Genomic DNA, 144179 nt, shown 5'->3' on the forward strand with positions numbered 1-144179 from the left:
TCTGATTTATGTTTCTTTATTTTTCTCTTTCTCTGGAAAATACAAATTTAATGAGATTGGAGACCTAGACTATTGTCCCTTTTAATTCTGACAACAGTTCTGAGTTTCATGTGATGATTCCCACCTGTGGCTGAAGACACTAAGGTGTGGGTGTGGAGAAGTTAGTGACTTACCTCCTTCTCCATCACACAGGTCAGAAAGGTACAATTCGGGTTTGATCCAAGATTTGACTAAACTCAAAGCCACCCTACAGGGCTACTTAGGCATGAATTATTTCCTTGCCATGCTGTACTTTACAAACCATTCATTTCATCACACAATCTTATCCTCACAATGGGACTCCCAAGTGGGAACTTCGATTAACTCCATGATATAGATGAGAAAATTGAAGCCTAGGAGGGGTTAAGGGATTCACCTGTGATCACACAGTCCAAGGGGAGCAGTTCCTTCTATCTACAAATCCCATCACTTTCCCAATTCATCATTCTGTTTCTGCTTCCTGGCTTCGCCTACCTGTCTAGTATCCTCTTCCTTCTGCTAAGCAGGGAGGGGGCTGGGGAGGCTTCCTGATGAAGCAGTCACTAGTCCCCCACCCCAGGAGGAGGAGGGGGGCCTCCAAGGAATGCCCCAGCAGAACCGCCCAGAAGCAAGCTGTGCCTGGCTTCTCCCTGCCAAACGGAGGCTGCCTGTTAGCACTTCAGTGCTGAATTAGAAAATGATAAGGTTAGAACATTCCAGGAGAAGGTAAAAAGGATTAGCATCTCAGCCCTCCATGGCTGTGAAAGCATCAGTGGGAATCAAATGGCAAAGAGTTCTGGAAACAGGGGGACAAGCACTATAATGTATGGGGCACCTATGGTGTGCCAGACACCTGTCGCACATGAGTTCATTCAATCCTGACATGGCCTTCTGAGGTCTGAGCAGGAAACAGAGGAGTAATCGTAGACAGCTTCCTCTCCTCACTGCTTGAATTCTGTTCAGTGTACCACATAGTACCCTCTCACTGTGCCCTCCACTCCCACCCTGGGGCACGCTGCCATCATTTCTACACCATTTGTCTTTCACCAGTCTCCCAACATCCTTCAGATCACCTTCCAATATAGTACCTCTACTGCAGAGGGATCTTTGCAAAATGCAAATATGACCAAGTCTTTCCTCTGCCCACAACCTTTGACAGCCTTCTATTTTTCTTAAGATAAAGGCCAAATCCTGAACAAGGTGTCCTTGTACAAATTCCTGGAGAACCCAGCTTCCGCCTACCTTTCCAGCCCTCCTTCTCTGCATGCCAGTCCTCCTGGCTGTCTTTCAGTTCCTGCTGCAATCCCCCCACTCCCCTCCAGTTGCCAGGCCCTTAGACAAGCTGTTCCCTCTGCCTGGCACACTCTCCCCACCCCCACCTGCCCACCGCCCTTCAGTGAGTTAGGCTGGCTGGTCCTTCACATCACAGTTTGGCAGACCCTCTCTCAGAGCCCCTGGACAAGGATGTGGCTTCTTGTCATATGGTCCTGTTTCTTGCCTTCCAGATCTGATTTGTGCATTCATTAGGGTGATTCATTGAGGGTTTTTTTTTTAATCAAAGTTCATGAGAACTGAGATTTTACCTGATTCTGCCCTGCTCCTAGCCTGGAAACAAGCACAATGCTAAGCATAGAGTGAGTCCTCAATTGATGGCAAACTGTATCAAATGTAGGTCTTTGTTTTACTGGAGAGGAAAGTGGGACTCAGAGAGGTTATGTCACTTGCCTAAGGTGCCCAGCAAAGCTGAGACACAAAGCCCTTGACACCATGAGACAAAGCTTTGTTCAACCTGCAAATACGTCAGCAGAGGAGGGGTCTCGGGGTGCGGGAAGAAGAAGGCAGCAGATGGTGAAAGTTACAGCTCCTGGAGAAATAAATGGGCTATGCTGAGGTCAGCCCATCTCCACTCCATCACCAGCCACTTAAGAGGCCAGGCCGCCCTTAGCTGCAGGGGAGAGACTGATGGTCCCTAAAGACCCATCTCATTATCCCGGGGGCTAAACAGGGACCCTGTTACAGAATAACTGGCCCATAAATAAAGCCCACACCGATTCTGCAGCTGCTCAGACACTGACCAGAGGCCCCTCAGCACCCTCCCATCTGTGGCTAATGGTAATTCTCAGAAAATAAATAGAGCCCTTTTCTAGCCCCTAGAAGCCATTGCTATGATGGGAGTGCCAGAATGCCTGATGAATTAATGGGCCCATTAAGCACAGTTCGCTGTGCATCTCCCTTCTCAGGCTGTGTGCACTGGTCACCGGGGAGGCGTTTGGAAGGTAAGACTAGACAGGCAATAGGCAGCTGTGGGTGTTTGCACATCTGCAGCTGGCCAGTGCCTCTGCAGGTGTGTGCACCTAGTCAGGCAGGTGCACACAAATGTGTTAGAGCACATGTATAGGCATGTGGCACATGCATGCTTGTGAGGACTTACTGCTTGTGGATCTGCACACCTGTAACTTCAGGTCAGCCTTATTCTCCAGGATATGTCTACACTTTGAGACAAGGTTCACAGGACTGACTCAATAAATATTTGTTTTAATGAATATTAAAGGCTGCCTACTACTACTCACAATTACAACAACAAGAATAATCATAATCAGAGAGAAGAAAGTGTCTCTAGACGGCATGAGCAAGTAGAACATACTCATGGCCACGGGCTACCTAAGGGTGCTGGGGAGAGCATTTTCCTTTTCTAATCCTCAGTTTCCCACATGTCAAAGGCAGGCTATAATTCACACAGCAAGCAGGACATTGAGTGAGTTTATTTCTACAGGCCTCTCTTTTCTTATAAGAAGCAATGCTATTCCTTGAGAAAGGGATTGGCTGGAAGATCATGTAAGGGGATTTAGGGATAGGTGGCTAAATCATGGGTGATTTCCCAAGATAAATAAGAAAGAGAGATGGCTAAGATCCATAATGGGATAACTTAGAAAGCCTAGGTGCCTGAGTGAGACGTTACTCTCTGAATCTGGGGGCTCGGACCCCACCCCGCACACTCCCGTGCATTTGTAGGTACAAAAGACACAAAGAACTGGGGACCTGGAGACTGGTGACGGGGTAGTTAATTAATGGACTTAGGAGTCCAGACTAAATGCAGTAGAAAGTCCAGCCAGGAGGACAAAACACTGGGAAGAGAGAGAGGCGAGGGACCTAGAAGCTTTCAAGCAACTGGGAGAGCTGAGTTAGCAGGAGGGAGTAAGAGGGCTGTTTGCACCAAAGGCTGTGGTCAGGGAGGTCACAGGCGACTCTTTCTGGGGTGTGGTGGAGGGGATGTGATGGGAAAGTCTCCATCAAAGTCAAGTGGAGGTGAAAGTCCTTGGAGAAGGGGAGGGTTTAGGGATCGATGCCTGGGGGAGAAAGTGGTTCTTTTTTAAGGGAGGTGGTGATCTTGCAACCTTTTGCTAATCTTACAAAACTTACAGACCCTTTCCCAGTTGACATGCTGCATTCACACTTTTTCACATAAAGTGCAAAGAGCTCTGAGGCTCCTGGGCCCCCTGGATCTCTAACTGCAGGATGCTGGCTGGCTGACCCCACCGCAGTGCAGGTGGGGCTAGCAGTAAAGAGGGAGACTGGAATCCCAGTCCTCGTGAAGGTCAAGGCAGGCATGAGAAGGTGACAAGGAGGCAGAGGATGCGGCAGCAGGCTGGCGGCCCAGCCGCCTGGCTCATTAACTGACCTCCCGTTTCAGAGTGGAACTCCAACGTGAAGCTGCCCTGCTGGCATTGCAAAGAACACAAGGCACTTGGGCCTGATTCGTTTGCAGCTGCCATCTCGAGGTCTGTGGGTATTGGATGGAAAGATGAGAGACACGAAGATGTCCCAGGATCTTTCCCACAGCTGCTGCCTTCTCCTGTTTTTAAGCATGACTTATTTCCATGTTTTATTCCTGTTACTTCTATTCCAAGAGCTGCCAGCAGCTGTCTGTCTGCCACCTTGGAGTGCTTTGGTGTCCTTACGCAACTTCTCCTGCTGTGCTCCTGGCCTGCCCCTCTTTCTGGGGGTCTCTGAGTACCCTCTCTCCAGGGGTGCCTTTTCACTCACCTCCTACCTGGCATCTGAGGGACCTTGACCATGGCAACTGTGAGCCAACACACAGCTTCACAGCCTTCTCCCCAGCCTCCCCAGTGGGTTTTCATTTCCCCTTCTCAGGGCATATCCAGACACACCTTAGAATCTACAGAAACTGATGGTGGCACATTATTTCTCTAACTGCTTCCAGCCATGCCAAGCTGCTCAGCCTGCCTAACCCCTGGCTCAGAGAAGCAAAGCTTTGTCTATTCACCAATGACCCACAGGGCTCTGCATTCCCATTCACCTGGCCACGGGCAGCAGGCAGACAAGCCTTTGCCACTAGACAGCTTCAATGCCCATTAACCATTCAAACCAAATTTCTCGGCTGCACCAGTGAGAGCCTTGGTCTGAGGGCTTGAAGTAGCTAAGAGTGAAAGCAGACAAGGACAAGCCAGGAATCTGTGGGCACCAGGGAGCCAGGATTGAAAAAGCATTTTTGAAAGAGTCTGAAAAACTTATCAGCCCAAAAAATGAAGGTGACAAAGTCCCTGGGTTTCTGGACCTTGTTCCAAAAGAATGTGAGGATCCAGAGATGCACCATGAACACCCTGCAGGTGAGTCACTGTCCTGGGAGCCCCTTTACTTGCCAGAGCTACCCTGCATACCCCTCACACCCAGGATGTGGTGTTGTCTTAGAATTATCACTGATGACACACACCACTTTCCTTACTAGACCCTGATTTCCCTAGAGGAATGCATCACATTCACTATTACATCTCCAGTCCAACACAGGGCCTTCCTGTATAGCAGGTTCTCAGTGTTTGTTGAGTGAATAATGGATGGAACAAATGACGAATGCTCTAATCCATAATTCCTATCCTGATAATTAATTCAGGAAAAAGTCAGTGATACAGACCACTTTATTTAAAATCTACAAATGGCTAGAATTTTATAGTGGTGAGAGAACAGTCAGCGTTGTTCCCAATTAAAGGTTTTTTATTCATGTCTACTCTCTGCCAAGTTCAAAGCTAGGCTGCCCAGTGACTCGACCAAAGTTTGGCTCTTCATGGGGAAATGGTGGAATTTTGGCAAGGTTTATTGCAAGAACTTCTAGGAAAGTCTGAATTCCAAGTACTCTTTCACACTATAGATCAAACCACATGCTGGAACATGGACCTGATTTGGAGTTCATGAATATAGAACCCGGGCAGGTTGAAAAACTGGTGGCATAGTTTCCAACCTGATATGAAGTCTTAGTCCTTTTTCTTCCTGGACAGATATTTATTTTGAGTTTTCCTACTTTATCTTGAATGCGGAAGTTAACAGTTAAGTGGGGTTGAAAGCTAGCTTTCTACAAACAGTAGGGCCATTTCTGCCACCTTGCTGGGCAGAGTAATTCAGTGTAAGGATAGAGCCAATCAGGAATGATAAGACCAGGAGGATCACAGCCACTCTTTCAATTTACATAGTGGGAGGCAGTGTCAGAATCAATGCGGAGCTATTCTTCTCCATAATTCCCTCTTGTTAGTCCTCGCTGAGGGTCAGCAGGGGCTGTTGGGAAAGAGACTGGGCTTCACCGACCTGAGTGGGAAATACTCAATAAAACACACAGGAGCAAATGGGGGGTGAATTCCAGGTCAAGGTACAAACTGACATCAGCTGATGAGGCATGGGGAACAAGAGGTTTCAGTACCATTGATCCCAGCACAAGGCCAAGGCACAACACAGAGGTGACACACAGGGTGGGACATTTCTAGTAGAAATGTGAGACCACACATGATATCCTTGCTCCAAGTCATTCTTGCTGTGAAAACGCAGGTGATTTTCTTAACATCACTCATAAAATGGATATAAGCACATTTGCCATGAGAAGTGAATGAAATATATACGGGATAATGCCTCGTCCATTTGTTCAACCTATTTGCAATTAATAACAATAAACTAGCATTTGCTGGATGCTTACTATGCACCAGGTACCATGTAAAGTGCTTTGCATGTATTAACTCTTTTTAATCCTTAGAATAACTCTATAGAAAGAAATATGATTATTACCACCATTTTACAAGGGAAAAAATGAGTCACAGGGAGATTCAGCAATAGGAGAAAAGCCACACAGCAAGGATTTGAACCCAGAACAGCTGGCTACAGAGGCCATGTTCTTAGCCACTGTGCTTACTAAGGACTGGAATAGCTTTAGGCATAGGAGATACACTGGCGGTCAAGACAATCAAGAGCCCTGTTCTTCTGGTGCTTACAACTGGGGAGAGAGGCAGTAATCATATAAATGAAGAGAGCCACTGCAGATAGCAGTGGGAGCCAGAGAGAAAATGAAACAGACTGATGTGACCAGTGTCATAAAGGGCTACTTCTGGTAGGTCAGCTTCTCCAGAAATAAAAATTGAATTGGGTTGAGAGTCCAATGACTAGGAGCCAATCAGATGATGACCTGGGGGAAAAGTGGAACCCCAGACACCAAGTCCCCAAGTGGGGACAAGCCAGACAACATAAAGGAACAATGTGGCCGTCCGAATAGGTGTGAGGGGACAGCTCGCTGTGGTTTTATCTTGCATTTCTTTGATGATTAGTGATAATGAGCATCCTTTCATGTGCCTGTTGGCCATTTATTTATCTTCTTTGGAGATGTGCCTCTTCAGGTCCTGTTGGTAAGGATGTGGAGAAACTGGAACCTTTGTACACTGTTGATGGGAAAGCAATATGGTGTAGCTACTATGGAAGACAGTACGAAGTTTCCTCAAAAAGTTAAAAATAGAAGTACCATATGATCCAGCAATTCAACTTCTAGGTATTTTTCCAAATGAATTGGAATCAGGATCTCAAAGAGATAGTAGCACTCCCCTGTTCACTATTCGCTATAGCCAAGATGTGGAAGCAACATCAACATCCATCAGCAGTGGGGCAGACACAGAAAATACATTACATACATACAGTGGAATATTGGTTGCCCTTAAAAAAGGAAGAAGTCCTGCCATATACAGCAGCATGGATGAACCTTGAGGACATTATGCTAGGTGAAATAATCCAGTCACAGAAGAATAAGTACTGCATGCATGATTCCACTTTCAGGTATTTAAAACAACAAAACTCATAGAAGCCAAGAGTAGAATAGTGGTGGCCAGGAGCTTAGAGAAAGGGGAAATGGGGGTGTTGCTAATCAATGGGTAAAAAGTTTCAGGTATGGAAGATGAGTAAATTCCAGAGATCTGCTGTACAATATTGTGTTTATAGTCAAGAGCACTATGCTGTACCCTTAAAAATTGGTTTCTAGGTCCACTTCATATTAAGTGTTCTCATAATTATAAAATATACATAAAAATAAAAACAACATGGGAAAGAAAAAAACAGAAGCTGGACTGTTGTGAGCAAGGAGAGCTATGTTAGGTTACAAATAGGAGAGAAAAAATGGTCAGATCAAGTAGGTCAGGATAATGAGCTGGATTTTTTCTGGATGCAAAGGAAATATCCCTTGAATAGGGTTAAAGAAGTTCACTTGTAAAAGATCATTCTATCAGATGTGTTTAGAATGGCTCAAACTGCTTTGCAGAGACTAAGCACTCCATAAACATAAGTTCCCTTCACAGGCTGAAAGATGCTTGGAGAGAAGATGAGGAAGCCAGTATTCAGTGGGATAAGTGGACCACCCAGTCCTTTCTCTTCCAAGAATCATGGATGCTGGTGGCTCCTGTAGGGAAAAAGGATTTTGAGACTATTTGTTTAGCCCTTTACTTCCAACAGGATCCCCTGCAGAGAAATGAGATGTATTCTATTTACCATGTTTGAGCTTCTTTTCAGAAGCCTTTCTCCTTGTGCATCCTGGCTTTGGGTGGTGAATATCCTATAATGTCACCTGAACCAGCAAATCCTATTAAAGCAGTGTCCATACATTAATGCCTCACATGGACCAATCAGTTTGGCAGGGGGCAAAGGCAGTTACTTCATGCCCACTGGTCGTTAGAGGCATCACACATCAATAGTCTCTCCTTGTATGGGCTGCTGAGCTATTGATCCCTAATTCTGATATCTGATGTTGTTTTCTTCCCACTCTGGACCAGGGGACTGACTCATTCTTTTGGTTGCCAAAAACAGTAATGACAAAACCAAATTTCTTGTCTTTAAAGAGAAAGAGGCATTGGATTTAACAGGAAACTGTGTACTACAATAGGAATACAATGGATATTGGCCCTGGTCAACCCACAGATGCTGGACATCCTGCTCCATGTGAAAACTCCTCACACCATTTTCCTTTCTCTTTTGAGTAACTGACCCCAGGTCTAGAACTAGACCTGGTAAAGGTCAGAGCTCAGTGATGTGCTCCTAACCCCCACACAGATCTTTGTTCTCCAAACAAGTGTCCCTCAATCTTTGGGTCTCTTGATTTCATAACATCCATGTGGCATGGGTTTGAAGCCTATGATTGGCTGAAGTCCTGACTGGCAAGAGAGTCCAACAATGCTTAAATTGCAAACCTGGAAGATGTCATGAGCTTAAAAGTGATAATAAAAAGCTGCATACAGCAAGCATTGGAAGTCAGTGCAGGTCTCCTGGTGAACCAAGTGAAATAAAAACATTGTGCAACACTTTGTCCATGCTCTAAACCATTCTAGATAAAATAATTTTAAATAAAAAGAAAACAATCTGATGTCAAAACAAGAAAGAGTAATCCTCAGGTAATTTAGAGATGACAAAGGATCTTAAAGGCTCACTGTAAGTCAGGATCTGAACCTCTGAGTCTGGGATAGTAATGCTCTCAGAGAAACTGTAGTCAAGGCTGTGGCTTCTATGGAATGCAAGGATCAGGAATGGGGACTCCTGAATAAATTAGGGTGCCAGGAAAGACATGCTAAGTCTGTAACCCCAGGACAGAGCCCAGAAGTGAATGTCTGCCCAGGCCGCTAAAAGAAAGTAGTTATTCCTAAAGTATTATGACCCTGGAGGCACATGGGTGCAGATGATAATCCTGAGTTCTAACTTCTTACACCAAGAAGAAACTCCAAGCTTTGAAATTAATGCAAAAGCTAGCCAGGAACTGGGGAATCTCTGGCAGAGGCAGCTGTAAAATCAGACTGGCAGTCTTCCCACATCTATGCATGTGCACAATTCCTGTGGATGACAACTCCCATTGAAAGTGAGCTCACAGGCAAAAGTTACAAAATAAATTATGTTGAAGCCTATGTAAGAACTAAGAATTTACTACCCAAGAGGCACTTGCATAAAGAACCTCTAAGAGTTCTGTTCTAGCAAAGGGAAATGAGAATCCAGGTGAAGGAGGAGGTTGCTGAAAGCAATACAGAGCGAAGAAACAGAAGCAAAGGGAAAGAAGGAAGGAAGTATATCCCCTTCTTGGCCAGGCAATTGACAAGTCAGCAAGTGAACATGGGTCTATATAGGGGATGCTCCCAAACACATAGGGACGTTCCCTCAGGAAGCCGAAAGAGCTACATTTCCAGCTCCATTTCCTCTCTCACTTTGAACAGCTGACTGCCCTCTGTCTTCGCAGCCAAGAACTGCACCTGGTTTCCCCTGGTCACAAAGTCAGTTTCTTCACAGCATCATAGGTGAAAGGTGCTTGCACCAAGGGAGTGGACACAAGAGGAAGGCTGGCTTCCCTCAACCAATACAGCATTCCGAAGCATGGCCCGACCTACCCTGCTGCTCCACCCAGTAGAACTAAGTCTATCATTTTGTTTGGTGCACTAAAAAGCTTAGAGAAGTTGAGAGCTTTTTCTTCTTCTTGTTTCTCAATGCAATACCAGCTGACCTAAGCATGGCCTCCTGTGTAGCGAGTGTGAGCTGGATATGAAAATGGTAGAAAATCACATGATGTCAGCACTAACCTATGCACTTGGATGTGAACCTGTTGGCAAATTATAGCCTGTCACTCTCAAATGAGTGAGCTGAGAGAGAAATGTCAATTTGAGCAGATGCCTTTTTTCTCTTTTTAGTCTACGGTCTACGGAGGTGGCACAAATATCATAAAGTATACACCTAAGTAAGAGTTTAAAATTCAATAGTGAGAGAGGGAAAAGGCGGAAGAAGAAAGAGGGTGACAAAGGTTTTGTATGGTTTAATGAACAATAAATGTGGCTGGTGTAGGAGGAACAACATGGGCTGGAGAGATCGGCTCTTCTCTTTTTCAGTCAGGGCTTCATTTCAAAAGTAGCTGGGTAAGGTGGGAAGAGAATGTAGCAACTGTACCATGTCTGCAGGAAGCTCAGCCTGAGTCAACAGGACCATGGCTACTAAAGACACTGCAGGGATTTTGAGAGCAGGAGCAAGTTTCAAACGTGGAAGGCAAGACCCAGCTCCGTACTACATCGGTGGCGGGGACCGAGGTACCCGGAAGGATCAAGTCCATTTGGATCCCTTTCAAGTCCTATGATACTGAGACCAAGGAAAAACTATTTCTATGTTTTAAACTCCCCAAAGTGAAGAAACTAGGTTCTAGAAACAGTTTGTAGCAAGCAAAGCATAAGACAATGATGCTGTTTATTTTCTGAAAGGGTTCTTTCTCCCTGCCATGGGCCCCAGGCGTTTGGAGCAAACTATCAGCACCGACAGAGAACAAAGTTAGCAAGCACCATGTGAAGGTTCCCGAACCTTCCTGATTCTGGTTCAGGAGAGGGGAGGCTCACGGTGAGGTTCACTGAGAACCTTCGAAGATAGGTCGCTGACTTCATCTGCCCAGGAAAGCAAAGGTTAGGGTCAAGTTTGCAGAAGGGAATAATTGAAGCTATACTGGGCACCCAGGCAAAGGGCAGATGATATTTCAAACTATTTTGATCTGTATTTCTCTCCCTTTTTTCCCCTCTGGGCAGTGTTTCCAAGTATCCTATCTTAGCTTCTCTTTTATGCACTTTGACAGCCCAAAAATAATTGGAGCTGGAACCTTCATCTTTCTCCTACTTGATGTGAGCATTGGTAAGCCTTATATAAATAATAAAAGCTGCTAACATTTATTGAACACTTATTAGGAACCAGGGATTAGCTTATTCAATCCTTGCAACAATCATTGAGGTAAATACTAACATTTCGCCATTTCATTGTTGAAATTGACTCATGTGCCCAGCAAGTGGTAGACCTGACAGTGCACCCTGGCCATTAACTCTAGGAATACTTAACTAGTGGTTAAGCCTTAACCACCAGTCCATAAGGTGGCCCACCTAAAGGGCACAGTTGATTGGAATGACAATTGCAACTCTGCAATTTGTCACCAAGTGACAAATGCCATGAAAGGATGATTCAATCACCAATGAAACCTCTGAGAAGAAATACTAATGAATTTGAAGCTTGCATTTCCAAGGTAGCTTTGTCCCTACCTACTGATGGCATCCTTTGTTAGGAATAAGGCATGGGTTACCTACTCAGCCACAAGAAAATTTCAAAAGAAATGAATACATTACATTTTCTTTTTTAGTACAGCTTTCGTTTTATAAAAAAATGAAGCCAATAGTACAAACTGTCCCATATACACAGTCCACCCCACCCTCACCTCAGCACACCGCCTTCCCTATGACGTCTGGCATTGGTATGGTACAATTGCTACAACTATTATACATTATTATGAACTGAAAGTCTTATTTACATTAAGGTGCTTTGTGTTGCACACATCTATGTGTTTTGACAAATGCATATTGACATGTACCCACCATTACGGTATCACAGAGAATAGTTTCACTGCCCCCAAATTCCCTGTTCTTCAGCTATTTTTTTCCTCCTTTCTCCTCCTGAGCCCCTGGCAAACACTGATCTTTTCACAGTCTCCACCATTTCATCTTTTTCCAAAATCAAATGTAGTAGGAATCATACCATTTGTAGGTTTCTCAGACTGGCTTCTTCCACTGAATAAAATGCATTTTAAGTTCTTCCATGTTTTTTCATGGCATGATAGTTCATTTATTTTTATGGCTGAATGGTATTCTGGTGTACAGATATATCACAGATTACTAATTCACTTACTGAAGAGTATCTTGGTTGCTTCCAGATTTTGGCTACTATATATAAGGCTGCTATAAAGTGTGTGTGGGTTTTGCACATACATAAGTTTTCAATTATTTTGCATAAATACCTAGGGGCGTAATTGCCCCATTGCATGGTAAGGCTAAGTTGCCAATCTGTCTTCCAAAGTGACTGTCCCATTTAGCATTCCCACCAGGAATGAGTAAGTATTCTAGTTGCTTTGCATCTTTATCAGCATTTGGGATTGTCAATTCTTTGGGATTTTCATCATTCTAATAGGCATGTGATAGTATCTCATTGTTGTATTAATTTCCAATTCCCTAATAACATATCATATTGAGCATCTTTTAATATGCCTATTTGCCATCTGTAAATCTTCTGTGGAGTGTTATATGTCTGATCTTTTGCCCATTTTTTAATTGGATTGTTAGTTTTCTTAATGAGTTCTAAGAGCTTTTTGCATATTTTGGGTAAAAGTCCTTATTGGATGTGTGTTTTGCGAATCCATTCTTCCAGTACAATGCTGAATAGGAGTGGAAAGGGGGACATCATTGCCAAGTTCCTGATCTGAGAGAAGGCATCTATTTTATCACCATTAAGTATGATGTCAGCTGTAGGGTTTTTTAAGACTTTTTTTTATCAAGTTGAACTTTTCTGTAAGTTTTTATTATGAATGTGTGTTAGATTTCCTATTTTTCTGAGTTTGTATTATTAATAGGTATTGGGTTTTTTTATTTATTAATTTTTATTTTTTTGAACAACATTATGTTTACTAGGCTCTCCCCTACCCCAAGTCCCCCCCACAAACCTCATTATAGTCACTGTACATCAGCATAGCAAGACGCTGTAGAATCACTACTTGTCTTCTCTGTGTTGCAAAGCCCTCCCCATTCCCCCACGCCCAACATTATACATGCTAATAATAATACCCTCTTTCTTCTTCCCCGCCCTTATTTCTCCCTACCCCCCCATTCTCCCCATTCTCCTTCCCTTTGGTAACTGTTAGTCCATTCTTGGGTTCTGTGATTCTGCTGCTGTTTTGTTCCTTCAGTTTTTCTTTTGTTCTTATACTCCACAGATGAGTGAAATCATTTGGTATTTGTCTTTCTCTGCTTGGCTTATTTCACTGAGCATAATACCCTCTAGCTCCATCCATGTTGTTGCAAATGGTAGGATTTGTTTTCTTCTTATGGCTGAATAATATTCCATTGTGTATATGTACCACATCTTCTTTATCCATTCATCTACTGATGGACACTTAGGATGCTTCCAATTCTTGGCTATTGTAAATAGTGCTGTGATAAACATACAGGTGCATCTGTCTTTTTCAAACTGGAGTGCTGCATCCTTAGGGTAAATTCCTAGAAGTGGAATTCCTGGGTCAAATTGTAAGTCTATTTTGAGCATTTTGAGGAACCTCCATATTGCTTTCCACAATGGTTGAACTAATTTACATTTCCACCAGCAGTGTAGGAGGGTTCCCCTTTCTCTGCAACCTCACCAACATTTGTTGTTGCTTGTCTTTTGGATGGTGGCCATCCTTACTGGTGTGAGGTGATATCTCATTATGGTTTTAATTTACATGTTTCTGATAACTAGTGATGTGGAGCATCTTTTCATGAGTCTGTTGGCCATCTGAATTTCTTCTTTGAAGAACTGTCTGTTCAGCTCCTCTGCCCATTTTTTAATTGGATTATTTGCTTTTTGTTTGTTGAGGTGCGTGAGCTCTTTATATATTTTGAATGTCAAGCCTTTATCGGATCTGTCATTTATGAATATATTCTCCCATACTGTAGGGTACCTTTTTGTTCTATTGATGGTGTCCTTTGCTGTACAGAAGCTTTTCAGCTTGATATAGTCCCACTTGTTCATTTTTGCTGTTGTTTTCCTTGCCTGGTGAGATATATTCATGAAGAAGTCACTAATGTCCACATCCAAGAGATTTTTGCCTACGTTTTTTTCTAAGAGTTTTATGGTTTCATGACTTACATTCAGGTTTTTGATCCATTTTGAATTTACTTTTGTGTATGGGGTCAGACAGTGATCCAGTTTCATTCTCTTACATGTAGCTGTCCAGTTCTGCCAGCACCATCTGTTGAAGAGACTGTCATTTCCCCATTGTATGTCCATGGCTCCTTTATTGAATATTAATTGACCATATATGTTTGGGCTAATGTCTGGAGTCTCTAGTCTGTTCCACTGGTCTGTGGCTCTGTTCTTGTGCCAGTACCAAATTGTCTTGATTACTATGGCTTTGTAGTAGAGCTTGAAGTTGGGGAGTGAGATACCTACCACTTTATTCTTCTTTCTCAGGATTGCTTTGGCTATTCGGGGTCTTTGGTGTTTCCATATGAATTTTTGAACTATTTGTTCCAGTTTGTTGAAGAATGTTGTTGGTAATTTGATAAGGATTGCATCAAATCTGTATATTGCTTTGGGAAGGATGGCCATTTTGACAATATTAATTCTTCCTAGACAAGAGCATGGGATGAGTTTCCATTTGTTAGTGTCCTCTTTAACTTCTCTTAAGAGTGACTTGTAGTTTTCAGAGTATAGGTCATTCACTTCTTTGGTTAGATTTATTCCTAGGTATTTTATTCTTTTTGATGCAGTTGTGAATGGAATTGTTTTCCTGATTTCTCTTTCTATTGGTTCATTGATAGTGTATAGGAAAGCTACAGATTTCTGTGTGTTAATTTTGTATTCTGCAACTTTGCTGTATTCTGATATGAGTCCTAGTAGTTTTGGAGTGGAGTCTTTGGAGTTTTTTATGTACAATATCATGTCATCTGCAAATAGTGACAGTTTAACTTCTTCTTTACCAATCTGGATTCCTTGTATTTCTTTGTTTTGTCTGATTGCTGTGGCTAGGACCTCCAGCACTATGTTAAATAGCAGTGGAAAGAGTGGGTATCCCTGTCCTGTTCCCGATCTCAAAGGAAAAGCTTTCAGCTTCTCGCTGTTCAGTATAATGTTGGCTATGGGTTTATCATATATGGCCTTTATTATGTTGAGGTACTTGCCCTCTATTCCCATTTTGCTGAGAGTTTTTATCATGAATGGATGTTGAATTTTGTCAAATGCTTTTTCAGCATCTATGGAGATGATCATGTGGTTTTTGTCTTTCTTTTTGTTGATGTGGTGGATGATGTTGATGGATTTTCCAATGTTGTAAGATCCTTGCATCCCTGGGATGAATCCCACTTGGTCATAGTGTATGATCCTTTTGATATACTTTTGAATTCAGTTTGCTAATATTTTATTAAGTATTTTTGCATCTATATTAATCAGGGATATTGGTCTGTAGTTTTCTTTTTTGGTGGGGTCTTTGCCCGGTTTTGGTATTAGGGTGATGTTGGCTTCATAGAATGAGTTTGGGAGCATTCCCTCCTCTTCTATTTTTTGGAAAACTTTAAGGAGAATGGGTATTATGTCTTCTCTGTGTGTCTGATAAAATTTCGAGGTAAATCCATCCGGCCCAGGTGCTTTGTTCTTGGGTAGTTTTTTGATTACCGTTTCAATTTCTTTGCTTGTAATTGGTTTGTTTAACTTTTGTGTTTCTTCCTTGGTCAGTCTTGGAAGGTTGTACTTTTCTAGGAAGTTTTCCATTTCTTCTAGGTTTTCCAGCTTGTTGGCATATAGGTTTTCATAGTAGTCTTTAATAATTCTTTGTAATTCTGTGGAGTCTGTGGTGATTTTTCCATTATCATTTCTGATTCTGTTGATTTGTGTTGATTCTCTTTTTCTCTTAATAAGTCTTGCTAGAGGCTTATCTATTTTGTTTATTTTCTCAAAGAACCAGCTCTTGGTTTCATTGATTTTTGCTATTGTTTTATTCTTCTCAATTTTGTTTATTTCTTCTCTGATCTTTATTATGTCCCTCCTTCTGCTGACTTTAGGCCTCATTTGTTCTTCTTTTTCCAATTTCGATAATTGTGATGTTAGACTATTCATTTGGGATTGTTCTTCCTTCTTTAAGTGTGCCTGGATTGCTATATACTTTCCTCTTAGGACTGCTTTTGCTGCGTCCCACAGAAGTTGGGGCTTTGTGTTGTTGTTGTCATTTGTTTCTATATATTCCTTTATCTCTATTTTAACGTTTGTTGATCCATTGATTATTTAGGAGCATGTTGTTAAGCCTCCATGTGTTTGTGAGCCTTTTCGTTTTCTTTGTACAATTTATTTCTACTTTTATACCTTTGTGGTCTGAAAAATTGGTTGGTAGAATTTCAATATTTTGGATTTTGCTGAGGCTCTTTTGGTGGGCTAGTATATGGTCTATTCTGGAGAATGTTCCATGTGCACTTGAGGAGAATGTATATCCTGTTGGTTTTGGATGTAGAGTTCTATAGATGTCTGTTAGGTCCATCTGCTCTACTGTGTTGTTCAGTGCCTCTGTGTCCTTACTTATTTTCTGCCTGGTGGATCTATCCTTTGGGGTGAGTGGTGTGTTGAAGTCTCCTAAAATGAATGCATTGCAGTCTATTTCCCCCTTTAGTTCTGTTAGTATGTGTTTCACATATGCTGGTGCTCCTGTGTTGGGTGCATATATATTTAGAATGGTTATGTCCTCTTGTTGGACTGAGCCCTTTATCATTATGTAGTGTCCTTCTTTATCTCTTGTTACTTTCTTTGTTTTGAAGTCTATTTTGTCTGATATTAGTACTGCAACCACTGCTTTCTTCTTGCTGTTGTTTGCCTGAAATATGTTTTTCCATCCCTTGACTTTTAGTCTGTGCATGTCTTTGGGTTTGAGGTGAATCTCTTGTAAGCAGCATATGGATGGGTCTTGCTTTTTTATCCATTCTATTACTCTGTGTCTTTTGATTGGTGCATTCATTCCATTTACATTTAGGGTGACTATTGAAAGATATGTACTTATTGCCATTGCAGGCTTTAGATTCATGGTTACCAAAGGTTCAAGGTTAGCTTCTTTAGTATCTTACTGCCTAACTTAGCTCGCTTATTGAGCTGTGATATACACTGTCTGGAGATTCTTTTCTTCTCTCCCTTCTTATTCCTCCTCCTCCATTCTTCATATGTTGGGTGTTTTTTCTGTGCTCTTTTTAGGAGTGCTCCCATCTAGAGCAGTCCCTGTAAGATGCCCTGTAGAGGTGGTTTGTGGGAAACAAATTCCCTCAGCTTTGACTTGTCTGGGAATTGTTTAATCCCACCATCATATTTAAATGATAGTCGTGCTGGATACAGTATCCTTGGTTCAAGGCCCTTCTGTTTCATTGCATTAAGTATATCATGCCATTCTCTTCTGGCCTGTAGGGTTTCTGTCGAGAAGTCTGATGTTAGCCTGATGGGTTTTCCTTTATAGTTGACCTTTTTCTCTCTAGCTGCCTTTAAAACTCTTTCCTTGTCCTTAATCTTTGCCAGATTAATTATTATGTGTTTTGGTGTTGTCCTCCTTGGATCCTTTCTGTTGGGGATTCTGTGTATTTCCATGGTCTGTTCAATTATTTCCTCCCCCAGTTTGGGGAAGTTTTCAGCAATTATTTCTTCCAAGATACTTACCGTCCCTTTTCCTCTCTCTTCTTCTTCTGGTACCCCCTATAATACGGATATTGTTCCTTTTGGATTGGTCACACAGTTCTCTTAATATTGTTTCATTCCTGGAGATCCTTACATCTCTCTCTATGTCAGCTTTTATGCATTCCTGTTCTCTGGTTTCAATTCCATCAATGGCCTCTTGCATCTTATCCATTCTGCTTATAAATCCTTCCAGAGTTTGTTTCATTTCTGTGATCTCCTTTCTGGCATCTGTGATCTCCCTCTGGACTTCATCCCATTTCTCTTGCATATTTCTCTGCATCTCTGTCAGCATGTTTATCATTTTTATTTTGAATTCTTTGTCAGGAAGACTGGTTGGGTCTGTCTCCTTCTCTGGTGTCTCTGTGATCTTGGTTTGCCTGTAATCTTGTCTTTTCATGGTGATAGGAATAGTTTGCAAAGCTGGGACTAGTGATGGCTGGAAGAACTTCCCTTCTTGTTGGTTTGTGGTCTTCCTCTCCTGGGAGAATAGCGACCTCTAGTGGCTTGTGCTGGGTAGCTGCACACAGACAGGGCTTCTGCTTCCTGCCCTGCTGCTATGGAGTTTATCTCCGCTGTTGCTGTGGTCCTGCTCTGGCTCGGGCTCCTGCTCCAAGGTGGTGTAGTTGCGTTGGAGGGGGAGCGGCCGGGAGGCTCTTTATCTCTGTAAGGGGCCTCTGTGCTCCCTGCAGCCCAGGGGTTTAGAGTACCCAGAGATCCCAGGATTCCCTACCTCTGGACTAAGTGTCCTGCCCTGCCCCTTTAAAACTTCCAAAAAGCACCTGCCAAAACAAAACAACGACCACAACAACAACAACAAAAAAAATGGCCGCTCATTTTTCTTTATTCTCCAGCGCCAGCCTCGGGCACCTGCTCACTGGACGTGCTGCCCTGTTTCCCTAGTATTGGGGTCCCTATCCCTTTAAGACTTCCAAAAAGCACTCGCCAAAACAAAACAACAGGAAAACAAAAAAACAAACAAAAAAAAAAACAAAAAAAAAAGGAAAAAAAGGTGGCCGCTCACATTTCTTCTGTTCTCTGGTGCCGGTCTCCGATACCCGCTCGCTGGTCTTGATGCCCTGTTTCCCTAGTATTGGGGTCCCTGTCCCTTTAAGACTTCCAAAAAGCACTCACCACAACAAAACAACAACAACAACAACAACAACAAAAGATGGTCGCTCGCTTTTCTTTTGTCCTCCGGCGCCAGCCTCCAGTACCCGCTTACCATTCTTGCTGCCCTGTTTCCCTAGTATCCAGGGCCCCGTACATGCACTGTGTCTACGCTCTGGTCTGGATGGCTGGGGCTGGGTGTTCAGTAGTCTTGGGCTCCTTCTCCCTCCCGCTCAGACCTCTCTCCTCCCACCGGGAGCTGTGGGGAGGGATGCTCGGGACCCACTGGGCTGGGGTTTGTATCTTACCCCCTTTGCGAGGCGCTGGGTTCTCACAGGTGTTGATGTGGTCTGGATGTTGTCCTGTGTCCTCTGGTCTTTATTCTAGGAACAGTTGTCTCTGTTATATTTTCATAGATATGTGTGGTTTGGGGAGGAGATTTCCGCTGCTCTACTTACACCGCCATCCTGGCTCTGCCTCTGATCTATTTTTTTATTATGTATTTCTTTCTATTTTCCTTAGGTTTGTATTGCTCTTATTTATCTAGTTTTTCAAGGTGGAAGCTTAAACTATTGACTTTTGATCTTTCTTTTTTTCGAAAATATGCACCCAATGCTGTATATTACCTTCTACACTGGAAGGGACTAGGGGTAGGAGGAAAGGGAAGTCCTGAACCCTGGCATTCTTGGCTGGATTTTGAGACAGCCTGATTCCACCTTTCTGAAATACTAACATTACAGAAAGTTTCAAAAACATAGAAAATTTCAACCATAATTCCACTCTCCTACAATAACTGCTGCTCAGATTTTGGGGTACTTTCTTTCATTTTTCAACCTTTATCATATCTTTTCTTTAAAAAAACTCTGGTAAATACACAAAACATAAAATTTACCATTGTAACCATTTTAAGGCATACAATTCAGTGGCATGATTACATTCACAATGCTGTGCAACCATCACCATATCTTATCCCAGAACATTTCATTACCCCAAAGGAAACCCCAAGCGCATTAGCAGTCACTCCCCATTTTCTTCTTCCTTTAGCCCCTTTCTCTGAATTTCCTTATTCTGGCCATTTCATGCTAAGCAACATCATTTTTAAACTATGTGTATTTATAGTGTGTAAGCATATCTAGTTTTATTTTTTAACTATCAGTCTTCCAAATGATCATTTTAATCTTCATGTTAAGTGCTGCATAATAGTCTATTGAGAAAGTGTCATACTGAATTAATCATTTATTTTGGGTTTGTTGCAAAATTTCTTTGTAATTTTTTTCTTGGTTTTGCTGCTATAGTTAACATCATAATGAACATCTTCATGCATATTATTTCTCTCCAGGTTGTAGTTATTTCCTTGGATTGATTCCCATATGTGGAATCTCTGGATGGAAGTATGAAGCATTAGAGTACTCTTCAAGTTCTCTTTTAACATCTCCAAATTCTTTTTCAGTAGGGTTGTATTAATTTTCAACATTATTGGCCATGCATGAAGTACCCAGTTCACCATAACCTTGCCAGCAGTGGCCGTAATTTTTTTTAAGTTTCCTCGGTTTGTGACATATAACTTTGAAAGCAAAGATGTTTTTAGGTCCTGCATTCCCTCACCACTGGCAGAGTGATTTTCTCAGAAAAATTGGCATATCAAGCCAGATAACATTTCCAGTTTATCGCTCCCGTGAAAGTGGCTGCAGGATAAGAACAAATACAGTCTGTGTTCAATCTATTCAGTTAGAAAAGAACAAGGATTTATTTCAACACATACGAATCAGCAAATCCTGTTCTGGTTGAATCCCATTTAGCATTTATGTAAGCTTAATTAAATCACCAATGGGATATCTTACAAGGAGAATGGCCATTAGGAAATATTCTTGGTAAATACTCTTTAATAATGGTTGAGGGTAATAAGTGATTCAGCTGGTTCTCAGTGATAGAGGACTGATCTCTCACATCTCTTCTAAGTTTCAGATGCCTGCTACAGCTCTGAGCTTGTAAACAGAGTTGAACCTGGGATGTGGAGCAGGGGAGGATTGTGCTAGTATATTCATAAGCATCAATTGCTCTGTGGTGCCCCTTCACAAGTAAGCATGCCTTCTAACATAGGGTCAGTATCTTTCTATGTAAACAACCCAGCCCTCATCAAAGTGGAAGATCAGGAAAGAGGGAGAGAAGAGGCCATTACCAACAATTCTTGTGAAAACCAGTGACTTGCTTAATGCTCACTACCTGGCTGGCTCTCTGACCAACTATGCTTTCCAAAATCTCCCATTTCTCCCTCTGTCTCTCTGTCTCTTTCCCTTTGGAAAATCCCCAATACAAATCAGTACCTGACACTAGTTATGAGTACGTAACATGGTCCCTGTGCTTCACTACTTATGCCAGTATGGTAACATTCTGAGGTGCTCAGACCTATTTATGACCCTGTGAGCTTCACTCTTTATCAGCTGAGTAACTTACCACCTTTCAGGTATGGGGCTAAGCTTCACACAAACCCGTTGGATCACATGCATGGAAGTACTGTACCGACCTCCACCTTACAGAGGAAGAAACAGGGTCAGAGGAGTTATGGAATAGGAGTTAAACCCAGACCTTTCCTGTCTGGTTTCTGAAAGCCAGCTTTCCTATACCCAAGTTATGAAGAAGAGAAAGCTCAGGGTGACTTTGCTATGTGCCTGTGTTCCTGTATGGAGCCCAGGAAGGCACCAACACAATTGCCCAGGAGTGTTCTCTCCTGATAAAGCTTGACTTCTGTGTATTTTGGTTTCTGTATTTTAAAGCCTTTAGGGGAATCTTGCAGCTAATTAGACCTGAGGGTGAGATCCATCATATTAACAGATGGGTAGAATAAGAGGAGGTCTTTTTAAAATTATGCTTTAATTAGTCAAATTTTGTCTTCTTCATTTATTTTCACTGAGCTCCCAGTCTCCAGGAATTCTAAAGTCTCTCTGTGGCAACTAACTCTGTACAGATCCCTTCCCAAGAAGCCTGGAAGGATCTTGGAACTCGCTCATCCATTCCTCTCAATTGATGGATGAGGAGCCAAGAAGGGAAGTCATCTTGCCTGGATCACACGGAGCCAGAGCCTCAGTCATTATACCCTGAGCCCCATGCTTCCTGCAGGAGAGCAATGTCATTTGCATTCTCTTGGGAAGACAGGGGATGGCATTTACCCGGGCCTGAGTTCCGAACTCCCTTGGTCCTTATGTACAAACATGCTACATCCATTTGCTTTGCTTTGCAGGCCCCAGGTAGTGGTGATGTGGTAGGTTAATAGCCTCTTTGAATATGAAGACGTTTGAATAGGAAGCAGCTGAGTGTAATAGAAAAATAAATTTGAGAGGGGAAAACTAGGTTTGGGATTCTGGTTCTGCCACTTGCTACTTATTTGATCTTGAGGAGCTGTATAATCTTCCTGAGCCTGTACCATTCACCGTGGTATCCTGGAGTCTCTGGAAGAGCCTGGCACATATTAGGTGACACCTACATGCATTGAAACATAACTCATTATTCTTTAAAGAGTTATTGAACGTCATAATAGTGTCTGTTACCAGGCTGCCTGGCTCAACATAGTGCTAAATTTGTGACTATAGGAAATGATTTCATAATGCTAGGCATCAGTGTTATTGCCTAGAAAATAAAAGTAATAATAGGACCTTGTTGAGAAGACTAAGTGAGAGTTCAAGCCTAGAACCTGACACTTAGTAGATACTCACTGTCTTGCCAATGGGTTTCAGCCCTGGGCAAGTTCACTATGGAATCAATGTGACCAAAGAAAATGACAGCAAAGCATGCTCAGGGTGAAAGGGTTATACCCAACTTTATTTCCAGGTGGCAGGTCAGTCACTAAAATCCCATTCACTCAGAGTGAGTCTGCAGGCAGCAAGGCAGTCTCTGCCTCTGGGCCCCTCTGTCTGCATAGTTGTCCTCTGGGCCTCTGTGCACAGTTGTCCCACACAGCCATCCTCTGGGCCTCTGTCCTCAGTGCTGCCACTACTCCAGCCTCTGCACTGCTCTCCTGCAGCCTTGCAGCCCTGCCACCATGTCATGCCCAGAGCACTGGGCAGAGCTCTTTATATAGAGTCAACAGCCATGCATTGCCCACAGGTGTGCAATGAGCTAGTCAACCACAGCCAGGTGAGAATCCTGGCCACAGGAACTCTCATTTTATACACTCATAATAAAATGTTTCTGTTATTATCTTCCCATGTACATGTGGAGGGAGGTGGCAGGAGATGGAGAAAGTTCAGAAGGGACCATATTTTGAATGACCTTGACTGTTACACTGTGGAATTGAACTTATTCTTATGAACATCAAATTTTATGGAGCTAATTCCAAACTGTGTGAGTCTTGGGAAGCCTCTCTCTACAATGCTAGAAATATGCCCGAAACAAGTATATCAGAAAGGGGACATCAACAGGCACGTCTCATTTGCAAACTTTTCCCTTTGGGTTGACGAATTCCCAATTGGCTGCCCTACCCAGAAGCAATTTGGCTAACCCTGAGTGGGCGGTGGCCACAGGGAGAAGTTCAAACCCATTCCACTTGGCAGAAAAGCAAATCCCACAGATTTTATTATAATCTCCTGTTCTTTCTCTCTCCAGTTCCTTGTCACCAAGGTAGTTGGAGCCTCTGTCTTTAGCCTCCTCCTCCTCTCATCCTGTCTGATTCATGTGCTGATGTCTCGATTCTGAGCCAGCTGTTACAATGAACTGTGATGTCGCAGGAAGGATTGAGCAGCAGCAAAAGCACCTTCCATGGGAGAGTAGGAGACGGTGCCGAGTGCTCCCCAGGGAAGGAGACGGGCCCAGCTGAGACCAGGGCGATGCATGAGGCCATTGCCACACTGTGACTTCCTCCTCCTCCTCCTCCTCCTCCTAATGCATAACTTATGCACTAAGTGCTTTTAAACACATTAGTTTCAATTTTCTTAATAACTCTTTGAGACATGTATTATAATTCCCATAATTCCTATTTTATATGAGGAAACTAAGATTCAGAGGCATTAATAGCTTGCCTACCTTTGCATATCTAGTCATTGGTAAAGTTAGGAGTTAAACTCAGGGCTGAGGGAATACAAAGTCTGGGCTTTTAACCTGAACTTTCTCCCATTCAAAGACCCTCTCCTAACAGAAAAAAATGAGAGACTATTTCTCACACATTCTCAGGAGTGAGAACGGGGGTCATATATCAAGACAGGTGGAGAAAGGTGCACAGATTGGCATGTAGTTTACACAGGAAGCAAGGGGAGTGTGCTGGCTAGGGGCAGGCAGCAGACTCCACCTTTAGGTCAGAGCAGGTACCAGGAAACCGGGTCTGCATGCAGATACTAACCCCACAGGTGCAAGTAAGCAGCTAAGGCCTGCTGTTAAAGCATAAACTTAGTTCCAACAATCTGAGATAGTAGCAGACTCTAGTAATACAGAGATTAAATGAGTAGGTTGACCCATCTGGAGGCTGGACACTGGGAACTGAGGCAGGGGATCAGACTAGCTTTGGTAAGGACTGCTGGCTGGAGGCAGGCAGAACAAGGTGGCCAGCAACTTGGACAGTGACAGGAAAGTCTATGGGGTATATCAGGTAAAACCTAGGGGCAGAGCTCAAACACTGTCACAGCCATTCCTGTACTGAGCAGAAAGGAATCAAAGATGCCATCTGTGTACTTCAGAATTTAGGTCACGGTTTACTGACAGACAATTGAAGTGCAGATGACAGGTGCTAGCTACCATGGGGCCGTGTGAGCCCCATGGAAGGGCAATTAATTCAGCTTGAAATGGTGGTGGCAAGGAACGCTTTGTGGAGTAAGTAGCATGCTACCATCTCAGCCAGGGGAAAAAGAGGAGAGGCAGAAAGGAGAGGGAAGTCCGAGCAGGAGCAGCAGATGCAAAGACTGGAAGGTGGGAAACAGCCTGATGCATATTGAAAATCAGAGTTAGATTATCAAGACTGGAGGGTGATATGCAGACGAGATAAGTGGAGAGAGGAATTTGGTGAGACAGAAAAAGAAGCAAAACTAAAGACAGCTTTGAAAACTCTAATGGGCTTGGGGAATTATAAAGACCAAAGAACACTGAGTGTCTGGCTTTTCTTTAAAAAAAAAGAAATCAAAGTTGGGCAACACTAGACCCATATTGCTGTATAACTTGGAGCTGAAGAACAGCTGCCCCATCAGGATGGCAAACACCCTCTGATTTCCCATATCTTCCTCCTCCACACTCTAGCAAGCCTTGGTCGGACATTTGAGTTTTGTTTTGAGTATTTATTTTAAGCAGGAGAGAGATATAATCTTATCTTTACAAACATCACTGTGACTTCTCTAGGGAGGAGAGATTGAAGGGAGACTCATTAGCTGTCTATCAATGTTACATGGTCAGAAATAATGGTGGTTTGAATCAAGAGGAGGGTGGAGATAAAGAAAAATGTATGAGCACATATACACATAAGTATTATACAAAAGTGTGTACATGCACGCAGACATGCACATACATATATATGTACATATGTATACAGAGAGACTGAGAGAGAGAATAAGATTCTGAGCAATTCCCCCACTTGTAAAATATGAAGGCTGGCAAACCCAAAATCTGCAGGGTAGACCAGCAGGCTGAAGACACAGGGAAAAGTTGTGGTTCAGGCCCAGAAGCAATTTGCTGGCAAAATTCCCGTCTGCTCCAGGGAGGTCAGTCTTTTGTCTATTAAGGTCTTCGGTTGTGGATTAGGCCCACCTACATTATGGAGAGTCATTTTCTTTACTCAGAGTTTACTGATTTACGTATTTCATGTAAAAACTAAATTCAACATCTACAATAATGTTTGACCAACTATGTGAGTACTGTGGCCTAGCCATATTTATGCATAGAATTTCCCATTACAGGGAAATTGTTCAAACTTGTTAATATCAAAATGCCTATTAGAAGTTACCGAGTATCATATAGACCAGGGACCAGCAAAGTTAGTCTGTGGGCCAAATCTTGCCTTACACCTGTTTTGGTAAATAAAGTTGTGTTGGAATACAGTCACATACATTCATTTGTGTAATGTCCATGGCTGCTTTCATGCTACAATAACAGGGATGAGTATTTATGACAGAAATCATATGACAGAAATCATATGATTTATGATTTATGAAATCATAAATACTTTCAACTCCAAAGTTGAAAGTATTTACTATTGGACCATTTATAGAAGGACCATTGACTCCTGATATAGATAATTATAAACACATGTGTCTGGAACTCAACTTTCAAGTCTGAGCTGGAGACATGAACGTAGAAGAGAGTATGGATTAGAAATGGCATGAGTACATGGCAGGGTTCTGAGGTGCTCCAGTATTTAGAGGCAAGCAGAGAAGGGTGAGCACAGAAAGGAATCTGAGAAGAGGCCACCAGTGAGTTTGAAGGAAAGCCAGAATAACACAGTGTTACAACAGCTCAGAGAGGTAAACATCCCAAGGAGAGAAAAAAAAAGTGTCAACTCTTCTCAAAATGCAAACTAAGATGCAGACACATGTTCCTTGGATTGGGCAACACAGGGAGGTGAGGGGAGCGCTGGTGATTTTGAATCCTGTCAGTGATGTTGTGAAAAAGAAACCAGATTGAAATAAAATGAAGAGAAAATGAGACTTGAGGAAATTGATCTATCAAGAATAGATAATGTTTTCAAGAAGTCATCCTACGAAGTAAAAAAAAAAATAAGATGTTATAAAAAAAGGGTCACGGATCTCATGAAATGTTTTTATGGAAGTATAACATACAGAAGAAAGCATAAACCATAGGTGTACAGATGAGATATTTTATACAAAGTTAACACACCTGTATAGCCACTACCAGGTCGTAAAACTAAATATCACCAGCATCTGGGAAGCCTTTTGTTATAGACTGTATGTTTGTGTCTCCCCAAAATTTATATGCTGAAAAGATTGAAGAGAGCTTGCTTCTTTCTGTCATGTGAAGAAATGAGAAAATGGTCATCTACAAGCCACATAGCTTGCCCTACCAGAATGCAATCATGCTGCCACCCTGATCCCAGACTTTCCGGCTTCCAGAACTGTGAGAAACAAAGTTTTAAGGTTGAGCCACTTAATCTGTAGTGTTTTGTTCTGTTAACCAGGAGAGAGTAGGATGCCTTCCCTGTACACCCTACAGTCTCTGGTGTGATGTGCTCTACAGACAAACTCAGCGTTTGTTCGCTGGATAGCATCTTCACTTCACCTCATTTTTGAAGGATATTTTCACAAGGATCATTATTCTTTTCTTTCAGCACTCAGAATAAATCATTACAGTTATTTTCTGGATTCAATCATTTCAGTTGGGAATTAGGTCATCAATTTTGTTGTTATCCCTTTTAATGTGATCTACCTCACAAACACACTCTATTCCAGCTGCTTTTACTATTTTTCTCTTTGTATTTGGCCTTTAGCAGTTTCCTACAATGTGCTTACAGATGTTTGGGTTTTTCTTATTTATCATCCTGCTTGGAGTTTGTAGTGATTCCTGAATATATGGCTTTTATTTATTTTTGAAAAATCTATTTTTAACCCATTCTCTCTTTGTGGGTGTCTATCTCTGTATGTCTCTATCTTTGTCACTCTCTTCCATCTTTATTAGACTCCAGTTACACAAATATTAAATCATTTCATTTTGTCCAATATGCCTCTTCAGCTCTTTCTCTTATTCTGAGTCTTTTTGCTCTTCCTGATTCAGTCTGTATTTCTTTTTATAAACTACTGTTTTTCAGCTCATAATTTTCTCTTCAGTTGGTACTTATCTGTTTTTAAACCTATCCTTTGTGTTCTGACACTTGACTTATTATCTCTCATACTTTTCAATTTTTGGTTTGATACTTTTAAAATATATATTTTGGTTCTCTGGTGAAATTCTTCAGCTTCTCACTATTGAATTAAACATGTTGATCAAAGTTATATTAAAGTCTGTGCCCCAGAAGTCCAGTATCTGAGTCATCTGAGTCTGTTTCTTTTGTAACTCTTCTTGCTTCCATTTCTTCTCATGCCTAGTAAATTTTGATTGAATGCTGGACATCACACATGAAAAATTGTGAGTCTAGGGATGGTATTATTTTCCTCCAGAGTTTTTATTTTAGCTACTGGAAAACAGACTGAGATAGCTCAATACCTGATTGGACTAAGGTGACCTAATTTAAGGCTGGGTTTCAGACTATGTAATGTCCTATCTCTAGTTTATCTTCGGTGTAAGGGTATAGCTCTTCAGGAGTCCATACTAGGATCCTGAGCATCTTCAGAGCCCTGAAAATAAAAGCTCTTCTTAGATTATAAATCTTTTAATGGAATTCATGCCATTTCTTAATCTTCTCCTGTGATGCTTATGAATTGGCAGATTCCTCCAAGGGAAAAGTGACACAGAGTGTCAGGGCACTTCTCACTGGCATTTGACCCCCAAATATCTGGCTGCTTTGGTAACTTAGGACCCCATTTCCACTCTCCTAGCCCTAGGGACTGCAGGAAGTCTGTTTATCTATCATTTTCTGCTCCAGATATTGACCTCTTGTCCTGTGCTGCTATAAAACTTCAAATTCCTTCAGGATAACTGAGTGTATAAGATTAACCTTGCTTTAAAGAGTTCCTATTTCTCCAGGACCTTGTTTTGTCATGTGTTGGCTGTCTTCATGGCTCTTCTCTGTCCTCACATAAATGAAGTTACGGTTGTGTTTTTGTTTTGTATTTTGTTCATTGTTTTTGATTGCCCTTAGTGGGGGATGTTTGTTCTGTTGTAAGTTCATCCATCACATCCAGAAATAGACCCCTGAGAAGTTTTTGTTTAAATATTTTATTGTTAATGGAAATTACTAAATCATGTTTATATACTGTAGGGAATAATGCTACAGAACTAGAGAGAAGAATGATTAAGAGCAGAGGGAAAAATCCTTTAGAGTTCTGATAAGAAACATTTGACTAAATGTAAAAACTACATATCCAGGGACGGGCAGGTGAAACATACACAGGATAGCAATGAATGGAAAGCATGACTACATATGGACTTTACAGAGGGAAGGGAAGAAGCAAAGAAAGCCAGAGTCACAAAAGTGATAGCTACTCACAGAAACTGTGGCTGTCAAGGAAAACTGCACCAGAAATGTAGGCAGGCAATTTGGAACATGAAACATAAATATCCTAACATTTCTGATCTAACCCTATGATCTCCTGCTTTTGCCTTCAGTTAGCCAACCTAATGGGCTTCAAGTGATGCATTCTAAAGAAATGGGTCTCCCAGCACAAAGAGAAAATAAGATAATGGGTGTGTGGTGAAGACAAGAGAGAATAATCAGCACACTATGTAACAATGAAGAGGTGTAAAATCTCTGACAAAACAAGAGGCGATGAAATCCAGAATGTAAAGGATTAGTCTACGAACGGAGGAAGGTTATTTCCTCTATCATTGTTTTCTTTTCTTCCCTTTTTTTTTTTGTGTGTGTATTTGTGTGTGGTGGTTGTTTCTGTGAATTTTCTCTAATATAAAGTTACTTCTTTTCCTTTTGCATATGTATTTTTTATTGTGGTAAAATATACATAGCATAAAGCTCACCATTTTAAAGTATACAATTCAGTGGCATTAAGTACACCCACATTTTGTGCAACCATCACCACCAGCAATCTCCAGAAATTTTTCTTCATCCCAAAATGAAGCTCTATGCCCATTAAACATCACCTTTCCATTCCCCTTTCTCCCGTTTCCCTTGATCTAAACAAGAGAAAAGTCTAAGAAGAGAAAAGAGGTGTGAGGAGATTAGTGGCGCAGTAATGAAAATTGTCCTCCATTGACTTCTGTTTTTCCAAAACACATGCAGTCATATCATCACATGAGAAAAAGAGGCATGAGGAGTCGGAATGAAAGGTCTGAAGTGAAAAGAGAAATTATGAACTAGTTGTCTAGAGTATAAGAAGCAGTCATCCTGTGGAAACACCGTAGGATGTGGAGCAGTTCTGAGCATCTATGCAAGGCCTGTGGTCATGAATTTTAAGTGAAACCAGTGGGTATCTGTTTGATTGTTCCTCAGTAATGTTTAGCTAGTTAGGGGAATTTAAGCATCTAAACAAGATGAAAGACAAGACAGAGAGAAGGGAGTTAAGATGTTTTCAAGGCAGTGATAATAAAAGTGGGTCACGGAATCTAAGGTGGAAAAGGAGACAAACAAACATAGAAGATTGATGAATAGTGGAACGATGTAGTGGTCAATGGACCTGAGGTTTGTAAAAATGGAAGAATCATTGCATTGAGGGTTCCTGCATAAGTGAGCAGGAGTATTAAGTGATAAGCCTGGGTTATTTGAAATACATTTTAGATGTGGAGAAAGGATAAAATTACTGGTGGTGCAAAGTTCAGGGTTATGAACTCTGTAATGGGTGATGGAGGTGGGGTAGGATAAATGGTGGTTGGAGGACAGTAGGTCAAAGAACCAAATGACTAGCAACATGAATTTTTAGGCCACCAAGAATGATGAGAAGATTTGGGATGAGAAGAAAGACTGTGAGCCAGGAGCTAATATACTCAGTAAATAAAGAAATCTAGAGGGTTTTTCAGTCAGGAAAAAGATGGTGGCATGAGAAGTGAGGCAGAAACGTCCTCCCGCAAAATACAGCAAATACAACTAATTCTGAAAGAGCAACAGGAAGACTGCAGAACAGAATACCTACATCTGGGGAAGAGAATACATCACAGAAAATGCTAAAGTAGCAAAGCTGTGATCCGGTGGGACGCAAGTCCTCCCCTACCCCCAGCTCACAGGTGGGATGAAGAGAAACGGAGCAGGGAGGGAGTAGAAGCCCAGGACTGCTGAACACCCAGCCCTGGAGATCTGCTCCAGGAGGCCAAACCCACATCACATAGTTCTTTGGAGATTAGTGGGGTTGGAAAGCAAAGGCAGGCAGAAGAATATTCCGAGAGAGTGAGATTCCAGCCACCTGTGGAGAAGAGGTATGCACAACTGGCTGATCTAGGAAAAAAGAAAAGTGGGCACTTTGAAAGACTTCCCAACAGCCAGAGGGGTGCAAAAGGGGCAAAGATTGCACAGAGCTGGCTGCTCAGGAGAAAGGACAGGTGGACAAAATCATTCCAGCACACTCAGCTCAGCAGGTTGGGAACTTTCAGGAGCTTCAGATGCTCCATCCCCCTGGTGGGCAACACAGCCCTGAAGCCCCCCACTATTATAGGTAGCCTGCCACTCCTTCCTCCCCTGCAGGCACCAGTCTGCACACTTGCTACCCCTGCCATCGCACCAGGAGAGCCAAAGGGCAGCCTGGTCTATAGTAGCTACAGAGGCATAACACAGAGGCTCCTCCCTGTGCGCTTGGCCCACTGGACCTGGCAGTGAAGGCAGGTACTGCAGCCGGGAAGCAGGAAAGAGCTCTTTCCTCCTGACAGGCCCTGGTGCCACTCATCTGCCAAGCCCACCATTGCTACAAGTGCTTGAGAGCTTCAGAGAGTAGAGCTTCTGGGCACTAGAGGGCATCACCTACACAAAGTTATAATTCCATAGGAATCACTGGAAATGTGAAATGGCAAAAACATTTTGTACAAACAAAAATTCAGCACACACCAGAAAAAGGGATAATTGAAACTGAAATCAGCAATCTTCTGGATGAAGATTTCAAAATAAAAATCATAAACATGTTCATGGAACTACAGAAAAATATTCAAGATTTCAGGGAGGACTTCCAGAAGGAGAAATTTTGAAAAATACAGTATCTGAAATGAAACATACAATGGAGGGATTTAAAAGCAGATTAGATGTGGTAGAGGAGATGATAAATGAAATATAAATTAGAGACAAGGAAAACAAAGAAGCTGAGACACAGAGAGAAAAAAAGATCTCTAGGAATGAAAGAATAACAAGAGAACTGGATAAGAATAATAAGAATCCAAATGGAACAATATTCGCATTATAGGGGTACCAGAAGAAGAAGAGAGAGAAGAAAGGATAGAAAGTCTCTTTGAGGAAATAATTGCAGAAAAATTCCCCAGTCTGAGGAAGGAAATAGTCTCTCAGGTCATAGAAGTATGAAGATCTCCTAAACACAAGGTATCTAGGAAAACAACACCCAAACATATAATAATTAAAATGTCAAAGATCAAGCAGAGTGTATTATAAGCAGCCAGAGAGAGAAAAAAGATCACATACAAACAAAAGCCCATCAGGCTGTCATCAGACTTCTCAGTAGAAACCTGACAGGGCAGAAGGGAATGGCATGATATATTAAATGCAATGAAACAGAGGGACCTCCAACCAAGAATACTCTACACAGAAATACTATCATTTATATTTGAAGCAGGGATTAAACAATTTCCATAGAAGTGAAAGTTGACAGAATTTACCTCTAACAAACCATCTCTACAGTGTATTTTGGAGGGACTTCCATAGATGAAAGTACTCCTAAGGCTAAATAGCTGTCACCAGAGAAAATAAAACCACAGTAAAGGAAATATGACAATTAATTACTAAGCAAATGCAAAATTAAGTCAACTACCCACTGAATAGTCAAAGTATACACAAAGAGTACAGAATATGACACCTAATATATAAAGAGTGGAGAAGGAAAAAGAAGAGAGGAGAAAAAAAGAACTTAGATTCTGTTTGAAATAGTGTAATAAGGGAGTTAAGTTAGACCATTAGATAGTAAAGAAGCTGCCTTTGAACCTTAGGTAACCATGAATCTAAAGCCTGCAATGGCAATAAATATATATCTATCAATAATCACCCTAAATGTAAATAGACTGAATGAACCAGTCAAAAGGCATAGAGTTACAGAATGAATAAAAAAATGAGACCCATCTATGTGCTGCCTACAGGAGATTCACTTCAAACCCAAATACATACACAAACTAAAAGTGAAGGGATGGGAAAAGATATCTCATGCAAATAATAGGGAGGAAAAAGCAGGAGTTGCAGTACTTGTATCAGACAAAATAGACTTCAAAACAAGGAAAGTATCAAGAGAGAAAGGACATTACACATAATGATAAAGGGGTCAGTATAACAAGAGGATATAACAATTATAAATATCTATGCACTGAACAAAGAACCTATATATGTGAAACAAATACTAAAAAGAAATAAAGGGGGAAATATAATGCACTGAATTCATTTCAGGACGCTTCAACATACCACTCAATCCAAAAGACAGTTCAACCAGACAGAAAATAAGTAAGGAGAAAGAGGCACTGAACAATGCACTAGAACAGATGGACCTAACAGACATGTACAGAACACTCCATCCAAAAGCAGCAGGATGCACATTCCTCTCAACTGTACATGGAACATTTTCCAGAATATATCACATACTAGGCCACAAAATGAGCCTCAATAAATTTAAAAAGATTGATATAGTGCCAACCAGCTTCTCAGACTAAAAAGGTATGCATTTAACTAGAAAAAAATTATATAAAGAAAACAAAAACGCCCACAAAGACAGGGAGGCTTAACAACATGCTCCTAAATAATCAATGGATCAATGTCCAAATAAAAACAGATATCAAGAGGATTAAAGATGGCGGTGTGAGAGAGACAGAGGCTTCCTCCTAAAACTGGATACAATTAGAAAATTTAAATGGAGCAACTAATCCTGAGAGAGCAACAGGAAAGAGGACTGCGTCAGACTACACACACCTGGAGAAAAGAGCAGACCTCAGTGAATGGGGTAAGTACCAGAGCTGTGGCTCCGTGGGACCTGAGCCCCTCCTCCACCCCAGCTCATGGGTGGGAGGAAGAGAAACGGAGTGGGGAGGGAGTGGAAGGCATGGGACTGCTGAATACCTAGCTCCAGAGATCTGCTCTGGGAGCACAAATCTACATTTCATGGTGCTTTAATGAGACTCGCATGACTACCAGGTTGGAAAGTTAATACAGGCAGAGTTCCTGGGGAGACTGGGATTCCGGCCACTTGTGGAAAGCAGGGATCCATATCTGGCTGCTCTGGGACAAAAACATACCTGTGTGACCAGCACACTGGCTCAGGCAGTGGAGACAGGCACAGCAGCCAGGAGGTAGGGAACAGCTCTTTCCTCCCTGCAGGTACCAGTACCGCACCCTTGCGACCCCTGACATTGCTTCAGGGGCTCAGCAGCTCCAGAGACTACAGCTTCTGGACACTAGAGGGCGCCATATACAAACATGAAACAACAAAGGAACCTTGTCCAGAGTAAAATAATTAATACAACTCCCAAGAAACATTTAAATGATATGGACCTCGTGACTCTTCCTGAAAGGGAGTTCAAAATAAAAATCATCAACATTCTAATAGAGGTATGGAAAGACATCCAAGAACTCAGGAATGAATTCAGGTCGGAGATCCAATTGTTGAAGAGCACAATGGAGGGTATTAAAAGCAGGTTGGATATGGTGGTGGAGACAATAAATGAAATAGAAACTAGAGAAGAGGAATACAAAGAAGCTGAGGCACAGACAGAAAAAAGGATCTCTAAAAATGAAAGAATATTGAGAGAACTGTGTGACCAATCCAAGCGGAACAATATTCACATTATAGGGATACCAGAAGAAGAAGAGAGAAGGAAAGGGATAGAAAGTGTCTATGAGGAGATAGTTGCTGAAAATTTCCCCAATCTGGGGAAGGACATAGTCTGTCAGGCCATGGAGATCCACAGATCCCCTAACACAAGAGACCCAAGGAAGGCAACACCAAGACACATAGTAATTAAAATGGTAAAGATCAAGGATAAGGACAGACTGTTAAAAGCAGCCAGAGGCAGAAATAAGATCACATACAAAGGAAAGCCCATCAGACTATCAACAGACTTCTCAGCAGAAACCTTACAGGCCAGAAGGGAGTGCAATGATGTATTTAATGCCATGAAGCAGAAGAGCCTGGAACCAAGAATACTTTATCCAGGAAGATTATCATTTAAATTTGAAGGAGGGATTAAACAATTTCCAGAAAAGCAAAAGCTGAGAGAGTTGACCTCCCACAAACCATCTCTGCAGTCTATTTTGGAGGGACTGCTATAGATGGAAGTGTTCCTAGGGGTGGATAGCTGTCACCAGAGGTAGGAAAATTATGGTAGGGAGGGTGGAGCAGCTGATTGCGAGGCAAATGCAAAATTAAATTGACTATCCCCAATGTCAATCAAGAGATAGACAAAAAGTACAGAATTTGATAAGCAATATATAAAGAATTAAGGAGGAAGAAAAAGGAGGAGAAATAGATAAGAACCTTTAGATTGCATTTGTAACAGCATACTAAGTGAGTTAGGTTAGACTCGTAGATAGTAAGGAAAGTGACATGGAACCTTTGGTAACCATGAATCTAAAGCCTGAAATGGCAGTAAGTACATACCTATCGATAATCACCCTAAATGTAAATGGACTGAATGCACCAATCAAAAGACATAGAGTCACTAAATGGATAAAAAAACAAGACCCATATATATGCTTCTTACAAGAGACTCACCTCAAACCCAAACGACATGCACAGACTAAAATCCAAGGGATGGAAAAAGATATTTCATGCAAACAATAAGGAGAAAAAAGCAGGTGTTGCAGTACTAGTATCAGACAAAATAGACTTCAAAACAAAGAAAGTAACAAGAGATAAAGAAGGATATTACATAATGATAAAGGGCTCAGTCCAACAAGAGGATATAACCATTATAAATATATATGCACCCAACACAGGAGCACTAGCATATTTGAAACAAATACTAACAGAACAAAAGGAGGAAATAGAGTGCAATGCATTCATTTTAGGAGACTTCAACACACCACTCACTCCAAAGGACAGATCCACCAGACAGAAAATAAGTAAGGACACAGAGGCACTGAACAACATACTAGAACAGATGGACCTAATAGACATCTACAGAACTCTACACCCAAAAGCAACAGGATACACATTCTTCTCAAGTGCATATGGAACATTCTTCAGAATAGACCACATAGTAGGCCACAAAAAGAGCCTCAGTCAATTCCAAAAAATTGTAATTCTACCAACCAACTTTTCATACCACAAAGGTATAAAACTAGAAATAAATTGTACCAAGAAAGCAAAAAGGCTCACAAACACATGGAGGCTTAACAACATGCTTCTAAATAGTCAATGGATCAACGACCAAATTAAAATGGAGATCTAGCAATATATGGAAATAAATGACCACAACAACACAAAGGCCCAACTTCTGTGGGATGCAGTGAAAGCAGTCTTAAAAGGAAAGTATATAGCAATCCAGGCATATTTAAAGAAGGCAGAACAAACCCAAATGAATAGTCTAACGTCACAATTATCAAAATTGGAAAAAGAAGAACAAATGAGGCCTAAGGTCAGCAGAAGGAGGGAACATAATAAAGATCAGAGAAGAAATAAACAAAATTAGAAGAATAAAAAATAGAAAATATCAATGAAACCAAGAGGTGGTTCTTTGAGAAAATAAACAAAATAGATAAGCCTCTAGGCAGACTTATTAAGAGAAAAAGAGAATCCACACATCAACAGAATCAGAAATGAGAAAGGAAACATCACGACAGACCCCACAGAAATACAAAGAATTATTAGAGAATACTATGAAAATCTATATGATTAGAAGCTGGAAAACCTAGGAGAAATGGACAACTTCCTAGAAAAATACAACCTTCCAAGACTGACCAAGGAAGAAACACAAAATCTAAATAAACCAATCACCAGCAAAGAAATTGAAGCAGTAATCAAAAAACTACCCAAGAAAAAAAAACGCTGGGCCAGATGGATTTACCTCAGAATTTTATCAGACATACAGAGAAGATATAACACCAACTCTCCTTAAAGTTTTCCAAAAAAAGAAGAGGAGGGAATACTCCCAAACTCATTCTATGAAGCCAACATCACCCTAATACCAAAACCAGGCAAAGACCCCACCAAAAAAGAAAATTACAGACCAATATCCCTGATGAATGTAGATGCAAAAATACTCAATAAAATATTAGCAAACCCAATTCAAAAATATATCAAAAGGATCATACACCATGACCAAGTGGGATTCATCCCAGGAATGCACGGATGGTACAACATTTGAAAATCTGTCAACATCATCCACCACATCAACAAAAAGAAAGACAAAAACCACATGATCATCTCCATAGATGCTGAAAAAGCATTTGACAAAATTCAACACCCATTCATGATAAAAACTCTCAGCAAAATGGGCATAGAGGGCAAGTACCTCAACATAATAAAGGCCATATATCATAAACCCACAGCCGACATCCTACTGAACAGGGAGAAGCTGAAAGCTTTTCCTCTGAAATCAGGGACAAGACAGGAATGCCCACTCTCCCCACTGTTATTTAATATTGTACTGAAGGCCCTAGTCATGGTAATTAGACAAAACAATCAAATACAAGGAATCCAGATTGGTGAAGAAGTTAAACTGTCACTATTTGCAGATGACATGATATTGTACATAATAAAACCTAAAGACTTCACTCCAAAACTACTAGAATTGATATCAGAATACAGCAAAGTTGCAGGATACAAAATTAACACACAGAAGTCTGTGGCTTTCCTATACACTAAATAACAATGAGCCAATGGAAAGAGAAATCAGGAAAACAATTCCATTCACAATTGCATCAAGAAGAATAAAATACCTAGGAAGAAACCTAACCAAAGAAGTGAAAGACCTATACCCTGAAAACTACAAGACACTCTTAAGAGAAATTAAAGAGGACACTAACAAATGGAAACTCATCCCATGCTTTTGTTTAGGAAGAATTAATATTGTCAAAATGGCCATCCTTCCCAAAGCAATATACAGATTTGATGCAATCCCTATCAAATTACCAACAACATTCTTCAATGAACTGGAACAAATAGTTCAAAAATTCATATGGAAACGCCAAAGACCCCAAATAGCCAAAGCATCCCTGAGAAAGAAGAATAAAGTGGGGGGATCTCACTCCTCAAGTTCAAGCTCTACTACAAAGCCATAGTAATCAAGACAATTTGGTACTGGCACAAGAACAGAGCCACAGACCAGTGGAACAGATTAGAGACTCCAGACATTAACCCAAACATATATGGTCAATTAATATTCAATAAAGGTGCCATGGACATATAACGGGGAAATGACAGTCTCTTCAAGAGAAGGTGCTGGCAAAACTGGACAGCTACATGTAAGAGAATGAAACTGGATCAATGTCTAACCACATACACAAAAGTAAATTCAAAATGGATCAAAGACCTGAATGTAAGTCATGAAACCATAGAACTCTTAGAAAAAAACATAGGCAAAAATCTCTTGGACATAAACATGAGTGACTTCTTCGTGAACATATCTCTCTGGGCAAGGAAAACAAAAGCAAAAATGAACAAGTGGGACTATATCAAGCTGAAAAGCTTCTGTAGAGCAAAGGACACCATCAATAGAACAAAAAGGTACCCTACAGTATGGGAGAATATATTCATAAATGACAGATCCGATAAAGGCTTGACATCCAAAATATATAAAGAACTCACGCACCTCAACAAACAAAAAGCAAATAATCCAATTAAAAAATGGGCAGAGGAGCTGAACAGACAGATCTTCAAAGAAATTCAGATGGCCAACAGACACAGGAAAAGATGCTCCACATCAGTAGTTACCAGAAAAATGCAAATTAAAACCATAATGAGATATTACCTCACACCAGTAAGGATGGCCACCATCCAAAAGACAAACAACAACAAATGTTGGCGAGGTTGTGGAGAAAGGGGAACCCTCCTACACTGCTGGTGGGGATGTAAATTAGTTCAACCATTGTGAAAAGCAGTATGGAGGTTCCTCAAAAAGCTCAAAATAGACTTACAATTTGACCCAGGAATTCCACTTCTAGGAATTTACCCTAAGAATGCAGCACTCCAGTTTGAAAAAGACAGATGTACCCCTATGTTTATCACAGCACTATTTACAATAGCCAAGAAATGGAAGCAACCTAAGTGTCCATCAGTAGATGAATGGATAAAGAAGATGTGGTACATATACACAATGGAATATTATTCAGCCATAAGAAGAAAACAAATCCTACCATTTGCAACAACATGGATGGAGCTAGAGGGTATTATGCTCAGTGAAATAAGCCAAGCAGAGAAAGACAAATACCAAATGATTTCACTCATCTGTGGAGTATAAGAACAAAAGAAAAACTGAAGGAACAAAACAGCAGCAGAATCACAGAACCCAGGAATGGACTAACAGTTACCAAAGGGAAAGAGAGTAGGGAGAATGGGAGGGTAGGGAGTGATAAGGGCAGGGAAGAAGAAAGGGGTTATTATTATTATTAGCATGTATAATGTGGGGCGTGGGGGAAAGGGCAGGGCTGTGCAACACAGAGAAGACAAGTAGTGATTCTATAACATCTTACTATGCTGATGGACAGTGACTGTAATGGGGTTTGTGGGGGGTACTTGGGGTAGGGGAGAGCCTAGTAAACATAATGTTCTTCATGTAATTGTAGATTAATGATAACAAAATGAAAAAAAACAGGTATCAAGCAATACATGGAGACAAATGCAAACAACTCAACACCCCAGAACCTGTGAGATGCAGTGAAGGCAGTTTTAAGGGGAAAGTATATTGCAATATGGACTTACCTCAAGTAAGAAGAACAATCCCAAATGAACAGTCTAAACTCACAATTAATGGAACTAGAAAAAGAACAAATGTGGCCCAAAGTCAACAGAAGGGACAAAATAAAAATCAGAGCAGAAATAAATAAAACTGAGAAGAATAAAACCATAGAAAGAATCATGAAAGCAGGAGCTGGTTCTTTGAGAAAATTAACAAAATAGATAAACTCTAGCCATATTTATCAAGATAAAAAGAGAGCATACATATAAATAAAATCAGAAATGAGAAAAGAAAAATCACTGTGGACACCACCAAAATAAAAAGACTTATTAGAGAATACTGTGAAAAATTATATGCTAACAAATTGGATAACCAGAAGTAATAGACAACTTTCTAGAAAAATACAACCCTCCAAGACTAACTCACGAAGAAACAAAAAATCTGAACAGCTCAATTACCAACAATGAAATTGAACTGGTAATCAAAAACTACCTAAAAACAAAACTTCAGTCCCAGATGGCTTCATCACTGAATTTCATCAAACATTTAGAGAAGACCTAATACCCATCTTCCTCGAAGCTTTCCAAAAAGTAGAAGAGGAGGGAATACTTTCAAACTCATCCTATTAGGCTGTCATCACTCTAATACCAAAACCAGGCAGACACCACAAAGAAAAAAATTACAGACCAAATCCCTGATGAACATAAATGCAAAAATACTCAACAAAATACTAGCAAACCAAATTCAAAAATACATCAAGATTATCCATCATGATCAAGTGGGATTTATTCCAGGGATGCAAGGATGGTACAATATTCAAAAATCCGTCATCAACATACACCACATCAACAAAAAGAAGGACAAAACCATATGATCATCCCCATAGATGCTGAAAAAGCATTTGACAAATTTCAACATAGATTCATCATAAAACTTTCAACAAAATGGGTACCGAGGGCAAGTACCTCAGCATAATAAAGCCTGTATATGACAAACCCACAGCCACCATCATACTTAACAGCAAAAAGCTGAAAGCTTTTCCTCTAAGATCAGGAACAAGACATGGATGCCCACTCTCCCCACTTTTATTCAACATAGTACTGGAGGTCCTAGCCACGGCAATGAGACAACACAAAGAAATAGACTGCATCCAGATTGGTAAGGAAGAAGTTAAATTGTCACTGTTTGTAGATGACATGATATGTACATAAAAACCCCTAAAGAATCCACCCCCAAACTACTAGAACTAATAACTGAATTCACCAAAGTTGCAGGATACAAAATTAATACACAGAAATCTGTTGCATTCCTATATACTAATGATGATCTAGCACAAACAGAAATCAGGAAAACAATTCCATTCACAACTGCATCAAAAAGAATAAAGTACCTAGGAATAAACCTAATCAAGGAAGTGAAAGACCTATACCCTGAAAACTACAAGATACTAATGAGAGAAATTAAAGAAGACACCAACAAATGGATACAGTCCATGCTCATGGATAAGAATTAATATTGTCAAAATGGCCATCCTGCCTAAAGCAATCTACAGATTCAAAGCAATTCCTATCAAAATACCAACAGCATTCTTCAATGAACTACAATAAATAGTTCTAAAATTCATATGGTACCACAAAAGACCCTGAATAGCCAAAGAAATCCTGAGAAGGAAGAATAAAGCTGGGAGGATTATGCTCCCAATCTCAAGCTTTACTATGAAGCCACTGTAAGCAAAACAATTTGGTACTGGCACAAAAACAGACCCATAGATCAATGGAACAGAATAAAGAGCCCAGATACAAACCCACACATATACGGCCAATTAATATATGATCCAGGAGCCATGGATATGCAGTGGGGAAATGACAGCCTCTTCAACAAATGGCATTGGCAAAACTGGACAGCTACATGTAAGAGAATGAAAGTGGATTACTGTCTAACTCCATGCACAAAAGAAAACTCAAAATGGACCAAATATGTGAATGTAATTCATGAAACCATTAAATTCATAGAAGAAAACATAGGCAAAAATTTCCTGAATATAAACCTGAGCAACTTTTTCCTGAACACATCTCCTTGGGCAAGGGAAACAAGCAAAAATTAACAAATGGAAGTGCATCAAACTAAAAGCTTCTGTACAGCAAAGGACACCATCAGCAGAACAAAAAGATATCTACTACAGTATGGGAGAATATATTTGTAAATGACTTATCTAATAAGGGCTTAAAATCCAAAATATATAAAGAGCTCATACACCTCAACACCCAAAAAGCAAATAACCTGATTAAAAAATGGGCGGAGGATATGAACAGACACTTCTTCAAAGAAGTTTAGATGGCCAACAGGCATATGAAAAGATCCACATCACTAATTATCAGGGAAATGCAAATAAAATCTCCAATGAGATATCAGCTCACACCAGTTAGGATGGGCGACATCCAAAAGACAAGAAACAACAAATGCTGGTGAGGATGTGGAGAAAGGGGAACCCTCCTACACTGCTGGTGGGAATGTCAATTAGTTCAACCATTGTGGAAAGCAATAAGGAGGTTCCTCTAAAAACTAAAAATAGAAATACCATTTGACCCAGGAATTCTACCTCTAGGAATTTTCCCAAAGAAAACAAGATCCCAGATTCAAAGACATATGCACCCCTATGTTTATAGCAGCACTATTTACAGTAGCCAAGAAATGAAAGCAACCTAAGTGTCCATTAGTAGATGAATGGATAAAGAGGTGGTACATATACACAGTGGAATATTATTCAGTCATAAGGAGAAAACAAATCTTATCATTTGCAACAACATGATGGTGCTAGAGGGTATTATGCTCAGTGAAACAAGCCAGGCAGAGAAAGACAAGTACCAAATGATTTCCCTCATTTGTAGAGTATAACAACAGAGCAAATACAAAGGAGCAAAATGATAGCAGACTCACAGACTACAAGAAGGGACTAGAGGTTGCCAAAGGGGAGGGGGTTGTGGGGAGGGAGAGAAGGGGATTAAGGGGCAGTATAGTTAGCGCATACAATATAGGGGGGTCATGGGGAAGGCAGTACAGCACAGAGGAGACAAATAATGACTCTATAGCATCTTACTACACTGATGGACAGTGACTGCAATGTGGTGGGGGGGACTTGGTAAGATTGGTGAATGTTGAAACCACAATGTTGCTCATGTGAAACCTTTATAAGACTGTATGTCAATGATACCTTAATTTAAAAATAAATAAATAAATAAATGAAACCTAAAGGGTCTCCACCTCCACTTTAAGACTTATTCTCTTTCTCTCTCAGCTCAACTTTTTCAGAAGGCATCCAATGGCCAGAAGATCAAATCTCCTACCCTTTACCATAGCTTTTTGCCAGTGTGAGATGACCCTCAGGAATTCAAGTACCTCCCTCTAAACTGGCAACCAAGCTTGCTGTTGCATAAAGCACCATGTGATTTACCTATGGGAGGAAACGGTGGTGTCTGAGCAGCTGTGGGATCTCGGAAAGGAAGCAGCACTGGATTAGGCTTTCCTTAGAAACCTGGGTTTATTAAACTAAGGAGCAAGCAAAGTCATTGGGACTTCCACATACCTCACTTTCAGAAGGAATTCTAAGGTACTGGCAAAGCCAATATTAAACAGCTTTTGGAATCTAGCTTGTACCTGCTCAAATTCTAATTGAAAGAAAATCTATTAAGTTCTCGAGAGAAGGTAACTACAGGAAATGTTGGCTTCCTCCCCAATATCCATTTATCTTATCAAGAAGGAGCTATGTGGTTTGGGTGGAATTGACTCTACTCCTGAGTTAATCAGCATAATGACATTCCCCTTGGCCTTGATTGCCTTGGTGTTAGGAGGCAAACTAAATTATACCAGAGTAAAGCCCAGGACCTTTTATGATTGGGAAAAGAGAAGCATGCTCAAGCTTTGATATGAAGTCTAGACATGCTTTTGCTATCTGGCTACCAAGAGGACAAAATCAGGAAGGCAGGCTTAGAAGATGACAAAATTAAAACAGAACCCTGATCAAATAATGCCTGAAACCTAATTACTCTAGATTTCTTTGGTTTTGTGAGCCCTTAAATTCTGTCCATATTTAATCCACTTTGTTTAGGTATTCAATAAGTTGCACAGGAAAGCATTCTTATGTATACAAAAATATTGGACACTCCCCCTCCTGTGCCTAAGTCAGATATAGCCAAGCCATGGCCTCTTCAAGATGGATGATGATATTTAACCAAAGCTGAAGCACAGTCAAGGCACACCCTGAGAAGCTAATACTCTGTTTCCTGCCATGCTTTGGTGAAGATTTTCCCAGCGAAGTAGCTGAAAGCTGAGTAACCCGAAGATTTAATTTGAATCTAGTGCACCTATTCTCACACACCTCACTCTGGCACTGCCAACAGAGGCTCTGGTCTGGTTATGGGAGAGGAGCAGATACTGTGCACACACACTTGATCATCAAAAAGGTTTCTTCTCTGCATATACAAGCTTCCTCCAACATTATTTTTTCTTCAGGCTTCTGCTCCTTGAGATTGGAGCTGATTTAAGCTGTTAGATTGTGAAATATAGCTTGTTCTGATGCCCCAAGGGAACTCAGTGGAGAGACCACTGGCAGATGATTAGGTCAGAAATGCAGCCAATACAAACATGTCTAGTGACTACCTAGCTTGAAAGACAAGAGGTTTCCTTGCCTATTAGGCGGCTCAGGTTGGCCTCATTGCTCTGCACACCTAATGAGGAAAAAGACTCAGAAAGTGTTCGCAGAAGAACAGTACCTCCCTCTAAACTGGCAGCCAAGCTTGCTGTTGCATAAAGCACCATGTGATTTACCTATGGGAGGAAACGGTGGTGTCTGAGCAGCTGTGGGATCTCGGAAAGGAAGCAGCACTGGATTAGGCTTTCCTTAGAAACCTGGGTTTATTAAACTAAGGAGCAAGCAAAACCCCAGGGAGAAAATGTAATCCTCTTTGCCAGTGTTGTACTTGATTAAAATAAAAATGAGTCTTAGCTCCTGATTTCCTAAATTCTGTTTGGCTGCAGGTGTTTTTTAACTTCAACATGCAGAACAGCCCATCCCAGAAACTAAGACACAAGGTAAGGAATACATCAGGAGCTCCATTTGCATTATTTGCCTAGAAGTATGATTTTAGATCTATGTCTGTTTTACAGATTAGGAGGCTAAAGCAATGGAGTTAAATAATCCCAAGTCATAAATTTAATAAATGTTGCCGCTGAAATTTACTGTGAGCCCATCGGATAGCCTACTATTTCTCCTATTATAGTCGTTCTCAACCTTGGCTGCACGTTGGAATCACCTGGGAACTTTAAAAAAAAAATTACTGATGAAGATATGCTATACAAGTTTCCACCCAATTTATTAGAATATCTTAGAGAGGGACTTGACATCAATATTTTATAGAATCTCCCCCAAATGGGCTTAAATTGCTGCCAGGGATAAGAAAAATGGGGCTGTAGCAGAGATTCTCAAACTTAAATGTGCATACAAATCATTGACGAATATTATTAAAATGCAGACCCTGATTCAGGAGGTCTGGGGAGGGGCCTACAATGTGGCATATCTTGGGTGCTTCCCCAGGATGGTGATGCTGCTGGTTAGGGGGCCATACCTTGAGTAAGACTCTATAATAATATTTCCCAAGCCTTAGTATGGGTAAGAATCTTCTAGAATGCTAATAAAGAATACAGAAGCTCAAGTTTGTTAAAGTATAGGACCTGGGCTTTTGCATTTATATCTGGTCTCCCAGACCACTGCTCTGCCATATTCATTGGTTCTCAAACTTGGCTGCTCACTGGAATCATCTGGGAACTTAAAAAAAATGATCCCCACGTCCCACCTCCAGAGATTTGATTTCACTGGCCTGGGTTGAGGAAGTCACAGGCATATGCAGCATTCTACAAACCAGCCCAATAAAAAGAGTGGGTTGCTTGGCCATACCTCAGGCATTCACTGTGAATTGCAGTCAATGGGAGATTAACCTGAAAATCTATATTTTTAGCAAGCACCACAGGTCATTTTTGATCAAGTATGGTTTAAAAATAAAGACAAACGCAAGGGATAAAACAAAATGACCTCAGGAAGGTGCAAAGGAAACCTTTTCACTTTTCTTTGAGTCTAGAGTGGATTCCATCTCTATTAGTGAATCTCATTAATTTGGATTCCATCTTCTAAAACTTGAAAGCTGAACTTTGGTTAGAGTTTGGTCTCTGCTACTAACTATAATCATTGTTTTGTCTTAAGATTCTTAGACCTGTTACCTTCATTTAAAAATTGAGGGTTGCCCCACTATTCAGCCTCTAAGGACCTTTCTGTAACTATATTATAGGAAGGAGATTAGTGATGTAGACTTCTGTTGTTTGCCTTCCCAGAAACTACTCCGTGTTCTTCCAGCAGAAGTCCTTGCTTCCATTTGAAGGCTTTTTCTCCTCTCCCATTCTCTGACCCAGATTTGGGAATTACTGCTTTTATTAGTCAAAGTTCTCCAGAGAAACAGGAGCAATAGGACAGATACATAGACATAGACATTGACACAAATACAGATAGTATATAGAGAGATTTATCATCTCATGTGTGATATGGAGGCAGAGAAATCGAAGAATCTTCCATCTCCAAGGCATAGACCCAGGAAAGCCCATGGTATAACTCTAGTCCAAGTCCAAAGGCCTAAGAATCAGAGGAGTTTGTAGTATGAATACCATAATGAGGGCAGAAGATGATATGAGATGTCCTAATTCAAACAATGAGGCAAGAAAAAGAGGTGATTTCCCCTTCTTCCACCTTTTGTTCTATTCAGGCTTCAATGGATCAGATGATTGGAAAAGGCAATCTATTGAGTCCAGCTGAAATGGTAATCTTACCTGGAAACACCCACATGGTTTAAGCTGGGCTCTCTGTGGCCAATCAAGGCAACCCATGAAATTAACCATCACACCACAGCACATAGACGTAAATCAATCCCCATAGCTCCACCCCTGGCCCACTAGTTCAAAAATGGGCATGTGAATAGGCCTGTGATCCAGATAAAGTAAAACAAAACAAAGAAAGAGTCTTACTTCTGGGGGACAAGCAAATCCTCTTTTCTCATTGGGACTGAATCTGATGGTGCATGAAGAGGAGCAGCTGTATTCACCTTGCTCTCAGAGAGGAAGCTTGGGTCATCAAGCCTGAGAATAAAGGCAAAATAATAGGAAAACTGAACAATGGAGACAAACCAAACCCTAGATACACTGCTTACATGTATCCTGGATCCCACTATATCTGAAGATCTCCCCCACTGATTTTCTATATTTTGAGCTAATTTGGATTTTGCACAAGCCACTTTGGATTGAGTGCCCTTTCTCTCAGAATCAAATGAGACTTCACTGAAGCAGTTAGCCTTTGGAAGGCGATTCAGGTATACCCCACGAGAATAGGGAAACTGAACAAAACCTAAAAAGAACATACCCAAAAACTGGTATGTTAGCAGAAAAAGCTACCCCGCTTTGGGTACTTTTTGGCACTTAAGGCTTTGGGAAACAAGATGGTGGTTTGCAAAGTAGCTGTCTTTCATAATAAGAGACAATTTCCTTTTCCATCATTAAAATATTTGAAAAATTCACAGCATTCTCCCTAGAGCTGTACCTCTACACTTTACATCATCATCAGACCCCTTAAGGATCACCCAGTGACTACAAGGACTACACGTTTTTGGTAGTTTTTGAAAGATTAATAACAAATTTTCCAAATGATAAAAGGAGCATATAACATATTATTTAGTTACTAATAAGGACAAAAATGTTCATTCCCACTGGAGCAGTGGTTCTCAGTCAAGAGCTATTTTGCCCCCAGGGGACATCTGAAGACATTTTGGGCTGTCATACTGAGGGAGGAGGTGCCACTGGTATCTAGTTGACCAGAATTTCCAAAGATGTTCATAGGCATCCTATCCTGTACATGAAAACCTTCACACAAATAACTGTTCAGCTCCAAATTACGTATGTGCCAAGGTTGAAAACCCTCAGCTAGAGGCCTGATTATGTTTGCAATCTTTCACCTAGATTAATCATGGTTGAATCAGTAAAGAAGAGGTTCAATATTCAGATTTGTAACAACTTTCTACCAAATTAGAGATTTCCAGTGCCCTCTCAAAGATTGCAGAAAATAATATAAAATATTTAGTAGCTCTGTCATGTAGGAAAGTTGCTTCATTGAGTGTAAACAGACCAAGAGAGCTACCCAGGAAGCAAGGTAAATCGGGAGACTAGCTACTTTCTCCAATTCTTATGCCTTTGGCTGGCTATCTTTCATGGTACTTCTCTTTTCTTTTTACTGCTCTATTCCCTGCTGCTGTTGGCTGGCCAATTCCCTCCATATTTTGCAGGCCCACTGGTATGGGTAATGGCAGATAACAGAGGTACCTTCAGTCCTCAAGGATCTCAAAACAACTCATCAGTTGAAGTAACTTAGTAATAATAGTATCATCCATGAATAGTTCTTTAAGATTGTCTAAATGTGTTCACATACATAGTCTCAGTTGGGCTATGGTGCATCTGTGTAGGAAGGTAAGATGGGTGCCATCAGAATGAACCTACAGGTAAGAGGATGGATGCTCAGAATGACTTTCCTGATGTCACACAGCTATTAATATGAAGAACCAGCAGTAGAACTTGGTTTCTGTGACTTCTATTCTCATCCTGTTTTTTAAAAGATGTTTTTTATTTTGCTTCTGAGTTACAAAAGAGTTTATATTCTTATTGACTAGTGAAGTACATAAGTACTAATAAAAGTACATGAAGTAACACTTGAAACTCCCTCCCTTGATTTCCAATTTCTGAAACATGGTTCTCAACCCTGGCTGTAAATTATAACTATCTGGAGATCTTTTAAAAATGCTAAAAACTTAGCACCAAGGACACTGGAGTGGTCTGGATTAGGCAACAGGCATCAGTGTTTCTCAAAAGATCTCCAGCAACTTAAAAAAAAAAGGAATCTGGCCTTAGTAACTTTGAAAAATGGTGTTTTGATCAGAAACTGTAAGGCCAAAGACAAAAAGAACTTTATATCTGAACTCTGTTTGGTAAATTTGCTTTCCATAGGGATATGAGTTACCAATTCTTGAAGTATGTGACTTCCATACTAGGGTTGAACAAGTAAGTAAATGAATGGTAGATAATGGAAGACAAATATCTCACTATCAGTGAAAGACATTACAGATATTGCAAGGAAAGAGGAGAATAAATCCTCAGATACTGAACTAGAATCAGAGACATGAGTGTGAACCTGTGAAACTATATACACATAAAATTATATGTAAAATATGTAATTATTATATATATTATATATTATATATGAGTATGTATGTATACATTTGTATATATATGAAGAGAGAGAAATAATTACAGATATATGTGTCTACATGGGTTATGTACATATATTTCCTAGTTCTGTCTGCTGAGAGGTCCCAGAAACAGCACCCTGCTGTTCTCAGTGAGAACACCTCTGCCCAAATTTTAGTTTCTAAATATCAGTCTTCTTGGGGAAGTGACTGATTCTAAGGCCAGGGCAGGAAATATACAAGATGAGGTTAGAATATTTTACAGTTCTAGAAAGTAAAGAAATGCTCAAAAGACAAGGAGAGGGACATGCCAAAGTCACATAGGAGCCGACCTGAAAGAAATCCTGATGAAAAGATAATCCATACTGACATAAGTAAGTAACTGAATATATAAATAAGTGGGAGACAAGAGAAATTTTGGTAACAGAAGAATTCCAAATACTGTATGTATATTCTCCCACATCCGGAGGTAGAGTTTAAACCTTCCCCCTTGAATGTGGGCTGGACTTAGTGACTCATTTCCAAGAAACAGAGTATAGGAAGGGAAAAATGGTAACTTTGAGTGGGGAGACACGGCAGACACCAGGTCTGGTTAAGACATCTTAACCATGTGATCAAGTTTAACATCACCAGCGACTGTTGGTAGCATTCACTACTAACATGAGGTAATGAGGACACACCACCATGGGTATAATTCCCAAAAGTCCACAGGCTCTTTCTAATCATAGAAATACATCAGACAAATCCAAACTGAGGGGCATCTAACAAAATATCAGGCCAGTGCTCTTCAAAACTGCCAAGGTCAGGAAAAATAAGGTAAGACTAAGAGGCGGACATAGACCAGAGGACCCTAAGGAGATGAGATGACTAAAAGCAACATGGTATCCTGAATGGGGTCCTGGAACAGCAGGAGGACATTAGTGGAAAAAAAAATGATGAAACCTGAATAAAGTCTGGAGTTAGTTAATAGTAATGTATTAATGTTTGTTCCTTAATTTTGCCAATTGTACCATATTAACACATGATATTAACAATAGGGACAATGTTGTGATGGATGTATAGCATAGTTTGTTCTATCGTGGCAGAAGTGCTTCTGTAAAATCTAACATTATTCCAAAATAAAAATTTATTTAAAATATATAACTTCATAGAATTAAACTTTATGGTAGCAGTGGGGGGAAAATGTCCCTCTTTGATTCAAACATTCAGCCAGGGTTGAGAACCACCTTCCCAACAAGGTTTAAGACAGTAAAGTTCTGCACCAGTCTCCACGAGCATATATGTGCAAACAAACACATACTTTTTAAATCATCAATGTTTGCTTTAAGTGGATCACACTAAACACATTACTTTGCAAGTTCTTTCATTTAGCTGCATAATATCCCATAGTAATATGCATATGACACCATTCAGTGAACCATTCTTTTCCTGATAGACATTCCCTTTATCCCATTCTATTTCAATATGTCTCACTGTCTTCTTTCCAACACACATGTCTGTGATGTTGATTTAATGCTTTGGACTAGAATTTCCATGGTTCTGTGATCCCTCTTGACAAAAGGTTGCAAATCCTTTTCTGTTCCCAGTTCAACAATGGCACATTCTGAAGAGTTACCCACATTTCTGGTTTTCACCCCTAAGCTGAAACACCATTGTCCCCTGTGCAGTGAGGCAAGAGGCATTGCGGGTTGCTTGGCAGCATAGGGGCAGTGAGAGAGAAGAATGGGAGAGGGAGCCACGATGGGTCAGAGACTATTCACTGGGCAGCAGGATGGGACAAGGGGAAATTAAGAGTGTCCCAGGGCAGGCAGTGGGTGGCCAAGACCCAGTGTCCTAGAAGCAACTTTGCTGCTGTCTTTACCTAGCCACCAAAAGGAGTGTTAAAAGATGTAAATCAGATCCTGCCCCTCCCTGCTCCCTGATAGTCCAGCTCCTCCATGATTCTCATCTTCGCTTCCAATAAAACACAACCTTCATACTGGGACCTGAAGGATCTGCATTTTCTGCTACTTCTCTGGCCTCCCATCCTGCCACTCTGTCACTTGCCTTACTCCTCATAGGCACTCTGGGCATTGTCAGTTCATGGAAACCATCCAGCTCCATCCCAGCACCATGCCTCAGGACTTGTGTCTCTTTGAGCACTGGAATGACCAGCACCATCTCATCCCTCAATTCCCCTTATGTGGTCACCTCTCCAGACAAGCTTGTCTCACCACCCTGTCCCAATATACCTGCTAATGTCCACAATTGCACATTATGTATTTATTCCCTTCTCAGCACATTTCACAACGTGTAAATGTTTTTATTTTACATTCCTTCTTTGCTAGATTGAAGTTCCATGAGTTCCGAGACCTGACTATCTGTTTCATCTCTGTATCCTTAGTATGTGACACATAGTACATACTCAATAAACAATTTCTTGAATGGATAAATAAACATATCAATAACTGTGAAATGTCTGAGATATTCCTATTTGCAAGCTAAGAAATTAGCCTGCCATAGTTTTCATAGATGCTGGTAGAAGACACAAGATTCCCTGACTAGAAACAAGGAGCTTATTACAGCAAGACCAAGAGTGTCAGCACACATAATAGTTCCTTGAGCTCCAGTTTCCCCAAAATGATGCAGAGAGAGAAAGATGACATCTGCATATGCAACAAGGTGCAGTCCAACAAAGGAACTCTGAGCTTAGGGGATCTTAATCTTCTATAAAAAGCAGTAAGCATGCCTTCTTACTGCTCCAGAGGGAAATTATATTTTCCAAAGCTTAAGCAAACCTACTCTGTACTCCAGAGGAGACACTATCTCTATCTTCCAAGGCTAAGCACTTTATAAACATCTTTGAAAAGATGATCTAGAACAAAGTCAGTCATTTCTTTTGCTCTCAAGACATGAAAAAATGCAGGAGACCTGTGAAGATTTGTCTCCTTTGACTAATACCTCCCCAGTTCTCCTCCCCAAGGCTCTGGCAACCACTATCCTATTCTCTGCTTCTATGAGTTTGACTATTTTAGATTCATTAGATAAGTGTGGTATCATGTAATATTTTCCCTTCGATGTCTGGCTTATTTCACTTAGCATAATTTCCTCCAGGTTCATCCATGTTGTCACAAATGACAGGATCTCCTTAATAAAGTAGTTTTTAAAAGAGAGAGAGAGTTGTCTCCTAACAGAAAGGATGGGTATTTCATTACAAAGTTTAGGACATGTCTATTCTGAAGTATTTAAACAGATATGACACTATAATTATGAATCCAGACCTTGAGTTATTTCCAAATATCTATCCAACAGAGTTCCCACAGTAGGTATGGAGATTGCAGGCAGTATCCAACCCTCAGAGATGGGAACTGGGGGCTTTGCAAAGCAGCAGGTCCCCAAACACATGGCCTAGGATTCAAGGTGAAGTTCTTAAGGGTAAGTGGGCAACAGTTAATATAAAGCAGAGAAGATCAAAGTGGATGTTTGATTTTATGAACAGGACAACCACAGATATATGAAACCCTACAAGGATGGGGAGAGCATTCATCTTGTTCATCCTTGTGTCCCCAGCATCCCACAGTGTGCCTGAATACAGATTGCTCTCATTCTGTATTCAGAATAATAATTCAATTATTCATTGACTTAAGGACTGGATATTGCAATGAATAAATAAACCAAAAATAGGAAGGCTTTGATTTTTGTTTTTAAATGAGCATGTAGTTTCACCTTGGTGGTGACTGGAGGTGGGGATCTCATATCCCAGAAATAACAACAGCTATACCTTGGTTCCTATTTCCCAGCCTCCAAGTGGAGAACAAAAATTTCAAGTGGAGAAAAAACTCCTATTTTTGCTACATGTTCTTGAGAGCCAAGAAAAACTTAAACTTGGTCTTCAGTAGACTCAGCTGGGTGGAACTGAAGAGAGCGGATGCAAAGGCCACATGACTGAGGCAGTTAACTATGACTGCCAGCTAGGAAGAAGCTCTTATATTTTACCATTAAGTTGGAAAGCACTTTTAAACAAAGTTTAATTATGAAAAATGGTGATAAAGCTCTGAAAAACAATGACTTTCAGATATTGCTGTTAAGAAGGTAGATTGGCAATATCTGTGAAAACCAAAGATGACTAAGAGATTCCATTATTGTTCTCTGCCTTAGAGACACACTTGCATATGTACTTCAGCATTACTTTAGTAAAAAATTAGAACAACTGAACTATTCATTAGGAGGGGAATAACAAAATAAAATAGAATGGAATGTTATAGAGTTATGAAATGGAATATTTCTGAACAGAAAAAATAATTTCAAGAATGATACAGAATGATTATGTTGATTCAAGACGCATAGAAATTCTATTTGTTGTCATACATGTGGTAAATACTTCCCAAGATGATGGTAACTGCTGACTTTGGGTGTGGGGAGAACAGAGATTGGGTTGTTATTGAAAGGAGATGTTAGATCTATATAAAAAAACTTCCATTTGATGAGAGAATGAATCTATTTGCAATGTATCATGGCAGTGAGGTAGGAGCATAATCTTTAGTGTCAGACACCCGAATTTGAATCCTAGCTTGGCCATTGACTAGCTGTATGACCACAGGCACATTCCTTAACCTTTCTGTGCCCCACTTTTTCATCTGTAACATGAGATAATAATAATAATATCTGCCTCATAGAGCATTAGGAGATTTAAAGTGTTAATGCCATTAAAATGCTTAGCACATAGTAGGCCATCAGGAAATGCTAGCTATTAATATCATGTGTTAGTCATTCAAGCCAATTAAAAATATTATTCAGGAAATAAAGGAAGGAAGGAAGAAAAGAAGGAAGGAAGAAAAGTTTACCTTGTTCTCTCCAAAGTCAGGACAGGCTTTGTCAGAGAAGTGTTTACAAAACAAAATGTCCTCTTGAATCATCTTGAAATGTCATCCTCTTATTCTCACAATCGGGGCAATTATCACGGCTGGGAGCTATTTCTTTAGCACATACCCAATCATGATGTGGCAGCCCAAGAGTTCAGAGACAGGGAAATGTCTTTCTCTCTCTCTCTCTCTTTTTCTTTTTAACATAATCTAAATTTAACAAGCCCATTAAAGCAAATGTTTTAACAGGCGACATTGAACTGATTACAATATTTAATAAATCCTACTCCCAAATGAGGGCTTTTAAATGCCAGCAAGGAACGAAAGTTGTACTATACTCATCCCTTTTGTAATAACATCTTGTGGGAGTGTTAGATGGGGAGCCCCCTCTGTGCTCCCTCAGAGAGAGGGAAATAATTATGATCACCTTTAAAAATGCCATTTATAGCTCCAACTTCCCCTTCATCATGTTTGATAAAGCAGGGATCCAGTTTGATTTTTGTTTTGGGGTTTTTTTTTGTTTTTGTTTTTTGCCTCACAGCAGAGAAAGATGCTATTTCAATGGAGAGGCAAAATCTTACTACTCTGAGACCCTAAAACATGGCCAGTGATGTCTAGTTCCCACCCGGGCTTCTGTACTGAATGTGTGATATTGGGTGGGCCACCTCGCCTTTTTTGGACTTGGCTCAGCTGTAAAACAAAGTGGTTTGACAAAATGAGGATTTCACTTTGCTAGTCTATGCCTCCGGGCTTACAGTTCTTGAATCACTTCTCTTTGCTAAGTCACTGTGAGAAGGATAGATTTCCCATGAGAACTGATTTTGTGAGTACACAGCCTTCTGTCTCCTGTGTGCATATATTTTTCCTGTATACATATTGAGGTCCTTCAGGTTTAGTTAAACTGCTTTCCTGCTATAATCTGCAAATGGCAAGCCTGACTCATGAAAGTGGCAGGTGAGGGTCTCCCCATTCTAGAAAGGTCTATCCCAGTACGAGGAAGAATCTGCAGACTGGAAATAGGAATGGTGGGAGTGGACGCCAAGGGTAACTGGCTCTGTCCTTGAGAAGAACTGCCATCTTGAGAAGGTTTTCTGTCTCTCAGAGCACCTGAGGATGGCAGTGTCATGGAGCCTATGTGCATCTGGGTCTCTGACTCTCGGCTACATCTTTTTGTGACGATACCTGATCTCAGCAGTCTATCTGTCTGTGTACCTGGGGCTTTTGTCTCTTAGGGCAGCTCTTTTGCTATTCCTGGGGAGCCATGTGTCTCTTGGGCATCAGCATCCCAGTCCATCTGTGTGCATTTCCTTCTCTGTCTCCTGCATTTTCTTTTTCTTTATGGTCTGAAATTTACTGACCTTTGTGGCTTATGGCTTGTGTGGATGTCTAAAATAGTTGGGGCTTTTAAAGATTGAAAATGTACAGCCAGATAAGAGAAAAAATCAGCCCCTGAAAATCCCAGTGCATGGATGCCAGCCCAAGGGTAAGTGCTTGACAGCCAGCATTCGCAGCCTTAGGGGAATCGGTCTTCCCTCAGAGGCGCTCGGCCCAGGGCCTGACAGGAAGCGCTAAAATGAATCAGCCAGACCCAGGTTCCCCAAGGAAGGCAGAGAAAGCTGGAGAGCTATGCATCATCTGTGTTTCCTGCCTTGTGGCTGTGGGCTACTTAGAAAACAGCCCAGAGAGGTCCCTATATCAGATGAGCTGCCGGCCTCATGTCCCTCTGGTTCCCAGGGAAATCATGCTTTGGTTGATCATAGGACTTTCTTGGAACACTAGCCTAGGCATAAATACACAGCAGAAAGGCAGATGCCCTCCTGGAAGATGTACAGTATGTTCCTGAGGCTGGCAGCCAAACAGATCTCTCCTTCCCCATCCCTCCTCCAGCGCCTGGCTGCACAGGGAGGCTCTGCTTGGCTGAGACACAGAGGGGGCTGTGTCTGCTAAGGCCATGTGTCCTCCTGATTAGCTATTGCACGCTTCCAAGGACCCCTGCCCCCAGGTCCGAGGCCACATAAGGGCACAACCTGGTTTGCACCCATAATCTAATGTGACGTCTGGCACACAGTCAAGGGAAGTATCTACTGGTTGGGCCTGTAAAAGATTTAGACCCCAAAGAGAAGCAGGAGGTCTCAATCCAGACAGAAGACTTTACAGCAGCCCCCCTAGTTTTTCTTGCCCCAGCTTTTCTCCTTCACAAAAAGCAGATTGATACACAACAAATAAGTAAAATGGCTGTATCCAAAGAGGAGCTGCAGCACATCAGAAAAGGAGACTTAATTTAACCTGTATAAAAATGATCTTTGATTTGTAAAAAGCCATATATAGGAATTATCCTATCATATATAAATATAACTTTAGCATTTAAATAGTTAATATAATACTACACATTGTAAGGCATTTTAAAAGTACAGTTACTTCCAGTGACAATGAAGTTTCCTGTCTACCCTGTGATCAGCAGAATAATGGTCCCAAGAGATGTCCATGTCCTGCTCCCCAAAACCTGTGAGTACATTACCTTCCATGACAAAAGGGGTTGTGCAGAAGTGATGAAGCCCAGGCTTTGGAGATGGGAGGAGTACCCTGTATTATCCAGGTGGACCCCATGTAATCACAAGTGTCCTTTCCAGAGGGGGTCAGAGTCAGAGAAGGAGATGTGGCTCTGCAAGCAGAGGTAGAGAGATGCAGGGCCAGAAGCCAAGGAAGTGGACAGCCTCTAGAAGCTGCAAGAGGCAAGGAAAAAGGTTGACCTCTGGAGCCTACAGAGAGAACATGCTCCTGCCATTTTTGGACTTCTGATACTCAGAACTATAAGATAATGTGAGCTGTTGTAAACTACTAAGTGAGTGGTAATTTGTTAAAGCAGCAGGAAGAAATGTATACAACCTCTGACTTCTCAGTTCCCCTTTCCAGAGGAAATTACTCCTCCCTATTCTTTTGTCTTCTTTCAGAAAAAAAAATACATATATATATATATATATATATATATATATGTATACACACACACACACATACATGCACATGTGTGATAGATACATAGATGCAGAGATAGAGATGGATATATACATATACATTGGTAACATAGATAATAATAGATAGCTTACACTTAAAGATAATAAATAAATGGCATTTATGATATGTCATATATAACATAAAAGGTACTAAGTATATGACATAGGTATGCATGTGTATTTGTCTTGTTTTATACAAGTATGTAATATACATCTGTCTTCACCTTTTTTTTTCTTCTAATAATATATCTTGGAGAACTTTCAATATTACTGCACAGAGATACGGTTTATTCCTCAAAATAAATATTTTAATTTAAAAATATAGAAGAAATCAGCAAGAAATTCTTTGAGACTGTGCGTTTTGATTTCCTGTTTCTGGCCACACTAAGAGGGACACCTGCTTCCTATATGCCCCTTCTTTAGTTCCCTGAAGGAATTTCTTGATAATTCAGTGGGTGGTGACTGAGGAGAAGAATACTGTCTTGTTTCTGATACTCTGCCCACTTCTAATTTCTCACGTCTCCTAACAGAAAGGAAACACAATCAGGCCAGAAGAATGGGTGTAAGTAGTGATTAGACACAGTGCTCTTGTCGCATTATGCACTTGGTCCATTTGGAAATTACCAGCCCAAGTGACACTGCATTCTCTGAAACCAGGCAGCCCCAGGTTCAAACTCTGGCTGGACATTTACTGGGTGTGTGAACCTGTCCTGCTGTTCATCTTGGAGGATAACCTCTGCATATATTGGTTTCATCTCTTATTGATCCTGAAGATTAAATTAAAGGAGATACCATGAATAGAGCAACCAGCACAGTGCCTGTGGAGATCAAGTCCACCCTCAGTTTTCAGGATTCTCTAGAAAAACTCAGAAAAGCTGTTACACTCACAGTTATGGTTTATAACAGAGAATGGTTACACATTAAACTCAGCAAAAGAAAACACACACATAGAGTAGAACTCCTCCAGTTGTGCTTTCCATATGGACAGAGCTTAATTCTCCCAGCAATGATAGGTGACAATGTATGAAGTACCATCAATGAGGGAAGCTCACCTGCCCCTTGGTGTCCAGAGTTTTTATGGGTCAGTCACAGAGGTATGGAGCACCCCTCACTCATCAATGTCAATTTTACACAGCATATCCTAAAGCCCCAAGCATACAAAAAAATGATCATTTGCCATTCATTACATTGCAGTACAAAGAACCAGGCATGGCTCAAAACTCAGATATACAAAGACACCCTTATAGGTAGGATATTCACAGGCCATCACCCAGGAGCTGGTCAGGTGCCAGTCCTGAAGACCTTTGGAATGGACAGGATTTGGGAAAAGCAGGCCTGCTGTGCTAACCATGTCTGTACTATGCCTATCATAGTCAGTAAATAAGGTCTTGTTTCTTTCCCCCAAATCACCCCTTTCTCCTAGACTCAAACAAGATTGTTAATAATCTAACAATAAGCTATTGACACTGAGCTCCGTCTTTGTGCCGAGCACTGTGCTCAGTGTCATCTGTTGGATCTTCACAATGACTCTCAATGGTGTCACTTGGTTCCTATTTTACAGAAGATGAAAACAAGCCCAGAAAAGGAGAATAGGTTATTTAGCATCAAGGAGAGGATTCAAGTCAAGCCTCTGACAACAGAGCCTACACTATATAATCACCTCTGTTTCCCTCACATTTATTAAAATGGGCACCAGAGACAACTGGCATGGCACTCTTGCATGGATGCCCAGCAAATTCATGAAGTTTTTCATCTTTTTCTTACATGTTACTTCTCTAAGGAAGACTTTGGTGTAGCCTCAAACTTAATTCAATTTACCTGTCAGAGTCACAAGCAATTTGTACAAAGGACAATCAGGAAGAAATTGAGACTTAGGTCATGAGAAGAAGCAAATAAAGACAGAGTATCTCATTTGCTGAGACAGGGGCCAGTGGAGACCCTGTCCTTGGCCAAGAGGGTGGACATAACTTTCCCTGCCAGCTGTAAAAGGGGCTCAGTCTGGACAGACAAGTAATTGCTCCCATGGCCGGGGAAGTAACAGACATGAAGTTTGTAAGGAAAGCATTTGTTGAAGGAGAAAGGGCATGACATTTGTACGATCTTTTAAATCATCATTTTAAATGTTAAATGTTTAAATTTCTCAGACCCTGACCCAAATCCCAAACCACCCTATTATTTAAAGCTCACATAGTAAAGCATGTTATTGTTTCTTTGAAATACATGGGAAAATTGTAATAACAATTATTTAACATTCATAATAGCTATTTTCCTAATATGTACTATGGAAAACTAGAATTATTTCTGACTTCTTCATCATTATATTACCAATATCAACAAAAGCATCTGGCACTTAGCAGATTTTCAATAAATACTTGATAAAGGAGTACATGAATAAATTAATGCAGTGTAATAAGAGGTATGTTTTCCTTAAGATAATTTCTTACTCCCTCTGGGAGGACTGTCCACTTAAGAATAAAATGTTGTTCTGTCAGGATAGGCAGAAGGATAATATGGAGAATTGTGTACCCCCAGGATTCCTATATTGAAGTCCTAATCCCCACTGTGACTGGATTTAAAGAGAGAACCTTTATGGAAGTAATCTAGGTTAAATGAAGTCATAAGGATAGAGCTCTGATCCCATAGGATTAATGTACTTAGAAGAAGGGACATCAGGAGCTCACTCTCTCTTCACCGCATAAGGACACAGCAAGAGAAAGGCCATCTGCAGGCAAGGAAGAGGCCCTCACCGGAAACCAAATTGGCTGGCACCTTTTTCTTGGACTTCTCAGCCTCCAGAATTTTGAGAAAATAGTTTGTGTTGTTTAATCCACCCAGTCTGTTATTTTTTAATGGCAGCCCAAGAAGACTATTACAAAGGCTATAAAGGTTAAGTTCTCTGGCTCAGAAACCAGATTTGCCTGAGTTCAATCCCCATCTCTGCAATTTACTAACTCTGTAACCTTCATCATATTGATTATTCTCTCTCTGCCTTCATTTCCTCAGTCCAATGAAAATAACATTAATCTATCTCACAGGGTTTTAAGGATTAAATGTCTTATTCTTACATGGAAAGTGCTTAGAACACATCTTGGGACACAGTATGAGCTATATGGTTGAGGCAGGCTGTGTTTCCAAAGATGGCCACAGAAAGGTTTCATTCCATATGCTTTTTTGCAATATGATCTTACCACTTCCACCAGAAGAGGTAGAATCTGTGTTCCAGTTCCTTCAATGTGTATTTTCCCTGTGACCAGCTTTGACCAATAGACTGTGGTAGGAGAGAGCTGAGTGACTTCCAAGGTTTTAAAAGATCAGCCTCCACCCTCATCTCTTAGAACACACTTTAGGGAACCAGCCTCCGTGGGGCAAGGAAGCTAAATCAGCCGAGGAGACCCACATGGAGGATAACCATTCCCAGCTGAGCTCCCAGAGAGCTTCCAACACAAATTGCCAGCCGTGGGAGTGAGTTTATCTCGGACCCTCCAACTTTCCCCAAACCTCAGTTGACACCATGTGAATCCAGAATAAAACCTGCAAATCCGCAAAGTCATGAAAATGATAAACTGTTGTTTCAAGATGTAAAATTTGGGGTGGATTTTATGCAGCAAAACATAACCAAAACAGAAATTAGTATCAGACATTGTGTCCTGTGTAACAAAAACCTAAAATATGTGGCACCAGCTTTGGGTGCACAGAATTATGGGCAGCAGGTGGACTGTTAATAGAAACTGGAAGAGCAGTGAGGAAATTGTTATTAGACATCTGAGAAAAGGAGACCCATGTATGTAAAAGCACAGGTTACACCATTTGGCGCCATTTTACCTATAGTAAGGTGAAACAGAGAAAGTGCACCTAATACTTAATTGTACTAATACTAGTACCAATTAAGGAAATTTCCATAATAATGTTGAAAGTATCAAAAGGCTTTTTTTAGCTGCCAATGATAACATACGGGGAAAAAAAGATAGCCTAAAAAGGATATGTTCAGTATTCAAGCAGAAATCAGAGAACATATTCTCAACTTGTAGGCTTCAAAAATAAAACTTTCCTTTCTCTCAGCTTCTCTATGGGGTAAAAGAGTCTCAAAGTAAATAAAAACTTGAGGCAAAGATCAAATCTAGAGCATTGCCACTAAAACACAGCCTCAGGTCAAGATCAAGGGAAACGTATAGCTGTAACATTCTTTGTTAATAAGGCCTTAGAAAAATATAAAGAGGTATTTCCTAAGCCCCATCACTAGACATAAAGACTTCAAAGAATATTAAGAGTAACTACAGGATCTTTACCCCAAAGTAGAGACATCTTTTTTTGTTGAGTTCAGTGGATGTGTGTTTTGTATAGCAGTGTGAACCTCAACAAGATTCATAAAAACCAATAGTTTTAAAGAAAATTTTACTAATGAGGGTACACCAACCTGAGCTGAAAGAGACAGAGGCATTTCAAAATGAAAAAGACCCCTGGGCCTCAAATTTCTATAATGGGGAGCCAGCATAGAGAGCAACTCAGCTGGAAAAAAAAAGGGCCATTTCTAATGGCAAAAAAAAGATTACTCGGAAGGAAAATTCCAGAGGCCAGAGAGCACATCCAGAAGCTACTGAGAATGATTCGCAAAATCAGAAATGAACCCTAATCAATACGCATTCTCTGCCTGCAGAGCTGGGAGAATTGGCGATATACACAGTGGATTTCAGAATTGCTATGGGCCAGTGACTACCATGAGCTTTCCTCATCATCCTGTCTTTGTCTCTATTTTATGCTGAACATTTAGAGGCAGATGGATTGTCTTTCAGGCTCACAAGCCTCTTCATCTGAGGAGCTGCACCCAAGGATCCTCATGTAGATTTAGATCACAAGAACTTGCACCTGGAGGCTGAGCCCAATGCCATAATGGGATGTGAATATGAGCAATGTTGGAGGGAAATGAATACAGCTTGCATGCCAGAGGAACATAAATTGTGGCCCTAGGGTGGACTATGTAGATCTCTGTTCTAATGATAGCCAAGGCAATGCCTCCCATTCCACATGCCCTTTTGCAATACAATCCTGAAGGATATTTGTGACGTGACAAATCAGAAATGATCTAAATGTCCTACATCAGGGGATGAGTAAATTGTGGTACTGGGCATTAAAATTATGTAATAGTTGAATATTTAAGGGCATAGAGCAAATGATGTTTATAACAAAATTTTTCCATGAGAAGAGACAGAGTACAAAATAAGCCTCTTTTTAAGAAAGAAAGAAAGGAGGAGAATTATTTCTAACATGGGATGATGGGTAATTTTTTTGCTGTCAATCCATTTACATTTTTTAAAAAATGAGCATCTGTAACTTTGGGGGTATATTTTAATTACTTATTAATAAATAACATATGTACATATACACACAGCACCCTGATACTGTCATGTCTCCTGGATTCTGGAATCTCAGAGCTCATCTTCTTTCTAATGAAAGGTCTGTGTGGCCAAGTATGCTAATTCCTGTCTTTGGCCTCAGTTTCCTCATCTACAAAATCTGAGCTGAGATTCTTGACCCTTTATAAACAATGGAACATGGTGGGAGGGCTCTGTGCAACTTCTAAGGTTGGAGATGAAAAGGGCTGCAAGCTTCCACCTATGTCTCTTGGAACCCTGACCTTTGCAGTCTCCATGCTGTGAGGAAGCCAAGCATAATGTGGGGAAGCCTCCATCCTAGGCTAAGCTGAGATCCCAGACAGCACCCCACACCAACAGCTCACCATATGAGTAAGGCAGGTTTAGGACTTCTGGCTTCCCTGTGGTGCCCAAATCAATGTGAAGCAGAGGAACCTTCAGACCACAGAATTGTGAGAAGTAACAACATGTTGTTTTGTGCAAATGTCTTGGTTAATTCATGGCAGAGCAATAGATAACCAAATTAATGAATCTTTATTCTTACAGTGATTTAATAAAAATATATATCTCTATGGTCTTTCATGTTCCCTTGCCTTGGCTCAGGCCCATAGTGGATTCAGTGGTGAAAGGGGAGGTCATATGTTCAGTTGTCACTCAACCTTGCTTACAGTGAAGCAACTCTGCAAATCACCTCTTACATAGACTGTTGGAACCCAAATAAAGTCACAGATTGAGAGACACAAAGATGACAAAAAACCTGTCAGAGGTTATGATGAAGTTTAACAAGGATGAATGCAAGGCCCTGAATTTGTATTAAAAAGCCAGCCTCCCAAGGACATGTGGCTAAGCAGAAACACACATTTAAAAACTCAGCCTTTTTTTTTTTTTTTTTGCATTAAGCTTACAAGTACTGCAAGAATGATGAGGCTGCCAAAAGATCTGATGTGGTTGTATACTCTATTAATAGAAGGAAAGCAGCCAGAATAAGGGAGCCTATACACTTATATTAATGGGGCCGGACCACACATAGAAGATTCAGTTTTGCCCAGACACTTGAAAAGTGAAATGGACAAACTGGAGTAAATTCAGGGAAGAGTGGCAAGACAGTTTGCAGTACTCAAGAACTCACAGATTACTTTCAATTACAAAATTGCCTGAATTACTGAGTGTATAGACTCAGAGGTAAATGACTAAGGGAATAAGTCTTAAAAGTTTGAAAATAACAATACAATAACTTGATTTTTTCTATGCATTGAACAAAACAGATACTGAATCCCCAGCATCCATCCAACAAGATAATTTGGGAGAGGTATGGGTTATGAAGCAAAAGAATAGGGTTCGTAGGGCACAAAGCCTCTGCAGGCTCAAAAAGTCATAAATTTGGGTTATTTAAAGAAAACCTCTCCAAGAAAATGACATTTGAAATGAGATTTCAATGAGAACTAATAAGAATAGAGTTATGCAAAAGAATTGGTAAGTATCCTTCCAGGTAGTAGAAGCACAAAGTGGAAAAATCCCTCAGCCGGGACAAGTTGGCATGTTAAAAAAGAGACAGAGAGAGAAAGACAATATGTCTGGAGCATAATAGGAGGAGAGTGGAGTGAGCTAAAATTAATCAGGTGGGCATGTCCATCCTAAATTTAAATTCATTGCACTGTCCCCAAAGTATCATTGTACCTGCCATGTTGTGAGTCTTAAAGTCAGTTTTGGGGGTTGATTAATGATTCTTGTACAAAGAAGATACATGGAAAGGGACTCAAGGGGGCAGCCATAGGAATGTACCAGTTCCCGTAGAGCTATCTTCAGCTCTCTGCAAGACTGGCATGTGGAATTTGGGTAGGGGTAGGGTCAGGCTTTATTTGTCACCAAGAGATAGCAGTTGGTGGGAACTACAGGAGCTGTTCAGCTCAGCAAAAGGCAGAGCTTTCTAATTTATCTCCATATCCAATGACAGAATCTATCTTGGTAGTAATGAATTTCTCAAGCTGAGGAAAAGCCCAAGTCAAGTCAGATACTGCCTCAAGGTTACAGTAGATGGAAATGATACAATTAGTGTTACACTGAAATTAGTGTTTCCCAGAGGGGGGTACACTGTGCAGTTGCAATGGTAGATGCTACACAGACATTAAGTTACGCAGACATTAAGTAACATTAAATCAAACAGTAAAACACTTACTCCTTTTCAATTTTCTTTCAATTATTCCAATTTTGTCAAGGAGAACTCTTCATTTGTCTTTAATACCTAGCACTGGCTTTGTATCCCTTTTTAAAAAGGGGAAATAAACCCTTAGATAAAGACTCTTTTGCAGGCAATAGTATCTTGCAAGACTTTTCAACATTATTTTGCTTCCATTGTATTAATTTATGTACATGTTTATATATTTAGGGTAAATGATATGGGATTTAAATTTACAGCAGTAATATAAAAATGAGCTTCATAAATAAATCACATTATTAAAGATTTATATCAATTTAAAGAAAAATATTATGCATATAGGCCAGGATGTTATATATTGTGGACTATAACTATGTGCAAAAATCATTATACTGGTAGGCAAATAATTGACATTCAGAAAACTCTGGTCAGACTTTAATGTCTTCCGATCCTGGGCTCTTTAGATTCCACAGAACGAAACTGGGTTTTAAGGGCTTTGCTGATTTTCTCAAACAAAGTCAACCCTTTTCAGAAGTCATCCCTAGGGATTTCCAGCCCCACCCTCCACTCTCTCTTTTAGTTGCAAGGTTCAGAAAACCCAAATGTGATGGTTAATTTTACATGTCAACCTGGCTAGATTACAGCAACTGGTTGTTTTTTAAACACCTGTCTTGTTGTGGCTGTAAAGATACTTTTTAGATGCAATTAACATTTATAATCAGTGGATCTTCAAGCAGATTAGCCTCCATAATAAGGGTGGATCTCATCCAGTCAGTTGAAGGCTGTGAGCAAAGACTGAGGCTTCCTGAAAAAAGAAAGACTTCTGCTCCAGACCTTAATGTAGATAATTCTACTGGAGTTTCCAGGCTTCGGACTCAAGACTACACCATCAACTTTTACTTGGATGTCCAAGATGCTAGCTTGCAATATGGATTTCAGATGTGCCAGCCCCTACAATCATGTGAGCTAATATCTTCAAATAAATCTCTTTTTTCATATCTAGATCTACGTATCACTGTCAATACACACACACATATATATAACAGTAACAAAAGCTGGAATTCATTGTTTTGTGCTACTAATGCTCTGGAGGTGGGCTGCAGGCAATACTTGATCAAGAGGCTCAAATAATAGCATGAAGATTTATTTTTACCCATTTCTTGGCTCTGGTTTCTGATTGTAGATTCATTTTTAGCCACTACAAGGTGGCCCTTGGCAGCTCCAGGCTCATATCCTACCAAGTCCCAAGTCTAAGTATGAAAATAAAGATAGTATCTCATCTTCCAATAGCTCAAAGAACTGTGTTGGGCCTAACTGCCTCAGTCCCCAGTTCATCACATGCTCAATTCCTGAGGGTCAAAGAATGGGACACACGGATTCCTGTAACCATGGGCTTGAGGGTGGAGTGTGTTGTCTCCCCAAAAAGAATGACTTCTGGGTTTTATTATGAGTTCTAGAGTGAGAGGGTGTGGATGGGATAGGAATAACAGAGCTCTATTCATTTGTACTTCTCAAACATTAATGTGCCTAAGAATCACCAGGGGACTGGTTAAAATGAAGATCCAGCTTCATTAGGTCTGTAATGGAGCTTGTTTCACATGTCTAAAAAAGTCCAAGTGATTCTGATAGTGCTTGTCTATGGACCAAACTTTGAGTACCAAGCCATTATACCATATACTCCAGAGGCTGGCTGCTATTTCTAATTATAATAAGTGATCAGACCAAGGGGGAGAGAGGTTCTGCTTTAACACAGAATTTTACCAGACACTACTCATCACTGCAAAAGGCCTTGGCTTTCACAGCCTGAGGAAGTCTGTCTCTTCCTTGCCTGCTGAAGGCATGGCCAGAAAGATAGTCAGGGATATACATCATGTAGCATGAACCACTGGGGCTGCTCAGTCCTGCTCAGGGCAAGTAAGGACAGATCACGATGTCCCTGTTACCTGGATGCCTTTGTATGGAAGTCTTGCATTTTCAGGATTTATACAGTTCACCAGCTGGATCAGAGAAACAGCCCAGAGCTGTTGTTTGTATTCTATGAGTGAGATTCACTGGAGAAAACCAGAGGTCAAGGTAGACTCATATAATTTCATGGTTGAAGATTTTAGCACATACTGCATACTTCTTAGATAAGGTGTTTATTGCTGTAGGGGAAATTTGAACTTTGTTGGACAAAGGAGACCAAAGTCTTTTACTTTTTAAATACCATGTTAGTTTTTCAGCCAAAGGCTTATATAGTCAGGCTGTGTGTCTCAGTTTTAAAGAGTGCAGGATTTGGGAGGTATCTGACATGAGAGAATCATGGAGCCTTATAGAAATGTCTACAATTGGATCAACTGTTCCAAGTTACATGCTAGACAATCAATAGCTGATTCAATCAGGATGTTAGCTATAACAAGGGATAGTTATACTTCTGTTACAGGGGAATTTGATTAATTGTTTCATGGTTGATCCAATTCTCAGAAACTGACCACGGTGATTATCAAAAAAATTAATTAAATAAGTACAACCCCCAGTATTCTTAAAGGAGGGCTGATTTATGCCAGAGAATCCTTATATGACTTCTAGTAATAATTTCCAGCCACATTTTACAGAACGACAAAATGTAACTCAGCCAGGCAGAGAGACCTTGTGTTCATGGAGAAGGGGTTGAGTTTCAAGTCATATATCCCAGCTTCTTTGTATATCTACATGAGTCTAAAACAAATCTCCCTTCCTAAAATGAATTTTAAATACTGAGGGTTTATTTCTAATGTATCTTATTTAATTTCATTTAACCATTTGAGTTTTAAGTTCATCCATGTGTTCAGGTATTGCTTTCCAAGGTGAAGCCAAATCTATTATGAAAAAAGTAATCAGGAACTTCTAAGTATTTTTCTTGATTAAATATACTTTCCATGAGGACAGAGAAAGTCAGTTTTGTCCAACATGGGTCTCTATCACCTAGCACAGTACCTGACACAAAGAAGGCTTTCAACTGTATTATTAAATGAATGATACAATAGACAACTGGATTAAAATATCTGGAAACCGATTGGATTTCTGGTGGGAAAAATGAAATTGTATAAGGAAATAAAAATGGGTGTGTAAAGGAACAGAGGCATAAAATTGCCTGGTGTGTTTCAAAACAGAGTGATGTACTGCATTATGGGGAATGGTGAAAGGTAAATAAGAAAAGAAAAGGGGGGCAGATTATAATGTATATTTGTCAGGTCCTTTCAGTTGCAAGCGGAAAAAGACAATTAGTGGAAAAATACAATTAAAAAATGGTTTCAAGGTGGAGCCAGGATGGCGGCGTGAGTAGAGCAGTGGAAATCTCCTCCAAAAAACACATAGAGCTATGAAAATATAACAAAGAAAAATCCTCCTAAAATAAAGACCACAGGACACAGGACAACATCCAGACCACATCCACACCTGCAAGAACCCAGCGCCTTGCGAAGGGGGTAAGATACAAGCCCCGGCCCAGCGGGACCCGAGCGCCCCTCCCCCCGGCTCCCGTGGGTGGAAAGAAACCGGAGCGGTTTTTGTTTATTTTTTGGCGAGTGCTTTTTGGAAGCCTTAAAGGGACAGGGACCCCGTTGCTAGGGAGGCAGGGTGGTGGGACCGGTGAGCGGGTGCCTGGGACCAGCACCTGAGGATGGAGGAAATCGCGCATTTTTCCCCTTTTTTTTTTCTCTTTTTGGTGAGTGCTTTTTGGAAGCCTTAAAGGGACAGGGACCCCGGTGCTAGGGAGGCAGAGCAGCAGGACCAGTGAGCGGGTGCCTGGGACCGGCGCCTGAGGACAAAGAATATCGCGCGTTTTTCCCTGCGGGACCGGTGGGCGGGTGCCTGAGACTGGCACCTGAGGACCGAGGAAATTGCTCGTTTTTCCCCTTTTTTTTTTTCTTCTCTTTTTGGCGAGTGCTTTTTGGAAGCCTTAAAGGGACAGGGACCCAGTTGCTAGGGAGGCAGGGCGGTGGGACTGGTGAGCGGGTGCCTGGGACTGGCGCCTGAGGACAAAGAATATCACGCGTTTTTCCCTGCGGGACAGGTGGGCGGGTGCTTTTGGAAGCCTTGAAGGGACAGGGACCCTGGTGCTAGGGAGGCAGGGCAGGAGGACCAGTGAGCAGGTGCCTGGGACCGACGCCTGAGGAAAAAAAAAAATCGCATGTTTTTTCCTTTTTTTTTTTTTTTTTTTTTCTGTTCCCTCTCTCATTGTTGCTGTTGTTTTGGTTTGGACAGTGCTTTTTGGAAGTCTTAAAGGGGCAGGACAGGTCACTTAGACCAGAGGCAGGGAATCTGGGGATCTCTGGGCACTCTAACCCCCTGGGCAGCAGGGAGCATAGAGGCCCCTTACGGAGATAAATAGCCTCCAAGCCGCTCCCCCTCCAACGGGGCTCCACCATTTTGGAGGAGCAGCCCCAGCCAGGCCACGCCCATAGCAACAGCGGAGATAAACCCCATAGCAACTGGGCAGGAAGCAGAAGCCCTGTCTGCGCACAGCTGCACAGCACAAGCAACTAGAGGTCACTATTCTCCCAGGAGAAGGCCACAAACCAACAAGAAGGGAAGCTCTTCCAGCGGTCACTTGTACCAGCTCTGCAAACTATCTCTGTCACCATGAAAAGGCAAAACTACAGGCACACAAAGATCACAGAGACAACACCTGAGAAGGAGACAGACCTAAACAGTCCTCCTGAAAAACAATTCAAAATAAAAATCATGAACATGCTGACAGAGATGCAGAGAAAAATGCAAGAGCAATGGGATGAAGTCCGGAGGGAGATCACAGATGTCAGAAAGGAGATCACAGAAGTGAAACAATCCCTGAAAGGATTTATAAGCAGAATGGATAAGATGCAAGAGGCCATTGAAGGAATAGAAGCCAGAGAACAGGAACGTATAGAAGCTGACATAGAGAGAGATAAAAGGATCTCCAGGAATGAAACAACACTAAGAGAACTATGTGACCAAGCCAAAAGGAATAATATTCGTATTATAGGGATACCAGATGAAGAAGAAAGAGGAAAAGGGATAGAAAGTCTCTTTGAAGAACTAATTGCTAAAAACTTCCCCAAACTGGGGGAGGAAATAATCGAACAGACCATGGAATTACCCAGAACCCCCAACAGAAAGGATCCAATGAGGACAACAACAAGACACATAGTAATTAAAATGGCAAGGATCAAGGACAAGGAAAGAGTTTTAAAGGCAGCTAGAGAAAAAAAGGTCACCTATAAAGGAAAACCCATCAGGCTAACATCAGACTTCTCAACAGAAACCCTACAGGCCAGAAGAGAATGGCATGATATACTTAATGCAATGAAACAGAAGGGCCTTGAACCAAGGATACTGTATCCAGCACGACTATCATTTAAATATGATGGCATGATTAAACAATTCCCAGACAAGCAAAAGCTGAGGGAATTTGCTTCCCACAAACCACCTCTACAGGGCATCCTACAGGGACTGCTCTAGATGGGAGCACTCCTAAAAAGAGCACAGAAAAAAACACACAACATATGAAGAATGGAGGAGGAGGAATAAGAAGGGAGAGAAGAAAAGAATCTCCAGACAGTGTATATAACAGCTCAATAAGTGAGCTAAGTTAGGCAGTAAGATACTAAAGAAGCTAACCTTGAACCTTTGGTAACCACGAATCTAAAGCCTGCAATGGCAATAGGTACATATCTCTCAATAGTCACCCTAAATGTAAATGGACTTAATGCACCAATCAAAAGACACAGAGTAACAGAATGGATAAAAAAGGAAGACCCATCTATATGCTGCTTACAAGAAACTCACCTTAAACCCAAAGACAAGCATAGACTAAAAGCCAAGGGATGGAAAAACATATTTCAGGCAAACAACAGTGAGAAGAAAGCAGGGGTTGCAGTACTAATATCAGACAAAATAGACTTCAAAACAAAGAAAGTAACAAGAGATAAAGAAGGATACTACATAATGATAAAGGGCTCAGTCCAACAAGAGGATATAACCATTCTAAAAATATATGCACCCAATACAGGAGCACCAGCATATGTGAAGCAAATACTAACAGAACTAAAGAGGAAAATAGACTGCAATGCATTCATTTTAGGAGACTTCAACACACCACTCAACCCAAAGGACAGATCCACCAGGTAGAAAATAAGTAAGGACACACAGGCACTGAACAACACACTAGAACAGATGGACCTAATAGACATCTATAGAACTCTACATCCAAAAGCAACAGGATATACATTCTTCTCAAGTGCACATGGAACATTCTCCAGAATAGACCACATACTAGCTCACAAAAAGAGCCTCAATAAACTCAAAAATATTGAAATTCTGCCAACCAATTTTTCAGACCACAAAGGTATAAAAGTAGAAATAAATTCTACAAAGAAAACAAAAAGGCTCACAAACACATGGAGGCTTAACAACATGCTACTAAATAATCAATGGATCAATGAACAAACCAAAATAGAGATCAAGGAATATATAGAAACAAATGACAACAACACCACTAAGCCCCAACTTCTGTGGGACGCAGAGAAAGCAGTCTTAAGAGGAAAGTATATAGCAATCCAGGCACACTTGAAGAAGGAAGAACAATCCCAAATGAATAGTCTAACATCACAATTATCGAAACTGGAAAAAGAAGAACAAATGAGGCCTAAAGTCAGCAGAAGGAGGGACATAATAAAGATCAGAGAAGAAATAAACAAAATTGAGAAGAATAAAACAATAGCAAAAATCAACAAAACCAAGAGCTGGTTCTTTGAGAAAATAAACAAAATAGATAAGCCTCTAGCCCAACTTATTAAGAGAAAAAGAGAGTCAACACAAATCAACAGAATCAGAAATGAGAATGGAAAAATCACAACAGACTCCAGAGAAATACAAAGAATTATTAAAGACTACTATGAAAACCTATATGGCAACAAGCTGGAAAACCTAGAAGAAATGGACAACTTCCTAGAAAAATACAACCTCCCAAGACTGACCAAGGAAGAAACACAAAAGCTAAACAAACCAAATACAAGCAAAGAAATTGAAACGGTAATCAAAAAACTACCCAAGAACAAAACCCCGGGGCCGGACGGATTTACCTCGGAATTTTATCAGACACACAGAGAAGACATAATACCCCTTCTCCTTAAAGTGTTCCAAAAAATAGAAGAAGAGGGAATACTCCCAAACTCATTCTATAAAGCCAACATCACCCTAATACCAAAACCAGGCAAAGACCCCACCAAAAAAGAAAATTACAGACCAATATCCCTGATGAATGTAGATGCAAAAATACTCAATAAAATATTAGCAAACAGAATTCAACAGTATATCAAAAGGATCATACACCATGACCAAGTGGGATTCATCCCAGGGATGCAAGGATGGTACAACATTCGAAAATCCATCAACATCATCCACCACATCAACAAAAAGAAAGACAAAAACCACATGATCATCTCCATAGATACTGAAAAAGCATTTGACAAAATTCAACATCCATTCATGATAAAAACTCTCAGCAAAATGGGCATAGAGGGCAAGTACCTCAACATAATAAAGGCCATATATGATAAACCCACAGCCAGCATTATACTGAACAGCGAGAAGCTGAAAGCATTTCCACTGAGATCGGGAACCAGACAGGGGCCCAGTCTCCCCACTGTTATTTAACATAGTACTGTAGGTCCTAGCCACGGCAATCAGACAAAACAAAGAAATACAAGGAATCCAGATTGGTAAAGAAGAAGTTAAACTGTCACTATTTGCAGATGATATGATACTGTACATAAAAAACCCTAAAGACTCCACTCCAAAACTATTAGAACTGATATCAGAATACAGCAAAGTTGCAGGATACAAAATTAACACACAGAAATCTGTAGCTTTCCTATACACTAACAATGAATCAATAGAAAGAGAAATCAGAAAAACAATTCCATTCACCATTGCATCAAAAAGAATAAAATACCTAGGAATAAACCTAACCAAAGAAGTGAAAGACTTATACTCTGAAAACTACAAGTCACTCTTAAGAGAAATTAAAGGAGACACTAATAAATGGAAACTCATCCCATGCTCATGGCTAGGAAGAATTAATATTGTCAAAATGGCCATCCTGCCCAAAGTAATATACAGATTTGATGCAATCCCTCTCAAATTACCAGCAACATTCTCAATGAATTGGAACAAATAATTCAAAAATTCATATGGAAACACCAAAGACCCCGAATAGCCAAAGCAATCCTGAGAAAGAAGAATAAAGTAGGGGGGATCCCACTCCCCAACTTCAAGCTCTACTACAAGGCCATAGTAATCAAGACAATTTGGTACTGGCACAAGAACAGAGCCACAGACCAGCAGAACAGATTAGAGACTCCAGAAATTAACCCAAACATATATGGCCAATTAATATTTGATAAAGGAGCCATGGACATACAATGGGGAAATGACAGTCTCTTCAACAGATGGTGCTGACAAAACTGGACAACTACATGTAGGAGAATGAAACTGGACCATTGTCTAACCCCATATACAAAGGTAAACTCAAAATGGATCAAAGACCTGAATGTAAGTCATGAAACCATTAAACTCTTGGAAAAAAACATAGGCAAAAACCTCTTAGACATAAACATGAGTGACCTCTTCATGAACATATCTCCCCGGGCAAGGAAAACAACAGCAAAAATGAGCAAGTGGGACTACATTAAGCTGAAAAGCTTCTGTACAGTGAAAGACACCATCAATAGAACAAAAAGGAACCCTACAGTATGGGAGAATATATTTGAAAATGACAGATCCGATAAACGCTTGACGTCCAGAATATATAAAGAGCTCACACGCCTCAACAAACAAAAAATAAATAACCCAATTAAAAAATGGGCAGAGGAACTGAACAGACAGTTCTCTAAAAAAGAAATACAGATGGCCAACAGACACATGAAAAGATGCTCCACATCGCTAATTATCAGAGAAATGCAAATTAAAACTACAATGAGGTATCACCTCACACCAGTAAGGATGGCTGCCATCCAAAAGACAAACAACAACAAATGTTGGCGAGGCTGTGGAGAAAGGGGAACCCTCCTACACTGCTGGTGGGAATGTAAATTAGTTCAACCATTGTGGAAAGCAGTATGCAGGTACATCAAAATGCTCAAAACAGACTTACCATTTGACCCAGGAATTCCACTCCTAGGAATTTACCCTAAGAACGCAGCAATCAAGTTTGAGAAAGACAGATGCACTCCTATGTTTATCGCAGCACTATTTACAATAGCCAAGAATTGGAAGCAACCTAAATGTCCATCGGTAGATGAATGGATAAAGAAGATGTGGTACATATACACAATGGAATACTACTAAGCCATAAGAAGTGGAAAAATCCAACCATTTGCAGCAACATGGATGGAGCTGGGGAGTATTATGCTCAGTGAAATAAGCCAAGCAGAGAAAGAGAAATACCAAATGATTTCACTCATCTGAGGAGTATAAGAACAAAGGAAAAACTGAAGGAACAAAACAGCAGCGGAATTACAGAACCCAAAAATGGACTAACAGGTACCAAAGGGAAAGGAACTGGGGAGGATGGGTTGGCACAGAGGGATAAGAGGGGGGGGAAGAAGAAGGGGGGTATTAAGATTAGCATGCATGGGGGGGAGGGAGAAAGAGGAGGGTGGGCTGCGCAACACAGAGAGGACAAGTAGTGACTCTACAACATTTTGCTAAGCTGATGGACAGTAACCGTGATGTGGTTGTTAGGGGGGACCTGATATAGGGGAGAGCATAGTAAACATAGTATTCTTCATGTAAGTGTAGATTAAAAATTTAAAAAAAAAAGAAAGAAAGAAAGAAAGAGAGAGAGAGAGAGAGAGAAAGAGAGAGAGAGAGAGAGAAAGAAAGAAAGAAAGAAAGAAAGAAAGAAAGAAAGAAAGAAAGAAAGAAAGAAAGAAAGAAAGAAAGAAAGAAAGAAAGAAAGAAAGAAAGAAAGAAAACGGGGATTACTCCTTGATAGGATAAAACTATTGGTAAATCAAAGATCAATGCATGCTTTAAATATCCTTAATGTTGATCACTTAAAGGGTCTCAGATGATCAGCTATGGAGGTACTCTTTTCTGATTATATTCCTTTCTCTTAATAAAAAAAAAAAATCAGTTACTGTGTGCTGACCTCCAATGAGTTCTGCACAGTGGTATAGAGGGCATGTCAAAGTGTGGACAAAGGGTCTGTTTGTTTCTAGGCAGAAGATCAAGGCCTAGCTCGGATACCCAGAAAATGAACTAAGATACGATATGAGGAGGAGCTTCCGGCATCAGCACTCTCTGGAGGACTTGTGCCGGGGGATGATCATCCAAAAGCCTCCACAGGGATCCGGACGATGCTGCGGTTGTGGCTGCATCCAGCCCACCGTCTCCTGGACTTGCCATAGGAATGAGGAGGGAGATGTCTAGGCTGGCATGTGCATACAGTGAGACAACGAATTGACCGAATCTGTACTGTTGGAACTCAACCAGGAGTTGGGAGGGGTGCAAGTTGTAGCACTCCAAAATCTTATGACTATAGACGATCTATGGTTAAAAGAACATATGGGATGTGAACAGATCCCAGAAATGGGCTGCTTTAATTTGTCTGATTTCTCTCAGACTGTTCAAGCACAGCTGGACAATATCCATCATATCATAGACAAATTTTCACAAATGCCTAGGGTGCCTAAATGGTTTTCTTGGCTTCACTGGAGATGGATGGTAATTATAGATTTGCTTTGTTTATGTCACTGTATTCCTATTATGTTAATATGTGTGTGCAAATTAGTTAGTAGTTTAAAACCTATGCATACTTAAGATACTCTACAAGAAGATATGTCAAAGAAATAATCAATCCTCCCATGTTTTCCTCCATATGCTACATCTATAGCTTTTCTTCTTCCTTCCTAATTACAACCCTTAAATAGAATTCATGCCTCATATCGAATTTGCTGAGCATCATAATTCCTCCAGGTGGTAAAGATACCTCGAGACAAGTGCTGGGCATAGAAGCCACAGGGCATAAATCTGCAAAGAAGTAAAAAGCTAACCTTTTCAAACAATATGGCTTCTCTCTCACTTACCAACTTTACATCTCCCTGTATGGCCCCGGAAGATGACTGGTTAGCCAGAGACGGGTAAGATTCCTCAAGGGAGGAACAACCTAAGACAGGCACAGTCGCAGGGGGGCCATCAGGTGAGAAATTGGGGATCAACAGAGGTGAGGCTCAGAACCTCACCCCCCCTGCTTTGAGAGAAATCTTCTGCACCCGTGGATGTTTTGCTGCCCTTGTCTAGCTTGGATTAATACTTAGTCAATACGCACACATGTGATCATCTGATCATCTACATTTGCCCTCTTACAGCACTAAACTATGTTTTCTACCTTTATCTTGCATCTACCTACCACTTCAGCATTTTATTAAAAATAAAAATAATAATAATAATAAAGGGAGAAATGTGGGATCAACATATAAATCAAGTACAAAAATCAAATGAATATTCATATTTGACCTGATTGTTTATAGGTCATAATGCGTGATCAAAACCGAAAGTTTCTATGATGAATGCCCTTGTACTGTTCACCATGTAAGAATTTATTCACTATGTAAGAATTCGTTCACCATGTAAGAACTTGTTCGTTATGCTTCAGAAGATTGGAGACTGACGAGAATTAGGCTTGAGATGGATTAATGATTGTACATTGAGCGTTAACCCCCCTATACTGAATTTTATTGTTGTTAACAACCATTTGATCAATAAATATGAGAGATGCCCTCTCAAAAAAAAAAAAAACAACTGAGAAGGAATTGACATTTCAGGTGCACAAAATGAGAATATATAAAAATAATGCATCTATGTGTGTATATATATAAACTATATATATAAAAAAAAAGATTAATCAAGGAATGTTCACTGAAGCATTATTTATAATTGTGAAAAAACTGTAATCAATTTCAATGTGCCACAATAAAGGATAAGTTGAACTGTGAAAAAAAAATGGTTTCAGCATAAAATAAATTTTATTGGCATATGTAACTGAAAACTTCAGAATATGTGAATTCAGGCATGGTTAGACCTAGGTGTTCAAATGATGGCATCAGGAATCTGTCTCCCTATATATTTTGGTTCAGTTTTTCCCAACTTTTGAAATTTTCTGACAGGCTCTCTCCCAGAAATGAAAGGGTGAGCATCAGCAGCCTCAAGCTTACATCCTTCTAGTTGAAGAATATCACTAGAAACAAATACCTCTTTAACCCCTGATTTAAACAAAATATTAGGGTCTGATGCTTCTTAGTTTTGATCTGTAGCCCAGGTTAGGTCACATGCCCATTCTTTAGGCAGCCAGTGAAGCCCAGAGAATATGATATTCTCGTCGGCCATCCTGCATCCTGGAAGTGTGATCAGTCCTAACCAAAAGAGCATGAATTGAGTTTGGGAGAAGTAGGGATTCCTAAAGGAAAACTGGATCAAGTTGGAAAGCAGCCAGATAACCCTCTCCAAAAAAAAAGAAAAAAAAATTACAAACTAATCTCTAGATACAGAAAGAAGATCAATGGTTGTTTGCTAATGGGAAGAGGAGTAGAAAAGAAGAATTACAGGAGGATACAAGAAAACTTTTGAGGTGATGGAATATTCATTATCTAGACTGCTGCTTGGGTATATCCATATGTCAAAATTTACCTAAGTATATACTTTAAATATGTGCTGTTTGCCATATTATACCTCAATAAATATGTGAATATGCCAATTATACTTCAATAAAGATATAAAATTTTGTAAAAAGAGGGAAAAGATTATGATCAGGCAAATAGTTGCCTATGGTAGTATGCCACCAAGCATACTGGCACAAGTTTTTAATCAGAAGAGTAATGTAATTAGGAATTTAAAAATCATTATGGAAACTGTATGAAAAAGTATTTCACTGGCAATGCTTAAAGTAGAAACAAGGAGACTCAAAGAAGTATATTGGAAGCTTCTTTTGTCCCACCTTGCATCTCTCAGCCCACCCTGTACTTGATACTTTGGTGTGGCAGCCACCATTATGCAGGTGTAACCTGATGGCACCTCAGCTCAGCTCTACCACACCTCTCCCTTATTGCTGTATAGATTTTATGTAGCCAAGGCTGAGAAGTCTGCAGCATCCAGCCTGACATTCAAACATGCCCACCGTGGAAGTCTCTGGGCATTCACACCCCATGGAAATGCAAGCCAAATGATAAATACTCCCTCTTCTTTCCCCTGGATGGATAATTCCTTGTTATGTTCTAATTACCTCCTGGAAGGTTCCAGTTGGTTCTAGCCTTAATTCCACATTGCAATGACCAGCTCAAAAGCATCCTCTTCCAATGGTCTCCTTACTTCTCTCTTTCTCTTTCACTCTCCCTGAATTGCTTCTTTCATGAAAGTACCTGCAATGAAAACTGAAGGCTCTGATTTCCAAGGGTTTGGGGAACCTGTAAAGGATAACAAGTGAACATGGGAGTCTAAGTGGGTTGTTCTGAGAGTCTGAAGGAAGGCAATAATAGTTTGAATGGAGAAGCAGAGAAAGATTTATCCAAAGGAGAAATGACAGAAAATGGTGATTGGGCTTGTGGAGAGTGGGAGAGATGATATACATCTAATTCATCCAGGAAATTAGTAGAATCCAGAGGAAATCCAATGACAGGATTATTATTTTACAAAGAAAAATATAGGGTCAGAACTATCTAGGACTCATGATTCTGAAAAGCAGTTAACACTTCAGTTTGCTGGACATTTACATTATAGACAATTTAATTTACAATTGTGTGTGTGTGTGTGTATGTGTGTGTGTGTGTGTGTGTGTGTGTGTGTGTGTGTGTGTGTGTGCTACAGTGATTGTTTACCAGTGGCCCTAAGACATTTAAATAAGTGTAGCTCCAGGCTGAAGGGGGCTTCAGCTCCAGGTAAGTTCACTCTGGATTCAGTGAGACTGAAAAATTACAATGGAACAGTGGTTTAAGGGGCCTATAACAAGCTTTATTGTCATGGCAGTAGGTCCAGTGCTAGAATCCTATCCACCTCCAGGGCAGTCTGAAAGTAGCAAGTTCATCTCTATCTCTGCTTCTGCTAAAGCCTCTGCCTCAGGCACTGCCTCTGCTCCAGGCTCTTCCCTTGACTCCAGCTTCTGCTCTCCTCTGCTCTTAGCACTGGGTGGTTCTTTTTATAATAACACAGGCAATAACAGTTTATTGCCAACAGGTATGCAAGTCTGCATCTGGGCAGTAGGTTAAGTACACAGTGGGAGAATAGATTAGGATTAGGTGAGGATCCTGGCTATGGAACTTCCATTTTCCCTACAGTAAGTCACTGTTCATTCATAAATAAGAAAGATAATGAGATGGAGGAATTCAGACAGGGCACACTGGAGATGGATTGTCTTAACACCATGTTATCTGGGGGCTTCACCTGGAAGACTTTAAGGGCAGGACCTGGAATCACCTGTTGGCTCATTTCCTTACACATCTGATGGTGGATACTGACTATCAGCCTGGGGCTTCCTCACAACATGGCAAAGTACCAAGGCTCTTTGAGGGAGGCAGCAAGTCATGTAGCATCATTGTGTTGCTCAAGACAATCACAAAAGTTTGTCTATGTTTAAGAGAAGGGAACAGAGACTCCATATTTTTATACAGGCTTGTCAATGTCACACGGTAAAAAGAGCATATGGGATCATATGTTAATTTTCTATGGCTGCTGTAATAGATTACCACAAATTTAGCTCTGTAAAGCTAAATTTGATCCTATAGACTGTGCCCTCCAGTAGAGATAGGGTGCTAGCCACACAAGTAATTAAAAATTTTCTAGTAGCCACATTTATGAGAATGAAATTAAACAGGTAAAATAAATGTAATATTATTTTGTTTAACCAAATTATTCAAAATTTTATCATTTCAACATGAAATCAATATAATTATTATTGAGATTTTACCTTTTTGTTTTTTACTAAATCTTTAAAACTCACTGTGTATTGTACACTGTGTAGATCAGCAGATCGCAGATCAGCAGCAATCAGATTGTGTAGCTACAGACAATATGTTTGAAGTTTGTCTGATGGTAACCTCTAAAAATCTAAGTAGTAGGCTGACATTAAATATACCATCAGATCTCAAAACCCTCCACTCCCAGACAGATTTTTCAATCTTAGAGACTGTTTCTCTAGCTGTCATCTGAGAATACTCTCTTCTACTGAATCATGAGCAGAGTTTACAGTGGAAGGGATAATGTGTTGTTCTAGGCTGACTCTCAGTAAAGGGTCCTCAATCACGCACTTTAAGTTTACCCATTCTTCCCACTTCTGTTCTCTACAGCGGCCAACTGTGTTGAGAATAGGTAATTGAACTAGAGAGTGTTGGCTCAGTTCTAAAAAATAAAATTTCCAGCTCTCCCCCTCTGGTACTAGAAAATATAGATCCCTGAACATCTATAGATGTTGATATATGGATAGATGGAGAGGGTTTACCTTCAGTATACTTTACCTGTCTTATCAGCTTCTCTACTGTTCCAGGGGCCCTTGAACAACATCAACATAACCAATACTATTCCAGGGAAAGATGAGTTCTGGATGGTCAAGTCCTTTCCCACATTTACGTCAGAGAAAGTACTCCCTTTCCCTGCAGGTTCTTTCTATTCTAGCCACTTGGAAAACCCTCACTTACCCTTTTTGACCCGTCACAAATGGTAATTCTCCTTGGGAAACTTCACCAGCACTACTCATCTCCCTCTTTCATTCCAAATTCCTCTGTATATCTTCCTTCTACCAGAGTCCTTAACACTTTTCACTATGATGGTTTATTCATCTCTCTCTCAACACAATATACTGTTACATTTTCCAAGGAAAAGATCATGCCATTCATCTCTTCATTCTCTGTGATTATCACAAGGCTTTTCCCATAGTAGATACCCAGCCATAGGGGCTTCTTTGGTTCATTGAATAGAGGAAAGCTAATTAGCCCATATGGGGGAATAAATGTATGACCTTGGCTTTATCTCCATGAGCTTGGAGACAAGATTTGCATGCTTTTGTTGCCCTGGGTCAAGGGAGCCACATGCAGTTCAAAGCACTAGGGGTTGAATACAGGGATATTTGACAATACACCTGTTTAGTTAGATAAAGAGAACCTATTCATATACTGTGGGAAGGGAATCAATGAAGTTCCTGGCCTCTTTGCCTTTGACAATAGTCTTTCTGAGCAGCAGAAAGAGAGAGCCTTTAAAAAGGTGATTAATGTGAGCTCCTGCTGAGGACTTCAAATTGATCTTGGCAAAGAAAATGTCATTTTTCTGCCTGTCCCTTGGCTTCAGAGAGAAAATATGGAAAGGAGAGCTTCAAATAGACTGAAGAGGATACATAAGATATTTTCAAGGAAGACAGGTACAGTGAGACAATCCTGGGGTAAAAACCAGCAGATTCACCAACTCAGTATTAAAAGTTCATTTCTGTATTACATTGCTCCAACTCTGAGTTGCCTTGTTGCTTATTATATCTAACAATGATACCCTGATCATGCATGTGACACCCTGATCTCACAGGCCATTGATTCCACAACTTCAGTGCCTTTTATGTATCTTTTCCAGTATTATGGAGTATATACTATTTACCCGACACTGCCCTTAGTTCTAAAGAAGCAAAAATAAGCCAGACATAGTCCCAGCCCTTAAGAAGCCAATATTCTAGTGGAGAAACATATTTGAAAACATGAAATTATGATCTACTGTCAGAAATATAGTAATAGAAATGGTTATGAAACATATTGGTGATACCAGAAAAAGGAACATCTACTTTGTTCATTTATTAAGCACACACATGCACACAAACACACAAAACCCATGCTGTATATCAGGCTCTGGTGTCCCAGCAGTGGAAAGTACAACCAAAAGTTGCTATGTGAAAGGTCTCTGAGATGAAAAACACTTGGATGGTTTAGAGATCTGAAGAGATGACTACTGGTTATTCTATCTATTGACCACTAGGGCTTAGTGGTAGAAGGGGAGAGTGGCATCAAATGAGTTTGTGGAGCTGGGCCACATCAAGAATGGGCTTCACAGGCTCTCCCAGGCAGTGAGTTATTGGGGGGGGGGTGTTTTCTCTTGATATAGTATTTTAGGTCAAGGGATAACAAAATAAGATCATTTGCTTGCCAAACAGAGAGTGGATTTAGGGAGCAGGGAGTAATGAAGGTGGAAGAAAAGCCAAGACTGAAAGCAGGGATAGAAGCTGGAAAGTTGTAGTTGTTTGGGTGAGAAATTATGGTGTGTTAGATGCAGAAATGACAGTAAAGATGGAGAGAAGAAGATAGGGAGAGAGGCATTCTCCAGACATACAATAATGCAGGAATAAGCAAGAAGAAACCAGGAAGAGAAAATCATGTTTAAAAAAATGGAGGCAAGAAACAGTTGAAGGAAGTTTATCTTCTCCCTAAGTTACCAAAAAGAGGATAATTATACCAGAAACATCTCAACAGCCACCACCATCACCACCATCACCTCTATCATCACCACAACCATCACTATCACTACTATTATCAACATCATCTTTTTAATTTTAATACATATACTTTCATATACAGTGAATTTTTATCAGCATTAACTCACCTGAATTTCTCAAGGTGGCTCATCAATTTTGAATACAACTTTCTTATTTGATACCTCTTTTCACACCACTCCATTGATTATCACAGGATGTTCAATCCCCAGATATCTCTCTGTTGTCCTAATGCTTTTTATCTCCTTGCTCTTCATGTGCCTTCCTCCTTCCTAGTTTTATCACATGGTCAGACATTCCCAAACTGTCTTTTATAACCCTGTAGTTTTAATCATTCCTTCAATATAGTCCTTTACAATCTAACAAGTCCTTAAACTTAGCTCACTTGGAAAGTGCATTCAGTTTTTCTGATTATGAACATCACAAAATATTGAAAAAGGTAACCACTATGATTCAATGTTCCTATTTTAATCTCATTAAGAAGTATCTTTCTCCTTCCAAATCACCCCCACACCCCTGTATCATCTCATTCCCCTCACTACTCAGTGGTCATCCCTGTGGAGAACCTCACCCCTATTTCAAAGAAAACCTTCACACAGGTGCCTGCACCTTTTTTCCTCTGCAGCTTAAAATTTTTCTTCAGATCATTCTTTATTTATTACTTCAACTTATCTTTATACCTAATCATGTCTTTTCTCAATATTATCAGTAACAGAAAAACTAGTTACATGATTTAGGTACTTTGAAATTTTACCAGAGGCTCATCAGCATTTGCTGCCTTTTGAAGGTTTTAAATTTCATTTTGACAAAGTCTGGTATCTAGAACACATCTGCCTTAATGACATATAAGGTCATCACTATTTAATTCTTTCTATGCAGAATACAATTTGGGGACTTGATCACTCATTTCTCAGCTCTGAATTTAATATAATATCTATCTGTTTCCTGGGTAATCCTTTGTTTTATCACAGGAGAAGTGGGCACCTTTATAGTCAGGAACCATTAATAGGACGCTCTGCATCCACAAAAGGATGCTCCCCTGCTCCCACCCACCCACTCCAGACACTGGTCTGTTAAATCACAGTAGTGATTTCAATTGGTAACAAGAGGAGCTACAGATACAAGGGGATTAAAGATGGCAGCATGAGAGGTGAGACAGAGACCTTCTCATAAAACCACATATAATATGAAAATATAATTAATACAACTAATCCTGAAAGAGCAACAGGAAAGAAGGCTGCACCAGACTTCACACACCTGGAGAAAAGAACAGACCTCATGGAACAGGGTAACATACCAAAGCCGTGACCCAGCAGGACCCAAGCCCTTCCCCCACCCCACCTCACCAGAGGGAGGAAGAGAAACAGAGCAGGGAGGGAGTGGAGGCCTGGGATTGCTGAACACCTAGCCATGGAGATCTTCTCTGGGAGCAGGAACCTACATTGCATGGTGCTCTGGTGATTATTGGGATTAGAAAGCTAAGACAGGTGGAATACCTGGAGAGACTGAGATTCCAGCTGCTATGGAAGACAGGGATCCATAACCAGCTAATCTAGGAAGGCAATCTGAGAGACTTTCTAAAAGCGAGAATTCTGCTAAAGGGGCAAGGATTGCACAGAGCTTACTGCTCAGGAGAGAGGACAGGTAAACAAAATTGTCCAGGTGCACGCTGCCCAGCAGGTTGGGAACTTTCATGATTTTCAGGTGCTCAATCCCCCTGGCTGGCTACCTAGCTCCAAGGCCCCCCACCATGATACACAGCCTGCTGCGCCTTCCTCCCAGCCAGCCCACACCTGGCTCGCAAACCAGCAAACCCTGTCCTGGCATCATACTAGCCAGAGGGAAGCCCCACCTACAGCAGCTACAAACACAAAGCATAGAGGCTTACAACTGTGTGGTCAGCCCACTGGTTCCAGCAGTGGAGACAGGTATAGCAGCCAGGAAGCAGGAAGCAGCTCTTTCCTCCCCCCACGCACTAGCACCACTCCCCTGTGACCCCAGGCATTGCTTCAGGGGCTGAGCAGCTTGAGAGAATAGAGCTTCTGGATACTAGAGGACACCACATACAAATATGAAATGTCAAAGGATCCTGGTGCAAAGCAAAATCTCAACAACACCAGAAAAAGGATTGAGTGAGACTAACCCAATCAATCTTCCAGAAAGAAATTTCAAAATAAAAGTCATAAACATGCTCCTGGAGGTAGAGAAAAATATTCAAGAACTCAGGAATGGAGATCCAATTGCTGAGGAACACAATGGAGGGTATTAAAAGCAGATTGGACACAGTGGAGGAGATGATAAATGAAATAGAAATTAGAGAGGAGGAATATAAAGAAGCTGAAGCACAGAGAGAAAAAAGGATCTCTAGGAATGAAAGAATACTGAGAGAACTGTGTGACCAATCCAAACAGAACAGTATTCATATTATAGGGGTACCAGAAGAAGAAGAAGAGAGAAAAAGGGGTAGAAAGTGTCTTTGAAGAAGTAATTGCTGAAAACTTCCCCAGTCTGGGGAAGGAGATAGATTCTCAGGCCATGGAGGTGCACAGATCTCCCAATACAAGGGACCCAAGATGGACAACACCCAGACATATAATAATTAAAATGGCAAAGATATAGGATAAGGACAGACTATTAAAAGCAGCCAGAGAGAGAAATAAGATCACATACAAAGGAAAACCCATCAAGATATCATCAGACTTCTCAGCAGAAACCTTACAGGCCAGAAGGGAGTGGCATGATATATTTAATGCAATGAAGCAGAAGGGCCTCAAACCAAGAATACTCAATCCAGCAACATCATCATTTAAATTTGAAGGAGGAATTAAACAATTTACAGATAAGCAAAGGCTAAGAGAATTTACCTCCCATAAAACATCTCTACAGAGTATTTTGGGGGAGACTGCTTCAGGTGGAAGTGTTCCTAAGTTTAAATAGCTGTCACCAGAGGTAATAAAAAGGGATAGACAAAGAGTACAGAATATATCTAATATATAAAGAATGGAGTAGGAATGAAAGGAGGAAAAAAACCTTTAGATTGTGTTTGTAATAGCATACTAAGTGAGTTAAGTTAGACTCTTAGATATTAAGGAAGTTACCCTTGAACATTCGGTAACCACAAATCTAAAGCCTGAAATGGCAATAACTACATACCTATCTATAATTACCCTAAATGTAAATGGTCTGAATGCACCAAACAAAAGACATTAGATCACTGAATGGATAAAAAAACAAGACCCAACTATATGCTGCCTACAAGAGACTCACTTCAAACCCAAAGACATACTGAAAGTGAAGGGATGGAAAAATATATTTCATACAACTAATAGGGAGAAAAAAGCAGGTGTTGCAGTACATGTATCAGACAAAATAGACTTTAAAGCAAAGAAAGTCATAAGGGACAAAGAAGGACATTACATAATGATAAAGGGGTCAGTACAACAACAGGATTTAACCATTAAAAATACCTATGCACCCAACACATGATCACCTACATATGTGAAACAAATACTAACAGAATTAAAAGGGGAAATATAATGCAATGCATTCATTCTAGGATACTTAAACACTACACTCACTCCAAAGGACAGATCAACCAGACAGAAAATAAGTAAGGAGTCAGAAGCATTGAACAACAAATTAGAACAGATGGACCTAACAGACATCTACAGAACTCTCCACCCAAAAGCAGCAGAATACACATTCTTCTCAAGGGCACATGGAACATTTTTAAGAACAAATCATATACTAGGCCATGAAAAGAGCCTCAGTAAATTCAAAAAGATTGAAATTGTACCAACGAGCTTCTCAGACCAGAAAGGTATGAAACTAGAAATAAATTATGCAAAGAAAATGAAAATGCTGACAAACACATTCTCCTTAATAACATTCTCCTAAGTAACCAATGGATCAATGACCAAATGAAAACAGAGATCAAGCAATATATGGAGAAAAATGACAACAATAATTCAACACCACAAAAATTGGAGGGATACAGCAAAGGCCATGCTAAGATGGAAGTTTATTGCAATACAGGCCTACCTCAGGAAAGAAGAACAATCCCATATAAACAATCTAAACTCACAATTAATGAAACAAGACAGAGAAGAAGAAATGATGTCCAAAGTGAGTAGAAGGAGGGACATAATAAAGATTAGAGCATAAATAAATAAAATTGAGAAGAAGAAAACAATCAAAAGAATCAATGAAAGGAAGAGCTGGTTCTTAGAGAAAATAAACAAAATAGGTAACCCCCTAGCCAGACTTATCAAGAAAAAAAGAGAGTCTGCACACATAAACAGAATCAGAAATGAGAAAGGAAAAATCACTATGGACACCACAGAAATACAAAGAATTATTAGAGAACACTATAAAAAATGATATGTTAACAAACTGGATAACCTAGCAGAACAGACAACTTTCTAGAAAAATCTAGACCTTCCAAGGCTGACCCAGAAAGAAACAGAAAGTCTGAACAGGTCAATTACTAGCAATGAAATTGAATTGATAATCAGAAAACTACCTATGAACAAAAAGTTCGTGAACCAGATGGCTTCACCACTGAATTTTATCAAACATTTAGTGAAGACCTAACACCCATCCTCCTTAAAGTTTTCCAAAAAGTAGAAGAGGAGGGAATACTTCCAAACTCATTCTATGAGGCCAGCATCACTCTAATACCAAAATCAGGTAAATACACCACAAAAAAAGAAAATTACAGACCAATATCTCTGAGGAACATAGAGGCAAAAATAATCAACAAAATATTAACAAGCCGAATTCAAAAATACATCAAAAAAGATCCTCCATCATGATCAAGTAGGCTTTATTCCAGGGATGCAAGGATGGCACAACATTCAAAAATCCATTAACATCATCCACCACATCAACAAAAAGGACAAAATACACATGATCATCTCCATAGATGCTGAAAAAAGCATTTGACAAAATTCAACATCCATTCGTCATAAAAACTCTCAACAAAATGGGTATACAGGGCAAGTACATCAACATAATAAAGGCCATATATAACAAACCCACAGCCAACATCATACTTAACAGCAAGAAGCTGAAAGCCTCTCCTTTAAGATCAAGAACAAGACAAGGATGCCCAATCTCTCCACTTTTATTCAACATAGTTCTGGAGGTCCTTGCCACGGCAATCAGACAGTACAAAGAAATAAAAGGCATCCAGATTGGCAAGGAAGAAGTTAAACTGTCACTGTTTGCAAATGACATGATATTGTACATAAAAATCCTAAACAATCCACACAAAAACTAATAGATCTAATATCTGAATTCAGCAAAGTTGCAGGATACAAAATTAATACACAGAAATCTGTTGCATTCCTGTACACTAATGATGAACTAGCAGAAAGAGAAATCAGGAAAACAATTCCATTCACAATTGCATCACAAAGAATAAAATACGTAGGAATAAACCTAACCAAGGAAGTGAAAGACCTATACTCTGAAAACTACAAGACACTCAAGAGAGAAATTAAAGAAGATGCCAATCAATGGAAATGCATCCCGTGCTCATGGATAGAAAGAATTAATATTGTCAAAATGGCCATCCTGCCTAAAGCAATCTACAAATTTAATGCAATCCCTATCAAAATACCAACAGCATTCTTCAACAAACTAGAGAAAATAGTTCTAAAATTCATATGGAACCACAAAAGATCCCAAATAGCCAAAGCAGTCCTGAGAAGGAAGAATAAAGAAGGGGGGATTATGCTCCCTGACTGTAAGCTCTACTACAAAGCCACAGTAATCAAGACAATTTGGTACTGGCACAAGAACAGACCCATAGAACAATGGAACAGACTAGAGAGCCCAGATATAAACCTAACCAATTATGGTCAATTAATATATGATAAAGGAGCCGTGGATGTACAATGGGGAAATGACGGCCTCTTCAATAGCTGATGTTGGCAAAACTGGACAGTTACATGCAAGAGAATGAAACTGGATCACTGTCTAACCCCATACACAAAAGTAAACTTGAAATGGATCAAAGACCTGAATTAAGTCATGAAACCATAAAACTCTTAGAAGACAACATAGGCAAAAATCTCCTGAATATATACATGAGCAACTTTTTTCTGAACGCATCTCCTCGAGCAAGGGAAACAAAAGCCAAAATGAACACATGGGACTACATCAAACTAAAAAGCTTCTGTACAGCAAAGGACACTATCAACAGAACAAAAAGGCCTCCTACAGTATGGGAGAATATATTTGTAAATGACATATGTGACAAGGGGTTAACATCCAAAATATATAAAGAGCTCACACACCTCAACACCAAAAAAGCAAATAACCTGATTAAAAAATGGGCTGAGCATATGAACAGACATTCCCCAAAGAAGATATTCAGATGGCCAACAGGCACATGAAAAGATGCTCCACATCACTAATTACGAGGGCAATGCAAATAAAAAACACAATGAGATATCACCTTATAACAGTTGCAATTGCCAGTATCGAAGACTAAGAACAACAAATGCTGACAAAGATGAGGAGAAAGGGGAACCCTCCTACAGTGCTGGTGGAAATGCAAGCTAGTTCAACCATTGTGGAAAGCAGTATGACAGTTCCTTCCTCAAAAAAATAGAAATAGAAATACTATTTGTCCCAGTAATTCCACTCCTAGGAATTTACCCTAAGAAAACAGGATCACATATTCAAAAAGACATATGCACTCTTACGTTTATCACAGCACTTTTACAATAGCCAAGATATGGAAGCAACCTAAGTGTCCATCAGTAGATGAATGGATAAAGAAGAGGTGGTACATATACACAATGGAATACTACTCAGCCATAAGAAAGAAACAAATCCTACCATTTGCAACAACATGGATGGAGCTGGAGGATATTATGCTCAGTGAAATAAGCCAGGCAGAGAAAGATGAGTACCAAATGATTTCCCTCATTTGTGGAGTATAACAGCAAGCAAAACTGAAGGAACAAAAGAGCAACAGACTCACAGACTCCAAGAAGGGACTAGCAGTTACCAAAGGGGAAGGGTTGGGGAGGGCAGGTGGAGAGGGAGGGAGAAGGGGATTAAGGGATATTATGATTGGTGCACATGGTGTGGGGGGAATCATGGGAAAGACAGTGTAACACAGAAAAGGCAAATAGTGACTCTGTGGCATCTTATTATACTGTTGGGCAGTGACTGCAATGGGGTATGGGTGGGACACAATAACATGGGTGAATGTAGTAACCACATTGTTTTTTCCTGTGAAACTTTCATAAAAGTGTATATCAATAATACCTTAATAAAAAAACATGAAAAAAAAGAGAGGAGCTACACTTTTTAAATGCCACAGAATATATTATTGAGCTCAACTCATATTTATCAGAACACCTATAAGAAAAACTCTATATAGAAGATTATTTAAAAGATCCAGTCCATGCTTTAGGATTTCAAAATATGTCTCTGGACAAAAGCCACAAATCTAGATTGCTGGGAACCTAGATAGTGCTGTACAGATTCCCAAAAAATTGTTTTTCCAGAATTATGCATTGATGGGATAATTTCAAACTCAAATGACAATCATGATTAAAAGGAAACAAACAAAAAAAAGTGTTGCTGAGTATGCTGTTTTTTACATTGTTTTTTCATGTGAAACCTTCATAAGTTTCACATGAAACCTCACACCTTACAAATATCCTCTTTATTACTCTCAAAGATACATTCTAATCTGATCTTTGTATCAAGAAGATTTTACTTCTGAAAAACTGACTTGCTTTTATTTCATGGGCATTTAAAATAATGGAAAAATTGTCAAAATTTCTTTAGGAAGTTCAAAGTCAAGTACTGGCCTCCTTTTCTGGAAAGCATGTCATGATGGTCTGTATTTTAAGCTTATACTAAGTTCTATGGCCTTTTCTGTGTCTTGTTTTTCTACTACCTTGCATTCTACTTGGATCTGTACTACTTTGTGGTGTTGTGTGTTCAGCTGTAAGTCATTAAGAATCCTTCCTGGAAAATATAGAAGCATCAATAAACCACATTCATAGTTTCTGATGTCACTGAAATGTTGCATCTCTTTTTATGCTTTTAAGGAAGTTCCATAAAAAGGTGGGGGAGGCTATGAGAACTACTGTGTTTTTTACCAAAACTCTGAATTAATTTTTAGCATTTTGTTGGACTGAGTAAATATGTTGTTGATATCTAACCTTGAGATTAGAAGGAGAAAGAAAGTTCGTGGGAATCTTCTTCTGGAGATGAGTTTTTTCTTCCCTTGGGAAGGACTTAAGCTCTGCTCATACTAACAGGCAGCATTTAGATACTGAATTTATTTTAACCAAAAAGATATCATGAAACAAAAATGTCTTTGTGCTGGTGAGCAGGACTCAACCAGAGGGAAGTAAAGTTCTGAATTATTAACCCAGTCTCCCAATGCAAGATAGAGTAGTTAAAACAAACACTACTGGACTGCTTCTCCTCTGGGTCTCAGAGGGTGATGAGCATTCTCACAGTTGAAATGAGAGTTTTAGAGGCAGGTTGCCAAAAGGAAGCCGATGGTATCCTGATGGAATACAAAAGTCAGGTAGAAGTTGTGCGTCTTGTTCGGAACCTGTGAATGCCATGAGCAGCATTCTGACTGTCCTGTTAGGATTGTTGACATGCAAGAACATTTCTTTTGTTTTCCTACACAGCATAGCCATGACTCAGGGGAATCTCTCGCATCTTGTCTAATTTCAGCCACATGCAGCTGCACAGAGACATACCAAACTATATCAGACTAAGGTGACCACTGGTTCCTAGAAATAGGGACATCTCGCCTTTCTGGTTTTTGTATACAGAATGTTTCAAGGCTGCAGGAGTCCACAGAGGAGTCCAAGGGGGAACAAATAGAGGAACCATAGAGGAGTCCAAGGGACAACAAAAATCAGCTATAATCATTGTAGTTGCTCCACAAAAGTCATTCCGCACAACTAGCTCAAATTCCTATTGGAAATGGGAAGAAAGGTTCTAAAAAACAGGCACCAAACACCATTCTTATATACTACAAAGGCTCTAATGCAGGGCACTCTGGGATTGAATTCTAGTTTAGCCACCTCCTGACTTTGTGACTTTGGCTAGGTTAATTTGACTCTCTTGTTCTTCAACATCATCATTTCCAAAATGGGAATAGTAATAGTATCTGACACACTGGGTTTAAAATGTTTGTAAAGAGGTATTAAATGTACATAGTGTAAAGGGGGGCAGTTCCTAACTATCTGTTGCTAGAATACTGGGTGGGGTTCAATTTTTAATTTATTTTCACAAATGAGTAATGGAGATGCAGAAAGTTGACACAGCTTGTTTTCCGCCCAGGCATGTGTGTGGCGCAAACACACACACACTCACTCCTCATGGATGACATTAATCCTGTGATGTCACTGTGCTTAGGTCCCCTGTATTCTTATTACACAAAATATTGAATACTGGTGTTCTCCTAACACCTGACAGTGTTTCATTAGTGTGCAGAATATGTCTTGCTTCAACCCCAAAAGCACCAGCTATGGAGTTAGTATTTCTAAGACTAGCTCCTCCCAGTTGCCATGTGTAGTTCTCAGTGTTCAATATAGAATCCCAGGTAGACCTATGGGAACACTGAGAGATGAGGTACAGAGCTGAACAGGGGCCAGAGAACAGAGAACCTGCAGAATTAAGGACAAAGAGCCAAGGACTACATGACTTTGAAAAAGTCTGACTTCTCTTAAACCCGGTACAGTGTACATAGGTGAAATAAAAGTACATGTAAATTGGTGAGAATATGTCCAACCTATGTATTAAAATTTGACTTCAGTTTTACTTACTTTATTCTTATACTTTTGCCATAGCCTACATGAGCAGGCCCCTCCCTACTTCATTTTTCCTTTCTTTAACCACTTTATTGAGACATGATGGACATGCAAAAAGTAGGACATTTTTAAAGCACATAACTGTGAGTTCAGGAACAAATACAGCCTGTGAAACCATCACCACTATCGAAACCATAAACATCTCTATCTCCTTCCAAAGCTTTCTCCCACCTTCTGTACTGTTATCATTACTATTGGTATTGGTACTGCTTGTGTGCATTTGGTAAGAACACTTAACATAACATCTACCCTCTCAGCAAATTTTAAGTGTACAGTTTTGTTAGCTATAAGTAGGTAGATCCCCAGAGTTTATTTATCTTGCATAATTACAACTTTTTAACATTTGATGATCATCTCCCCATTTCACCCTCCCAGCCCTGGCAGCCACGGTTCTACGGTCTGCTTCTGTGAGTTTGGCTGTTTCAGATCCCTCCTGCAGGTGAGGCCATGCAGTATTTGTCTTTCTGTGTCTGGCTTCTTTCCTTAGCATAACATCCTCCACGCCGGTCCATGTCATCGCAGATCCCCCTGCCTACTTCTTGCACCCCTACTCCCCTAAATTCTGACTTCTCTCACTAATCTTGGTCCACATGGCTTTTCATTCACATGATTTTCATTTTTTCTTTGAAAATGTTGAGCTCCTCTGAGCTTCAGGACCTCTGCATTTGCTCTTCCTGCTGTCCTGAGACCTCCCTGGCTGCTCCTCCTCCTCACTCAGGGCTCAGCTACAGGGTGTCCCAGATCATCTGCCCTGCAAACCCTGCTCTGTCACAGCTCCCTGTTTATCCTTCCTGAGCTCCTAGAACTCTGTGCACACTTCTTGCAGTTCTTTTTTTATCACTGACACTCTTTTCCTACAAATGGGAACTTGATGAGATCAGGGTCATTTTACGTTTGGTTTCTCACACCTGTCCACCTCCTACCACAGGATTTGGCAGATAGTAGAACCCTAAAACATAATAAAAACAAGAATAATTCCCATTTATTGAGCCCTTATATCAGATAGAAAGATAGACATGAGCAGCCAGGAAAGGGGAAGAAAAGGTTCAAGGAAAAAAAAACAAACCGCCAAACTGCCCCAGGAGAGGGTCCCACAGGAAGACAAAGGCTTTACAGGAGATAACTTCCTGCTTATGGGAACTGGGCCAAACCAGTCCCAACCAGCTCCCAATGCCCGCACAATCAAACAAACTAAGAACCATCCAAACCACACCTCATCATTAGCTTGTTAAAATAATTGCAGTTTTGCTCCCCCTCCATGGGCTTTTCTCTGTACATTTTGGGAAAACACACGTGCAACAAGAGGAGTGGGTGTATGTAACTAGCGCTGTCAATCAAATGACCTCGTGCTGTCAATCAAAGAAGTGCCTCCCGGGTAGCTAATGGTAAGTAGACCCTCCCCTAAAAGTTGGGGGCCTTTGTGTACCTTGACTCTGGCCTGCTCCTCCCTTGGAGTGTATTCAAATAACATTTTCACTCCGTTTCAAGTACTGTGTGCCTTTCAAGTCTTTGTTGCAGCAGGGACAAGAACGGAGGGCCTGTAACACACACTTGCATGATTCTAAATGCTTTTCACATAATAAAAAATTTAGTCCTCTTCATCTTCCAGGGAATTGTTTTGTTGTCATCATTATCCCTATTTTATAGATGCAGTAATTGGCTCAGAGGAGGTAAATAACTCACCCAAAGTCAGAGCTCCCGAGGGCAGAGCTCAAATTCTGCCGCAAGAATTTGGTTCCAGATCCTGTTCTCTTACTACCCACCTTCATGTCCACAGTCATTGCGATCTTAGTAATGAGGTAAATGGTTAGAATGATTATCCCAGGGATGCCTGGGTGTCCTAGGGCCCACGTGGTGTTTTCTGAATTCCCAGTCACATTTGTTTGGGCTGAAAAATTCACTGAAATGAATTGGCCTGGGGAGGCTCAGTCACCAAGTGGTCGCAAGGCTTTGGATCCTTGTACTTTTCCAGGAAGGCACACCCTGACAACAATCTGACTCATTAGGCCTTGCCAGGGCACAGATTGCAGTTGCTGCAAAGAGATTGCTTTGTTGGTGACTGGGGTGGCCCCTTGCTGAATTTCCCACATCCTCAGTTCAGAGTTGCCCTGAGAGGTCTTGGCCCTTGCCCCCTATGCTCTGAAGATATGTGGGAGCAGAGAATCAGAGACTGCTCTTGGGCTTTCTTCCTGTTCCCTTTTACTTCCAGGTAGTCGCTGAATGCAACAGGATTCAAGGTAAATACCTCCAGAACATAGGTCTGAACCTATAATGGGCCCCAGAAGATGATCTTTCAGTTCCAGATCTTACCAATTTTATTTCAATTGTGTTAACAGTGATTAAGTGTCTATACATAATGAAAATACTAATAACCTATATATATGTAATCCAGGTAAACCTTCAAGTCTTTGAGGAAGCCTGAAGGTCATCAACTCTAACACCGCCCACCCGGCCTGCTCCCAGCATTGATTTTATGCTATTCAATCCTCACAGCCATGAGGGGTAAGCTGGATTATTGGTTCTCTTTTAAAGATGGAGAGAGGCAGAAGGAATGACTTACCAAAGGTCACACCAGCATAAACAATAGAGATAGCCCTCAAACCACCGTCCTTGTAAAGTGACATGAAGTGCTAGTTATGATGACTTGCTGACTCTGCCTCATGTGTGTTAGTTAGCTTTTGCTATGTAACAAAACTTTCCAAAATTTAGGGGCTTAAAACAGCAGTCTTTGGTTACCATGGTGTAAGTCCAGGGAGAGGAAATCCCAGGGCAAAATACCTCTAAAACCAAAATCAGTCAAAGGGAGAAATAAAGTTTAAAACCTATTTATTGCTTACAAACTGCACTCCAGGCCCTCTCTGCTCCAGACGCAAACCAACCCTCTCTCTTACCTTTCAGGTTCAGATAAGCCCTCCCTTTGCCCAGGTAATTACCCATTGATATGGACATGAACCTCTTCCCTGAGGAAAGCCTATTGATGTGCAGATACACTAAAGCCATACTTCTCTCCACCCTTGAGGATGCACTAAAGCCAGGCAAGATATTCTAGAAATATTACAATTTTACCCACACATGGATTGGCAAATTAGGCTGAGGTCGATGGGGTGGCTCTTTGGGGCTCTCCTGGGTTGACAGGGTATCTGTGGTCAGCTTCTGGGTCAGCTGGGAGCTGCTGGCCTAGGATAGACTCAGCTGAGATGGGTCACCTCTCATGTCTCTCCGCCTCCAGCAGGCCAGCCTAGGCTTTCTATGGAGCCTGGTAGACTCCCAAGGTGGAAAGGAAGTTACAAAGTCTCTCTTGGCACAGGCTCAGAACTGGAATAACATTACATATTGGAATAAAATGGTAACATTCTATTGGCCAAAACAAATCATGAGAACAGCCCAGACTCAAGAGAAAGGATACAAACTCTATCTCTTGATGGTAAGAGCTGCCAAGTCCACTATTAAAAAGCTATGAAAACAGGGAAGGGAAACATTTGTAGCCTTTTTCCTTTAAATCTACCACAGGGTGTCACAAAAACACTTAATTTTTAAAGGACATAATTCTCACACTCAAGACATTTATATTCCAAAGATTAGGTACCTCTTTAAGTACAAACACATGAAAATAACTCACATGTAAAGGTTGAATTTAATGTATGTAAATTATACCTTAATAAAAAATGAAAAAAATTAGCCTTGGAGACTGATCATTTCCTCTATAAATATGCTAACATTATTTTTACTAGAAAACTACTGTTTTAATATATTTATCAACAGATGTAATTAACTCCACATATGATATTTTACTCCTTTTAAGCCCTCTCATATCTCTTTTCTCCTCTAATTGAAGACTAATCCTTAAGTCAGGCTGAAGAGTTATTGCCATGTTCTTCTGTAACTGAGAAAGCTCAGATTTAGAAATCTATTAGAGGCCACCTGAAGTCACATGGTAAGTTTTAGCTCTGTCTATTATACCATTATCTACTGAGTTCAACATGCTTTATGCTACATGCAACTGCCTCGTGTTGCATGAAGGATTTTTGAATGCTATGGTGAGGGTGAAAGAATGTACAAGACCATTTATACTGAACATGATTGTAAAATCCTAACAGCATCTTACCTGGTCACTGTGGGGAGGCTGAGCTGTGACCCTAGGCCTCACCCAGTTAGTGACTTCACTTAGCTGAGACATTTTCAGTCCCCGTTCTAAGTTCTCCCAAGAACATTCTCCACTATTTCTGGAAGTTACCATTTATTAAGATTTATAAAATGTTTTATACTTTGCAAACCAGCGTGTGCAAATGTTATTCCATTTAATCATCACAATTCGGCGTTAGTATCCACAATACACAGATCTGTAAGGACACTTGTGGTTGCAAGTGACAGAAATCTAATTCAAAATGTTTTGAGCAAAAGAACAACAAAAGAATTACTGGTTTGTGTACTTGGAATACACACAGCTCATAAGGCTTCCATTGTCTATTGCTGTAAAAAAATCCACCACCCCTTCATTTCAAGCCTGCTTTCATCAGCACTGATTTTATTTACAGGTGGAGGCCTCCCTCATAGCGGTAAAGATAGCTGCCACTGACTCCTGGTTTATAATCTAGCAGTTTGGGGAAAACAGAAGAATAAAGCTCCTTCCCCATTGCTGTGGTAAAAAACCTAGAAGGACCTTCACTGGCCTGGCCTGAGTCATGTGTCCATACCTAAACCAATCACTGAGGGCAAAGGGGTGCAGAGCTCTGATTGGCTAGGGCTGCGTCCTATTCCTGACACTGGAGCAGGGGTGGAATAGTCCTTTAGAAACACACGGGGAGTGATTGTGCAAGGTAGAATCAGGTACCAGAAGAAGAGGGTGAAGGTGCTGGTCAGAAAGACACATAGCCCCAATAGTTAACAAGAAAAGAAAGGTTTATCTAATGAAATGATTTTTCTAAGATGGCCCAAGTCCTGAGTGTAAGGTCCCAAACTCCAGCCTGTAGTTTGCACACTAACCTTCTGTAAAGGGAAAATTCTATGGTTCCCCTTTACACTACATAAATACTCTAAAATATATGGTAGTTTTTTCCACATCAACCAGCTCTCCAAATATTAGTGGACACAATTATATTATTAGTGTCCTACAATTTAACTCAATTCTGAATCTGTCTACCCGGAGAGAGCACCAGATCCCACAGGTTAAGGGCACAGTCCTAAGTGCTGTCCTCCACTTCAGACACCCGTCTCAAGTCCAGGTTGTCACCCGCGCTTCTGCCCCACTGGCTGTAAATCAGAGATTCCCAGGACCTCCTCCTCAGGGTCAATTAATTTGCTAGAGCAGCTCTCAGAACTCAGGAAAACAGATGCTACTGGGACTGTGGAAAAAAGAAAAAGCCCCGATTTTCTTCCTTTCCTGAACTCTTCCTGCTCTTCTGGTGGAGACGTTCCCCTCAGACTTTAGCAGGAGTGGGCTGTTTCTGGCTCAGTTTACATGGGCCATCATGAAAACCACTGAACACGTATGATCACAACAACAATAGTAATTCTAGCCTTCACTTCCTAATGTTTTCTGTGCTCTGTGGAATGTCAGATCCTTTCAAATTTGCACCTCATTGAATCCTCACTGCAACCTAAAAGCCAAATCCTATGTTCCTGATTTCAGCAGAAACTGATCTTAGGAGTAGTTACGTCACTGCTCTAATGCCCATCACCTTATCAGAGAGAGTTTCCCCACCACCCTGTCTAAAATAAACTGCACATATTTCCACCTCATCTGCTTTATTGGTTGTCATAATTCCTATCACCACCCAACATATTCGTTCATTTTTTATTGTCTGTCTTTCCCCATCAGAATGTAGATTCCAGGGGAATAGTCTATTTCTTCCCTCTTTGTATCTCCAGCACCTAGAAAAGCACCCAGCATATAGTAGGTGCTTGATAAATATGTGTTGTATGAACTCATTAAATGAACCACTCTTTTCCTTCACAGCACTTATTATTATCTGGAATTGTTTTAATTATTTGTATGTCGATGGTTACTCTTTGTCTCTCTGCACTGGGATGTTAGATCAGAGCAGAGGCCTGAGCCAAATATAATGATAAACAGACCCCAAAACTCCTTTCTTTAATTAAGCTTCTGAAGAATTACATACAGTTGTAAGAAGTCATACAAAGAAGATCCCATCTACTGTAGACCCAGTTTCTCCCTGCTGTAACCTCTTGTAAAAATAAAACTAGGTTTATTTCACAATTTCTTTTTCAAAATTCTTGAGGTGGGCACTTAGATTATTGATTTGAGTCTTTTCCTTTTTCCAGTGTATATATTTTAGTACCATAAATATCCCTCTTAGCACTGCATTAGCTGTTTTCCACAATTTTGATATCTTGTATTTTCATTCACATTTTCATTCCAGTAAATTCATGTTTATTTCTCTTGAGAATTTTAATTTCTTGAAATCATGAGTGATCTGAGTTGAAACCTGGACATTTCAGATATTATTTTATGAGATTCTGAATCTTACTTTGACTTTCTGCATTAGCTGGCTCTCTGTGACGCTGTTGTGGCAGGGAAAGGGGCTCATTACCTCATTACTTCTGGGTTGGGGCAGAAGTCCACACCCCTCCCTGAATCTCTGTGGATATCCAAGTGTGGGATGGACTAGACTTCTGCTGGCACCTGCCTGCCTGGGAGGGGCAGGAGTGCCTTGTTGCTGCTTCCTGTGGCCTCTGCTGACACCACGGGTGTGGTCTTACTGGTGAGCAATGGCGAAAGTCCTGACACCACCTCCCTGGGGAGATTGAGGGGCACTTCATTACTTCTGAGTGGGGGTAAAACTCCTGGCTTCCAGTATGGTCTGCCCTGAACCCCAGCAGTGGGGAGCTTTCAAGACAGCCTGGCAGGGGTTGGATGAGCGTGAACCTTGGTTTTCCCTGCAGAGTTGGCTAACGTAGAGCAGTTATTGTCTGAAAGTTGTCTGTTTTCTCATTTGCCCCTTCCACGGTCCTTGGATATTAATTAGGGCTTCTTTTTTTTGCATCCCCGATGTTTCCAGTTGTCGGCTTCTCCAGCTCCAAGTATGGGATATATGAATCATTAAAAAAGCAAAAACAGTAATTGGAACCTCATCTAGTCTAGGTGCCAAGCCAGTCTGTCAAGGTTTTTAGTTGTATATTGTGGGAATAGGAGAAATTTAATCTATTCCATTTTCTCAAAGTGAAAGCCCTTATAACCTTTTATATGAAGTGCCAACTCAAGGCCTGGCTCTCAGATTCTTAAGTGACCTGGTGCCTATCTACCTTTTTCAATCGTATCCTCAGTTCCCCTTAGGATACACCCTCCACTCTCCACTCAAAAACACTATTTACTTGTGGGTGAGGAGCTGGGTTTCAGTTTACATTCTATCACTTCCTTTGGGTAAGTGCCTTAGACCTCCCATGTCTTGGTCTCCTCACCTATAATGTGGGGGAATATCTTAGGGTTGTTGTCTTGAAGAAACAAAAATAGGAAACCTTACAGAATAATTAATGGTGCTGACATCTGATAACATACAATGTATATTCACTATTCCTGTTATCAGGCTTTTAACCACCTTGCTCCTCCTGCTCCACTCCCTCTCATTCCCAAATTGGATGCAATCTTTATATTCCATCCCCAGTGCACCTCTTCTAGGTAGCCTTCCTGTATTCTCTCAGCTACAAGTGGTTTTGTTCCCCCATGAAATTAAGGGAGCATTTTCTATCTTCTTCCAGGTTGGAGTTAATTTCACATCCAAGATCCTTATAGGATTTTGTTACACTCAAACTATGCTATAGTCAGACCTAACTGCACATACTTCTACATATTTCTAGTATAAAGACTCAAGTTGAGTGAATGAATTGTTAATTAAATGGGCAATCTATTAAGTCTTAGGTGACTGTTATAGACAGAATAATGTCCCCCATTCCAGTCCCCAGGATGGAAGAAGACACTCAACCAAAGAATACAACAGGAGAAGCTGCACAGACAAGGAAACGGATTCTCTCCTAGAGCCTCCAGCAGGAACACAGCTCTGCCAACACTTTTATTTTAGCCCTGTGGGCCCTATTTTGGACTTTTGACCTCCAGAATTGTAAAACAATAAATCTGTGTTTTAACCCACCACATTTGTAGAAATTTGTTACAGTAGAAACAGGAAACTAATACAGTGCACTTTGTTGACATACAACAGGCAAGCTCTTCAACAAGATTTTGATGAAGAATGAATGCATTCATTTGTTTGTCCATGTATCCAATAGTTATTGACCATCTATTATGTGCAATGCACAGTCCTAAATGTGGGAAAGTGACGGGGGTAGATTTAAGCATGAATTGAAAGCTACCCCTGCCCTCAAGACACTCACAGTAAGGAGGCATGCCCCCATGTCCAACAGCCACCCCATGCAATGACCATCACTATTCACAGAGTAGTGGAGGCTGCCAAGAGTCTTTTTATGCAAAGCGAGAATTCATATTTGCCAGCACTAACTTGATCCTTTAGAGTATTCTAATTATAAACTGATTTAAACCAGAGTTGAAGGACCTTTTGGATGTATTCTGGTACAGTGGCCAGAAACCTACAGTAAGGCATCAAAACCATGGTACATCTCCTGTCCATGCTCCATCCTGGTCCCACCATTCACAGTCCATGTCACCCTGAGCATATTATATGAGATAATAGGAATGCTTACCCTTTAGGGCTTTTATGAAGATTAAATGAGTTAATTTGTGTAATCACTGAGAACAGTACCTGACACAGTGAATGGAGTATGTGAGATTGTTACATTTAAAAAAAAAAAATCCTGAGTCTAAACCCAAAGCAGAATTTTTGGGAGCAGTGCTTGGAAATCTGCATTTTAATCTCATTTATACTCAAGATAGAGAGCTGTTACACTACCCACCCCCTACCTATCATAATAAGCCAATCATTCAACCACTCCACAAGCTTTTTTGTTTTTGCTGCATTTTCTAGAGAAAGCATTTATGAAGATTACTCTGTCAACAGTTTTCTTCCCAGACTCAAAAATTGTCTTACAAGCTAGCTCAAAGTTCACATGTTATAAATTTACCCTCTTTAAAATGACTGAAGTGGGTGCTTTATAGGGAAAGATCAATGAGAATGATTTACATGCTCACAGAATCATCTGTACACTCATTCATTCATTCACTCATTCACTCACCCAGCACTGTTTCATGAGTCATTTCCTGTGCCAGACGTGTGTGTGTGTGTGTGTGTGTGTGTGTGTGTGTGTGTGTGTGTGTGTGTTGGAATTACTATGCCCTTTTCTGGAGGAGATGAAGTCTTTAGTGGTAAATAAAAATCCACCAATCAAATGTACAGAAAAAAAAATGTCCCAGTCAGGCAAAGATAGTCTTTCATTTAGCCTTAACTCTTTCTGCTACAGGTAAAGAGAAAACCTCGTGCCTCGATTCAGCAGCAGCAATAGAGGCACCACAAGGCTACTCGCATAGACACAGAGAAGCTGGTCCTGAGGAAGAAGAAAGCCCCTATCAAAGTCCAATCATGGTTCAGGAAGGGGCTAAGTGGAAGGGTCAAGAAGCAACAGGAGGTGACAGGACAGAGTGTGGGGAGTCATGTGTATACCAAGGAGGTAAACAGCCCCGGGGCTGGGAGCCAACCTGACTCAGCTACCCATTAATTTGGGTTATTCCTCAGTAAAACAGACATAGAGTCAATATAGTAAAACATGGCACAATTAAAAGTGTGCTTCCCCTAAGGTCTCTGGGAGGATTACTGACATAATGCCTGTAACAATTTAGCCCAATGCCTGGCGTGTGCTTAAAAAAAAAAGAGTTGTTGATATCAGCAAGTTTGGGTATTTTTGTTCATTTCTGTTTTGTTTGGGGTTTAGTTTTTGTTCATTATCAAAGTGATAAATATAATACAAGTTCATTAACAGCTAAGAAAATACCAGGTGCTTATGTTTCCCTTTTTCCCCTTCACCTGGCCACCTAAGAGACCTCTGTACACACCTAGGACTCTGCTGGCCCAGCTAAAAACCAATGATGCAGACCAATGAGGTCTCCATGATTGGTGCAAGATGACCCTGAAGTCTCTTAAACTATTCTCTCCTTCTCTCCTGCCCTATTAGGATGGAGTGGCTTGACTAAGAGCCTCGTGATAGGACTTATTTAGGAGGTAATTGTCCTTCCACTCCTGCCCCTGATCTTAGTTCATGGACTAGGAGTTTCTAGGGACTGGACAGAATGTGAAGATGCTGCTTAACCTGTCTACATCGAGCCTTCAACACAAGGCAAGCATTTTCCTGTCCGGTCCTGGAGGATGCATAAGCCCTTTTAGAGCTCTATAAAACACCAGCAGTTTATAAACTGTGGGCTCGGAGGCTGTTGAATGCCATCATTTCCCGCTCTTCACATCTGCTCCATTCTGCCTGTACCATACAACATGCCAAACACTGCTTCACATTCGGGCAGCGAAACACCCCGAATGGATTCATGCATGCACTAATCACTGAACACCTACCATGTGCCATTTTCTCCTTAGATCAGTAGCCATGGATGGGAATTACCAAAGGCAGCAAATCTTTCTAGAGACGACCATGTAAATATGTGAATCACAAAGAGGAAGCGAAGCACGAAGTTCAAGGTCAAGGACCAGAGCCAGAGCCAGAGCATTTGGTTCAAATTCTAGCTTCCCTGCTCAGTGCCTGGGTGACTTTAAGAGGATGACAACTTTTATGTGGCTTATTTTCTTCATCTGAACACATGGACCACATTATTATGAAATAATAGTATATATCTTGCAGGTGTATTTGTGAAGATCAAACGAAGCTCCCTTTTGCATCTACATGTTTCATTTTTATAAAATCTGTTCAGGAATGCTCTGACACACAAGCATTGCACTCGTTTCAAAAGTTTTAGTAACATGGACCCTCAGGCTTGGGGAGAAGGGGAAAGAAGACAAAAAATTACAGCAGGTGAGAAGAAAGAGCTCTTGGAGTCTATTAAGGAGTCCCCACATACAGCAAAGAAATAGGTATTTAGAAAAACAAGAAATCAATGTGCCGACTGAATCACTCAATACGTTCACTCAATTATTAGCGCATAGCCTTGGCTCTTGGCACTTGGGAGGAGAATGGATTTTTATTGCTTAATTCCCTGTAAGTGAAGGACTAGTAGATTGTAAAATTCTGTTGCTTAACATGTAACATTAAGTATTGAACTAGCAAAAAAAAAAAATCAATCCCAGGTTTGGTTGATGATTAGCTTTTCTCAAGGACTTGGGAGTAAAGTGAGACCATTGCTCTTCCCTGTAATTCATAAAGTGCTGTGTGTGAGACCCCATAGCAAACATGTTTTCCGTCTTCCAGCACAGTTCCCATTCCGTGGGCAGCATTCTACAGAACCTTCATGGGCTCATTCATGATGCAGTTCCAGCAGCTGCTCTGGGTGAGCCAGGGTTCTGGAGAGGATGGACTCCTCCCGTGCATGTGTGCAGGCATTCCACAACTTTAGAGTGACTCCAGCTTCTTGGGGCATCTGCTCCCTGCCTTCCCTAGCCCCAGTTAACTGCACATTTGACCATCCTACACGGGCATCTAAGGCAATAGGAATCTCCACCTATAGGTGGAATCTACAATTAGTTTGTCTCCATAAACCCTACATTGCTGTATTGGGAATACGTGTCTGATCCCTGCCTGTCCATAGACCTGTAGTTTTCTAGCCTCTGTACAACCAAGTCTACTTGATTCGGTCAGCTCTTTACTCCTTATTCAGTGACCCATGTCAAGAGAAGGCAGATATCAACATTTTTATGATATCATTTATTTTCGTGTGTTTACATTGTTATTATACACTCTGCTTTACAATTAATAATTGTTTACAGTGACTACTGACTTTTTTAGAAACTACAGCAATGATTTGTGGCCAAAGGAAATATACTAAGGGGCAAATTCAGAGTTTTGCAATCTCTAAGATAAGACTTCTTACAAGCCAAGAGTTCTTTACCTAATCCCACAGACTGTTCTTTATTTTTGAAACATCTCTTTGATAAGTTTACTAGTTAATTTCATTATTGAGAGACTCTACCTTTCCAGGTCTCTTTTTTAAAATTACTTGAACAATTACTAAGTTAGTTTAGACATATTGCTGCTTATGCTAGTGTGTTCTAGAAAGACCTTCTTTTTCCTCCTTCTCCTTTTCCAAAAAAAATCAAGTGCTGAGTGTATCCAAGGCACTGAGTTTGGGAGATGAGCCAGAATACAAACTTTGATTTTGAAGGACTCCCAGATAAGTGGAATAGACAAGATGTTAGGATTTGATGACACAGCATGGTAAGTGCCATAGGATTGAAATCCAGAAGAGAGTCTTCATCTGTACCCTAGATTGAGCAGACAAGGCTTCTCAGAAGAGGTGACATTTGAGGTGAGCCTTGACAGATGAGAGGGAAAAGAAAAAGGCTGAGAAGAAGAAGTCATTTGCAGGATTAGATGCAAGAGACTGTAAGTAGCTCATCATGACAGATGACCTAGAAATTGAGAGATGGGAGACGAAGGACACTCAGGAAGGGCTTTGTTCTGCACACAGAGATTGCTCTTGACCCTGCTGCTGTAACAGGGACCGCTTGTAGGGTCCTAAGCTGAGAATGAACATTGTTTTGGTGTACTTTTAAGAAAGTTCCTTCTGGCTGCAACATTGAGAATGGCTTGAAGGACGGAAGAGAGTAGAGGCAAGCAGACAAGGTAAGAAATAGCAACAGGCTGAACCAGACCCATAGCAGGAGGCATGGAGGAGGCGATTGCCTTGAGATGGATTTCGGAGGGAGAGGATCCTCCCAGTGTCTAGCCATTGCCCACATTCAGGCTGCCCAGGTCCCTTACCTGGATCACTAGCAGCCTCCTTAGGTACCTCCCTGTCTCCACTCTCTCCCCTTCCTTGCTTATCTGTTTCCTTCCAGAAAAGTCATCCTAGGAATCAGTACATGCCCAGTTCACTCAACTGCTTAAGAAACTGTTCACTCCTTGTCAGCTGTAGCTGTGGCAGCAAGGGAGTGGGGCGGGGGGGTGGGCATTTTGTTACAGCTGGGAGAGGTGGGCTACTACCACCATCTAGTGAGTAGGTATCTGGGACAGGGCTAAACATCCCTCAATGCACAGGACAGTCCCCCCAACAAAGATCTCACTCCAAACTTCAGTGCTGCTGAGATTGAGACCACAAGCTCAGTATGAAATCCCAAGCTCCGTGTACACCGTGATCTAGTCCCAGATTCTTTCTTTCCCTTCCATCTCATTTAAGTTTTAAGAGACCTTTCCGTATCTTTGTGCCTTTGCACATGCTGTCTGCTCCGCTTCTGAGTGCCTTGTACTTGCTTCTTTACCTGGGGAATGTTTTTATTTCTCTGAGTTCTGTTTCAGAGAGCCCCTCCGTGAGATCCTTCCAGGTTTCCCCAGCTAATGTCAATGCCCACCTTCCTGAACCCCTTGGACTAAGTCCCATTACAGGACTCCTCCCCCTTCTTGCTTTCTTCCATTAAAAAAATGTATTTTTCAGATTACAAAAACAGTTTGACTGAAATAACACAATATAAAACTGCATATATGCAAATCCATCATGTCCCTGTTATCCTATTTCCCTTCACTCTCCTGAACCTCCAATATGAACAATTTGGAATGTGTCTTCCTTTCTTCTACGTTACACAACTCTACATCAGCATGTGCCCATGTACACACATACAGAGGTTTTCTTTGCTGTTTATTTACACATTGCTATGCCACATAGCCTTCATGCTTAACATTCTGTCATGGCATCTTTACACGTCAATAGAAGTATGCTTCTCTCCAAGTTATTTATGCAAATATATGCAGATATCTGTATCAGACCAAAAAGGGATCATAGCATAAGTGGGGAGTTTTATTTTTCTATTATGTTTTCCTTGTTCCACTCCTACATCCATAACCATACAACCTGTGCTAACAAATAGCTCTTAAATAATTCTGCTCTGCCTTTCTCATGTAACTATTTGCAAATTTACATATCACACACACACACATACACACACACACACACACACTTTTTTGTCATTGTTAGCTTAATAAAAATAGTATCATATGAAACAGATTTCTTTACCTTTCTATTTGTACTCAACAATACCTTGTAGAAATCCTTCAGACTGTTACAGCTCTAAGTTACTCTTTGAAGTGGCAGTAAAATATTCTATTATATAGATATTTCAATCCTTTCTTTGTCAATGACATTTATTTTTGCTACCATAAGTAATGCTGCTATAAACATCCTGCTAAACGTGTCCTAATTTATTGATGTTTTTATTAGTATGGGTTGGATTCCCAGGAGTGGAATTGCTGGGTTGAACAGCGTGTGCACTTTTAATTTTAAGAAATACTGCCATTTTATTTTATAAAAGGACTGTAAAAATTTACACTTCCTCCAATAACTTCTGAGAGCAATTTTCTCCTCATGCCCACCAGGAATAGTGTTATAATTTTTAATTTCTCTGTGTTTCTTTGCCAAACTCTCAAAAGTAGAGTGACGTTTTGTTGTTACACTGATTTTAATTTTCTGAGTGAATGAGTCTGAACCCCTACCTCACATCATATAAAAAATGAATTCTGTATCCATACAAAGACTTGCAGAGGGATATTCTTAGCAACATTATTCAAAATAGCCAAAAATTCTACATCAACCAGAGAGCTGAGAGACTAACAAATAAAACATGAATTAAAATATTGGAAAACAAAGAGATTACACTTACAAATTCTTGGGATAATAAGGCCTTATAATTTGGGAAAGGATATACAGGGACTGCAGAAGAATATGCAGGCAACTTGAATGAATATGATTTATAATGTATATATGTCAAAACATGTTTAAATGAAACAAAAGACAAATGATAGATGTAGGGGACATAATAGAGATGACATGCAATGGCTAAACATCTGTAACAATGAGCTCTTCCTGTTGGCAATAAAAAAGCCAGTAACTTGATAGAAAAAGGGACAATGCCTGTCAAATTCTAGAAGAGCAAATCCAAGTGGTCCAGGCAAAAAAAGTGTAAAAGGATTTCAGTTAATTACAAAATGAGTACATGACTATTATGAAAAAATGAAATCAAGAACAGAAGTATTTACAGAACTAGAGAAATGTTTAGACTGAAAAGTTACTCACCTCTGGTACAAGACAGGGTTCTAGCAGGCAGCTGATGGCCCACTGACAGGACTTAAATGAAGAGGTCACATGAAGGTGCCATGTGCAGAGAAGCGAGCATGGAGAAGGGATCCTCAGGGAATGGTAAAGGGCTAAACACCACCAGCAGAAGCAGGAAGCTCCGGACACCCCAGGTTGAAAGTGGCCAGGGGAAAAGTTGGTGTTTCTAGATCAACAGTTGGATCTATAGAAGCAGGGCCATCTACAGAAGCTGTGACCCCAGAAGGATGCAGGTTGTCCTGGAACCATGGCAGGGCAAGCAGAGAGTGGGGAGGACATACCCATTCCCCTCTCTCCTCCTGCCCTCTGATCTACTGTAACTGATGCCCATTAGCCAGAACCAAATGGAGTATCAAGAGCAAAGGAGCCCCAAGAATTCAGTGCACAGAAGTCAACAGAGCAGGACAGGAGAGGGTAGAGGAGGTAAACTGGGCTGGGAGGCAAACTGAAGATAACTAGCACTTCCCTTTACCACCGACCGCAATCCCCAGAGATGGAATAATGATTATTAATGGTTGAGGTTTGTTCTACCAGAATATTTTCTATGCATATTCTTTGATATGTAAATTACTTTAGTGGATCGATAAAGAAACACACAAAAAAGAGGAACATGCACTAGAAAAGAAGCAAGGGAAATAAACTGACAGTTCACAAATGAAGAAATACATATGAATAATATAGGGTTGAAAGAATTGGCCTGTTTTGTAATCAAATACATGCAAATTAAAACAACAACAAAGTGCCATTATTCATCTATCAAACTGACAAAGAATAAGATTATATATGGAATGCCTCCTGTTGTCAAGAGTGTGGTAAGATAATTCATTCAGTGATGGTAGGAAAATTAATTATTTTTTCCTTTCTTGAAGGTAATCTGGCAAGGTATACCAAAGGCTTACTAAAGCAATTATATCCTTCCCCCTAGTAATTCTGCTTCCAGGAATTTATCCAAAGGAAATACTCAGGAATGCACATGTGATATTATTGCATTATTTGTAATAGGATAAATTTCAAAATATATATTCACAATAGGAGGTTTGTAAAATAAATTATGCTTTGGCCATACAATGAAATATTATGAAACCATTAAAATCATGTTGCAGAGAATATTCAGTGACATGAGATAATGCATATGGCATTCTATTAAGCAAAATAACCTGAAGGCAAGCCAGGATAGATGGTATATTCTATTATCTTAATTTCATAAAAAGCAAAAATTACCCTCTCCCACAAGAGGGTAATTTATTTAACATATGAGTTTGTAAGTACCCAATCTACTTCTATCTATACATAAAGATATAGACAAAGATACTTATATCTATATATTGGTTCTATATTAGAGGAAGCCCAGACATGAGAAGGAAATGTACTAAATGTTGATGGAGGTTCTATCTGTGGAGTAAGATTATTGATAATTTTCATATTCCATATACTTTTCTTTATTTTCCACAGTGACCATATTTTGTTATTTATTTAAATTTTGTGAAGACAGGCATATGTATTCTACCAATCAATTTCATCTTGTATTTGGCCATTTGTAGGTCTATTTCCTCCTTATATGTCCACTGAATTGGTAGATGTGTTAATTTCCCAAGTAAGGTGAAACTTGAAGAATTTGAAGGAGAAATGGCATTGCTCTTCCAAGTACATTGTAAGCCAACTTCTATGAAGTAATTCCTTGAATGATTTTCCTATCAATGCAAAAATAAACAGTTGAATTTTTTAAAAATCTGTATTCCAGAAGATAAAATGCAATCATCTCTTTGCATGTAATCCACCCTCAGAGTTCGGTATTTTGCTGGCTTTCTAAACTGTGCTTCTGAATGGATGAACTGGTAGTTCGCGAATTAATGGAAAGGATTTGTAGGGGAGAACTTGAGGGTGAGAACATCCCACTGTGAGACCGGCTTGAACTCTGTAGGTCTCAGTTTGTAAGTACTTACAGCTGTATGCTACAACACATAAATGGAAGAGATGGTCTCTCTGCTGGAGTGGTGTGCTCCAGACAAAGTAGTTTTCCATCAAGACACATATTCATTTCTACAATGTTAAAGTCATTGTAGAAACAGAGGCTCTGGTCATTAGGTTGACAGACACTTCTTGGACCCAGGTCTGATCATGGCTAAGCAGATGCCAATGACTAGTCCAGGTGTCACAAAGGCTGCTCACTAGCCAGTGAGGAGATGGAGCACGGGAACACAGTGCGTGGCACTGAGAAGCGGTGTCTTCCAAGTTCCAGGATGGCTGGCAAATTGCTGGACCAACAGAGCCAAACCTAGAGGCACTATGTCTGCGAAAAAGAGCCATCAAAGCTACTATCTTCTGTAGGAGAGCCACCCACTATGCCCAGCACCTGTCTTCATCCATATCTGATTTCCCTACTGCCATCCGTGAACACCTGCCAGCTTACACCCTAAAGCTGTTGAGCAATGAGGCCTACAAAACAGCAAGAGTTGTGTCACTTCAAAACACATGCATATGGCACTGCACAGCTCCAAGCTTAGCCAGCTGCTTAGCGATATAACCATCTCACGGGCTAACAATGCCCTGATCAAGGAAAAATTCCTGAGGCCTGGGTCCCATATCCTGGCATGAGTCCTCAGCCTCACTTGGTACTAATACTATTCATAGGTAAGGAATTCCTAGTGGTCTGCTATCAGCATATTCAAGTCCAAATCTCTGGGTGTATATCTGATTCCTCATAGTTTCAATCATCTTGAGTTGAAGGTACTTGTAAGACATCTAAGCAGTTATGTCCCATGAGAGTTGGAGATACCAAAGATGATTGGTCTGCATGGGTAAGAATCAGTGATTTCAAAGAGGAGCTATTTCTAATGGTGACAGTGCAGGGAGTGACCCTGGGGGGGAGCAGCCAGCTGAGGTGGAGGGACATAGAAGTCTTCCTCCTTGATTCTAAGGTAGTCAAGACCTTGTGAGGTAGTGATGGTGGCTGGGAGCCTCATTAGCATGTGGAGTCAAAATGATGGCAGTAATCTGGGTAGAGCAGGGGCCTGTAACTGAGGCAGCAAAGTCTCTGTCCATCACGAGGAATGTCTAAAGGTCAGATGGCCATGGGGTTGGCAATTGCAGGAGTACACTGGGTGTGAACTTAAATGGGTGAGAGCTTGTATGTGATGACTGAGGAGTGACAGGGGGAACAAGAAATACATTAAGAAGGGGAAAAATGTAGAAAGAGACAAAAGCCACCCCTAATCTTACAACCCAAATAAAATGACAGCTTGTCATATATCCATCCATACATCCACATCTTTCCCTAAAGATATTTTTTTTCTTTTCAAAAATGGACTCAGACAATATATGATTAACATCTTTCCATAGCAATGCTTGAAATGTGCTAGTACCATTTTAATAACTCTATGCAATGGATTTTATTGTAATTATTTTTAATAATTTTTTGTTGAAATTTCACTAATTTTTTATCTGAAAAATATTGCTGTGATAAGAACAAATCATAAGCTTCCTCCCTTCACTTCTTCACAAAGAGTAAATATAATCTCTGTACAATGGGACCCTGTCAGTGGACCCTCTTGGGTCTTGTAGGTAGAGTCCTGGGTGGTAGAATGCCGTAGTTTATGTGATCTCGTTGGATTCTAGCCTCTCTGCCACTCAGGCCCACAGGCCACTCTCCTGGGTACAGCTCCCTTCTTCCCAAGCTACTCCTTTTATGAGAATGATCGAAAAACACCAACCCCCACCATTCCCTAAACTGTGACAAGATGTTGTCTTTATGTCATTTTCCTCCTTTTATTGGGTTTAGCTAACGAACATGAATGCTCACTCTGTACCAGAGTCCTAAGAATCTTACAAATTTACGAACACAGCCTCCTAACAACTCTATGATGTAAATTTTATTAGTACCCCTTTTTCAATATGGGGGGACGGAGGCTCAGAAAGGTTGTTTTGCCCAAGGTCACCCAGGTAGCAAGTGACAGAATCAATCAGTTCAACCCTCTTCCCATTCCATGTACCTTTGTTGATGGAAGACTGAAAGCTACCACCCCAAAAGTAGCATTAACTATGGACTTTAATGTGTGTCTGTGTTTTCCCACGAGAGGGTAATTTATTTAACATATGAGAACCCCCTTCATCCTTATTTTCTTGGCTGGGATCGTCACCAGTGATGTAATCTAAGGAGCCAGAGAGCTGTGACTTTCACAGCCTTGCTTCATTTAAAGGAGCCACATCCTTTCTGTTCCAGTGCCCAGACTTATTAGGACATAACCTTTCAAACCGGAGAGAAAAGGTCAACTTTAACTATACAACAAAAGAGATTTCTGCATTTAGGGGGCTTTCATAGTGTCAGGTTCTCCATCCCGCCCCCACCTGCCCCACCTCAGCAATGCTGAAAATTCAGCCATGTCTGTAGGAATCCAATTACGCCTGCTGATTACACAAAGATTATCAAAGTTGTAAACAGCAAAGTATTTGCAGAGATCGATGGAGCACAACAAAGCTCATATTTAACAAGAGAAATAAAAGTAAGAGTGCAGCCACAGTCAGCAACAGAGGGGCATAATGTCATATCATCACACTGAAGGTTAGGATATAATTGAAATCAGTGTTACAGCACGATGTATCCCTCCAGCTTCTGGGCACTTGAAGAGTGCAATTCTACTTTCATATTTGAGCAATTCATTTGCCTTAAGTGGTGCACTATTAGGAGTGTGTTTTTATTATGTTGCATTGCTGTGAGGTTTGAATTCAGTTAGATAGTGGCAAATGAGGTCATCTTGCAGCAAACAAGATTATGATAGATTGTTCACAAAAGCAGAGGCATCCTCCTATGCCCAGAGATGTAGGCCTAAGGGCCAGAGGCCGGATTTCACAGTGGTTACAGGCATGGGCTTCAAAGCTGGAAGAATGCAGGCTCCAGGCTGTGGTCCACCACATGCTAGTTGGGTGACTTTCAACAAGTCATGTGCCACATGGGTCTAGGATATCTCCTTTGTGAAATGAAATTTTCTGGGAATTATGTGAGATGTCATACGAAGGGCTCATCCATAGATATTTTATAGCACTGATGATGATACAATTTATTAAACTCATCATATATGACACCTCTTCCAGGATGCCTTTCTTAATATCCAAAGCCAGAAAGGACTTCCCCACTCTGAGATCTCTCTGCACTTAATTTATTAACAATTTTATTGAGGTATAATTTATATACTATGAAATTAACCTGTGTTAAGTGTATAATTTAATGGTTTTTTAATAAATTTTCCAAGTTGTTGTAACTATCACCATAATCCAATTTTTAAATATTTCCCCACCCCACTGATATTCCTCATGCCTGGTTGTAGTTACTCCCCATCCCTCTCTTGCAGCAAACAAGATTATGACAGATTGCTCACAAATGCAGAGGCATCCTCCTATGCCCAGAGATGTAGGCCTAAGGGCCAGAGGCCGGATTTCTACAACAAAATGCTATTCAGCAATAAAAAGCAATGCAATGGTGATACCTGCAGCAGCAGGAAAGAACCTTAAAAATATAATGTTAAGTGAAAGAAGCCACACACACACACACACACACACACACACACACACACACACACACACACACACACACAAACACAGACATCGTATGAGTCTACTGATATAAAATGTCCAGAAAGAGAATTTTCTGTTGTTACCCTTTTTTGACCTTTGATCCGTTTGAGTCCCTTTTCCCTTCTAATTGCTCTTAAGGAATGAAGTCAGATTCATCACTATCCTCCCCATGACACCTTGTGAAATGTCTTCTAAAAGCACATTTAGGCACTAAAACAATATCTAGGCACTCAAGTGTTGTTTGTAGGTCAGTCCTCCATCCTAAAGGTGCTCAACTTATTTAGACTCTACTGAAGAGTCAGATCAGCGGGAAACCAGCTGAGTTTGTTGCCTGTAGAATAGGTCATTCATCCTAAAGTTATGAGTATTTCCTTTCAGCATCAGGGAAGCGTCCTGGTTTTCCAGGGAAGGCCCCTGCATGGAGGAATGACTGACAGCTGGGCCAGTTTACCAGCAGTTGGGAGCCATCCCCATTTCTTGGAGTACCATTTTTGTAAATAGCTAACATTCACTGAACTCTTTCCTTGCATCAGGAAGTATCAAGTGGTTTATATTCTGTTTTAACTCTTAAAGAGTAAGCACTTTAAGAGTGGCATTCATGCTCCTACTTCCTCAGTCCAAGCATAGGGTATGGCCTGACATAGGCAATATATACTTGGGAAGTTTTCCTGGAAAAGCATTTGTGAATCTAGCAAGCATTCCCTTGGGAAAGAATGAAGACGAATCCTCTGGGCCTCTCTAAGAGCCTAGAAAGCTAAGTAAGTCTAGAGGGTGGGAAAGAAAGCACTGATTGTGGCAATCAGGAGACTTGGTCTCTACATTTACTTCTGGCACTAGCTTCCTGTTGAACATTCATTTATGCATTCTTTTATTCAACACATGTTAATTCAACATCTACTATGTTCCATGCACAGGTCTAGGTCTTCGGGTAAAGTAGTGTGCAAGACAGACCTAGTCTCTGTTACTTGCAAAGGAAAGTCAAGCAATAATCCAGTAAGCAGAAGGGTGATGAGGATTATGAAAGGTTAAATATATGTTGCCAAAAGCATAAAGCAAGTGAGTCTTCCTGGCCAAGGGGTCTGGCAAAAGCCTTCATGAGGAAGTGGTTTTCAGATGAGGCCTAAAACGAAAAGGGTTGAAGGACAGGTGAAGGGAATGGGGTCCAGGCTCAGAAAATGGAAGGGACCCCTGCCAGGTTTATGTGTGTATGTCCTACTAACTGTACAGCTGGTCATTAAGTGATAACCCTAAAGAAAGGATGGCATATGTGTTTATTCTGTGCAGAACTGAGGAAATAAAGTTTAACCTGCAGAATCAGATATTAAAAAGCAGTTTTATAGTAAATCACAGTAGTTAAGACCTTTGTGGTCAAATAGACTTGAGTTTGAATTTTATCTTTTAATGATGACAGTGTCTTTCCTCTAGTTCCCTTACGATGATTGCAATCCAGGGATGTGGCTAGAGCTCTTTGGTTGCTTCCATCTTCAAAAATCATATGTCTCTAACCAATGATTTAACTAAAAAAGCTGGTGAGGCTTTTCTCAGATCCACAGCCACAGATCAGGATTTCACTCTTCACCCTATTGCTCCAAGATCACTTTGTGATTTGAGATATTTCATCCAAATTCACTACAATTCTAAGTAACATCTAGGCATTAAAGTGTTTGTAGGTCAGTCCTCCGTCCTGAAGTAACGTGGCACCTAATCAGTAGAGCCATCACATGTGATTCCCTAATGGCTTACCTTCTGTAATCCCTACCATATCACAATAGATTCTGGAATATGCACAGATATTACATGAATAGATGTATCTATATCTATGTTTGTCTATCTATACACACACACATATATGTGTATAAAATGAGAAATATAGATATGCATACATGTATAGGTTCATTATGGAGTGACTAGCTAAGAAACAACTTGAACTTCTTAGCCATTTTGTATGTGAAGTTCCAACAATACTTTGAAAGCAGGTTGGAGGAGGCTTAGACAATGGCTGGAGATGTGGAGTCACTCACTTACCTTTCCAACAAGCCTAAGAAGTCTAGACGGCCATGAGTCCAAGCTGTAGGTTGTTCATGGGTACCTTAAAGATTCAAAATTGCCCACACATTCATGTTTGGATCATGGAGGGCTTCATTTCTATGTCAGCAAGTGAGACTCTTAGGACTTTTGATACTCAAAGCCAAGACAGCAGTAGAGCCCCAGCTCTGGGTAATCAATGGAATCACCAAGGGTCCATGTTGATAACTGAAGTGCAGGAAGTAGGACCTGACCCTTAGGTCAAAGGCTCCAAGTAAGTTGGCTGAGACTCAGGATTGTGATCCATTCTTCGCACACAAAAAAAAAAAGGAAGAGAGAGAGAGAGAGAGAGAGAGAAAGAAATAGAGACAAGGACAGAGAAAGCACAAGAGTAAGAGTGTGCTTAGACAAGAATTATGAGAGAACAGCCCAGTTGATAAAGCAGATCAAACGGGGAATGAGCAGGAGACTGTATCTCAGTAGCTGTTTGGTTACCCAGGTTTCTATCTCTTCAAATATCAGTTCTAATCTAAATTAAAAAAGTGAGAAAGATAAACCACAAACTGAGAGCATATAAGTCATATGACTAACCAATAAAGACTCCATATCTATAACATGTAATGACTTTCCACAAATCAACAAGAGAAAACAGCACACTAAAAAAAATGCAAAGGAAAGGACACATGGACAGCCCATAAGTAAGTTAAAATATTTTAACATCATTGTTAATGAAAAAAACTAATTGAGATACCATTCTATCTCATCAGACTGGCAGTATTGGGGAACAAAAAGTCTAATACTATCAGGCATGGTGATGATGTGGAGCAATAGGAACTCTCATTCATGGCTAGCGGGCATGTAAACTGGTACACTCATTTAGGAAATGATCTGTCCTTACAGGATAGAGTTAAACACATATTGTTGAGGTCCAGCAATTCCATTCATGGTTGTACATTCTACAGACATTTTTGCATATGTGTCCTGGGAGACATGTTCAATAACTTTTTACATAGCAGCGTTTGTAATAATGAAAAAGAAATATCCCAAATGTCCATCTTCAAAGTAATGTATATATAAATTGTGGTGCATCATAGAGTCAAAGTAATGTGTATATAAATTATGGTGCATCTGTAGAGTGGAATGTGATGTAATAATGAGGGAGAATGAACTAAAAAGCAGTATGCAAGGGTCTGAAATTACAATTTTAGTCATAAAGAGTAAGCTATAAAAGAATGCATTCTATATGATTCCCTGTATATTTTCTAAAACAGGGGAAATAGTGTTTGGGAACATATATCTTTGTGAAAAATCTATAAAATAAACCAAGGAATGAATAACACAAAATCTGAAGAGCATTTACCTCTGAAGAGGAGGAAAACAAGAAGGTAATCAGAAAGGGGCAGAGGGTAACTTTCAAAGTTCTGATAACATTTAATGTTCTATCTCAAGCTAAGTCACAGAGACAAAGGTATTTGTTTAAATATTATTTTAAGCTATACACATCCTTTTATGTACTTTTATAAAAATATGGATCTAATAAGTAAAAAGAAATTTTTTAATGAAGTACAGTTATGAGGCAGCAAGGCTATTTCCAAATCATCATAAAGATGGCTGTTACAAGGTACCTGCCAAGGAAGAAGTTTGGCTTTAAAATGCTGCTTTTAGAAAAACCAGGATGGAATAGGTGAGGTTTACCCCTATATGGACATCCAGCAATTCCTTCACAGTTATGGGTCCTCTAGGACAACTTTGCAAGTCCAATTTTTGCAGATAATGGTGGGGAATAGTGGTGAATCCTGCATTCTTTAAGGACTAAAGCCATTTCACTCTACAAGTAATAAATCAAAATAAGAGCTAATGTTTGTTGAGCACTTACTATGATCCAGGCACTCTCCTAAGTGTCTGTTTAAGAATTAACTCATTGAATCTAATATTAGACATATTTTACCAGTGAGCAAACTGAAGCTAAGATGTTTATTTAAATAAAAGAAAATAGAAAGTGGTAAAGCCTGAATTCAAAATAGACACATTTGGACCCAAATCCTTGGTTTTGAACCACTGCGCTAAACTACCTCTTTAAGTTTTATATAATTCTACTTAAACATAAGAATCTAAGTTCAAAAGATTTCATTTATTTCTTCTTTTTTAACAATGGAATAAATGCATTTCATAGAGCACAGAGTGATGAGCTTTGGCATAGGACTCCAACCATGTTCTCACTGTCTTTGATTGTAATGCTAAAATATAATATGAAAGGCAGACTGAGACAAATCTTCTAGTATTTCTTCTAACAACCTATTAATGAGTCCATTATTATGAACAATAAATTTCTCTTTATTAGCTTTTTGGTTACCAGTAATATTCTGCATTATTTAGAAGGTTTTAAAAAAATGAGTTTATATCCTTCCAACTAATAACTTTTATTTTTAGGAATTTAATCTAAGAAATATCCAGACAAGTGTATTCTGTTGTCATTTCTGGTTATCCAGCATTCATTCCCTGTTTTCCAAGGGAAGCACTAGGCTTTTTCTTTGGGAAATTATTCTTTTTCTTTGCGGTTTTGGTAGGACTGTAAATAAAGATGCGATGTGTTTTCTTGGCCAAATGGTGGATAATGGACATAAGGCAAACTTTATGGACTCTCCTCCTTGGACTTTCATGGAAATAGTCATGGTGGAAAAAAAAATGGTTAAAGTTGATTTAGGTCCATGGCAGTGGCCTCAGTGGACTTTGTATTAGTTTCTGCTCCTTGGATCCTCCTAGCTTCCTAGATCCATCTCCTTTCTGATGTCTAGTTGCTCAGTTTCTCATTCAAATTTGTGAATTACCTCAATTATTCCAATAAATTCCTTCTTCCGCCCTTCAAACTAGCCATGATTGACTTGTTTCTTAAAATTAAGGGATCCCAACTGAAATATATACAGAAATATGTTATAAAATGTAATATGTATCATTATATTGTTCATAATAGTGAAGAAAGTAGTATTTCACAACACAAGAATAGTTTAAATAAGTAAGGGTTTATTCAAACAATGAAGTAGTCTACAACCACTCAAATTGGTAATGTAGATTTGCAATTACTGACTTGTATAATGTTTGCAAAATATGGTTAAGTAAGAAAAGCAAGTTACAGAGCAGTGTGTGTAATATGGTCTGGTGTATAATACCATTATACACCAATATATTGATAATGATCATTCCTGGGCAGTGGAGTTCTGAAGGTTATACTGCTTCACTATATTTGCTACTGTTTCTCCAATAAATTTGCACTTCATAAGAGGAAAAAAATAATTTTAATTTATGCTTATTTGGACAAATCATAATTTTTTTCCAGAAGAATTTTTAAGCCACAGATCTAGGAAATAAAAGTGAATATCCCAAGGACATTGTTGCTGAAAGTTTCAATAAAGCACCACAAATTTCCATGGGATTAGATTCCTATTCCATGTTTCTTTGCAGCCTAAGTGATGACCCAAATCAAGCACATTGAAAATTGCTTGAGAGAAAAGTATCCCTGGCTTAAAGGGAAAACAACTACTAATCAGCTTTATCACAAATCAGATTGTGATTAGTCACCCTCTGAAAAGACTCCAGGTTGTATGGTGGGAAAATCAGTGAACTGGAGTCAAAAGAAATGGGTTTCCACCCTGCATCTGTCACTAACCAGCACCATACCACTGGGCAAGTCACTTAACCTTTCAGTCCTGCTCATATATAAAGTAAGAGGCAGAAATAGATTATCGGTGTAGTTTCTCTTGAGGTTAAGCATCTTCAGTTTATAAAAAGAAAAAGGGTATACAAACTAATTTCTATGTTCAACCTGTTGCATTATCTGTCTAGCATCTCTTCTGGTTACAGCACCTGATATTGAAATGGGGAGCCAATCTCAACCAATCACAGGCAGTTGATAAACTGGATATAGTCAAGTAAGCTCATTCTACCCAATGGGGAGTTAGTAGTTAGCTCAGAGAGCAGTGTGTGCCCCAAATGGAACCACTGAGATGGACGCCAAGGACATTTCCAGGATGGACTGGGAAAGAGGCACTTCCTTTCTACTAGACTTGAAAAAAATGACAAGATTATTGCCCTCAGAACAATCTTTGCCACCAGAAAAGGAGAACCTGCATGAAAATTATACCAATAGAGTGGAAATTGAGTCAAAGATGAGAAGAGAAAGCGCTAATATCATTTGAACAACTGAATCAAGCCATTCCTGAAACCATTACAATAGTCTATCAATTAGCTTCCTTTTTGGAAAGCTTAAGCCCATTCAATTTGGGTTCTGTCATGGTTAATTTTATGTGCCAACTTGACTGGGTTAAGGGATGCCTAGACAGCTGGTAAAGCATTATTTCTGGATGTGTCAGTGGGGGTGTTTCTGGAAGAGATTATACTTTGACTTGGTGAACTGAGTAAAGTAGATGGCCCACTCCAATGTGAGTGGGCAATATCCAATTCACTGAGGGCCCAAATAGGATAAAAGGTGGAGGAAGGGTGAATTTTCCCTCTTTCTGCTTGAGCAGAGAAATCCATTTCTCCTCTTCTGCCTGGGACATCAGTGCTGGTTCTCAAGCTTTCACACTCACATGGGGATTTACATCATGAGTCCCTGCCTCCCATACCCCTCCTCCTTCCCATTGCAGCACTTACACCACCAGCTTTCCTGGCTCCCTGGTTTCAGATGGCAGATCATGAGACTTCTCAGCTTCAATAACCATGTGAGCCGATTCCTATAATGAATCTGTGTGTGTGTGTGCGTGTGTGTGTTTGTATACATATATATACACAAATATACATACACATGCATATATCTGCACACACAAATACACACATATCTGTATGTATCTATACATACATACACACATATGTATAAACAAAGGAAAAATTAATATCCCGTAGGTTGTTACTGTGGAGAACTAGCTAATACAGTTACCATTGCTAAAAAACTGAAAAGACCCTAAGTTATACCATCTCTCTATAGGCTTATAAACTTCTTTATTTATGGAGCAAATGGCATAGTATTTATTCTAAAAACCAAATCTGTAACAACAAATCCACCTGCATAGGGAATCACTAATTTCATCCTTATTCTCCCAGAAGTCTTGGAATATAGGCATTATTATCTTCTTTTGAGGGACAAGGAATATGAGGTTTAGTGCAATAGTGAACACTAATGTGAGCACACCCTCTCAAAAATCCCAATGGCTACATAACTGAGAAGTTCCAGGAAGCCTTGGGATGGCTGAATCTCTATCTTTCATTGGCACATCATCAGGATGCCATTATGTGCTCACACTCGTTGACACTCCCGTCTCCTTGAGTCAGAGCTCTGTCTTCATCTGTTTTGGCTTTGTTATTAAATGGGTTGTCCCCAAAGATGGTGAAGATGTCCACCAGTAGCTCTAAACTTTATATCTTATCAGCTTAGCCACATGTCACTTTCCCAGCAGTGTTTGAAAATTAAAGCAATAGAGAAGAAAAAGGGCTGTCTGTGGGTACCAAGGAGTTTTGACTTTATCACAAAGCCATAGGAACCAATTAAAGTTGTCAAGTTAGAAATATTTCCACCGGAAAAGACAGTGTAGGAGGGTAGCAAGAGTAAAAGAATTGAGGGGAGTTACAAGAGAGTTGCAGAATTTTAGGTGGGACATTTTAGATTGTGAACAAAAATGATGAAATGCAGAAAAAGAAGAGAATTCTGAATGAAGACATAATTTTGACATCAAACTGATAGGCTATGGCTACCACTATGGAAAGGAGGAAACAGAGTCAGTGGTTCAGAATATTTCTAAGTTGAGCACACGAGTGGATCTTATGGAGTTTCCTGAAACTTGTAGTATAAGGATGTTGGTGGGAGGAAATGAGTTCAAAGGGCATTTTGAGTGTGAGCTGTCTCCACAGTAAAGATCTTTTCAAGGGGTAAAAAGAGAAATACTCTGCCTACAGGAAAAGAATATACTGAGAACACTCCTCATGACTTAAGTAACACTGTTCATGTGCTTTGGGACTTTGTAGAAATACATTTGTAAAGGTAAAAGGAAAGCAAAGTCTAACAATGTACATTAGGCCCAGAGAAAATTGAAAAATATAATGTCAATTGTCCTCTTTGCAAATGAATACCTTCTGCTCATGCCTAGTGAGGCTTGTCAGCCTAATGAAATTTGGCACTTGACAGCATTTCTATAGGAAATGAATCAGAGATTAGACTCATGGAAATTTCAGTCCTAGAAACTGCCTTAGAGTTGTTTGGTACAAACCACTTATTATATAAATGTGAACATGAAGCCCAGAGAAGTCAAACAACATCCTCCAACTCTTCAAGCTAGGCTGGTATAAAAGAAAGTGCAGGAATGAGGCCATCCTGAAAATGTCTTTTCTCTGTCACTCTGAGAAAACACATCCCACTGCTATTTGTACCAACCACTGGAATGGACCACTGATGGTCACATAAAATAAGGAATAATAATTTTATTTAATTGTAAAGGAATAGCTTCCCCTTGTTTTGTTGTTGGTTTGAAAAGAAAAATGAAGCATTCAACTTACCTACTCTAAAAATGAGTATTAGGAAACACATGTTTCATCAGGCAAGTGTTTAAGAACTTGTTTGGACCCCTGAGAGATGCAGAGAGACCAAAAAGAGGAGACAGAAAAATCAGAGAAAAGAAAGATATGTTAGGATGGAATAAGGAACAGGAAAGCTAGAAGATGAGAAGTGGCTAAAGGAAGAAAAGAAGTAGAGAAGAGAGAAATTAATGGAGAGATAAAGGGGAAAACCAAAAGGAAGGCATTAATCCAAATACAGGATGGATAGAACAGATAAAGAAGAGAAAAAAATACTCCAAAATTAGACAAAGAGCACAGGGTATATGAAATGAACTTACTGGACTCCATGATAATTGTATTAAGAATCATTACTTGGCCATTCACCTGGGGAATGACATCGAAGAAAATCATGGTCAATGAACACTATCCTTTCATTAATCTTTTCTATTTACTATGAAGAACAATAATATCTCCCATTTCTGGAGCCCCTATTGTGTCCAGGCGCTCTATGAAGATCAGAGCTAACCCTCAGGCGCATAGCACATGTGTATTATCATTATGTTTCCTGACCAGAAGACCAAGGTCCTGAGAGACTGAGTAACTAGCCCAAGTTCACTGGAAAACAACTTTTCTCTTTTATGAAATGTCGTGTTGTATGGGAATAAGGTTCATTTCTCCCCCAATAAATCAAGACTTTACAAATTATGATGGAAGAATTTTGACTTTTAGAAATCCTTTCGTTTGGCACCAAAAATAATACACAGAACATTTTGAGCATTCAAACCATATTTGTGGAATAGTAAGTGGATGGGATGGGATGGATGGATGGATGGATGAACCCACCAGTATTCACTGAACATTACATACCCCCATGCTGAACACTGGAGATACAGAGATGATTAGATATGTAAGCAATTACAAGAGAGAGTGATGAAAATTGAGACTGTAATTAGCAAACAGGTGCAAACCAAGTCGAGCACATTCTGGGCTCTCAGACCCTGAATTTCAATTTCATGCAGGTGGGTGGTCAGAAATGCAGTGTAAAAATTTCCCCAGGTGACTCTCACACACATAGCAGTTGAAAACGACTACGAGGTGCAGGGTTTCCCAAATCTTCCCAGTTAATCATAAGAATCATCCAAGATTTTGCATGCAAGTCCAGGGTTCCAGTGCAGACCAAGAGAATTAGGATATTTAAGGGAGGGAGCCACAGTGGGTTACTGTTTATGTCTTTCTCTGCTCATCATCTGAGACTTGCTGGATATCTGATAAATGGCCCGGGCCTGAAGGGCAAAGGCTAAGCAGGAAAACGATGCCAAATTGTCTGATGAGTATTTCCAGCATTAACGAGGACACCTCTGGCTGTGATTTTCTTCTTCAGTATGACCCCTGAAAAGGAATTCCTACTTCAGTTAAGATAATCATTAATTAAGAGCTTTCTCTGTGCAGGGCACTGGGCTAAGATAGTTCATCCAAATAGCATCTAATTAAATCTTCACCACAACACCAGGAAGTCAACATTATTAATATGCTTTCATTAGGTATGAGGAAACTGAGGCTCCAAGGTTTGAAGGAACTTGTTGAAGGTCACCTATCCAGGACAGAACTGGAATTCAGATCCAGGTCTCACTAGCTGGAACTCTAGCAGTAACAATTTCCAGATTTCCCTCTGTTGCCAGACAACTGTCCTAGAACTTTTCTTCCTCCAGGCTAATTGTTTCTTTAGCTGCTGATTAGATCCGCCAGGGAAACTGCTTCTGGGTGAAGCTGGCCTAGCAATGGGAGTTTGGAAGCTAGTTGGGAAGTTATAGGATCTTGAATAAGTCTTGTTATTACAGACAAGCCCTCGGGTATGTAATCTATTAAACAGGGATATTGAAGTATGCCTTGCCAGGCTGTGGCGACAATAAAACAAATAGCATAAATTAAGAAAAGGGCACATTTCTGGCAGGGATCTGACAAATATTAATTCCCTCCCAACTGCTGGAGCTGATCTTCCCAGTAAACAGTTTTGCTGTCACCAGGGATTAGGTGCTCACTGAGTTTTTTTCAGCTGTATCTTAAGCGCAGTAAAGACTATGAGCTTCCTCTTATCTGTCTGTATCCTCCTGCCAGTGCCTGGGTCTGGGTCTGGGTCTGGCATATAGTAGGTATCAAATAAATGTTGAACGAAAGACTGCCCAATAAAGAAATGCCAAATCTGATTATATTCATCGCCTCCCTTAAGTTTCCTCACAAGTATAGAGAGCCTAACCAAGAGGTTTAACACACGGAATCTAAAGTTAAACCACTGCTGATTAAACCCTACCTCTGCCACTTACTATGTGTGTGACCTGGAGCAAGTTACATACTGTCTCTGTGCCTCAGTTTCCTCATCTGTAAAATGGGGATGATAATATAACAACAACATAGGGTTGTCACAAAAATATAATTAATTGATTAATATATGTGAAGTGCCTAAAATAGTGCCTGGCACATGATACAATGTTAAAAAATCAGTCATTATCACTGTCATAATCCCCCCATATTACTGATGAGAAAGCTAAAGATCACAGTATTCAAATGGCTTATCTGCAGTCATAAAGTGAGTCTGTGGCATGGCCACTGTCTGGGACATCTAGTCAAATCCTCTGGCCATTTATTTGGGCTTCTCAAGCCCTCTCTTGGGCTTGGAGAATGCTGTGGAGGGTGGGAGGCAGGGAAGGGAGGCAAAAGTCAAGCATTTTCCAAAAGGGAGCTTCTTATCCCTGGGAGAGCTGTGATTTCTCTCTTCCTATTTTCCTCTACCTACTACCCCATACACACATTTCAACAGCCATTCTCACAGCGCACTAGCCACAGGATGCCAAACACCCATTCAAAGAAATGACCTGTGCTGAGCACCCATGGTCTCAACACAGCTTTATTAAAAATTAAGTCACAAATTGTAAGACTCACTGGGGAAGACTTGCTTTCCTCCCAATTACAGTTAATAGAAGAAAATTAATGTAGCAATTAATGTGGCTGCTCTTACAGCCCAATGTAATATGTGTGGGGCCCCAGGTCCCATTCTTACCACAGCCTGATAACAGGAGAACTGGGGCCTGGAGCTTAATAAAGTTTTGCTTTTCCTGTGTTTAAACTGTCTGGCCATAACTTACTTAAGAAACACACCAAAAAAGAGATTATTTAACATTTTAGAGGTTCCCATGAGCCATAAATCATTTTCACACATGCCATATTTGTTGAAAAGGACAGAATACATTCAATTTTACAGTATATTAAACTTCATCTAATTTGAACGTAAGAACAGACCAGCAAAATAAATGACCAATTTCTGAAGCAGAAATTACCATTTGGTTGGTGCCATTACAGAGCTGCTGGTATTTTATCATGTTCTTAACATAATATTGCTTGTCTAGCGATGCATAGTTATAATGCTATTCCAAATTAGAAGGCGGTGAAAGAGAAGTGCACACAGTTTTTTTTTAATAGGTGTCATTTGTCAGATGTTATTCTGAGAGCTTTGTGCTGATGATAATATGCAGATTAAAGGCGAAGTAAATAGGGAAGAAAAGGAGCCGCCACCAGGACAAAAGAGGTTCCCGCCCCTGAGCTTCTAGACCCTCAGCTGTCAGGGAGGGAAGGATGGCCAGGTGGCCACAGCCCCCGGACACAGATAACAGTAATTAATTTGCACTGAGACTTCCAGAGAAAGGAAGCTTGTGGTGTTCAACGAAAAGAAAAACGCCACCTGGAATTCCAATGTAGGGTCTCGCTTTTCCAGTGACAATTGTAGTAAGCAACCCTGGCAGAGTGCCACGCCGCTTATGAGACACTTTCACATCCGTTATCAGGTTGGATGTGCAAAGAAGCCCCAAGAGGCAGTCATCTCATTTCCTAACTAAACCTATGTTAGAGAGGAGAGGACCCTGCTTAGCAAAGTAAAGGTACGTGCTGGAACGGTCAGCGCTAGGAAATGTCAGGGCAGTGAGAAGAAGCCAGGCTGGCCAGGCTCCACCCACAGTTCAGTCATTCATTCCACAACTAGGGATTAAGAACCTCTTAGGTGTCAGGCTCTGTGCTAGGTGCTGTGAAAAATACAGAGCTTGGACCCTGACTTTCTGGAAAGCTCATGGTCTAAGGAGGCAGCCAAGCACATGGATAAATGCATGGACTTGAAATTTAAACCACCTGGGTTTGAATCCCAACTCTGTCACTTACAAGCTATGTGACCTTAAACTAGATACTTAACTTCTCCATGCCTCACTTCTTATCTTTAAAAATGGCATACTAGCAGCACCTACAGCATAGACTTACGAAAATTAAATCAGTCAAGCTGAATTCTGGATAGTGCCTGGCTCACTGATAGCTATTATGATCTGTTTGATGTAACCTGTAAACTCTACCATGTCCTAATCCAGGTCACCATCATTTCTCACCTGGAGTTCTCTGCCTCCTGCCTGGTGATCCAGCCTCCTCTTGTTAATTCTGTATAGCAGAGTGCACGGGAACTTCATGAACAGAAAATCTGATCATGCTGCACCCCTGCTTCCCATTGCCCTTCACGTGGAGTCCAAACTCTAGCCTGGCTTGAAAAGATCTCCTCAGCCAGATTCCCGCCCATCTCTCCCAGTGTCTTCTCCCACCACCCACTCTCTCTAATCTAATTCTGCTCCCCAGCCATATCAGGTGACTAACCACTCTAGAATTTTCTACCTTCTCTTTTATTCACTCACTTATTTCTTTGATTTTGCAAAAGCCATCCTCTCTTTCTAGAAGTTTCCTTCGTATCTCAGCTTAAAGATTCCCTCCTCTGGAAAGCCAACCCTGATACTCAAGACTCAATACTACTTTAGATGCCATGCACCCAAGAACTCAAGTCCAACTCAGTTCTGACACTCTTTATCAGTGTCAGAATCAGATTCCACATGATGAGGGCTCAGTCCCATAAGACCACCTTCTATTCCAGATGCTAATTGCCTTCTCACCTGTACCTCTAACTGGCTAAAAATCAGAGGTTCCCATGACTCCCTCTTTGGGTCTGCTTAATTTGCTAGAAAGGCTCTCCTTTACTCACTAGAAGACCAGCTTATTAAAAAGGGTAGTAAAGGATATGAATCAATAGTCAATTGAAGAGATACAGGTGAGGGTCCTCAACTAGGGAGCTTCTGTCCTTGTGGAGCTTGGGGTCCAGCATGGTGGCACCTGGAAGCGTTCTGATTCCCCATCCTGGAAGCACTCTATCCCCTCCTGCTGGGTTTTTATAGAGGCTTCATTACAAAGGCATGAGTGATTAACTCACTGGCCATTGGTGATCAGTTCAGCCTGTAACTTCTCTCCCTTCCCCTCAAATCAGGGGGTGGGGCTGAAAGCTCCAACCTTCTATGCACGGCCGGTTCTCCTGCCAGCAGCCCCAACCCGACCCTCAGAGAATCTCCAAAAGGACCTTCATTAACATAAAGTGGTGGCCTTCCGCCGGGTGGAAAGGGACTTGTTACGAATAACAAGACACCCATTTCACTTTAAGGCTCTGAAGTGTTTTCAGGAACTGAGGGCAAGACACCATTCACTATAACAAAAGTTGTTCCTATTGTTTTTACCACTTAGGAAATTCTAAGGTATTTGGGAGATGTGAGCCAGGAACCCTGGAAGAAGACCAAACATATGAGAAATAGTGATTTTGGTCATTTGAATGACCAGGGCATATTTCTTACAAATCACAATACGGCCCCCACGCCACCTTGTGGTTCCCTCCTTATAGCGCTTCTCACAGCGCAGTACAATCGTTGGCTGTCTTGTTTATCACTCGCAATGGAGTGTGAGTGTCAGTGGAGTCAGGATTGTCTCTTTCCAGTTCTCCACTTCTATCCCAAGTACCAAGCACAGGACCTGGCACAAAGAAGGTGTTTGATAATTATTGATTGAATAAATGAGTGGATAAATGAGACCCTGCAACCTCTGAGCCTGGGCCTTGCCCTTGTAACGTCAAAACCCACAGCAAGGTGAGAAGGAGTAGAGGGATGGTGCTGTGGCTAGGTGTGCCCGGCAGACAGGGCTCTGTGCAAGCCTCGAGCTTGTGCCCCATGCTCGTGGCTGTGGGGCCAGCCTCCCAGATCACATAAATCACCATGCAGCAACCCGGCTCCCGAGCTGGGGAGCCTCCTAAGCTCACAGCATTTTGCAGAGAAGCTGCTGGAATCAGGCATAAATCTACTTCTGGATAGAATGAGCAAACACCCCACTGGTGGAAATGATTTACTAAGTTACAATGCACAGTGACAGACTTGGGAGATTTGGAGCATGGGCCTGCTTAGCAAGCAGACCTCCTCCAAGGACATGGCTGGCTCTCTCCACCTCTGCCCCTCTCTGGTTCCACCTGTGACTTCTCTCCAGCCACGCCCCCAATCAGTCAACACTGAGGACCCCTACCATGCCAGGTCAGGTTCTTACACATAAATTAGCTCATTCTAATTTAATCTGTGCAACAACCCCAGAAATTTGGTATATTTTCCTTATTTTCCCAGTGAGGGAACTGCAGAACAGAGGGGTTAAGAAACACCCAATATCACACAGCTAGTAAATGGTAGAGCTGAGATTCAATCCCCAAAATACTGATCAATAAGCTCAAGGATACGTCTACCACAGACCAGATTCTCTGTTTCTTATTTCCTCTTTGTCCACAAATACCTGTTTTCACTTCATCTTTTTATGCCTCTTCTTTCTCTTTTTTTTCTTCTTCCAGTTTTATTGACATGGAATTGGTACACAAAAAACTTAATTAACGTATACATTTTGACGAGTTTGGATAGAGGTGTACACTCATGTTACCTCCACCACAATCAAGGTAGTAAAAATATCCATCACTTTCAAAGGTTTCCTGATGCCCCTTTATGATTTGTTGGCTTTTTGATTGTTTACTTTTTGGTGGTAAGAACAGTTTACATGTGCTTACCCTTGAAACAAACTTTTAAATACAAATTTTTAAAATTTAAAACCTATCGTTAACTGTAGGCACTATGTTGTCCAGCACATCTATAGAATTCACTCATCTTGTGTAACTGTTACTTTTGAACAATTCCCCATATTCCCTATCCCATGCCCTGGTAACCACCATTCCGTTGGTTACTTCTGCTTGTTAGCCTGTTTTAGATGTCTTGTACAAGAGGAATTATGGGGTATTTGTCCACATGAAACATGTGTGACGGATGTTTCGCTTGGCATAATGTCTTCTAGGACCATCTGTGTTGTTGCTTTTTCTACTTATATGTGTCAGGATAGGGCAGGTTATTCTGAAGTGACAGTACCCCAAAGCTCACTGGCTTAATACAACAGAAGGTTTTCTTTTCTTTTCTTTCTTCCCCCACCTCCCCACCAGCCTACATGTTTAATACAATCAAGCTTGGAGTCTTTACTCCACATAGTCACCCAGGCACTGAGGCTGACAGACTGCCCTCCCACAGTGCATCATTTGGAATTCAGGGTCATCTGGTCCCTGTAACAGAAAAAGAGAGAGTAGGAAGTTCAGCCCTGCCAATCAAATCTGTAACAGAAGTGTCATCTAACCTGGGAATCAGGGAAAGCTTTTGATCACAAGCAACAGAATCCATCTCTGGCCAAATTGAATAGGAATGTCATCAGAGAATGTTGGGTAGCTCACAGATTTGAAGCTAAGTAAGTCCTTGATTCTTTCAATTTGAAATCTGGGGCACATATGTTTGTTTGGTGGAGTAGTATCTCTTTCCCAGAGGCAAGAAGTTCTGAAAACAGAAGTGTCTGGCTTCTTCAGATGCCAAAAATGAATGACAAGTGTCCATTACAGCTACTTTGAGAAAGTAACAGTGGAGCTGAGATTTAAAGGAATAACAGGAGTTAACAAAAAGAAAAGAAAGAGAGAGATCATCTTATACTTTCCTTCTCCCCTCATCTAAAATAAATTTTCTAATACAAAACACAAGTACAAAAGTAGAGAAGATAATATGATGAAACTCTAACTACCCATTCACTTCGCTTCAACAATCACGAGCTCCATCTGGTTTCATTTATATCCCCACCCACTTTCCCCTGCCCCTGTATATTTTTCAAAAGTCCCACATACCATGTCAATAGCTTATTATATATATTTGTGAAAAATAGGAACCTATTTAGAAAAACAACATAACCCTGATGCAATTATCATACCTAAAAAATTATTTGATATCACCAAATACACTATTAATATTTACATTTCCTTGTCTGTCTTAAAAATTGTTTTATAGTATGATCTGGATCCAAATGAAGTCCATATATTGTGATAGATTTACATGTCTCTTAGCTCTCTTTTAACATATAGGCCCCTCCTCCATATTTGCCTTGCAACAGGTAATAAAGCACAGATACAAAGTCAGACATAAGCAAAGACACAAAAAGGACATAGTCATAAATACAAACAACTAGAAGAAAAAACCTCAGTCATTTATTCTGAGGAGTTTCCCAGTCTCAATTTTGCCAATTATTCCTCTATCCCCCGTATTTCCTATAAATTAGGGGTAGACCCAGAGGCTTGATGTCATGGGAGATGTGTTCTTCCTTGGAAGGCCTATAAGTTTGAGTTGTCTCCATTCTTGTGATGCCATTGCTAGATAATAACTAAACCCATTAATTCATTAGGAACTACAAAATGGTGATATTTATTATATTGTTTCTTCTCTGTTCATACATTAATTAGACATACAATTAATATGGGACAGTCAGGATAAATGCTTAATTTCTCCCTATATTTCCCAGTTTTTGAAACAGTGAATTGGTTCTCCAGCATTTTCCTACAGTAATTAATGAATTGCTCATTCTTTTTAGAATCATCAGAAGTATGAATTTAAACACACTTGATATATTTAAATCCACTGAAGTTAATATCTTTATTAATGTTCTCATTGTTCCATTTTTTGGCCAGCAGGATCTGACTCACATTGGTTTCTAAGTCCTTAACTCAACCCTAGTGCCCTCTGACAGCTTTCTTGCTTTTTCGATTGACATGATATTTCAGGCTCATCTTGTATATTCTCTAGTCCTGCATTCCGCCATTTCACTCATCATTGTGCCTTGGTTGCTTTGAGTGGAATATGGTATTTAGAGATCATATAACATTGTCAATGAGATGGTCATTATTCCTGGGCCTTTTCAGTGGGTTCCATATTTATTCTTCTCTTCCTCCTTTTTAATCTATACCTCTTCTACCTCTCCACTATTTATCTTGTTGAGAGAGAGAATGAGTTGATGAGTGGTCAGTTGGGTGACTAATGGGTAGTCAATGGGTAGCCAACTCCCCCTGCCTCTGTACTGTGGGGAAGACTATCATAACAGGGAAAAATAGGGCATAGATACAATGGATAAATGTGCACTCAAGCTGTTTAATGTTAGAGGTAGCATTCAGAGCACAATCTGGTAGTTACATGTAGTGATTTACAATGGTAGGCATTTACACTAAGTTTCTGTGAGATAGAACTTACCAATATCCTGTAACTTCATTATACATATCATTCATCCAACCCTAGCTAAGTGGCTAATGGAGGGAATTGTATATGAAAAGAAATCAATGTCATTCAGTACATAAGCACTAGAATAGAACTTTCTACAAGGATATGGATTTAGCACATGCAGTGAAGATCTGATTGGCTGAAATGGAAGAAATCCAGAGAATTCCTCATGCAGGGACATGGTGCTGCACTTAAAGAATTAGTGCACAGAATAGACGTTCTAGGTATAGGTAATGGCACATCAAAAGACTAAAATTATGCATAGTATAATGGTACTTGTCCATACTGTGGGCTGGTTTAGAATCAGCAAGATGATACAGAATGCTGTTGCAGTAGACCCCTAAGGAACAATGAGGATCTGAACCGGAGCAATGACAATGAGGGGGCAAGAGCTCAGAGGTATTTGATAGGTAAATAGAATGTACTGGAAGTATTTACTGTATTCGATGAGGCAAGGAGGAAAACTCAAAAACTATGACCCAAGGGACTTAAGCCAGAGTAGGAATCCAGAAGATAAGAAAGACTTTGATGGAGAAGCTGAAGCACTTATTTTGGAATTTCAGGATGTGATAAGTTTGAGGGTATGCATGAGAGAAAGTTGAATACCTGAGGCCAGAGCTTGGCTAAATTGGAGAAGAGTTTATGATCCTCAGGGTGCCCCTCACATCTACAGGTTCTTTCTGAGTAGCCATACCATAAGCAGATTTTTATGCATAGCTGGCCATGCTTTGAACCATAGCTACTGCTTATGGGATCATGGTTTGGCCAATCTCAGACCAACAGTCAATAAACTGGCCTGATGTGGTAATCTTACCTAATGTGAACATGCTCTACTACCTACTAATTGACTCTATGGGAGAGTAATTAAACAATTCCAAGAAATTATTTCTCTTGGGAAGGTCACCTAAGAGACAGACACATAGAAGATAGAACAGAAATCTAGACATCTACAGAGGGAAGCAATAAAAAGTTGAGCAACATGAGTTCCAGAGTGGAATCAGAGGGATTCCCAGGAGACACAGCACAGTTAAGGAGGGAGAAATTTTACTCCAGAGACTAGTGAGACCCCAGAGATGTGATGAATTCTGAATGATGTTCCTGCTCATTCTGGATGGACAGATGCTGAAATGATTTCCTAACGATGCAGAAAACTCTGCCTGGGCTGGAACTGGAGCTCAATACCTATAGCCAGTATATTTAAACACTATCCCACTGTACCCTCCAATACTCAGTATTCATCTGCATGAACTGACATGCCCAAGGAGGATTCTTGTAAGAGCAGAGAGAATGTTTTCTGTATGTCAGGGTCAATAAAGTATGGCTTCAGTCACTGGTGAAAAGAAATGTGCCAAAGCTGAAGGATTTTTTCAAACACTGGACCCAGGTACTGCTGTCTTTTTGGCCAAGGCCACAGGAGTTTAGAACAGAACTAGGGACAGAATTCTTACCAAACTGTCCCATAACCCAATATTACTTTATTAATTTGAGAAAGAACTTTTGGAGAAGATTAGTAGGAATCAGTCCCTGAAAAAAATGGGTATTTTCATACATGCCATTGACAAGAGAAGAGAGGGTGCCAATGAGCTAGAGCACAGGAAAGTAAGCATACATATTTCCAAGTATCTTTGAGACACCTTGAGAACCCCCTGAATTTCAGGGGGAAGCCACAGGACAAAGCAAGGTTCCAAATATCAGGAAGCATTTAGAGTTAGAGAGATCTGGACCTTGGTGTTGGTAAGCCCTCATTCGCAACCACAGGATGAGCAAACCTAGGGCGCATTGTTACCAACACTTCCCTCACATCCCGGACAATAAAATCCCAAGGCTCTATGAGTCTCCTTTCTTTGTAATTGTATTGAGCCTAATTAACACCCTTAGAAGAAATGAAAATACACATTGGACTGTCCCTCAGAGCCAATAGGGTAGCTAAAAACCTTCTCCACATAACTCCTTCCTGCCTGACACTTCACAGACATGGGGCTTCCACGGACAGCTCAGACACCTCACAGTTTCATTGATTAGCCCTCTGCTTTGTCAAAGCTTCCCTCAAGCTGCTGATGGGGCAATCTTCATAGGGTCCTTTCTCCTAGGATCGTTTTTTAGTGATGGCAGTGACTAGACCAGTTATTTTCATGTCCCTATTTTCCCACCATAAGTTTCCTAGTACATAGAAGATTCAAGATGTTCTATCATAAGTGCTTTTCATTGATAACTGGATTTTCATTTCTTTTTCTATACCCTTCTACATGTTCTTAACTCAGATAACCAGGTGTATGTAGAAAATTATGATCTTAGGAGATTCATGGTCAGTGAGACGCCTTTCCCATCTGCCTGGTGATTTCCCCTTTCAGCATTTTGGTCTGGAGCACACACACTTGCTGGGGCATAGCCACTAGTGCCCATGACACCAGCCAAAGCTGATGGCAGCAGCAGCCTTTATTCTCATCAGTTATTTTCTGTAATTTGTCTTGTCCCCTCTCAACCTCTCTGGGGCTTTCTAATTGTACTGGCTCTGAGCGAGTGGCAGGTCAGTCAAGCTGCAGCTGAATTTGCATTCTGTGCCTTGGGGAAGAAGTGACAGGGAGGGAGTGGTCATCTCATTCTGGAAAAGCTGCCAACAAACTTCAAAAGCATCCATAGTCTGAATGGTGTCCTGATGTTAGCACAAGCTCCCAGCACCACAGTCAGATGGAGGGAACAGAGGCAGATGGTCAGAATGAGGCAAAACTGCTCAAGGACAGGGCCAGCTTGGGCAGGCTTTGATTGGAAGGAGGGAGAAGGGACCCGTTTTGTACTAGCAGGATCTGATTGAAATGTTTTATTTGGTCCACAAACAAACCCGGGGTTTCAGCATTGTTACTCCATTTTGCAGACAGGAAAATAAGGCTCATCCAGGCAGTAACTAGTAGATTCCATCCCAGGTCTTCTCAACACCAAAAACTCAAGCAATAATGTAAAGGCTGGTGGTGAAGATGCCGCCCGTGGCCCAGTCACCCAAGGCAGAGCCCCAGCGAAGGCTTCAGTCCTCCGAGGTGACAAGTTAAGCACAGTATCCACTGCCCGCCAAGCAGGCAGGAGGCCCAGGAGAAGCCCAGAGTCCCTGGCTGGGAAACAAGCTATGCAAGCTCCTCTCTCTACCTTTGCTGCTTCCTCCTCATGGAACCCTCCCTGATCTCTCACTGAGACAGTACAGCAACCTCGTAACTGTTGCCTCCAAGTCGATAATCCAAAGCTCGGCGATACCAGTGGTCTTAAAACTTTAGTGAGATCCTGTCTCTCCTTTACTCAAAACTCTCCAAAGGCTCCCGCTCCCTCTCTGAACAGAAGCTGAAGTCCTCAGCGTGGCATATGTGACTGTGCATTACCAGCCCCAGCCTCTGCCTGTGACCAGGTTCGCTGCCGCCTCCGCAGGGCCTGTCCTGTAGGAGCACTCGGTGAATGCCTGTTCAGTGAAGAGCCAGTGGGGCTCTGCTTCCTTGCTGGTCAGTAGGTAGGCGTCAGGAGGAACGGCTGTCGGTGACCCTGCCTCCTGCTCTTCGCATCTTTGTACAATCGCTTCCCCACGATGTGGGTGGGACCTGTGGCTTGCCTCTCACCAGTACAATATGGCAAGGGCGATAGGGTACATGCGATCATGTGTATGTGATTGTGTTCTAAGATCGTAGTGCTCATTTTGCTGGAGTCTCTCTCTCTCTCTCCCTGTTGGCTTTGTGGGCCAGCCATGTTTGGAGGTCCATGTGTCCAGGAATTGATGGTGACCTCTAGGAGCTGAAGGCAGCCCTCAGCCAATAGCCAGCAATAAACTGAAGCCCTTGTTCTTATATTCACAAGGAATTGCAATTTCCAACAATCGCAGGTCCTTTGTAGACAGCAGCCTAATAAGGCACTAAGCAGGGGCCCAGCTAAGTCCTGCATGGCTCACCGAATTCTATAATAAATGTGTTGCTTTCAGCCACTGAATGTTTGGTAATTTACTATGCAGGAATAAAAAACTAATAACAAACAGGCTAATACTCATGGTCTGTTAACTATCACTTGGAAGATTCTAGGTCAAAAATGATGCATCAGTTAGCTTTGCTGTGTAACAAGCCACTGCAAGACTCTAGTGTCTTAAAACAACAACCATATTTAGCTATGACTCTGTGGGTTAACTGAGTCTTTCTCATAGTCTGGGCCAGCACGATTCACATCTGCTAGATTCTCCCATTCATCTCTGAGTAGCTAACAGGTCAGCTGGACTCTGTCACGGCCTCACTCACAGGTGTAAAGGTTGGCAGGCTGTTAGCTTGTGTGACAGGAGAAATTGGGCCCTGTGACTTTCATCATGCAGCATGCGAGCTTGGGCTTCTTCACGCGGTGCTCTTGGAGATTGAAGGGCAGCACAAAAGTAAACCTCGATGTTCATGTGGTATTTATGCCTCTGCCTGCATCACATTTGCTGATATCCCTTTAGCCAAAAGCGGTCACATGACTAACCTAGATTCAAGGGTGCAGAAATAGACTCCACCTCCTAAATCACATTGCAAAGAAGTCCTGGTTTGGGAGGAATCTGTAGTAGTTTGCACATTCTACTTAAGGACAGACAAGGGGCTGGGGCAGGAGCCAATGCAGTGGCCAGGCAGGAATCTAGAACGGACTCTCTCTTTCCCTTTATTCTATTTTCTCTCTCAGATAAGATCTCCTTGAAGAACTTCTAATTCATCGACAATTCTTCCTTTTCATTCCTCCTGTCCGTTTAGTCTGTTGTAAAGCTCTGTCCCTTCTTTCCCCATGTTTTTGTCATTCCTTCATTCACTCAGTAATGTTTTGAGTCCCTACAATGAAGTAGGCCTCAAAGAATTAATTTGTCTGTTTACACAGGCTACCCTCTCTCTCTTATACATAATCTCTTTTTTAACTATCAAGCGCAAGTGTTCACAAACACACAGGCACACACGCCTTACTTGTTTAGACCCCCTTATCCTTCTACATTTTCCTCCATGCCTGTCAAGTGGATCTTAGATAAGAGATGCCTTTCAAAACCTGCTGTTCATTCCTGAAATTGCTCTGTGGGAAGGAAGGGAGCACTAGCAAAACAAAACATTCTAGAAACCAGGCTCCAGAGGGTGAAGGTGGAATACACTGTTGGCCCCTCTTTTTAGCCTTCAGCACAGAGGTGTCCAAACTACATCCGTTTTGACAGGAATATGAGAAGAAAGAAGTCAGATTTTTCATTGGGCCTTGTAGGAGTTGGTGTAGGGACAACCATCCTACTCATTTTAAAGACCCTGCACTAGAGGAATACACTCTTGTACAGTGGTTCTCTAAGTGTGATCCCCAAACTGGCAGCATTAGTATTAACCTGTTAGCAGTGCAGAACCCCAGGCCCACTGAATTAGAATCTCTGTGTGGGGAGGGTGGGTGCAGGAATCTGTGCTGTAACCAGCCTCTAGACAAGTCTGATGCACCCCTAAGACTGAGAATCATTGTTCTACAGTGTGGATGTTCAAAATGATGGTCAGGCAAAAAACTAAATTATGCTTTGGGAAGCCTATGTATGTGTAATGCATGTTAAATAAATTCCCATCAACACATCATATGTCTATAATCCTGTGGCTATGATAGACTCGCCCTTTACTTCACCTGTACTCAGTTCTGTTCGTTCATTCAGTAAGAAACTGCTGAGCACTGACTTCACCCCAGGCATACATGCCTGCCCTCCACAAGTGGGAGAGACACGTGAACCAATAATTATTACATAAGCGTAGAAGCCACCAGAACCAGAGCATGACTTTGAAGACCAGCGTAGGGAGGGGCTGACAGCCCTGTCGGCTGCAGCAGCAAGTTTCCCAAAGAAAGTCTGCCTGACCTGGGTCTTGAAAGGGGTAGATCGTTCCCAAGACTCAGCACAGGGGCAGGGAGCCTAGGCAAATGCCCAGCAAAGCTAGCGAGCGAAGGGCACAGAGACAGAAAAGAACACGTATGCTCGGGGCACAGGCAGCCCCGCAAACTTCAAGGGTTATGGTGTCAGAAACAGAATGTGGAGGCTTAAATTCTGGCATGGTGAATACAAAGAAAATTGTTTAACCAAGATTCTGCTGCAGTTGAATTTTGCACAGGGAAAGTGTACACTTTTCAGTCTGTGCTCACCCTTTTCTAGCACTGGATCCTTCAGTAAAACCTGTCAGCTCCTGAGATCAATATTTCTGTTTCTTCTCCTCAGCCTGTCTCCCAGCTTCTCTTATCATGATGCTTCAAACAGGGCTGTATCTTTCTCAGCTCGCACCTGTCAGGGCTTGCTGCAGAGGCAAGAGTGTTATGGAAAGTGGGCCAAAGCCTCAGAGGTACACTTCTTTGCTGTCTCTGTTCACAATGGGAGTATGTGTGTGTGTGTGTGTGTGTGCCTGCACATGTGCATGCAAATTGGGAGCAGGGAGGAAGAAGGCATGACAAAGGGACTGTCATCAAGGCTAACTATTGGGACAGGAAGGCCACTTAAAAATCATCTGATTCCCCTTTCTTCTGTAAGTGTTTAAGAAAAAAATGGCCCAGAGAGGTCAACAGTTTTCCAAAGACACACAGAAATAATCACAATGGTAGGCAACATGAAATAATCAGTTGTTCCCAACTCTTACTGCCGTAGAAACTCCTGAAAAGCTTTTTAAAAATAGATTATCAGCCTCTCCTCAGACTGGCTGAGCTAAAAATTGTAGAGAATCTGTATTTTTTATAAAGCTCCCTAGATATTCTGCTATGCAGCCAAGTCTGAGAGCCATGATATGAGGGAAAAAGCAAGAGACTTGGAATGAGATATATTAAGATCATTCTCATTCCAAGATCTTAATTCATACTGGTAAAAGCAAAAGAGGGATTCATGGCTCATGCAACTAATACCAGAACTAATGACTTCAAGCATGGCTGGACCCAGCAGCTCTGAATAATGTCACCTGTGATCTCACTTCATCTCTCAGCTCTGCTTCTCAGGTTGGTTCTCCCCTATGGTAGTAAAAATGGCCATTGGTGGCTCAGAGTTTGCATTTCATCCCCTTGGTAACCCTGACAGAATGACAGCATCTCTTTTATGACTCCATCACAGTTTTCTGGATTAAGTCTCATTGCCCTGCCTATCTCATGTCATATGCCCACCCCAGCAACAATCACTGTGCTGGAGAAATGCTCTGTTTAGTCAAGCTTAAAGCACATGGATCCAAAGATTTATGGAGTATACCTTGAAAATAAGGCAGGAATAGTTTCCATAGGAGAAAACAAGGCTACCAGAGAAAGGCAGATAGGATTCAGTTCAAGAAAATAAAACAATGAGATGTTCACTACACCTGGATCCATATTTGGGGGGGCATAAGTGCTAGAACTGGGGCCAGAACTCACATTTCCTGAGTAGGTCTTCCACTGAAAATACCAGGAGGAGGTGAGATATTTAAATATCATCTTCTACAGTCATGTACCATCATCAAGTGAGATCCTGCATTAGCTCTAAGTAATGTCTGAATGATTGGACTCACTCCTGGCCACTTCAAAATAGACCCTGAACTTTAAAATCCCAGCTTTTTGTGTTGTGTCCTCTCTGTATTTGAAACACATTGCTGGTCATTCCCCACTATCTGTTCTATCCGAGTAATACAGTTTTAGCTGGACACATTTCCCAGCTTCCCTTGCAGCTATGTGTGGTCATGTGACTTTGAACCATCCAAAGCTCATTGTAAATATATTTGTTTCCTAAGTTTCATTGCAGTTTATTTACCTGCCCTAATGATGGTGATGGTTATGATGATCATAGAAACCACAGTGACCATGGTAACAATTTATTGAGAGCTTACTGACATATATTAGGCTCAGTGCCAAGTATTTTCCAGACCTTTTTAGACCCAATGAGGTAGGTCAAATGATTAATTCCAGCTTACAAATCTAAAAACTGAAGTAAATAGGAGTTGAGTAACTTATCAAGTTAGCAAGAGTAGAGCTTGAGCAGGACCCCATGTCTGAGGGTGATATTCTACCCTGTGGGAAGCAGAGAATAAAAGCCATAAAGGTCTTGGCCAGGTTTTCTCCAGGCAGACAACTTTGCAGACACCTAGGACCCTATGGAGATGCTTTACTGGCATGCTTTCATGAGGTCAATACACCTTTCTGCCAAAGGACACTCCCCAAGTATTCAAGGAGGTAACATACATCTTCAATATTGGGGTCCCCACAGCTTACATGCCATGGGCATAAGATACTTAATTGAGAGGATATAGAAAAGTATTTTACAAACTTAAGTTATTTCTTGCATACCACCAGCATGATCTGACAGATCTGTACACTCTCTGTGCTATATTAATGGAATAATAATATTAATGCCACTTATTAAATACCTATTAAGCACTTACCTTGTATCAGCTCATTTCATATTCACTACAATCCTATAAGGTAAGTACTACCATACTCATTTCTCAAATGAGCAAGCTAGAGGCACAGATAGTTTAAGTAACTTGTTGAAGATTACAAGGGCTGATAAGTGGTAGAGCCTACCTCTTACTCATTAAATTCAACTACTACAAAATAGTTACATTTTCCCTAATCTGCCTTTATTCTCTTAGTCATATATCTCTTAGTCTCATATTAAGCTCAAGGTCCATGAATCACAGGTTTGACAGGTTGACTACGTATTTTTTTTCTAAAACACATTAAAATAAACACACAATTACTACAATAAAAATTATCATGATAAAACCAGCTCATCCACCTGCAGAGGCCTGAGTGCCCACTTCAGGAAATTCTGGTCAGCGCATAGGCCCTCAGCTTGGGTTCCATGTTCCATACTTATGCTCTGACTCTTCCACCTGCCAGGTGAACGAACATGGGCTACCGCTTCAGCTTTGTGTTCTAAGGCTGCCTTAAGCTTTTTTTCCTGTGAAATGGGAATTCAAGCACTTATTTCTGTGCAGATAATATTTTTGATGGGAGACAATATTTAAATAAAAATCATTATGAAAACAACTAACACCCTGCTTAACACAGAGTGACTTTTTAAAAATTAGCATACTCTGTACACTGTTGGTGGGAGTGTAAACTGCTGCAGCCACTATGGAAAACAGTGTGGAGGTTCCTCAAAGATTTAAAAACAGAAATGCCATATGACCCAACAGTTCCACTTCTAGGAATTTACCCAGAAAAGACCAAAAACACTAATCTGAAAAGACAAACAGCCCTGTTTATTGCAGCATCATTTACAATAGCTGAATATGGAAACAACCTAAGTGTCTGTCTACAGATGAATGGATAAAGAGAATGTGACACTTCCTCTACACAATGGAATATTACTCAGCCATAAAAAAGAATGAAATCGTGCCATTTGCAACAACATGGATGGTCCTAGTGGGTATTATGCTAAGTGAAATAAGTCAGACAGAGAAAGACAAATACCATATGATCTCACTTATATGTGGAATTGAAAGCACAAAACAAGTGAACAAAGAAAAAAAATCAACAACCCACAAATACAGAGAACAAACTGGAGGCTGTCAGAGGAGAGGGGGAAATAGATGAAGGGGGTCAAGAAGCATAAAGTTCCAGTTATAAAATAAATAAGTCATGGGAATGAAAGGTACAGCATGGGGAATATAGTCAATAATATTGCAATAACTTGATATGGTAACACACAGTAACTACACTTATCATGGTGTATATTTTGTAATGCATATAAATGTCAAATCATTATGTTGTATACTGGGAACTGTTCATCCTCATCACAGACCTGCAAAGTACACAATACCATTTTAAAAGCAGAAATAGAGAATCTGAGAAGCTGAGAAACTAAGAAACTTATTCACACGACATAGTCAGGATTTAAATCTGGATCTGCTTGTACCCAAAGTCTGCATTCTTTATTATTTCCAAATTTCATTCATTCACCCTTTCATTTTTCAACAACACAAATGGGCATAATTCATCTGTATCCCAGACACACCAAACTGGGCACTAAACAGAAAATAATAAAATATATACTCTGCTATTGGGTGGTCAAAATGTGGCGCCTGAAACAGAATGACAATCAAATAATCACAGTGTTGAGTGGTGCATTTGTAAATGAGATTTTCAGGATATTCTGGGGCCCAGGGGTGATAGCTGGGCTATTAGAACTTGAGAGAGACTAGTGTTTCAAAGATAGTTCTTAGGACCAAGTCTCACTGGTGTGGTCAACCCCACTTAAACCAGATATTCTGGGGGAATGGGTGAGAAATAGAGGGCTACTCATGGACCTTGCAGCTATCTGCTTCCTAGCCTGAACATCAGGTGGTCTTTGCTGGGGTGGGGTGAGGGCACAGCTAGGGGCTTCCTTCAGCCTGAAAGAGGTAGAATTCTGTGCAGGGGAACTGCCAGCTCTGCTCCTGCTTATCATCTCATGGAGGGACGTGCATTCAGCAAACCTAGGAAGCTGCTCCTCCTCTGGGAGAGGAAACTTCCTGCTATGCAGCCACCCTGCTGGTCCGCTCAACCACTCAACAACGATTCACTGCAGGTGCCACAGTGACTGGCCCTGTGCCAGACCCTGGGGTCTCAGAGACACCCTGGCAGCTTGTAGGAAAGGACTGCACAGTCACCCCTGAAGCTGCAGTGTCATCTGGGGCCAGGCTGTAAAGGTCCTGAATGCCAGGCTGTAAAGGTCCTGAATGCCAGACTGGGGGTGGAGGGTATCTTGCAGGTAATGGAAGCTACCAAATGCTCTTAAACAGACAAGAGAAAGGAACAGCTCTATGTTTTGCAAAGATCATTCTGGGAGAATCATGGAAAACGGAGACATGCAGTGGAAACTCTAGGGGTCAGGGAACTCAGACCTTGGCAAGTTCACCTCTTCCAATACTTCTAGAAACTGGCAAAAAAGTTGGATTGTGAAAAAGAGAGCAGACTCACATTTCACCTACTCTCAGGAAGAACTGGAAGTTGAGAAATATAGGTGAAAATTCAAGCCTTCCTCTAGTTGCAGTTGATGGAGATCCAACTCTCAGCTACAACAAAAGGGGCTTTTGCTGTTCATGTAACTAATAAGTACAGAGCTAATTTATCTTTGGACCAGGCTTAATCCAACGCCTTCAGGAGTCCGACCATGTCAGAACTGTTTTCCTCTGCATTAGACCTTTTCTAAGTAGACCCTGTCTTCATATTGACAAGATGGTTGTCAATAGCTCCAGACCTACCGTCTTCTCCGAACCAACAGAAAGAGAGATGCTGTTTCTTAGAGTTTCAAAGATAGTTCTCAGGACCAAATCTCACTGGTATAGTCAGCCCCACTTAATCAAATATGCTGGGGGAATGGGTGAGAAACAGTTACAAAAGGAAAATGAAAGGAGTGTTTTTCTGTTTGTACAGGTTCTCTCTTTTCTTTTTTTTCTGTTTTTTAATCTGTTTGCTTTTCGTTTTTCATTTCCTACTTAGGCCAGCAAAATCAATGGATGCACGCTATAATAATGCTCACGACCTACTGGTAGGATGATTCTAAGTCAGTGATTCTCCACCAAGGGCAATTTTATCCCTCCCCAGAGGACACACTGGTGGTGTCTTAACACAGTTTTTGTGGTCACAACTTGGGAGGAGAGGTGCCAGCATTTAGAGGACAGGGATGCCAATAAACATCCCAGGATGCACAATACAGTCCCCTGCAGCAGACTTACCCAGCTTAGTAAAAATTTGAGGAGCAATGGAATATTAACTAAAACATCACTCCATGAGATAGTTATTATTGGAAAATGTGGAAAAGGAGAAAGAATAACTGGACAAAGCTGGCCAACTCGGCCTTAACCAAGTAGTCAAAGTTAGGGAGACAGACAGACATCCCGTGCCTCCAAATACGTTCCTTGCATGGTTTTTTTGCCCAAAGTGCAAAACCTGAATCCAGCCATGAGGAAACATCAAACAAACCCAAAATGAAGGATGTGCTACATAATAATCTTCAAAAATGTCAATGCCATGGAACACAAAGATAGCCTGAGAAACTGTTCCAGACAAAAGGAGACTAGATATAACATACGATCTGGGATATCTTTACTATAAAAATATTCGGGAGATATTTAATGGGTCTAAGATTTTACTATTCAAGTTTTTTTTAGTTTTTTCTAAGTTCTTCCTTAGATAATAATATTGCATCAGTGTGAGTTTCCTGATTTTGAGAAAGAATAGACTTAATAAATAAGGAGGGAGAAAAAGTAAGTTGTAGAATATATACATAAGTATTGTATACACTACAATATTTTATTCTTCAAAAAATTACAAATACATAGAGGTGACTTTTCTAAGCACAAATAACACTGATAGCATTTATAAAACAGTTATCCAGCTCAAAATGTCAACAGTGCTGAGACTGAAAAACTCTGGTCTAAGTGGCAATTTGCCGTGGAAGGTAGGGATTCCCCAGCGGGAAAGGGGGTTCAAGTAGCAACCTCTTGGCAGTTCATTTGGCAATGCTCTACTGAGGATTTAAGACCTGACGGAAGGTCAGACCATACAAGAATTCCTCATCATTAAGTCTCTTTGGCATGGGCAACAGGCTGAAGGAATCCTACAGCCTACCATTTTTTTTTCTCTCTCCCACTCAAGAAAGCATAGCCTATGCTTCTTTAAACTGCACATTATCCTTCTGCCCTCAATTAATCACAGATAGAGATAGATTCTTCCTTATGAAAGATGCATCCCACCAACCAGACTTGGGAATCACTGACTTACTATTTATAAGGATTTTTTTCTAGTCCTGACATTTGATTATGCTAGGCATTGGGCCTTATAAAGTGAGTGCAATTTAGGGGAAAAGGTTTAACAAGGGGGAGATGGCAGACTGTCAGAATCCATTTATTCATGCATCCATTTATTAGCACAAATTGACCAAGCACTATTTACTCAACATGTACTATTCTAGGTGCTAGGAAAAAATAGGAAATTAGATACACATTTACCCTACCCTCATGATTTTCCAGGTTTGACAGAAGAACCTGAAGTACACAGAACATTAGTTATAAAACAAGTGTGCTGAATGTTCTGATAAAGCTGTAGTAAAACACACTCTGGAAGCACAGAATAGGGTCATCTGGGCCCACCCTGGTTTCAGGGAAGCCTTCCAGGGAGGTGACTTTTAAGCCCAAGGATATATAGGAGTCATTATCCAGGGAGAGTGAGGCACAAGGGCCAGGAGGAGGACATGGCATGAGAAAAGGCTCCAAGGTGAGAAGATCCCAGAGCCGAGTATTTGCCAACTTGTAAATCTGCCTCCTTGAGACAGGCTGGAGAGAAGGTACTGGATTTCCTGGCTCTCTGGGAACTCAGGAATCCAGTCTGGGGCCCGACCCATCTGTCTTGACATTTCCATCTCTCCAGAAGTGAATAAATTCCCACTCACTTATGGGGTGACATTTTTTCTCAAAAACCATGATCTGTAAAATTAGATGTCTCACACAGCAGTTCTCTCTGACGGGAAGAAGGCATGTTCCGAGCCCAGGCTGGAAGATGTGTGCGTGTTTCTGTCTGCTGCCAGGAGAGCTGGACTGAGCCCAGACACAGCCTATGCCAGAGACATCTGGGAGGAAACAGAGGGTGTGGGAGACATGGGATTTCAGCCCGGGAAGGCTTATGTCCCTGATGCCTTGGGCATGAGAACACTCAGAAGGTTAGTAAGTGTTGGGCTCACAGTAAAAGAGAAAGTCCATGTTGCAGAATTTCTGTATGGCATACAAAACCCTTGATGATCCAGCTCCACTTTGCTTCCTTGTCCTACTATTCTGTCACCCCCACTGCCCCCAGCCACACTGAAATCCATTTACTCCCTTCAAGCTACCATATTGTACCTTAACTCTAAGTCTCTACAAAACCAATTCTACTCAGCTCACATGGCTTTTCCTGGCCCAGCCCATCTCCCCAAAGGAGGTTATGTTTTATATGTTCTTCCAGGGCACACTCCACTTACTCTGGCATGGTCTTTATGACATAGCACGACAATTGCCTCTAAACTTGTCCATATAGCCTGCCAAAACAATACATTCCATAAAGACAGGATTATGTGTATCTTGCTCACCACCATACATCTGGCAAATAATAAAGTGCCTTATGTACTT

This window comes from Manis javanica, chromosome 10 (genome assembly GCF_040802235.1).
Source record: "Manis javanica isolate MJ-LG chromosome 10, MJ_LKY, whole genome shotgun sequence".
In the NCBI taxonomy this organism is placed as follows: Eukaryota; Metazoa; Chordata; class Mammalia; order Pholidota; family Manidae; genus Manis; species Manis javanica.